At 38.8% G+C, this 144,179-nt stretch overlaps 2 protein-coding genes and 2 long non-coding RNA genes across 5 annotated transcripts in view; 3 read left to right on the top strand and 1 right to left on the bottom strand.

Annotated features, from left to right (window-relative positions):
- The window catches only part of LOC125266106 (natterin-4-like), a 4,365-nt gene extending 2,050 nt beyond the window's left edge, over positions 1–2,315 (top strand). Inside the window, exons 2-3 of the mRNA XM_048186570.1 lie at positions 15–120; positions 259–2,315. Of these exons, the coding sequence (XP_048042527.1) occupies positions 21–120; positions 259–1,205 (1,047 nt within the window). The 5' untranslated portion in view covers positions 15–20 and the 3' untranslated portion in view covers positions 1,206–2,315. The remainder of the gene's footprint in view (positions 1–14; positions 121–258) is intronic.
- A 10,957-nt stretch (positions 2,316–13,272) lies between these two features.
- LOC125266105 (C-type lectin domain family 17, member A-like) lies at positions 13,273–14,546 on the top strand. The gene is made up of 3 exons (XM_048186569.1): positions 13,273–13,352; positions 13,511–13,549; positions 13,642–14,546. Exons 2-3 carry the CDS (start codon positions 13,513–13,515, stop codon positions 14,034–14,036), a joined length of 432 nt encoding a protein of 143 aa, XP_048042526.1. The 5' UTR covers positions 13,273–13,352; positions 13,511–13,512; the 3' UTR covers positions 14,037–14,546.
- Positions 14,547–23,145: 8,599 nt separating this feature from the next.
- Positions 23,146–33,537, top strand: LOC125267163. Its single transcript, XR_007184627.1, has 3 exons — positions 23,146–25,199; positions 32,665–32,760; positions 33,044–33,537. It is a non-coding gene; the product is annotated as an uncharacterized LOC125267163 (long non-coding RNA).
- Positions 33,538–77,507: 43,970 nt separating this feature from the next.
- On the bottom strand, positions 77,508–143,965 carry LOC125267162. 2 transcript variants are annotated; one of them, XR_007184625.1, is made up of 5 exons: positions 143,229–143,965; positions 107,718–107,774; positions 87,950–88,052; positions 87,512–87,838; positions 77,508–77,965 (listed from the first exon to the last, which is right to left on the bottom strand). It is a non-coding gene; the product is annotated as an uncharacterized LOC125267162 (long non-coding RNA). The 2 variants fall into 2 exon arrangements; XR_007184626.1 differs by lacking the exon at positions 107,718–107,774.
- Positions 143,966–144,179: the final 214 nt, after the last annotated feature.

The following is a 144,179-nucleotide window of genomic DNA, read 5'->3' as shown; positions in this document are numbered from 1 at the left end:
GTGATGTTTCACAGATATTGATGATGGGTTTCAGCGTGATCATCATCTTTGCTCTGCTGCAGATCCGTCTGCTGAATGCTGGGGTGAATCCAGAGGATCTTTCTAACATTGAAAGAACTGGTATGTTCACCTTCACTTCTGGTGTTTCAACAACTCCTAAACTAATCCATGTGTGAAGATAAACTTATTTATAATTATTGTTAATAATCGATAAGTAATCAGTCTTGGGTTTGTGTATTTCTTGGATTTGTCTTGCAGACTCTTCTAATCCCCATCAGCGTCACGCTCGTGCATTGCCTCTAAAGAAGCTTTTTGCTGGGAAAGATAAGGAGGACCGGAGCATTCTTGACCCAAACACTTACTTGGAGTTGGTTGACTCAAAAACTCCACCTGAAGATGCAGTTAAAGTTCCCAGTGACTCCAATAATTACATTATTCTAACTGGGAAATGTAATGATGTTAAGTTAGAAATACTTAATAGCCAAGCTGTTAATGGTAAGGAACGTCGATTTCTGGTGAATAAAGACAACTTTGAAGATTTAGAGTGGAAAACATGGGCAGATATAGAGAGTAGCAAGACTCCATTTGCCCCAGTGTGGATTTGTGAACATTATTACATTGCTAAAGATGAATCTGGTAAGCCTTCTTTGACCAAACAAATAGATAAAACAAAAAAGAAAACTGAATATCTCTACCTAAACAATGACAAATTGGAGACATTAGATATGCATTCTGAAGATCCAGTACAGAAAACGCCAGGAAATATAGAAGTGCTAAAACAGTTCATATTTGTCAACAAGAACTGTAAGTCAGCCAAACATGTGGTGAAGTTGGATCAAGGCAGTGATGAATCAAGTTCTTCTCAGAAGGGCCGTACGCATGCGTTCGGAGGATCAGCCTCTGGTGGATCACTTAATCTGAAATATGACCACAGTCGCTCGAACACTATAACGACATCCAATGTTGATAAGATGCTGCACTCATGGAATATGGAGATAGAGGTTCCTCCCAACCATTCTTGCTCCATTAAAGTGACAAGCAAAACCTTTACGAGTACAGTCCAGTACTCTGGTACGCTCACCCGACAATACGGGATCAGTGACGTACGCAAAACCTCTGTTACCGGCATCTATGAAATTCAGGAAGCAGCAGACCTCGAATCTGTGTATAACTGCAAAGCTGAGAAAGAAAAGGTGAACTGTTGAAATGCATGAAACCTGTGCAACTTCTAAAAAAAATGAATGACATGTTGCCATGTGTGTGTGATCATAACAGAATGTAAAAAAAAAAAATGCATTCAAAATGATTTCAAGAATAACCATTAAATTAAATTTTAACATGCTTTTTATTTTACTTTTATATTGTCTTTTTATTCCTATATTGTATTTCTGTTTTATTTTTACAAGCAGATAACAACAACTTTGTTTAGAAGAACACATTTAAAACTACTAGACAAAAAAGTGGCATCTGAGAATTTAAAAAATTTTTTGCATATTGATGTTAGAAACCATATAAAATCAGATGTTTCATCAAGCGATGTTTATTTTCACATTTAGATGCCTATGTATGGCAGAAGGCCATGTAGTATTAAATAACATCAGACATGCATTACTGCAATCTTCAAATGATATATTCAGCCATTTAGAGAAATATGTGTCAGGATCACCAGCTGTAGTGTCCTGATTGTCCACCAGAGGTCACTCCATCACAGACTGCTGTCAATCCTCCAGCAGAATGCAGGACCGGGTTAATTCTTATTATTCAGTGGATTGAAAGAAGTTTATTAGCTCATGGACAGGAATTCAGAGGATTTATTAATGAGTTAGAAACAAAACCAGATATAATTTGCATACAGGAAACTTAGATCCTCCACCAATAACACATGCAACATTTATTAAGCAAAATATACAATACAAGGTAATGGAAATAACTGGAATTTATCATAATGGATGTATGGACAGATGATGGTAATATTAAAATAGCAAATTATTATAATCAATGCCAGAAATGAACTGAAATGAAATTTGGAGGAATTATTAATACACTTAGAATGTAAGGAGATTTTAATGACCATAATGCATTGTGGGATAATTATAACGATATGAATGGAGAGGTTATAGAAGAATTCATGGATAAGAAAACTCTAGTGTTATGTTCTCTCACAAGTGTTGTTTTGGTAATGCATGGAGTTAGTGTTCAGTGACGCATATAGTTTGATTGTGCAGGAAGCATTCTGTTATGCCTGACTATGTATGGGTTTGTTTAGTGGGGTCTGATAATAGAGAGAAAAAGTAAAAAGAGATAAGTTAACGCAACTGCTTGTGTTGGTGTGATCCTTACCAAATATAACATTTGACGACGAGGATGGCTGATATAGTACTACCACCTCCTGCTCCTTTCCTTGCTTTGCCTGGTGAGCCTCCAATTCCCTGGACTCACTGGTTACAGTCCTTCGAAACTTTCATCTTGGCAGTGGGGCTGACTGACGTGTCTGCAGCCCGCAAAAAGGCGCTGTTACTGCATTGTTTGGGAGCCGAGGGTCAACGTGTGCTGGGTACGCTCGAGTCGGGCACCACAAGCAATTATGACACAGCCATAGAACTACTGTCCGCACACTTTGCGGCCCCACAGAGTGCGCTTTTGCGCCGCTTTCTGTTCCGCCAAAGACGCCAGCTGCCCGGTGAGTCTGTGCAACAATACGTAGCAAACTTGCGGGGATTGGCCAGCACATGCAAGTTCGGTGCGTTGCAGGAAGAAATGATTCGCGACCAGTTAATTGAACATACAAACAACGCTAAAGTGCGTGAAACTCTGCTATTAGAACCGGATGATTTATCACTGTCTCGAGCAATCACGATTGCATTACAAATAGAGAGCGCAGCTGCATGTGCGTCGGCTCTGACTAAACAGCAAACATTCACGGACTGCCCAGCCCCCTCTCCGATGCCCCCGTCGATTTTACAGCCCAGCCAGAACGACACATCGGCGGCAGCAGACTCCTCTGCAGTTATGCTACTGAGGCGCCAGCAGCGGTCTCGGCCACGCCCACAAACACAAGCATCACGCCCCTGTGATTACTGTGGATCCTCAGCTCATCCGTCTAGAGCACAGAACTGCCCAGCCCGTGGACAAACGTGCCACAACTGTGGTAAACGCAATCATTTTGCTTCAGTCTGCCGCTCTGCTCCAGCTGAGTCAGCCCAAGCACCCACTATCATTCACAATGTTTCCTCTGGACCAGTCTCATTTAAAACCTGTTCAGTGCGCCTAAATGACATTTGTATCCCTCTGCTTTTGGACACTGGTGCCAGTGTGTCTCTGTTGAACATGCACACATACAGTACTTTTTTTAAAAGCGTTGCCACTCTCTGCACCCTCTGCTTCACTCTGTGGCTACGGAGACTCAAAGATTGACTTAGTGGGTTCCCTACAAGTGACTGTTGGGTATGGCAACAAGATGGTACCCAGCTTCACCTTCCATGTTGCCCGTCGTGGGGCCAACCTGATGGGTCTGGATTTGTTCTCAGCTCTGGGATTCTCCCTAGTGGACACGAAGGGAGCTGCAATACTAACAATCTCCACACCTTGGCAGCAAAAGTGGCCATCCCTGTTTGAAGGCTTGGGTTGCCTTACTGCTTTTGCCCACCAACCTCTCCTGGACCCCGCCGTTAAGCCAGTCATCCAACCACTTCGCCGCATCCCCCTGGCTTTCCGTGATGGTGTCTCAGCTGAACTTAAGCAGCTGCTGGACACTGGCATTATCGAACCAGTGGATGCATCACCCTGGGTCTCGAACCTGGTGGTGGCTCAGAAGAAATCAGGGGGCTTGCGGGTGTGTGTTGACCTGCGAGCAGTGAATAAGGCAGTGATCCCGGACAGGTTCCCATTGCCTACCTCAGAGGAGCTTATTGCTCAGTTCCATGGCTCGACCGTGTTCTCTAAACTGGATCTCAGACAGGGCTACCTACAAGTGCCTCTGCACCCCAGCAGCAGAAACCTCACGGCCTTCGTGACCCATGCAGGTGTGTTTCGTTACACACGTATGCCATTTGGACTTAGCTCCGCCCCCAGCTGTTTCCAAAAAATCATGGTGTCGGTGTTGGCTGGTATACCTGGGGTGGCCATTTACCTGGATGATGTGGTTATCCATGGGCCCACCACAGAGAGCCACGATGAACGCCTCAGCAGAGTCTTTACAGCCCTGGCTGAACACAAACTAACCGTCAATGCTGGAAAATGTGTTTTCTCTGCACCGACCATTGAGTACGTGGGTTTCCAGCTGTTCGGCGGATGGCGTCACACCACTTCAGTCAAATGTAGATGCCATACTGGCAATTCCCGAACCTGGCTCAGCTGCACAGGTGGCATCATTCTTGGGCATGACAGCCTACTATCTGAAGTTCCTCCCACATTATTCTTCTACCACTGCTCCACTACGGCGTCTTCTACGTAAGGATGAGCCATGGGTGTGGTCACAGGCGTGCTCTGATGCCGTGCATGCGCTCAAGGTGCAGCTCACCACAGCTCCAGTGTTGGCTCACTTTGATATCTCCAGCTCCACCTTGGTGACCTGCGATGCGTCGGCTACAGCCATAGGAGCAGTGTTGTCACAGACTCAGCGGGGCGTGGAGAAGCCTGTTGCCTTTGCGTCACGGGCCCTCAATCAGACGGAGCAGCGGTACTCGGTGGGGGAACGCGAAGCACTAGCCTGCATCTGGGCCTGCGAGAGGTGGCACTTGTATCTCTATGGCCGTGCCTTCACCCTAAGGACGGATCACCAGGCCCTGACTGCACTGCTTTCCACATCGGGGACAGGCCACAGACCACTGAGGCTACATCGCTGGTCTGACCGTCTTCGCCAATATAACTTTGATCTAAAGTTCACCCCTGGCAGAGACAATGTTGTGGCAGATTTACTGTCCCGCTCTGCTCCAACCCCCCCTGCCACACATACCCACACCGACACGGACCGTGTGGAACAGGACATTGTCCAGATGTTACACACACCCCTCCAGGCCGCCGTATCACTACAAGAACTGAGGGAGGCGTCAGAACAGGACCCAGTCCTTTCTCAGCTCTGTGTCTATATTCTGAACGGCTGGCCTCGGGAGGTACCAGAAGGGCTGACAGCATTTTCAAGAATAAGGCAGGAGCTGTCCTGCTGGAACGACACCTGTGTGGCACGTGGCCTCTGCACAGTCATCCCCAGCAACCTACGTGCACGTGTCTTGGCAATGGCTCACGAAGGCCACCTGGGAATTGTGAAATTGAAGCAGCGCTGCAGAGACAGAGTGTGGTGGCCAGGGATAGATAAAGACATTGAGGCCCTGGTGAAAGACTGTGCCGCCTGTCTCTTAAGCGGTAAGACTGGTCACCAGGCCCCCCCACCCTTACAACCTCTCGCTTGGCCATCGCAGCCCTGGGACCACCTGCAGCTGGACATATGTGGTGAGATACAGGGAGTTCCTCATCACCAACGCTTCCTAGTGGTTGTCTATGACCTACACTCGAAATGGCCTGAGCTCATTGCCACCGGTTCTGTGACCTCTAAGGTCATAATTGACTTTCTGGACTCTCTGTTTTCCCGCTGGGGTCTTCCAAACACTATCACTACTGACAATGGCCCGCAGTTGATCTCAGCTGAGTTCATCACATACCTCAAAAACAAGGGTATTCGCCACATTCGCACGGCATACTATCACCCCCAAGCTAACGGTGGCGTTGAACGCTTTCACCAGTCACTGAAAAACAGTCTCAGGGCGCACTTGTTTCAGGGATGGACCTTCTCACAGGCCATTCGTCACACACTGCTGCACTACAGGGCCACCCAACATTCTACGACGGGGGTCTCTCCAGCTTTCCTCATGCTTGGCCGTGAGCTCCACCTTCCCCTTGACAGGCTCAGCCCCACACTGCCTCAGGGACCACTACCGGGGGTCAGGGCCTCTGTTGCTCGCCAGCAGAGGCGGATGAAGCAGAACTTCGATCTCTCAGCACGCGCTAAGGTCCCTGACATACAGGCTGCAGATTGGGTCAGGGTTCGCAGGCCCCACAGAGACCACAAACTTGCTTCGTATTGGTCCTCCCCTCTCCAAGTTACTCACCAGCTGGGACCAGTTACCTTTTTGCTCAGTGACAGCACACGGTGGCATGCAAGTCGTCTCCGCAAAGTGCCACCTCCGGCACATACAACAGGTGTGACACCTCCAGACACACCCCCAGCTTGGCAGGACACCCCAGCTCTTCAGCTGACACCTCAGATAGCTCCTGCACGGGCTCCAGACATGCCTATCAACCTACCGGCTGAAATTTGTGCTTGCCCACCACAGGCTGCCCTGCCCCATTCCCATGTTTCTCCACGGCCTGTTCGTACTCGTTCACGCCCGGGGCACTTACAGGACTTTGTGTCAACATTTCATGTTGTGAAAACCTGTAGGAAGGGGGGGTGGGGGGGGGGGGGGGGGGGGGGGAATGTTATGTTCTCTCACAAGTGTTGTTTTGGTAATGCATGGAGTTAGTGTTCAGTGACGCATATAGTTTGATTGTGCAGGAAGCATTCTGTTATGCCTGACTATGTATGGGTTTGTTTAGTGGGGTCTGATAATAGAGAGAAAAAGTAAAAAGAGATAAGTTAACGCAACTGCTTGTGTTGGTGTGATCCTTACCAAATATAACATCTAGTATGTGTTAACAATAGAGATGGTACTAGAATAAATGTTATAAATTTGAACAAGTGAATGAGAGAATACATTAAATATATTTTTTGTGTATCCGTTTACTCGAAAAACTCCACAATAATGTTTTCACAACTTTCAAAAAGAGGAAACAAATAGAGAGCGATTGATAACGGCAGTCAGAAGAGAGAAAGATGTCATTTTTACTGTCACTCCCACAGCCGCTGTATTAGAAACACCCTCACAGCAGCGTAATTTGATGCAAAGGTAATATAATACTAAGTATAGTGTTTTAAATGTACAAATGTTTTTTAAAAAATGAAAATATATACAATATACGATATTGATTGACTGCTCAAACGCGTCATCACAGTCTGTGAAAAGGGTCTATTCACCAAAAAAATTATTTGACATTTCCTAATCTTGAAAAACAGGTCAAAATGTAATAATATAACTTTCAAATTTACATGAAAAATGCCATAAAAAGGTGCCCTAGAATTAAATTTTGAATTTATCTTGGCATAGTTGAATAACAAGAGTTCAGTACATGGAAATGACATACAGTGAGTCTCAAACTCCATTGTTTCCTCCTTCTTATATAAATCTCATTTGTTTAAAAGACTTCCGAAGAACAGGCGAATCTCAACATAACACTGACTGTTACGTAACAGTCGGGATCATTAATATGTACGCCCCCAATATTTGCATATGCCAGCCCATGTTCAAGGCATTAGACAAGGGCAGCCAGTATTAACGTCTGGATCTGTGCACAGCTGAATCATCAGACTAGGTAAGCAAGCAAGAACAACAGTGAAAAATGGCAGATGGAGCAATAATAACTGACATGATCCATGATAACATGATATTTTTAGTGATATTTGTAAATTGTCTTTCTAAATGTTTCGTTAGCATGTTGCTAATGTACTGTTAAATGTGGTTAAAGTTACCATCGTTTCTTACTGTATTCACGGAGACAAGAGCCGTCGCTATTTTCATTTTTAAACACTTGCAGTCTGTATAATTCATAAACACAACTTCATTCTTTATAAATCTCTCCAACAGTGTGTAATGTTAGCTTTAGCCACGAAGCACTATCAAACTCATTCAGAATCAGTAACGCTATAGATTACAGCCCGGAAAGTACTGTGTAATTACAACAAATTTACAGTGTAACTTTCAATAATTATAGTGTTACTATACAGTAAGTATGTGTAAGTATACGGGAACAATATGTAAAGTATTGGGAATAAAGGGGTAACAACCAGGAAAATAACAAATTATTTATACTGTAAATATTTTATAACTAAGGGGTACGTATGACATTATGGGCCGTAAATTAAAGTGGAGCTTGTTACCCTCTTATTTCATGTAGTTACAGGGTAAGTAATTAATAATAAATAAATAAATAAATAAAAAAACGCAAACAGTCATATCACTTGGAAAACTTTATTTGAAAAACAACTTATTTCAAAACAGATTTAAAGTTGCAACACTTCTCATTTGTTTCTCTTGCTTGGCTTCCTCCTCCTCTTGTTCCTCTTTTTCTTTCTTTCCACTGATGAATCTTAAGAGGGAATCCCATTTGCTATTCTGTATTATAAGAAAATACAGTACACCCGGAAATGTGCTCACCGTTTACTCATCTTTTACCCTTATACCATCTGAGATGTATACGACTTTCCTTCTTAAGATGAACACAAAAAGGATTTTAGAAAAAAAAATAAATCATCTGGGAATGCTTTATAATGCACGTGTTCCTAAAAGTCGAAGCATCAAACAGCACATACAGCAATAACTACAGTAATCCATACGACCCCAATGGATGAATCGATGTCTTCTGAAGTAAAAAAATGTATTTGTAAGAAAAATACCAAATATTTGAATATTTTTAAAACTTTCGACCAGCTGTCTTCTGCGCGTGCATGCGAGGGTTGAGAGTTCATGCTTGACGTAACTTGAAGCGTGACATAAGCGTGCCGAGAAACTCACGCAGATGTTGGATGCCGTCAGTTTTTTTTTATTTATTTTTTTTAGTAATGCTCACAACAAAATACACAGAATAAGAATGGTGTATTAGAGTTAAAAAAATGATATAAATACTGTTCGGTTTCTCGCACAAACTGATCGTTTCGTGTCTTAGGAAATCAATGTGTCGTCACGAGCCGCAGGGTTTCATTTGGATTTGTCTGTGCGTGTTTATTGACTCTTATAGATTGTGTTCCCATTGACATGCATTATACGACAGACAGATGGCAACGGTTGGAGTTAAAAATCATCATTTGTGTTCGACTGAAGAAACAAAGTCACATACATCTTGGATGCCCTGGGGGTAAGCAGATAAATGTCAAATTTTCATTTTTGGGTGAACTATCCCTTTAAGTACATCTTTGTTGTGAACTTGCAAATGGGTGTAGCTGTGCTGTTCCCGCATGGACTCGCTCTTTTTTTTTTATTATTATTATTGGAAAGTATTGGGCAAAACATTCATTTCCTGCTTCATTGTTCTCTAAACGAATGGGAACTGGTTCAATATAGTTGAAGATTTGTTTAAACACGGTTTTCCTCCTCTGATCTGTTTTCAATATCTGAGTATTGCAAGTGTGGATCTACCACTCTTTCTACTTCTGTCTCAGGAGCTCCAAGTAGAATAATTTTTCTTTTTATTTATTCAGCAGATTTGACAGGCTGATATCATGTATCTCCAGGAGTCCTTCAGTGACAGCTTGAATAACAGATGTAGGAAGCAACATCTTTGCCGGCAACTTAAGATAAAACAGGGCCAGATTTTTTAGAAACATGTCATCGTCTACATGTTCAGGACAAATCTCATCTGTAGTCATTTCACTCACGCCTGTCCTCAGAATGAACCATAGACTCCTGAGTGCTTCCCTGGATTTCACTTGTTCCCCGAACAATATCATCACTTAGACTGTGCTCTTTCCTTTATGACATCTTGATAAATGTGATGTGAATGTTGACAAGACAGTTTATGTCTTTTTGCAGTGTTTAAATGGACACGTTACTGCTGTGTCCTCTTTCATTTGGGTTTTTAGATGTGAAAAGAAACCAGTCAAGTTCTCACAATACACAGAGCAACATTCGATGTCAAATCAGAAATCATCAGTATGAGTGTGACTTAAACGCATTAAAGCTTTTGAACACCAAACTGCAGTTAGCAATTCCACACTTAAAAGTTGTGTTAATTCCTGTTTAATTTCATATGCCTTACATAAGCAAAAACCATATCATATTCATGTGAGCAAAACAGACAGATCATCTTCAACCTTATTCTTTTGAATGCCAACTAAGTTATCCTTAATTCCCACGCTCAGAAATCAATGCTATCTGGAGTCAGACATTAATATGCAATGGATAGAAGAAGGAACGAGGCCGTAAGCACGCGAAAAAAGTGAGTGGGACTTTTAATGTATTCAAATGCTATGTATCTACAACATACAACCTTGTATATTATGCCTAAACAAGACACTAGAATACATTCTGCATGCTAATTAGTAACTGAAATTAATTATCATACAAATGTACAAAATAAATCTTTTGATAAATCTGAACCACATCTAAATCCATTCATTCTGTGCTTCAGCATCAGGGGGATTTAATCAGTTTCTGTCACATTTTCAAGCAATGAGGTACTTGTCGATCCTATCCCTGTTCTGGGATGCTCTTTATCAGTTGAAACAAACAGTGGGCATTTAAGCCACCAGTTGAGTCTGCTCAATCTCCTCGTTGGTCCCCCAAAGGGACTCTTCTGCCTCTGCGAGGTTAGAGGCGCACCTGGTGTGAACTCAGAGTGTTCCACTTTTCCATTTCAAAAAATGCATTTCAAAATGATTAACCATTTCATATTTTCTACCAGGAAAACACTCAGCCCACTTTTAAAATGTGAACACAGTGTACTTCATGCACCTGTTTTACTTTGCTTGATGGAATTCATGCTGAAAAGGGAAAGTTAAGTGTTCGCTGCGCAGGTGATCAGCTCATCAGCAGCAACACACACTCACAGAGAGTGAACCAGTGAACCGTGACAAGTACAATCACGTACACTATTAATATGTCATTAGTAGCACTTGTCCCCACATTCAAAATAAAGCACTTTAATTCAGTGGTCTCAAACTCGAATCCTGGAGGGCCACAGCTCTGCACAATTTTGCTCCAACCCTAATCAGACACACCTGATCCAGCTAATTAAGGTCTTCAGGATTACTAGAAATTTTCAAACAGGTGCGAGTTGGAGCTGGTTGGAGCTAAACTGTGCAGAGCTGTGGCCCTCCAGGAATTGAGTTTGAGACCACTGCTTTAATTGCTTTATGCTAAAAGTATACTTACTGTTAAATTGTGAATTTTAGTACACATTTAACCTGCATGTTTTATTTTTCATAAAAATCCATGAACTTAGTGACAGTATATAAAGATCCACTGAAATTTTATGTGCTAATTAGTGCATTAAGTGTACTTAAAGAGGCTCTATGCAATAATGACACCCAGTGTTCAAAAGAAAAAAAGAAAAAAAGATGCCTTTTTGTCCTAGTCCGTTTCATCCGATGCCTTTTAGTCTGAGGCTGCTTCGTCCGATGCCTAATTGTACGAGACCTGACACCTGATGTCATTTTTCCTGAGCCCTGAAGCCTTTCTGTCTGAGGCACAATGCTGTTTTGTCCGATGACTGAAGCCTTTTAGTCTGAGGCATGACGTCTTTTCGTTATATGACTGAGGTGTGAGGAAGTCCTAAAATGTACACACTGCAGTTCTTTAAGTAATTCACAACAAGTCATTGCATGTGTAAATCTTCATTATCGACCCCTGCAAACGACACATTATGTACTTGACAACATGATTCAGTTACAGCTGATTGTTTTCATCTGGTTTAGTTTCTGCACAATTATCGGTGTTGGAGTCGGAGCCGATGCTTACATACTGTCCAGATTCATTCTGACTGTCATACCTAATGCATGCATTATTACTTTGTTACTTGATGTGAAATGACATGCTTTTCCAGTAATATACAGAAATAATGTTTTGCATTCTATTAATCAAAGAAATAATAAACAGATTATTGAATATCAAAAAAAAAACAACAAAAAACATTCAAATAATCTCTAACAGGTCTAAAAAACTATCAGGTCTCTTGGAGAACCATGTAAATATACCATAACTTATGAATATGGTAGTTATACAGATTCATGGTATGGATCACCCATTCAGGGTGATCCGGACTCTGTTGGGTTTGTTGTACAAAACATTAATCTATAACAGTAAGAAACACACTTAATCTAACCTAATGTCCTCATTGTAGAAGCACACACACACACACACACACACACACACACACACACACACACACACACACACACACACACACAGTTGTTGATGTGCATCTGTTTAAATACTGTACATTTATTGTGTTAAATTACTTTTTTAAAACATTCTTTTAAATGCTTTTTTTATATTGTTTAAAATCTTTAAAATTTGTCAATGCATTAGGAAGACATCACAAAAGTAGTTCTTATTTAATTTTGAATTGTTGCACATTAAGAGTTCTTAATCAACAACAGTAAATAATACAGCCCAATTGTGATACCTTATTAATAGACAGTAAATCTTTTTGCTAAAGATGGATCACCATCACAGTGACGACAGCAGTGCCTCCCATCAGAGGACTGAACATCCTCCTCCTTTAAACTGTAAGTCAGTAAATTGCATCACACATTTTTTCAACACCATTTTGTGATCTGTTAAATGAAGTCTTCATTATCTCATTAACTTCAACACTGCTTCAGTGTTTATTTAACACTCTGTAGTGTGGATCATATGAACACTAAGGGTATGTTTACACGTCAACAATGTACTGAAAACGGAAATGTTTTTTCTTTGCATTTTCCCGTACAGACGACAACGGTCCCTGTTCACATGGGAAAACGCTGTATTACTCATACCAGACCAGTAGATGGCAAAGTCTTTTTGTAAAGAAACACTACACGCCTGTAGACTGACCACGTAATACACATGCACATGACGTGAGCGTTTTCACAAATTCACATTTTTGTAGTTTACACAGAGACGATAACCGTAGTTTTCAAAAACTTGCACTTTAAAAGCTTGTGTTTTCAGGCCCCTAAAAGCCGTTGTTGTGTAAATGAATGGCCAAAATATATAATTTTTGTTTTTAGCTGAAAACAGTGTTGTGTAAATGGCCCTTAAGTGTTCCTTTTCATCACATAATTTGGTCAAAAGCATGTGGTCCTCCATGGAAACTGAGGACAAAACTGGTTAGGTGACCCAGGTGGATCCCACATGGCTTTGTTGGCTGAGCAGCTTTATATTTATTGAAGAAATGTCATTAAATTAGCTGTAAACTAATATTAATGACATCTTATATGTGCTGCAGAAAGTCTATATTTAAAGAGAGATTTACTGATACTGACACAGGCGCCAAGAATGCAAATGATGGGAGTATCGACACCTGTGTTTTCCTACTTTGAGGTAAGAGACGTGGACAAAAACAGAGGAAGTAAAATGTGAAAAAAAAATTCTTTCTTTTTTTTTAAAGAGAAATACACAAATGATGTACTGAATGAGGGATGAGAGCAGATATAATGATCACATTGTTTAAAGCTGCAGACAGAAACATCAGACTCAGGACAGAAACACACGACCTCTAAAGTAAGAACAACTCACATGTTCATTCTTCAAACACAACTAGACTTTGAGATGTTAATATTGTCTGAATGATTGCTAAAACTTATATATATATATATATATATATTTTTTAATTACGCTATATGGGATTATCTGAGTTTTTCAATGTGTTTCTTCCTCAGAAATGGAGCAAACTCTATATTTCATCCTTCTTCTCATTGGTGAGTGTGTTTGTTGTTTTATTTATGGTTTATGGTTTCATCAGGTTTGACTCTGTTATGAAAAGCATTAAATCAAACCCTCTCTTTCACAGCTCTCTGCTCCGTATCTGAATGTGTTCAGCGTCAGTATCACTTTATACGTGAGGCGAAGAGCTGGACTGAAGCTCAGAGATACTGCAGAGAGAAATACACAGATCTGGCCACCGTTGACAACATGAACGACATGAACGAGGTGAAGAGAGTGAGTGCTAATCCTAATAACTATGTCTGGATTGGGCTGAATAAGACGAGTGTTGATAAATGGCAGTGGTCTTCAGGTGAACCTGCGCTCAATGTGACCTGGGCTCCTGGACAACGAAATAACGGACACGAGTGTGCTGTGATGAAGAATGGACAATGGCATGATGTGTCATGTAGTAACAACCAGACTTTCATCTGCAACGACAGTGAGTTCAACTATTTTAAAATTACAACCATTAATTTATAGACGCACCATATAGCAAATATAACGACTCCAGAACATTTACTTCTGATTAGAAAAACACGCTTCAGCTGATGCCTTAATGTTTAATATCTTCATCACAAAGGGTCAGCACCACCAACATCATACCCAGTCAACAGTTTGTCTCTCAGTGATGTAAAAGTGTAACCTCACAGCGCTCTCACTGTGTGCTCATACTGTGGTCACAATGTGAGATCACCCCAGCTAGAAATGTTATTGCTCAAAGCACAGAACATTACAGTAATAATGAACACAAACAACTTACAGAGCTTTACTTGTTCCACCTGACTGCTGCAGATTTATTTTGGTGTGGATTGTGTTGAAATAGAAACGCTCCAGGTAGAGCCTCACGGGTTTCCATCTCATAATTATAGTTACTCATGGAGTGAACGCAGCAGGAGCTCATTGTTTTGGTTCAGGAGGAACTGTTAAAGGCGCTGCTGTTTGTTTTTGGCTCTCGGTGACTGAAGTCTGTCTAACTCTGTATAACCTTATGAAACGATGCAGGTGCATATGCAATGATTTATCAGAATTAAAACAACACAGATTTTTTATTTTTTTTTTTTTTTCAGGTAGGCTAATTATGTTGCGTAAAGAATTTATTTCATTTGTACGGAGCCCCTAAAGGGACATGGTGGTGGAAAAAATTTGGGATGGGAGGAAAAAATATTTTTCAAATCTTTTGCTTTCTCTGACAAAACCTGTTGTGAGTTCAGACAAGCACTTCCTGTTTAATTTCCCTCAGGCAGTGGTTCAGACAGCTCTGTGTCTATGTGTGCACATGCCTGGTGTTCAACAGCTGTACAACATTTTTGAAGTAACGCTTTCAGGTTTTGCACTTTGCAGACGGTCCCTTCAGCTCCTGCACACGGAGATCAATGTATTTTGTACGTAACGGAGGAAGACTCGTTTTGAGGAAAATCAGATGAAGTGTTATTGTGTTTTACCAAAGTTTAGCTCACAAGTTACTAAACACTGAACATATTTCTTTATACAGTATTTCAGTCTCAGTTCAGAGTCAAACTCTATTAACTGCTCCATTGTTAACGTCCAGAGCTGTCTGAAACACTGCCTGAGGGAAATTAAACAGGAAGTGCTTGTCTGAACTCACAACAAGTTTTGTCAGAGAACGCAAAATATTTGAAAAATATTTTTTCCTTCCATCCCAAATTTTTTCCAACACCATGTCCCTTTAGGGGCTCCGCACATTTGCATATCTAAAGTGAGAAAAATATGTAAATCCAGATGTTTTGTAGGTAAATGTGTCCATTTTTTAGGCTATGTGTATCTGTTTGCAGATATTCTCTTTAAGTAGTCTAGGTCAATTAGATTTTAAGCCAGATTACAAAACTACCACAAACCCCTTATCTGTTCCAAAAATAATAATTAAAGTAAACTAGATAAAAAAGTTTGAAGACAAACTTTAAGTTGGCTTGAAAAAGCCGGTCCATAAAGTTTGAAGCAGTTTTAAAAGTTTTCAGTTTGAAAGTTTTCAGTTTGAAAGTTTAAGTTTAGTAGTTTAGATAGATAGATAGATAGATAGATAGATTGGTAATTGTCACAATGGATACTATGGAGTTTTTATTGAGTTATTAGCATGTTCTTAGCCCACTTTAGCACTTAGCTAATCACTATTAGCATGTAGCTATTCACTGCTAGGATGTTGGATGTCCAGATTGCTAGCATGAGTCAAAAGAGCCAACCCCCATGTCTGTACGATGTTCTGATGCAGAGATATAGATTTTGCAAAACGGTTGCTAGGGTACTCTGTTTAGTTGCTAGGGAGTGGCATGGCAGCTACCAATGATGATACTCCAAAGGCTGCTTGACAATATAAAATAACCCCCATGTTTGTACGATGTTCTGATGCAGAGATATAGATCTTGCAAAACGGTTGCTAGGGTACTCTGTTTAGTTGCTAGGGAGTGGCTTGGCAGCTACCAATGATGATACTCCAAAGGCTGCTTGACAATATAAAATAACCCCCATGTTTGTACGATGTTCTGATGCAGAGATATAGATCTTGCAAAACGGTTGCTAGGGTACTCTGTTTGGTTGCTAGGGAGTGGCTTGGCAGCTACCAATGATGATACTCCAAAGGCTGCTTGACAATATAAAACAACCCCCATGTCTGTACGATGTTCTGATGCAGAGATATAGATCTTGCAAAACGGTTGCTAGGGTACTCTGTTTGGTTGCTAGGGAGTGGCTTGGCAGCTACCAATGATGATACTCCAAAGGCTGCTTGACAATACAAACCAACCCCCATGTCTGTACGATGTTCTGATGCAGAGATATAGATTTTCCAATATGGTTGCTAGGGTACTCTGTTTGGTTGCTAGGGAGTGACTTGGCAGCTACCAGTGATAGATAGATAGATAGATAGATAGATTTAGTTTGATAGATAGATAGATAGATAGATAGATAGATGAGTTTGAATGAGTTAGATAGATAGATAGATAGATAGATAGATAGATTAAGTTTGATAGATAGATAGATAGATAGATAGATTTAGTTTGATAGATAGATAGATAGATAGATAGATAGATTTAGTTTGATAGATAGATAGATAGATAGATAGATAGATAGATAGATAGATAGATAGATAGATAGATAGATAGATAGATGAGTTTGAATGAGTTTGAATGAGTTTAAATGGCTTGGAAATAGGAATGGCAGTTAAATTGAGTCTGTGTGTTTGAATTTGAATTTTGACAGTTGGACGGAATGTTCAGATCAGCCAAGGCAGATCAATGAAAGTCAATGGGAGTTTTCCAAGTTTTGATCAGCTTTTTTAGGAAAACCGTAAGTCGGATCAGTCTGAAAAGATATAGCACACTAAGTCAGAACAGTCTGAAGGTCTAGTCCGAGTTTGGTGGTTGTAGCTTGAACAGTCTAGGAGGAGATGCATTTAGAAATTTAGTCTAAGAAGAATAATAATAATAATAATAATAATAATAATAATAAGCTTAAGACGTAGATCAGTAAGTTGGCTTTTTCAAAGCCAACTTAATAAGCTTAAGACGTAGATCAATAAGTTGGCTCTTTCAAGCCAACTTAATAAGCTTAAGACGTAGATCAATAAGTTGGCTCTTTCAAGCCAACTTAATAAGCTTAAGACGTAGATCAATAAGTTGGCTCTTTCAAGCCAACTTAATAAGCTTAAGACGTAGATCAATAAGTTGGCTTTTTCAAGCCAACTTAATAAGCTTAAGACGTAGATCAATAAGTTGGCTCTTTCAAGCCAACTTAATAATAAGCTTAAATAGTAGATCAGTAAGTTGGCTCTTTCAAGCCAACTTAATAATAAGCTTAAATAGTAGATCAGTAAGTTGGCTCTTTCAAGCCAACTTAATAAGCTTAAATAGAATATCAATAAGTTGGCTTTTTCAAGCCAACTTAATAATAAGCTTAAATAGTAGATCAGTAAGTTGGCTCTTTCAAGCCAACTTAATAATAAGTTTAAATAGGATTACAGTAAGTTGGCTTTTTCAAGCCAACTTAATAATAAGCTTAAATAGTAGATCAGTAAGTTGGCTTTTTCAAAGCCAACTTAATAAGCTTAAATAGTAGATCAGTAAGTTGGCTTTTTCAAAGCCAACTTAATAATAAGCTTAAATAGTAGATCAGTAAGTTGGCTCTTTCAAGCCAACTTAATAAGCTTAAATAGTAGATCAGTAAGTTGGCTTGTTCAAGCCAACTTAATAAGTATGCAGGAGAATAAGAATGGAGCTTTGCCTTTGGCAAGCACCATTAATAAGTATGCGGGAGAATAAGAATGGAGCTTTGCCTTTGGCAAGCACCATTAATAATAAGTATGCGGGAGAATAAGAATGGAGCTTTGCCTTTGGCAAGCACCATTAATAAGTATGCGGAAGAATAAGAATGGAGCTTTGCCTTTGGCAAGCACCATTAACTAGAATGTACATTTCCTGAAGAAAATGTGAATGGTGCTAACACCCTTAGCATACTGCTAGCATGTTTTTAACAAGATGCTAATCATGTTAGCATAATGCTAGCAACATGTGAACATGATTAGCATAATGCTAGCATGATGCTAGCATGATTACCATGTTGTTAGCATGTTTATAACAAGATGCTAACATGATTAGCATGTTTGCTAACATGATTAGCATTCTACTAGCATGATGCTAACATGCTTAGCATGCTACTATCATGATGCTAACACATTTTCACTAGTTTGTGTCATGTTTAAACCCTTAGCTAATTGTTATTAGCATGTAGCTGTTCACTGCTAGCATGTGTATCATGTTGGAAGTCCAGATTGCTAGCATGAGTCAAAAGAGCCAACCGCCATGTCTCTACGATGCTCTGATGCAGAGATATAGGTCTTGCTAAACGGTTGCTAGGGTACTCTGTTTGGTTGCTAGGGAGTGGCTTGGCAGCTGCCAATGATGATACTCCAAAGGCTGCTTGACAATATAAACCAACCCCCATGTCTCTACGATGTTCTGATGCAGAGATATACATCTTGAAAAACGGTTGCTAGGGTATTTGTTTGGTTGCTAGGGAGTGGCTTGGCAGCTGCCAATGATGATACACCAAAGGCTGCTTGCCAGTATGAATGATATAAACCAACCCCCATGCCTGTATAATATTCAGATTTGAAGATATCCCTCTATGCTTTGGGTGCTAGGGTGCTCTGAATGGTTGCTAGGGCGTGGCTATGAAGTGTTGAAGGTGATTTGTGATTGGCCGTTTGCTGCCCTGAGTCAAATGAGCCCACCCTCATGTTTCTATGACACTTCTATCCAAAGATATTCCTTAGAACTTTTTCAATAGAAATCTATGGAACTTGTTGCTATGGTGCTCTATATGGTTGCTAGGGCGTGGCTTGATAGCTTCAAAATGATCCTGAGAGACTGATTGGTTGCCTGAGTAAAATGAGCCCACCCCCTTGTCTCTATGACATTGTGATCCAGAGTTATGTTCAATACAAAATCCCTATGTAATTTCCCATAGTAGGAAAAACACAGTACTTCCTGGTTCATGGGCACGGCTTCACCATAGTATGTCTATGGGGCAATTTTGGGCAGCTCTTGCGCCCCAGGGGTACAACTTACACCCCATATTGAGGTATGGTCTGACAGAGCTTGCCAGCCTCTTCAAACTTGGTAACCCACATGTTTCTACGAAATTCTCTCTCGGAGTAATGACTCATCAAAGTTTGTCGCAATGCAAAGTCTATGGGATTTTTTTCGCTACTTTTTCGCTCGCCGGACGAACATCGTACACCCGATCGCTTATAAAAGTCATAGCACAGGTCTCCTCAATAAGCCGGTCGATTTGACACCTGATTCATGGGTCTAGGACAAAAACTGTGGGAGGAGTAGCGCGCCAAACTTTTGTCCAGAAAAATAATTATAATAATAAGTATGAGCAATAATAATAATGGATGCTTTGCCTTTGGCAAGCACCATTAATAATAAGTATGCGGGAGAATAAGAATGGAGCTTTGCCTTTGGCAAGCACCATTAATAATAAGTATGCAGCAGAATAAGAATGGAGCTTTGCCTTCGGCAAGCACCATTAATAAGTATGAGCAATAATAATACTGATGCTTTGCCTTCGGCAAGCACCATTAATAAGTATGCGGAAGAATAAGAATGGAGCTTTGCCTTTGGCAAGCACCATTAATAAGTATGCGGGAGAATAAGAATGGAGCTTTGCCTTTGGCAAGCACCATTAACCCATTTTAGCCCACCGGCAACTATAGTTGCCGCAGTGTATGGTTGTCATTTTCCTTTTGTAGGTTTTTTTCTAGATGTTTTCCATGTTTTATTTCTCAATGACATGCAAGAAAACATCCAAATAAAGGATTTCAAGAACAAAGAAAAGGTATTCACTTCCTTCCTGTGACATGAGGCTGTCAACTTCCTACCTCTACTTCCAGGAAGCATAGTGAAGGCAAACCCTCCCAAAGAATAGTAATTTTAATTTTAATATTAGAATTTTTTTGTTGACATATATATATCTACGTAATCATGAGGGTCTCTAGAATCATCCAAACAAAACAAATCTCACAAGAGATCTATAGTTTTTTGTATACTTAGTCAAAAGTCCAAGCGGCAACTATAGTTGCCGGTGGGCAAATGACTTGTAAGTACATATATCATGGGGAAATGGGGTATACTGTGTTTAATGAGTTAAGAAATCAAGGTTATTGGTCTTGTTTAGTGCTTTTTGCTTTCATAATATTTTATATTGTTATATATTATATATTGTTATTTGTTAATTAATTTATTTTTTAATTAATTTATTTTTTGTTTGTTTGTTATATGTGACCCTGGACTACAAAACCATTCATAAGGGTCAATTTTTTGAAATTAAGATTTATACATCATCTGAAAGGTGAATATATATAAGCTTTCCATTGATGTATGGTTTGTTATGATAGGACATTTTGCCGAGATACAACTTTTTGAAAATCTGGAATCTGAAGGTGCAAAAAAATTGAAATATTGAGATAAATGCCTTAAAGTTGACCAAATGAAGTCCTTAACAATGTATATCCATTTACAAAAATATTTTTTTATATATTTACAGTAGAAAATTTACAAAATATCTTAATTGAACATGATCTTTACTTAATATCCTAATGATTTTTGGCATTAAAGAAAAAAAATCAATAATTTTGACCTATACAATGTATTGTTTGCTATTGCTACAAATATACCCGTGCAGCTTATGACTGGGTTTGTGGTCCAGGGTCACATATAGATGTCATTTTTTCTAATGAACAATGTAATTTAACATTTTAATTCACAATGCTCTGTTGGAGCAACTTAATGGCTGGACTTTGTTCTGCACTATGTTCCACCACTTTAAAACAAACGGATTTGTTGTTTGTTGTGTTTTCATATTCAAGAGATTATAAGCTAGATGCAGCTTTTTTGTGTTCACATCGAATGTTCTTCAACTTTGATTCATCTGTTGATCTGTTGAAAGCAGTTATTTTGAGTTAGATGCATAAATGTTCTCCTCCTATTCAAATTTTACATTGAGGGGTGCATACAACATATTTGCCCACCGGCAACTATAGTTGCCACACATTCAAACACGTTTTTTAAGAAAAAAAACAAAAACCTGGGAAAAATAAATGCAGAACATGTTCACATAGGACACTATTAACAGGACTATATGCATGAAACCATTCAGAAAAATTTGGGCACAAATGGGTTAATAATAAGTTTAAATAGGATTACAGTAAGTTGGCTTTTTCAAGCCAACTTAATAATAAGCTTAAGACGAAGATCAATAAGTTGGCTTTTTCAAGCCAACTTAATAAATTTAAATAGGATTACAGTAAATTGGCTTTTTTAAGCAAACTTAATTAGTAACAGAGGCTTGGGCTCAACTGTTAAACTGTCAACATGAGATTTGAATCTGTGGCGGAAGGAAGTAGTTCCTCACAAAAGAGGGTTTTTAAAGACAATCAGTTTTTTTTTCTTATTATTTGTTTACACACTATAGCCGAATCACAGACGTGCTGATATATTGCACGGCTACTTATGTGATATTGCTCATATATCACCAAGGCTGTGGTTCAGCCATAGGTAATCACAGCATGCTAATATACAGCCATATCGCATGGCTACAAGCAGAGTGTTCACGAGTCTTATCTGGAGTCCGAGTCAAGTCTGAAGTCTTTATCACTGGAGTCTGAGTCAAGTCTGAAGTCTTTATCACTGGAGTCTGAGTTAAGTCTGGAGTCTATTGTCACGAGTCCGAGTCGAGTGTCGAGTCATTAAAAAAAAAAAAAAAAAAATTCATAATCAAATCCTATATTTTATCCAAGTTGTATTATATAGACAAAATTATATGATCTTTCTATAATATATTTTATTTGAAATTTAAGGTCCTATGATGTAAGGGATAATGTACATCCAGTTTGTTGCTTTATAATTACAATATACAAAACAGTGTCCTGGCAACACGAGTAGTCATTTTCAATACAGTCTCTAAACGGACACAAGATGGCGCCAGTGAGTCACGGTTTGTTATTCAGCAGTTTGTTATACAGCTTTGTTGTTAGTGACTACAGTCATTATCAGAAAATATCAAACTTCGGAATGTTTAAGAATGTCAATTGAAAACTCTACACATGCTGATTGTGAAACGTTAAAATATGAACTTTAAGTAATAAATGGATTAACATCTCTTTCTATCTCTCTCTCTTATGGACACACATTAAGAAATAGAAAAGCTGCAAATAATACGAAGATTGATAAAACATAGTGCTAGGTTTGAAGTCTAGATTGTTTTGTTCATATTTTAACAGGCTGGCAATTCAAATGAGCCATGCAGCTACACCACAGTATAATAGCTAGCTGTGTGATGTCTCATAAAATTTGATGATGTTGTTCCGGTATCTTTAATTGTTTTCTCACATTCTGTGTGTCTAACTGATCTGACGTGATAATAAACCCAAACGAAAGAACATATGGCACGGTGGCTCCAGTCATGTTTCATGGGACTCTTATTATGACATTTCGGAGTTTACGCGCACAGACATACGTAATCAAATTCTATAACGAGTCCAATCTACCACGACACCTAAGGAAATATATGTGACAGATATTATAAAACCATTTAAATACAAGACAAATTCTTTATTTATTATATCAGTAAGGGTAAAAGATTTGAGTCGTTTTAAAAATATTCAGAGTCTTTTGTGCCGAGTCAAGTCTGAAGTCATTTCAGGTCGAGTCCGAGTCCGAGTCTGAAGTCTGTTAAAATGCGACTCGAGTGGGACTCGAGTCCGAGTCTCTAACTCGAGTGCCCATCTCTGGCTATAAGTGTGAATATGTGTTTATACAACAGTTCAACGGCACGAGTGTGTAAATACATAAGACATAACAATGGAGTGTCTTTAAAACCCTCTTTTGTGCAGAACTACTTCCTTCTGCCACGAATTCAAATCTCAAGTTGACTGACAGTTTGACCATGGCTCTGTTACTAATTCTAAAATGTCACTTTAGAATTAGTAACGAAGGAATGTTGAGTCCCTCCATTGAAACTCATTGTATTTTGTGCAGTATAAGAGAGAGAGAGAGAGAGAGATTGCCTGAGCAGAGCGATCATTACCTGTGTCTGATATAACATTCATTCTTCAGGTCGATGTCCATAATATTATATCCAATATAATAATCTCTGCTGAGGAAATCGATCTTTGTATTTGTCCTTTTTACAGATAAAGGGAATTTTCCGTAACATATAGCGCTAAAACAACATCCTTTGCAGAAGTTCCTTTCAATTTAAACGTCTCTTGCAACTGACTCATTGAATGAGTCTCATTCACTCGTAAAGTTTTGCCACAATCTAATGGCGTATTAATGTAACTTTCACTCAATCCATATTACGCCCTTTTTTTGTAATTTATAAAAAAAATAAAAAAAATCAATGCTATTGGTCACTCTTTACACCTGTATGTGGGTTTTACAAATATTTAATGAATTAAAAGGATTTTAAAGAGCTTGTGACAAAACCTAGTAACTCTATTGGATCCTCAAACTGTCAGTAAAAACCTCATAAATCCGCCACACCTCTATCGTGAATGTTGCACGCAGTTTGGAGATCTCTGCTTCTTTGCAATGCAAAGGTAAATAAAGATCTGATGTATGGAAAAAAATGGCAATATGCTATGCTATAGAGGATGTAAGTTAAATGTAGCCTTAATATTACATTATCAAATTTAACATAGCACAATTCGATTTGCTCTGAGAAAAGTAATAGATTAATAAAACCAAAGATTGCCCATTTTATGTACCCAAAATGAATTATATGTCATGTTTAACTACTGTAAGACACAGCAGAAAATCCCGATGCACTGGCCGAGATGAAGCTGATCTCGACATGTACACGAGCACTGAACGGCTGCTGATGGCCTGGAGCTCGCATCTCTGAAAACGTCTAAACAAACTTTAAAATAGGCGCTATGTTTAAATGAAGAATTGGGTTCCAAAACACTATAAATGCCTTTTTTTTTTCTTTTTTTTTTTTTCTTTGAGTTCTTGCCAAAATCAGTATTGTATCTGGTCAGTGTTGAAAAGTCAATTCTTAATTTTACTCAAAATCCGCCGTGTTATTCTGTCATGTTTTCTCCCTATATTTCCAAACTGCAACAAACGCCAGTCTCCCTTCTCTGCAGAATGCGATACATCTGCTCAACCAATCACAGCACTTTGAATACACCCGGCATCCTAGTTTTCCTTATCTACTCTGTACTTTGTGATCAACAAAAACAGAAAAATGAATAATTTTGACGGCATTGATTAACATGTGGTGGTTTCTGCGGTGAATAAGAAATGTAAGCCATCGAAATCTAATCATTTATGTGAGAAGATTAAGAAACATCTGATAGAAACAAACAAACAAAAAAAACATAACATGATTACTATTTGAATGTTTGCAGTATAGCGACGCCCCTGGGTAGTTGCGGTCAATTCCAATGTAGTCAGCAAATGTGTTGTTTTTATTTTAACCATGCGGTGGCGCCAGATACTCTTTAATTGGAGTAAATCGGAGGCATAATTTATAACATTAACAAGATGACCCGTTGAAATCATTTTGTGAGCAATGACAGAATGTATTTTTAGTCCAGTGCCTGTATATAAGATTAGTATTGACCAAGTTCAGAGGCTGTCATATGTGGGTCAGCTTACTTTGTGTATTTTCAACAGTTTCAAAATGAAAAATAACTTTTATATTGATTCAATGGATTAATTGCATTTCGGGGAGGAAAAAAAAAAGTGTCATGGATTTATTGCATTTTGGGGAGAAAATAATCAGTTTTTATAATCTTTGAAAATCAAAATCTGGATTCAAATTTTTTAATGTTACTATAACCTAAAGATGTTATGTGAACGTTTGAAACAGAAACTACAACAAGTGTAATATTTGCAAAAATGACGGTGAATTTGCGCGGCCGCCATGACAGTCGCTTTAAGCAGAGTGATACAAACAGTGAAAAGGTAGGAGTGCTGTTATCACTAAAATATTGCACGGCTACCAGCCAATCTAATATAAATTTCTATTTTACAGATTAATGTGCGTGTGACTACCATGGATGCTGAGCTGGAATTTGCCATCCAACCCAATACCACTGGCAAACAGCTGTTTGATCAGGTAACGTTAGGTGTCTAAATTTAAATTCCACTGTTTTGAGTATAATACAGATTTATCTAGCCTGACTACGTCAGACTTCCTACTTCCGCTCAATTTCATTTCGCTTCTGTACTCAGTCTGATACAGCGTCAGAGCTTTCTGTTTGCCACCGGTCTGGAAACAGCCGGGCCAATCAACGAACAGAGGGCGGGCTGAGAGCCGTGACGTAGATGCTAAGCGCCGAGTTTTACATTGTAGGTTAGATAAATCGAAAACCGAAACGACCGCGGAAATGGGAAACGAGACACGGGATGCAATTCGCTCTGTCATGGATACCATGTTCACTCCGGTATTTCGCTCGCATCATCATGTGTTTACAACAGGTTTACAGTGGAAGTTCAATCATAGATTTGAGTTCGATGCATGATGTCTGTGCTTCGATGCGGCTGTACAGGCGCATAACATACGTCATAACTAAACCTATCTGATTGGCTTACGGGTAACCAATGATTTTAAACTTCAGACAAGCGCCCCCTAGCGAGAGAGAAAACACTTCTCTATTATGCCATTCCAGACTCTGTCTACGAAGCAAAGTGAAGTAGCAGAGTCTGGTATTACCAGGCTAAGATTTATCAGCCAGGACTTTGCTTTATGTTTCTCTTACAAATGTTTTGATTTCAAATGTGTCTTTATTTTTCATCTTTCAGAACTATCATTAGCCATGTTTACATGTACACCTTTTTGTCATTCTGATTAAAATCATTCCGATTGAACGATTCGGTGGACTGTTTATATGAGACGTTATCTAATCCGATATGGTGTTTACATGTGCCGGCGCTTTCAATCGGAATAACTTTGTGACATGCGCACATTAGCTTATGTCCTATTTACCGCGTTTTATTCCTGTCAACACGGAGTTCCATTATTTCTTATGCACGCTATTTTTATGTAAAGTGTTGCTCTTAATCAAGCAACAGCGTAAATTTGTAGCATATTACTGCTGGAAGGTATAAGGAAAAGATGGGCACAGGAAGCTGACCTTTTTGGTGGCTGTGCATCTCTAAGGAGCATCTCAATACTACCCCTCCCTCCTCCGAAAAGCAGAAGTGTGTGGATGAAGGTCCACAGTAATGAATCACTGAGTTTCTTCAGTGTATTTAATAAATGTGGTGTTTCAGCTTTACTCCAGTTTAATTTTGCCGCCGCCATTGTGCATTCTGACGACCCCTGGCCTTTTGACGTGATGACGTAGAAGCAAAGTAATCGGTTGTTTAACGCGTTTACATGGCAGAGTTTTAATTTTGTTCGGTTTATAGAAAGGTTTATCCCACCCCTCTCAAACGGATTACATTTTCATTTTTTGTGTTGGACTTTTAAACCGATTACAATGCTCCATGTAAACACATCTATTGTTCTCAATTGCTTAGATAGGTTACAAGGCAGATGTTTGATTTTTGGAAAAAATCAGGGCTACTCTTTTGAACCACACAAACAGGTTGTCAAATTTTTCACAAAAATTGGAAGTTACTTTACAGCAGGGTAAAGTTAGTTCCGCTATTGGTCTGCGCCTATTATTTACATGTATGCATTTGCCATATTATACTTTATTAGTATTCTCTTTTCTTAATTAATGCTTTTTACCTTTTACTGTTTTTTCTGCTTTCAAGTTGTTTTTTTATCTACAAAGAAATACAATTTTTCATCTTTGTAACATATATGGCCACTCAGACTACTGACTTTTTAGAGATCTTGTGCTCAAATCAGAGCATGTGAGTGGAGATTTCTGAAGATTCCGCTCCACTTGCTCAGTCCGCTCAGGGTGGCTCAGTGAACCCAGAATGCTCTTTGTGATATGCTGGTTTGAGAATCTGTGAAATGAGCAATAGATCTAAGGTTATGTAGTTCAAATATTGTTTTAATGAAGTTGCGAACCTTGTACATAAATGCCAGGGTTATTTCTTGTATAGAGAATTATGAAACGGCTGCCTCCATCACATTTTGTGCCGCCTCCGGCCGTCAACAAATTATGCATTCACCTTGAGAATTTCATCTTTGTTTCCAAATGCAATGACTTCAGTTTTGTCTTTGTATAACTGAAGACAGTTTTGGCACATCCAATTGTTAATTTCATCAGTGCATTAGCACAGGGAGTCAATGAGGCTATAGTCATTAGTTGATAGGGCTAAGTAGATCTGGGTGTCATCTGCATAGCTGTGGTAAGCAATTTGGTTCTTTCTCATTATTTGGCTCAGTGAGCCTTGAGGAACTCTACATGTCATGGATGTCCACATTTATGGTAACCTACACTCACATAATAACCTCTTCCTTCCAAGTATGACCTGAACCATTTTAGGACCATCCCAGGAAGCCCGACTCAGTTTTCCAGCTTGTCAAGAAGTATGTTGTGATCAATAGTGTCAAATGCAGCACTGAGGTGAAGTAGTACCAGCACTGATATTTTGCCCAAAAATTAACCACCCAAAAATTAAAATTATCATTTGATTTACTAACCCTCAAGCCATCCCAGGTGTATGCCTATCTTCTTTCAGACGAACACAATCTGAGATATATTTAAAAATATCCTGGCTATACCAAGCTTTATAATGGTAGTGAATGGGGGGCCTGTTTTGAATTGCTTATTTTTCTGGATTTAAACATTCTTGGATGCATTTGGTATAATGTATGTACACAAGTCAACAAAATATATAACATTGTTCTAGTGGTTTTTGGATATTTTAATCCTAAAATATACCTTTAAGTATAATAACTAGCAGACAGCTGTACGTATTGATTTTGAACTGCTTAAACAGTTTTCTCTGACTCCAGAAAAGATCGCAAAGTTGTCAATGAAGTTCAACCCTTTTATCTTGCAGGGGTTTTTTTGCAGCCATGTATTAAGCCCAAGCAACCATGAAAACCTACTTGTTCCTCTTGCTGGTAGTGTTCCACTGATGAACGGCTGAACTTTCAGTCTTCTACGTGTTTTAAAAAGTTAATTGAAATCCCTTTCAGGTAGTTCTGACTACTCTTTCCGAATATCATTCTTCCTCACATGAATGATAAGTAGTGATGGGGAGTCGACTCCAAAAGAGTCGATTCCTCGACTCTGAATAGCCCCAAAGTTGGGGTCGACTCCAGCACAGGAATCGACTCTCGGTGTCGACTCTGTTGCTGTGTCCGGAATCGCTCACTTGTTTACTGATTCTTGAATCCATAACCTACATAATGCATTGCAATTAAGTGCATAATGTCTGTGGATAAGTGCACTAAGCAAGGAACTAAATGAAGCAAGGAATTTGGACATTGACGAATCGCGTCAGAGAGCTGTCGCAGAAACTTTGTCACATACATTTATGTAGCTTACTTTAGAAATAGATAATCATAGTGACTTTAGTTTATAATTATACATACCTCCGTGTCAGCTTTAGTATTAATGGTAGCAATAAATATAGATTTGATAGTTATTCCATAGTTAACCATGTTCATTAAACTAACCATACATAAAAATAATAAAAAACTCACATCAACAATAAACACATTATTAAGTGTACATTGTATGCCTTTTTATGTATTGTATTAATTTTGTATCTTAACTCTCATGTTTAAGCACTTTTAAGACAATGATCATGCGTTTAGCACCATCCCCCGACCATTGTAATTAGATGAATTCATTATAGAATCCCTGCTTTCTCGTTTCATTTAATTTTGACATAATATTCGACCACAGATGTTTTTCGTGACTTTTCTCTCTGTAAAATTAGGTATCGGCAATTAGCAGTTACTCATCAAGTCATCTCTAAATTGGACAAATTTGGACAGTCTTGCTAAACATGTGTTGTTTTAATCAGGGGATTTTAAGGTTTTGCGTCGGGGAAAAATAAATTAAGTGTGTAAGGACTGCCATCTTGGCTTATTTATGACCCTGTTTTGATGTACAGTAAATAGAGTCGAGGAGTCGATTCCATCGACTCCTACAGTGGGGGTCGGGAGTTGGAGTCGACTCCAAAAAACCTGGAATCGAACACCCCTAATGATAAGTCTATTTCATCAGAATGATGTGAAGTTCCCTTTTCACAGTGCATGCAGAATTATTAGGCACGTTGATTTTCTGATCATATTTTTTATTCCAGGCACATCTTACCAATTCCAAACCGCAGTATTCTTAATAACTACTATTAATTTTGTATTTAATCAGTGTGCATAATTATTAGGTACATTTTCTTTTACAGATATAATGAGCCAAAAAAGACATTTAACTCAGACTGAAAAATAAAAAAATGATTAAATTCCCATGAGAAGGATGCAATACTAATGCAATACTAGAAATTGCAGTTAAGGCATGGACAGTGAAATGCTCATTTGGTCAGCAGGGTCAGACAAAAACAGGTGGAAAAGAAAAGACAAGTTAACTGCAAAAGAATTACGGTGAAGAATTAAGTGTGAAACCATCAGGAACCCTTTGGTCTCCAGCGCCACCATTTTCCAGAACTGCAACCTACTTGGAGTCTCCAGAAGTGCAAGGTGTCAGGATCTCAGAGACTTAGTTTATTTTTGTATAAGCTTAGGAGGTTTGGGGAGTTTTTAGTCCAATATGTTTAGTCCATCTCTGCAAAACAGACTTCAGGGTAGGAGATGGACTAAAAATGAACTCTCAAAACTTACTGCCAGATTCTGGAAGATAAATTCTTCAAACAGTGGTACAAGAGAATGTGGTGCTGGTCTTTCAAGAGTTAGTCTCAATCTGTCTGTCTATAAAGCCTATAAAAAAAAAAAAAAAAAAAAAAACATTCTTCATGTATTTCACAACACTTCAACTTGTGATTCTTATTAAGTGGGGGTCATTTTTTAGGATTCTTTACCTTAGTCTCTAAGATCCTGACACCTTGCACTTCTGGAGACTCCAGGTAGGTTGCAGTTCTGGAAAATGATGGCACTGGAGACTAAAGGGTTCTGATGGTTTCACACTTAATTCTTCACCTTAATTCTTAGCCTAAATCAGAACAGTCTGAAGTCTAGTCTGAGTTTGGTGGTTCTAGCTTTAAAGCTCTAGGAGGAGTTAGAGTCTGAAATTTTAGTCTCAGAATAATAATAATAATAACTATTATTATATTATTATTATTAACTATTATTGGAACCGGGATTGTCACTTAAACGCAAAGTGGCATCTCTCATCACACAAGCAGAAGCGTTAACAGTTCCAATTTTAGTGTTTTTTTTAAACATACATACAGAGCTCTTAGTTGTACCACCTGGCTGTTGCAGATTAATTTAGTTTGATAGTGTTGACATGGAAACACATAAATCCGAGTACATGAACAACTCTGGTTAGAACGTCATGGGTTGCCATCTTGTAAATACGGTTACGACGTCGTGTGAACACAGCATAAGCTCGTTGTTTTGGTTCAGGAGGAACTGCTCGCTTTTGGCACTCGGTTGGCTGTCTGTCTACAACTCTGCATAGCCTATGTGAGGTCTTTCTTTTTGGCCTGCAGTATGTAGACACTAAAAAGGTGAGGCTTTCCGTCCCACTTTTCCCCCACAAGTACTGCTATTCTTATTCAGTACGAATGCAATGATTGGACATTTTTTGGTCTTGAGACTTACACAGAAGATATGTGCGTTTTAATATTCATACCACTTCTATTATTGATTGCTATCAGGATGTGAACAGAGTTTCAACCAGTATAAGAAAAAGTATTTAGAAAACAAATTGCCTACCCAACATATTTAAAAATGATTTATTTTAGTTTCTTGAAACACCACAAATCGAGCACAAAGAATGGCACCATTTGGGAATGATTTAGACGACATGGGGTGGAGGTTTTTTTTTCTCTCTCGTTATATTAGGATGGGGTTACAGGAGTTACAGGTTTGTTTGTTTTGTTTTGTTTTTGTTTTTGTTTTTAATGCCACAAATCAAGTACAAACAAACAACATTATTTTTGGACAGTTTTTGATGTCATGGGGTGGACAGTGATCTCACTACCCTGAATTATATTTGTTATTTATAAGGAAGGGAAATAATTACAATGTTTATTTTAATGCTACAAACCAGCACAAAACTCAGAATATGCCTTATGTATGCCTTAATATGCCAGAAAGTGAAAACGAAATAAAGGGCATGTCACCCTTGGAAGAACGAGTATGTATATGTACTGAATCTGGATTAGGGGTAGGCAATATGGCCAAAATCTTATACTGAGATATGAGCAATTTTATTTCACAATAACAATATACACCGATCAGGCATAACATTATGACCACTGACAGGTGAATAACACTGATTATTTCTTCATCACAGCACCTGTTAGTGAGTGATGTATATTAGGCAGCAAGTGAACATGTTGTCCTCAAAGTTGATATGTTAGAATCAGGAAAAATGGACAAGTGTAAGGATTTGAGCAAGTTTGACAAGGGCCAAATTGTGATGGCTAGACGACTGGGTCAGAGCATCTCCAATGCAGCTCTTGTGAGGTGTTCCGGTCTGCAGTGGTCAGCATCTGTCAAAAGTGGTCCAAGGAAGGAACAGTGGTGAACCGGTGACAGGGTCATGGGCAGCCAAGGCTCATTGATGCATGGGGGGAGCGAAGGCTGGCCTGTGTGGTCCGATCCAACAGACGAGCAGTTAATGCTGAAGTTAATGCTGCTTCTGATTAAAAAAATGTCAGAATACACAGTGCATCGCAGTTTGTTGCATATGCTGCATAGCTGCAGACGAGTCCATGCTGACCCCTGTCCACCACTGAAAGCTCCAACGGTGGGCACGTGAGCATCAGAACTGGACCACGAGCAATGGAAGAAGGTGGCCTGATGAGTCATTTTTTCTTTTACATCACGTGGATGGCCGGGTGCGTGTGCGTCACTTACCTGGGGAACACATGGCACCAGGATGCACTATGGGAAAAAGGCAAGCTGACGGAGCCAGTGTGATGCTTTGGGCAATGTTCAGCTGGGAAACCTTGGTTCAGGAATGGTTTGAGGAACACAACAATGAGTTTGAGGTGTTGACTTGGCCACCAAATTCCCCAGATCTCAATGCAATCGAGCATCTGTGGGATGTGCTGAACAAACAAGTTCGATCCACAGAGGCCCCACCTTGAAACTTACAGGACTTCAAGGATATGCTGCTAACATCTTGGTGTCAGATACCACAGCACACCCTCAGGGGTCTAATGGAATCCATGCCTCAATGGGTCAGGGCTGTTTTAGCAGCAAAAGGGGGACCAACACAATATTATGAAGGTGGTCATAATGTTGTGCCTGACCGGTGTATATCACAATATAGTTATTTTTGCTTTAAATAAGGTTATGATATCAAAATTGTTGATACTATTGAAATTTCATAATTCACATCACCAATTTAATATCACATAAAACTAATACTAGTTTATTTAAAAAATGCTGCTTACATTGTGCAATTCATTTGCAAAGCTCTTTCAGATTTATGTTGTTGAATAAGATTCACTTGTTTGTGGTCATTCTGCAGGTGGTGAAGACGGTGGGTCTGCGTGAGGTCTGGTTTTTTGGCCTGCAGTATGTGGACAGTAAAGGCTATACAACGTGGCTGAAACTGAATAAAAAGGTGAGGTTTTCAGGTTTCAAGGTGAGGTTTTTTTCTGCTCAAAAAGTGTGTGAAAGCCTGCATTTTTTCCCCTATAAACAGCTCTATGATAACTTGCAAAAACAGCTTTAAATTTTCTTCTTCACACATGTGCCCCTCTGCATATGTTTCATAGAGGAGATCATAAAAAAACATAGGATAGGATAATACTTTAAGTGTGTAAAATCAATTTCAGTTAATTTAAATATATTTAAAAACTGAAAATGATATAACCAAAATACATGTTTCACATTCTTTTTGGCAGAAGAAAGCATCCATAAAACTTCTGAAAGTGAAAAGCAGTGTTTTACCATAGCATTACATAAAAAGTAAGTGTCATTTTAACATCTGTGTAAACCAGGGCTACCAGTGCAAACTGTTCCTGGAGCCTCCCAGCAGAGCACTGAATAAAAATGTATTCTCTCTTATTGGACATACCCAGCTCATGTCATGCAGTACTGTATTAATCAGCTGATGAATTTATGCAGCGCTGGGGATGCTCTAGCAACAGTTGGGAAGCCCCTGATGTAAACAATCAAACAAACAAAAACAATTCAATTACGACTAACTCTTTTGAGGTTGGTAATATATATTTATATCAAATAAAAAACATCAAGAACATCCAGGTAAACAAAAACACCTCAAACTAGGGTGGATGATTATTTTTGTTATTGTACTTTATCTTTATTAAAAATAAGAACAAAAGTGGAAATTACAAACAATAGGACAAATACAGTAAAACACAGATACAAATGAAATAAACAGTGTTTTTCAGCACTTACAGCACCTGTCGGAAACGAAACGCCCATTACCATAGTTGAGCTCCGGAGGCTTCCTAAAGTACACAACTGCTTGCACGTTAACAGGTAACCCCCGCAGCTTCTCTTACAAGTTTTCCGTAAAATAAAAATATTATTATTTTCTTATTATTATAGTTATATTTATCCTTAAAGATGCCATAGAACTTCTTTTTAAAAGATGTAATATAAATCTAAGGTGTCTCCTGAATGTGTCTGTGAAGTTTCAGCTCAAAATACCCCATAGATTTTTTTTTTTTATTCATTTTTTTTAACTGCCTATTTTGGGGCATCATTAACCCTCTGGAGTCTGAGGGCTGATTTGGGGCTTGGATAAGTTTTGACATGCCCTGACATTTGTGCTTTTTTCAGTTGTTCATAAACATATAAATGAAAAAAGTGTCATTACACTGTATTCAGCACAAAATAGGCTACCATAATATGTGAGGAACATGTATGTACATGTTTGTATTTTTGAAGGAATAATGTTTATGCGTGGTTATTGAAAAAAACAAAACAACTTAAGTCACTGAAATAAGGCCAAAAAAAGTATATTAAATCTGTTCACAAGACTTCTGGGTATTGGAGGTTGTAGACTAGAGTTTTTGCTTCAGAATTATGTAAAAATTTTGCTGCCTACTCCTTCATATAAAACAATATATTGATTTAGTTTTTGTAAGACACTTTTTGTCAAGAAACACAGTATGGTGGAGGCGTGAATCATCATGAATAATGGGTCATTTACACCTGAGAAGACAAAAGAATCACATAATAATGACCTGAAATGACTTGCATAATAATGAGGCCTTTCAGTAAGGTAGGCTGTGAAAAAAACCCTCTGTAATAATGTCTCAGCTCATCATAAACAGCAATACTGTGAAATATTATTACAATTTAAAATAATGGTATTCTATTATATTCTTTAACCCTCAGGTGCTCCACATTCAGGAATCACACTGGTGTTCTTCGCGGTCAAAAGTGACCGGAGCCCTAAAATTTAATTTTTTTATCCCTCAGCAAAACCAATGTAATTTATTTTTGTTCAATAATATTTTTACTTTTTTATTTTGTATTTTGAGAGAATTTCATGATATTAATTTATATTTATGCAATAATTATGATCAATTTTTCCCATTGAAAATAATACAAAAATTTTTTTTCCTAATATTTTTTCACTATTTTTTAAATACTGCTCTACTTTAGTTTACACCAGAGTCTTGGCTTTTTTAATTATTTTTTTTTTTTACATTTTTTTAGCGCCCCCTGCTGGCAGCATATAGCAATTATGTGCATTAATGCCCTGTGAACACTAGATGTCTTCATAGAGCTGTACTGAAAGAAATGTGAATCCCAAGTGAATCCCTGGACATATTTTCCTCATTTTTTTAGGTTGAGGATATGAATATATATTAAGACAATCTCAAAGACTATTTCTTATCAAGTTTTAATTTTTGTAAGAAATATTGAATCAAAGTGTTATTGTTTGATTTATGATTACAGTCAAACCTAAACATTGTGTTAGAAAGAGAACACAAAGAAGCATTTTGTTACCCATTTTTTTATTTAGAATTCATAAAAAAATGCCACGTGCAAAAAATAAAATAAAAAATTCTCAGAACCATGCAAAGGAACAAGCCTGTATTTCCATGTGCACATTTCATGTGTGTCTGTGTATAGTGGGTATGATGTGTGTAAGTGTGTGTGTGTGCGCTTGTGTGTGAGTGGGTGTGTCTAAATCACACTCTTGATGTTTTAAAGTGTCATCCCTTTACAGCTGTGTACTTTTTTTCAGAATTGTGGCCGATTTGTAGATTGTACACACCAAAATTCTTTGAATTTTTGTGTTTTTGGCAATTTCCTATTGATTTCCTATGGTCGGTCATTTTTTACGACCACTTAGACTTTTCCAATCATGCCCTTATTTTTTTTTTCTGTGTTCGCACACCAATTGACATAAAAGTCACCAAGTTTCAACCCATTTTGATGAAGCTACAGTTTTTTAAATATTCAAAATTAAGATTTTTTTATTATTTTATATTGTACCAAAGGAATATCGTGTGTGTGTGTTGTGTGTGTGTGTGCATGAGAGTGGGTGTGTTTATTCCACTCTTGATGTTTTAGAGTGTCACTTCTTCAATGCTGTGAGCTTTTCCTGCATTATAACTGAATTATTGAATAGATTTCACATATTATTAAAACTTTTCTCTGTGTTACAGACAGTGGTCTATAGGGGGTGTGTGTGTGTGTGTGTGTAAGTGTGTGTGTGTGCGCTTGTGTGTGAGTGGGTGTGTCTAAATCACACTTTTGATGTTTTAGAGTGTCACTTCTTCAATTCTGTGAGCTTTTCCTGCATTATAACTGAATTATTGAATAGATTTCACATATTATTAAAACTTTTCTCTGTGTTACAGACAGTGGTCTATAGGGGGGGTGTGTGTGTGTGTGCGCTTGTGTGTGAGTGGGTGTGTCTAAATCACACTCTTGATGTTCTAGAGTGTCACCCCTTTACTGCTGTGTACTTTTTTTCAGAATCGTGGCCGATTTGTAGATTGTACAGACAAAAATTCATGAATTTTTTTTTTTTTTTTGTAAATTTCCCATTCATTCTCTATGGGCCGGTCATTTTTGACCGAAGAACACCAGTGTTACTATTTTTTTCACGACCACTTAGCATGCTCGAATCATGTCGGCAATTTTTTTGTGTGTTCACACCCCAAATGCCACAAAAGTCCCCAAGTTTCGTAACGTTCCGATGAAGCAGTGATTTTTAATAATTCAAAACGCAAAATTCTTCGGTCAGAAATGACCGAAGAACAATATAATGTATTTCTGTGATGCAAAGTGTCTGAACAATTATGTTACCTCTATGGCATTTCATATAGGCTTTTAGCTTAAAAGCATGCACATTTGGAGAAATATTGATGGATTCTCATATGTTTGTCAATTTTCTATACAGAGGAGTAATATTTATTCAATATTTATTGTCATCACTATGAGTGCTGGATACTGTGTTTTCAATTCATACTTGCAGCCGGAGGGCGCTCTGTACACCTTTAGGCCACAAATTCATATAAAGAAGAAAAGGAACCAGGAACTAATGGCATGTCTTCTAGAGATCGCTAACCATGGCTTTAACATCCAAATAAACACTTTTCAAGACAATAAATACACGATTGAGATGATGAATGCATGCATTGACTCAGTATTTGCCTCAGAATAGCGCTGGCTCCGTGGGCGTGGCCGCATTAGCGGATAATGAGCTGAATCACGGACTTCTGACATGGCTCTCTTTTCATACAGATTACATAAACACAGAATGTTTGTTTTCGATTTGACTTGCACGATTTAAAACCTGACATTTCAACGTTTCTTTAGACATAAGTGTCATTTTTTTTGTCATTAGTATTCATAAGTTACAGTTCATTTTCTGAGAACTATCAGATTGGACTTTGTTCAGAGGGAGACGAGAGATCACACATCATGTTAGTTTTCTTTATTTTACAAAAAGCACAACATTGTGTTTTTACTCTGAGTGTACACAAATAAAAGAAGACATTCTATAGTTTCAATTGATATATTACTTATGTCTCTATGACAAGAAATGATAGAGTATTTTAAGTCTGTTTTGCTGCAATGTGAAAAAAATCCTTTCAGACCTCAGGGAATTAACTATGCACCGATATATAGGTTGCGGCCCCTTTAATTCTCGTGCTCCCCCGCCCCCGGAGCTCGCGCTTGCCTTGAACAGCATAAACACAGTTCACACAGCTAATATAACCCTCAAAATGGATCTTTACAAGATGTTCGTCATGCATGCTGCATGCATACATTGGATCATGTGAGTATTGTATTTATTTGGATGTTTACATTTGATTCTGAATGAGTTTGATAGTATGCTCCGTGGCTAAAGCTAACATTACACACTGTTGGAGAGATTTATAAAGAATGAAGTTGTGTTTATGAATTATACAGACTGCAAGTGTTTAAAAATGAAAATAGCGACGGCTCTCTTGTCTCCGTGAATACAGTAAGAAACGATGGTAACTTTAACCACATTTAACAGTACATTAGCAACATGCTAACGAAACATTTAGAAAGACAATTCACAAATATCACTAAAGATATCATGTTATCATGGATCACGTCAGTTATTATTGCTCCATCTGCCATTTTTCACTATTGTTCTTGCTTGCTTACCTAGTCTGATGATTCAGCTGTGCACAGATCCAGACGTTAATACTGGCTGCCCTTGTCTAATGGCTTGAACATGAGCTGGCATATGCAAATATTGGGGGCGTACACCCCGACTGTTACGTAACAGTCAGTGTTATGTTGAGATTCGCCTGTTTTCCGGAGGTCTTTTAAACAAATGAGATTTATATAAGAAGGAGGAAGCAATGGAGTTTGAAACTCAGTGTATGTCTTTTCCATATACTGAACTCTTGTTATTCAACTATGCCAAGGTAAATTCAATATTTAATTCTAGGGCACCTTTAAATACTCTTATTTTTTATTTTTAATAATGAAAGTTATTACAATAGTAATATTTCTTATTTGGATAGTAGTAATATATATATATATATATATATATATATATATATATATATATCACATTTTAAATTGCAATTTGCACCAGTTCTTCATTTATAAAGCTTTAATAGACATTAGTAAGCAGTTTATAAATACAGCTATAAATTCTTTGTTCTTGTTCGCATTTTTAAGCATATCTATAATGTGTTTAATAATTGCATTTTCATCCTTTATTAATGATCAGTTTATCAATTCTAAATTATTAAATTATTTACAAACCTGTTATTTAGGAGTTGTCTGTGGTTCCTCGTAAAGCTTTTACAAAATATGATTTACAGTTTCATTTTTTCATCTTTAAATAAATATTTCTATGTTTTGTATCACTCTGTTGTGTTTGTTTCCTTTTTCTGTTTAGAAGATAACGTACTTGGTTACTGACGTAACCTCGGTTCCCTTATATACCGAACGAGTTCTGCGTCGAATGTCTTATTATACATAAGACAAGACGCATATGGGGGAAAACTCCTTTTTTCTCCCATTTCTGAAGCCTTTTTCAATCACGCAGTGAAACTGCATGGCCATTGGTTCGTGAAGTTAAAGTAAACTAACCAATGATGGCGTGGCAGAGCCGCACGAGCCAATGGTCAGCAAGCCCGCTCAAGCCCGCCAAAAGGGGCGGGGTATCGGGCTATATAAGTGGCTGTCTCACCATGGCAAATCAATTTAATTTGGCTGAAGCGACGGCATGAGGCATCCCGCGAGTAGCGCGGCAAAGTACGCAGTACTCGTTACGTCAGTAACAGAGTATGTTCCCTTTCGATACTACACTTGTACTTCGTTGAATGTCCTATTATACATAAGACGAGACGCATATGGGGACAGTTCAATCATGCCGTGCTACGCAGGGGAACGACAGAGCATTGGGGCAGAGCACTTATAAGGGTTCGTGCCAGATACCTATAGGACAGGATGGCCCGGACAACGGGGACTGAAATACTGTAGTCATCCTCCCAATTCCATATAGCCAAGGCGCCAGCGGGGCCTAGGATGCATATAGTGGGCATAAAATATAGTTTTCAAAAAAGACATAAACAAACGCACTCCATCCGAGGTGCAGGTCAAGAGAGATCAATATAAATATATATGAGATTTGACTGCACACTCACTTGCAAAAAGTTTTTATTAACCAACGTTTCGGCACAAAGCCCTTGTCAAGGCAGTCAAATCTCATGTGTACATAAAATGTAGTTATACCCGGACATGGTCTGGGACATAACAGAAAAAACATAAGCTAGTCGCAGTGGTGCACAGCCATGCCTAAAGAGGAGTAAGTGAGCGCTATGGCATCAACAATCCATCTGGAAAGTCTGGGCTTCATGACCAGAATACCTTTGGTGCGGCTACCGACGCAGACAAAAAGCTGTTCCGCCTGGCGAAAAGAGGCAGAACGGTCAATATAGGCCCTCAGGGCCCTGACAGGACAGAATAGGTTCGACTCCTGATCATTCTGAGGAGGAAGAGTGGAGAGAATAACCAACTGCACCTTAAAAGGGGTGGATAGGACCTTCAGGACATATCCATGTCTTGGTTTCAGGATGACCTTAGAGTCGCTAAGCCCGAATTCAAGGCAGAAGGGGCTCACAGAGAGCGCTTGCAAATCTCCCACACGCTTAACTCCCTTGGGTCGGCGGTCACGCCGGCGTGACCACCGCGTTTTTTTTCTAACCAGTGTGAAAGAGACTTCTTCTTTTATCTTCTTTTATTTGTGTACACTCAGAGTAAAAACAAAATATTATGCTTTTTGTAAAATAAAGAAAACTAATATGATGCGTGATCTCTCGTCTCCCTCTGAACGAAGTCCAATCTGATAGTTCTCAGAAAATGAAGTGTAACTTAGTGAATACTAATCACAAAAAAATGAGACTTCTGTCTAAAAAAACGTTGAAATGTCAGGTTTTAAATCGTGTAAGTCAAATCGAAAACAAAATTTCTCTGTATATGTAATCTGTATGAAAAGAGAGCCATGTCAGAAGTCCGTGATTCAGCTCATTATCCGCTAATGTGGCCACGCCCACGGAGCCAGCGCTATTCAGAGGCAAGTTCTGAGGCAATACTTGTATGCATCGTCTCAATCGTGTATTTATTGTCTTGAAAAGTGTTTATCTGGATGTTAAAGCCATGGTTAGCGACCTCTAGAAGACATGCCGTTAGTTCCTGGTTTCTGTTCTTCTTTTATGAATTTGTGGACTAAAGGTGCACAGAGCACCCTCCGGCTGCAAGTATGAATTGAAAACAGTATTCAGCGTTCATAGTGATGACAATAAATATTGAATAAATATTACTCCTCTGTATAGAAAATTGACATAAACATATGAGAATCCATCAATATTTCTCCAAATTTGCATGCTTTTAAGCTAAAAGCCTATATGAAATGCCATAGAGGTAACATAACTGTTCAGACACTTTGCATCACAGAAATGCATTATATTTTAAAGAATATAATAGAATACCATTATTTTAAATTGTAATAATATTTCACAGTATTGCTGTTTTTTTCTGTATGTTTGATTTACACCATGAGGAGCTTGAGACATGATCACAAAGGGTTTTTCACAGCCTACCTGACTGAAAGAGCTCATTATTTATGCAGGTCATTAGAGCTCTTTATGCGATTCTTTTGTCTTCTCAGGTGAGAATCACCCATTATTCATGATGATTCACGCCTCCATGCATACTGTGTTTCTTGACCAAAGATGTTTTCGAAAATTTAAATCCCTCTATTGTTTTATATGAACAAGCAGGCAGCATAATTTTTACCTCATTTTGAAGCAAAAACTCTAGTCTACAACCTCCAATACCCAGAAGTCTTGTGAACACAGATTTAATATATTTTTTTGGCTTTATTTCAGTGACTTAAGTTTTTTGTTTTTTCAATAACCACGCATAAACGTTATTCCTTCAAAAACACAAACATGTACATACATGTTCCTCACATATTATTGTAGCCTAGTTTGTGCTGAATACAGTGTAATGACACTTTTGTCATTTATATGTTTATGAACAACTGAAAAAAGCACAAATGTCAGGGCATGTCAAAACTTCTCCAAGCCCCAAAAATCATCAGACCCCAGAGGGTTAACCGATGCTAAAGCTAGCAGTAAAGCAGTTTTCAGTGACAGGGGACGTAAGTCTGCAGTCTGGATTGGCTCAAAGGGAGGTCCTTTAAGACCTCTAAGAACCACGGACAGGTCCCAGGTAGGAACCGTGAGGGGACGGGGAGGGTTCAACCTCCTGGATCCCTTAAGGAAGCGAACAAGCAAGTTGTTTCTTCCTATCGACTGCCCTGCTATAGGAGCATGATAAAAAGGCATACAGGAGGAGGCTGGTCCAGTCGTGGGGCAGCACATCCCTGTTTTTTGAGAAATATATTGGGCAATGATAAATGTCTTCTGATGATAATTTTCTGAACTGTGTGGAGGTAGAGCGACCATTCCTCTGAGGGAAGGTTGTTCTAGGACAACATGTCCGCCCCTGTGTTCAGTATGCCCTGTACATGCACTTCTCTCAGTGAGAGCAGGTTGCGTTGGGTCCACTCTAGGATGGTTTTCGCTAGAGTGAAGAGGAGCTTTGAAGAGAGCCTGCCCTGGTGATTTATGAAGGACACCACTGTCATGTTGTCTGATCTGACCAAGACGTGGTGTCCCACCAGGAGAGGAAGGAAGGCTTGGAGAGCTTGATATACCGCCATCATTTCCAGATGGTTGATATGAAGCTCGCTTTCTGGGCCGTTTCAAGTGCCGAAGGCCAGACTGTTGACGCACAGAGCTCCCCAGTCCATCTTGGAGGCATCTGTGAAGATGACCTTCCTCCTGTTCATCGTCCCGATTGCCACGCCCTGCTTGAACCAGCAGGGGGTCTTTCAAGGGGCCAGGGTTGCGACGCACACCTGGTTCACCTTGAGCAAGCAGCAACCATGTCGCCAGGCTTGGGACGGGACTCGTGGCTTCATCCAGAACTGCAGCGGGCACATGTGAAGCAGCTTATTAGACCTAGCATCTTCTGAAATGCTCTGAGCGGCTGAGATGCCCGGGCGTAAAGGTTTCCACAAGCTGCTGAATGGCCAGAAATCGTTCTTGCGAGACCACGGCCCTCATGCGGGTCGAGTCTAAAATTATCCCCAGGAACGAGACACGTTCGCTGGGAGATAATGAGCTCTTGGGAACATTGACCCTGAGCCCCAAGCACTCTAAGTGTTTGAGGATGATGGGTCTGTGAAATATAAGCTCCGCCTCTGACTGGGCCAGAATAAGCCATTCGTTGAAGTAGTTCAGTATGCGCACACCCATCTGTCTCAGAGGGGAGAGAGCCACATCCATGCACTTCATATAGGTGCGGGGAGCTAGGGACTGCCCGAACGGAAGGACCGTGTATTGATATGCCACCCCTTCGAAGGCGAATCTCAAGAATTGCTTGTGAAAGGGGGCTATCTGGATGTGAAAATAAGCATCTTTCAGATCCAGGGTAAAGAACCAGTCTCCTAGGCGGATTTGTGGGAAGATCTGCTTCAAAGTGACTCTTTTTGAGTATGTTTGTATTTATTACTTTCGCTGTAACAGCGGTGCACTGCCAGGATGTTTGAACAGGCTCTGTGCAGGCAACAAACACATTTTCAGCACCCGGAGCTGATAGGGACAGCAGTGGGACTTAACCTTCTCCTCTTCCTTTCTCGGGAATCAGGCCGACTTCTGAGGAGCAGGGTCCAGCACTCTCTTGGGCCAGGGTTCCTGTTGCTTCAGGGGGGTGGCGCTTAGCAGAGCGTGAGCGTTGCCGGTGCTCAGGTCGTGGCACAGGCTGAGTGGTTGGCGACGTAGGAAGATGGCTTTGTCCGCGTTCTTGATCTCGGTCAGCGTTAATCACAGGTGGCGCTCCAGCACCACCAGGCTGGCCATCGAACACCCAATAGCCTGAGCTGTGTTCTTGATGGCACGCAGGGCCAGGTCCGTGGCGCTGTGCAACTCTTCAAAGGTGGCTGAGTCGTGACCAGCTTCATCCAGGGCCCGCAGGAGCTTAGCCTGGTACACCTGGAGTACCACCATGGTGTGGAGTGCAGAAGATGAGTACGCCCGTCCAGCAAGGGCCGACATAGTGTGGCAGGGCTTGGATGGGTGGGCGACCTTCATTTTCCATCCAATGGCGGCGGGCGGGCACAGGTGTGCGGCCACAGCTTCGTCCAAAGGTGGCAGCTTCTCATAACCTTTCTGCTCGGTGCCGTCAAAGAAAGTAAAATGATAAATGATAGAGTGAAACTGGAAGTGGGAAACAGTGGGTGCTATGAAGAAACCAAAACCCAGGAAAGAAATCATCAGTATTCATCATAAAAACTTCTTTGTTAACAAGGAGGTTCACAATTTTAATTAACTAGCAGCAATTTAGTATATCGTACGATACTTGCATTAGGCCTGGGCCTTTTTGAAGAGCGTCTGGATATATTGTTGCCGTAGGAAGTCCTGAGAATTCAGTCCGACGGTACTGAAGTTGCAATCGATGTCTTCTGCGTCGAATGAAGAAGCAATAACAAACTTGCATGGTTTGAATCTTGTAGTAGGAAAGAGTTCTTTTCTCTCCTAGTCAAGCACATGGCTGGGTGCAGGGCAGGCCAAGGCCTAGGCCTTGCAGCATAGGCAGAATCCCCCCCCCCACTGATGCAGTTTCGGTCAGATCAACAAGAGAGAGAGGGAGGGGTGTTGTGCACTGGCTTTTTACTTCTGGTCAAAGTCCCACCTCTTAGGGTTGACCTGACCAATGAGAAGGTTGTATTTCCGGGCGACAACATTCCTCCTGTCAGAGCTTTTACGACCGAGCAAGATTAACTGGCTGAGTTGTTGAAGAAGAACTATTAAAGATTCTTGTAATACTGATGTGTTGCACAGGTATCGACATATCACATACAGAAGCATTTAAATCTTCTCGATATGCCCATAGACATAGACTCATAGACACTAAACAGGCATAATTGAAGTTACATTAAATGTATCATAAAACATATGAATACAATACTGAGTGCAATACAACAGTAATAATGGATACCAGTTCCTGGGAAAATGCATGATCATTTTTAGAGCAGTCTGTCTATAGATTAATGCTGGAAAGTCTGTTTTCTGTGGGAAAGATGCAGGAAAGATGCAGGTTTTCTGTGTGTCTCTTTGTCTCTGCTTTTCCACGTGGAAACACACACATACTTCAGGGCAATAAAACTAAGGCTGGTCTTCTCGGGGGATGGGGACAGACCCCAGAGTAAGTTTTAAACAATTATTTGTTAAATATAACAAATAATTGTGTCTGATTTGTCTCAGTCGTTACACACTCACTGTGCTTGTCATCAGCGTGTAGAAGGGCTCTGCATGTGCCACAGCCAAGGCACGACATATGCAACAATGTCGCAGAAATTTGCTCTTTAGAATAGCTAGAGAGCGGCGAGCAGATAGAGAGCGGCGAGCAGAGGAGAGGCGAGCTGATCAAACTGCTACAGAGCGGCGAGCTGATCAGCGACGAATTCCAGCTGCTTGCAGTTGAAGGCTGCTTAAAGTCTCATAGTCTCAGCGAAGAGATGATATCCGTGTCGCTGAAGGAGAATGAATCAATTTTCCATGGTGAGACGGCCACTTATATAGCCCGATACCCGCCCCTTTTGCCGAGCTCGAGTGGCCTGCTCACCAATGGCTGTGGCAATGACCACAGTCATTTGTCCGTTTACTTTAACTTTACGAGCCAATGGCCATGCAGTTTCACTGCGTGATTGAAAAAGGCTTCAGAAATCTGAGAAAAAAAGTTTTCCCCCATATGCATCTCATCTTATGTATAATAAGAGATTCAACACAGTACGAGTGTAGTATCGAAAGGGAACTGAACCTTTAAATTTATTTTGTAAAAGCTTTACGAGGCATAAATAGTCCTTACTTTAGATGAACTCATAAAAATAGTTAACTGACAATAGTTAACTACTAAATGTTTTATAACTACCTGAATTAATCATGAAATACAGTAGGAATACGTTAATAAAGCATTAATTAACATACTGGATATCTATTACTGTATGTCTAAATAATATTTATAAATGTACATTTAAATAGTTTATTAATAATTTACTTACACTTTCTAAATTATCTTATGAACAACTGACAACTCCTAAATAACTGATTTGTAAATAATGTAATACTTAATTTAGAAATAATTTAAAAATTGATCATCAATAAAGTATAAAAATTACAATTATTAAACACAATATAGATATGCTTATAAATCAAGAATAAAGCATTTACAGCTGTATTTATAAACTGCTTTGCTGTTACGTGCTGTTGTAGAGAGATGAGGCGAGTACGGAGATCCACAATAATAGGGGTTTATTCACAATTCAGGAACAGAGAGACAACATAACACGTATATGCAAACAAGAGAACTGACAAGGAGTGCAGGGAGTGAGTCCAACTTAAAGGGAGTGCTGATGACAATAGACAGGTGCAGGGAATCCAGGGATGGCAGGAAGACTGATGAGGGAAGTGCAGACAGGTGTGCGGAACAGGAGGATTCTGGGAAACGGAGTTCGGGACAGGCGTGGATGTAACATTTGCTTACTAATGTATTTTTATGTAGGGACAATGCTTTATAAATGATGCATTAACTATTTACTAATGCTTAACTAATGATTCATAGTGTGTGAGTTGTTATAAGGTGTTACCGATTTCTTTTCTTTTCTTTTCTTTCTTTTTTTTTCCCAAATCGTGCAGCCATAGTCTGGATTGTATCCATGCTATAGAAAACACGGATGGGCAACTCCAGCCCTGCAGAGTTTAGCTTGTTCTCCAATCAAACACACCTGAAAAACCTAACAAAAAAAGCAGGGGTCTAAAGCAGGGGTCTTCATTGTTTTTCAGGGTAAGGACCCCTTAAGCAATAGAGATATGAGGCAGGGACCCCCAATACAAAATGTTAAACAGAGCTACATATTAAGCATATAGCCTTTGATATTAATAGAAAGCAACCACATTATGATAGTTATATGATGACTAAATTAAACTTGGGTTCCAAATTGGCCATTGTGTTCTAGAGATCAAAAAACATGAATATGATTGGCTCAAGAGCGGGAAGGCTGGCCGCTATATAATTCCGCGCTAAGTGCTATTGTCTTTGGATCTTTCGACTGAGCGATAGCATACAACAAAGACTTTAAATGTTTTTACATGGCAGCTTACGCAATGTCTCGTTCCGTCCTCTCAGGAAACCATGGTTGCATGAGTAACCTGAGATGTTCCCTTTCGAGATCGGCATTCGAGATCTCAACATTGCGTGGATAGGTGACACATTGGAGAAAGTATAAAATCCCCGCAGTGTGAAAACAAAAGCACTAAAACACTACCCTCAAATCTTTAACGGGACTGAATCAGGCAAATGAAAACAAATACCACGCCTCCCCCAGATTAGGTACCAGACCTAGTTGAAACACTCAACTATCCAGTTGGCAGCTGGCCAGTCGTTAGTCCCGAACTCCATACAAGCACTATCAACAGAGAGAGCTTGCATATCTCCTACTCACAACCCACATGCTAGAGTGAGTAGCAAAGCTGTCTTAAACGAGAGCACTTTCAGCTCGCTCGCATAAAGCAGTTCGAAGGGTGGGCTTGACAGTGGTCTGAGTACTAAAGACAGGTCCCAGACTGGCATCAAACGAGGACGGGGAGGAAAACTCGTTAATAGAGTGTGCTTGCCAACTGAGCATTCCTCAATAGTGGTATGAAAGGCAGCTATAGCAGCTACATATACTTTCAATGTAGAGGGCCAGGGTCATTGATATGGAACAGGTGACAGGGCTCTCCTACTTGGCTGCACACCAAACAGAGAACATGCAAAACCGGCAAATGTGACTACAGAGGAACAAAATGGATCAAACACATAAAACTCACTCTACATGATAATTATGCTGAGTGCTGATGATATAAAATAGGAGATTATCGTGAATAACAATATAATGTTAATGATACCGTGTGTATTTGTGTAAGTGTGCTCTGTGAAGTGTGTTAAAGGTTTCTGTTCACAATGTGTTTTTGCAGCAATGAGCATTGTAGACAATCACGGACATACAGTATCTGTTGAGCATGTGAAGTTAATGGCCAATCAGATGTGTTTAAGTTGCTCTGAATCCACTCAACACAAGTGAAAACACTGGAGTTCGATTTACTGGAGTTGGTTATTACAATGCTTATGATGCTTATCATGCTCAAACGGACTGAGTTTGTTCCAGCTGCGCTCAGTCTGTGTTTATAGTCGGTGTTTAAAGTTGTGTAGTGTGCAGTGTCTAAAGATTCTATTCTTTAATTTTACAACCAGCTGTTGCCATTCGTCCTCACAAAGATTTTATTAAACATGTTTAATATTTGTGACTGGCACTGGCGCCTATGCTATGGATGTGATGAGTCAGAAACGTATCGATCCATCTGCAGTTTATTAGAACAAAGGGAAGTACAGCAGAGACAAATCCAGAGAACAGGCAGAGGGTCAGGGCAGGCTGCAAGCAACATAAACCATAAACGGGCAAAGGGGTCAAGGCAGGTGGCAAGCAAGGCACAACGATAAACAGGCAAGGGTCAGGGCTGGCAGCAGAAATCAGTTTCCAGATAAACAGTCCAAGTCAATAACAGGTAAGTAGTACAGAAATAACGCTCAGAAATGACAACCATGGCTAATCAAGACTTCGCACAGAAGTGGAAGTGAGAGCGTCTTTTATGGGAGTCTGAGTGTGTGTGTGCGATTGGCGGCAGGTGCAATGTAATCAGTCCCAAGGTATGAGGGTTCATGGGAAATGGAGTTCAAATTAAGTCAATATTCGGGCGATAGCTCCCTCTGGCGATCCGAGAGATCTGGTGCGGGAGACTTGTTTGTAACAGGAGATGCATTTCCTGTCAGATATTTTTCGTCCTTCTTTTTGTAATTTTGTCAAATACATCTTTTTGATGTTTCTTTTGTATTATTTCATATGTGAACATTGCAAGTTAATTGTTTTTAGGCTATTCATTTTGTTTTGCAGACGGAAAAAAGTGAAACTGCATTCTGTAAAAATTCAAAATTTCTCTCATTTTGAAAATGACATTAAATAGCTATCATTTTATCCTTTTAGTCTAATAAAAGTTAAACAGAAAAAAAGTAAAATGGGAGGATATATGTAGGATATACAACTGCACTTGTTTCTGAATATATGTTCATTTAAATAGTGTAACGCATAAAAAAAATCATGACATTTGTAAATAAAATCATTATATATATATATATATATATATATATATATATATATATATATATATATATATATTAGGGATGCCACAATTCTCAATATAATATTGAACCGTTCGGTACGACATCCACGGTTCAATACGCGCTTGTGAATTGCGGTTTTTTCGGTTTTACGTTTAAATAATTTATGTGCGTTTTATTTCTCTCCGAATTGACTGTTTGTGTGTGCCTGTAAGTCTACGAGTACTCCTCCCCGCGAGTAAATATTCAATCACTATGCTCTAAAGTTAGGGGGCTCTGAACCATCATTCCACACTTTAACATGGCGAGCGGCGGGGAAGTGAGGCTACAGTACGAGGAAGCGCCGGCGTCTTTCAAATCCGTGGTGTGGAGACATTTCGGTTTTGCCGTTGAGTATAATCAAAGACTATAGAATAACACAAGACGCGTCACTCGTATTGTTTTGAATGGGAGAAAGTGAAACGTGCAATATGGTGGAATAAGTCCCGCCTTCTAAATAAGAGCCAATCGCTGACTGATAAAGTCATCGCGTCACTGCAGCGGCCGTTAGAAGCACCGGTTTCTATAGAAACAGCCAGACGAGTGTCTCCGAAATGAGGCACAAGAGACGCGCATTTAGGTCTGCGCATGCGCATTAGCTTGATCCAGCCTGAAAAGTACAGATTTTTTGTCATGATTCCAGCGTTTGAGAAAAAAAATAAAATAAAATGAGGCAGTTGTTGTCAGATTTTATTGGTGATTTCAAATATTAAATTTAATCGAAAGCTTGGTAAACAGCTTTGGAGAATTTGTTTGTACAGTTTGTACATGGGCTACCAACAGCTGTGAGATGTCAGTGTTAATTTTAAAATAAAAAATTATTTTATATTATACAATACACTAGAAACTAGTGGACTTTTCTTTGCTTTTAAATAAAATAAAGGAGTATTGCAATAAATCGTTTTTACTTTTTCTACTAACCTCTTACTGTTCCTATTGCCTAAGCATAGAATAACAAACCGAACCGAAAACCGTGGTTAAAAAACCGAGGTATGTATTGAACCGTGGGCTAACTGTATTGTTGCATCCCTAATATATATATATATATATATATATATATATATATATATATATATATATATATATATATATATATATATATATATATACACTTTAATTATATCTAATATATTTGAGGAAATATGATGAGGAAATTCAGTTCCTTGACTATCTCTGCAGCTCTGAAGTCGCTTTCAGAGTTTCCAGTGTTGGCAGTCCCGTTAAATAGCATTGGGAGTATTGTACATTTACTGTAGACTGATAAAATTAAAATATACAAATAACATTTTGAATGACTTCTGTTTTGGAATAAATAAAGCAGTATTTTATTTTATTCTAACCGGTAACTGGTAAGAAAACATGAAAGAGAAACACTGGACTTTATGATAAAAAAAAATAAAAAAAAAATAAAGTTATATTTAATAAACAAAACCACCAGTGTTGTCAGCAGGGGTTTTCTTTTTTTTCTGCAAAAATCGCACTGCAAATAAGTAGTGGCGGCTCTCTGTTGACATCCATGTTTGTTTCTGTACAAGATTTCGGAGTTGATTTCGGCAGAATGTCACTTCGTGACTCACCAATCGTAAATGTGTTGAGTAGTGGACTGACTCAGTAATTAGGTTTGTGCTCCTTTCTGACTGTCAAAGACTAAAATCTGCTTCATTTGATGGAAACAGTTTTTAAGTGAAGAGTTCAGTCTTAGAATGTTTCAGCTAGTCATTAAGTGTGTACCCAGCTTTAGTATCAATACTGAGGTATTAGATTCTGGTATTGTACCGAAGCCAAAATTGTGGTATCGAGCCAACCCTACATGCCACACATGCAAATCCTCAGCTCTGGCCTGGGATGCCACATGGTGCCCCTCGCCTGAGACAGGAGATCTCTCCTCAGTGGAATGGTCCATTGACAACACCTCCTCTGGAAAGCATGTCCTCTCCACAGTTCAACCTGCCCAGTATATAAACTGCTCTCATCAAGAGCTGCCGTTAATCTGCTCAACAGAACATACTTTCCAGCAGCCTCTGCAGTGCATGTGAGCGCACACCTCCCTTGTGATTGATTGAATGCCACCACCGTTGTGTTGTCCATGCGAATTCCTGCAGGGCTGTACAATACTGTTTGGTTTCTCGCACAAACCGATCGTTTCATGTCTTAGGACATCAATGTGCCGTCATGAGCCGCAGGGTTTAATTTGGATTTGTCTATGCAAAGTTTTTTTCGACTCTTATTGATAGAGTTCCCATTCACTTGCATTATTTGACTGACAGACTGGAACGGTTGGAGTTAAAAATCATCATTTGTGTTCTACTGAAGAAACAAAGTCACCTACATCTTGGATGCGCTGGGGGTAAGCAGATAAACATCAAATTTTCATTTTTAGGTGAACTATCCCTTTAAAGTATAAAGAAACAACATGAATTAAGATGTTTGTGACTGCAGATGTCAAGCCAATGGTGTTTAATCCTGAAAAATGCAGAGAAACAATAAGTGTGTAATAATTTAACACTGCATACTGTTGCACAAATAGCAAGTACATATATTGTCTTCACTAAATAATGAGTGCTCATAAAAATTGGTCTATTCACTATTTAAAGAACATGAAAGCTGATCTCGATGAGTGGAAGCTAGGGTGGATACTGTCCACCTAGATGATTGTTTTGCAATCTATCTGAGGGGCTCTGTACACGCAGCTAAAATACAACAAAACAAGTATCATTTCCTCCTCATTTTGGACAAAAATTCTTTATTGTAACAGACTATTGTGATTAATCTTCTAATTTGTTTTGGTAAGCATTAAATATGTATGAGATCTCCTTTACTAAGGCGGGACTCTTATTTTGACGGGTGTTCTCGTCTACAATCTGACATGGAGAGCACGCAGTTCTTCAGACTTATTTTGCTGATTCAAAGTTTGTCCGTTTATTAAGCATCCCCTAAAAAGGCATAAGATCTGTATGTATTTGTTAACTGTTAGTTGTAATAAGTGTTTTGAGTTATTCGCTGTATGTGGATGATAATGCAATGGAGAGAGAGTTTAATGCACACATCTTGTGCTCTGTATTGTTTAGCTTTTGTGGTGATTTGTTTGGAGTGAAAACGGACGCAATAAACTTTATAAAACATCAGTAAAGGTTTGGTCATCATTCGGACGGGGTCCGCTACACTTATGAAAGTTACAGAAGTTATTTAGTCAAGAATAGTGTGCGATCTTTTGTTATTTGATTAACATTAAAGCGCAGACAGTGCTAGGATTAGCAACAGTCATTATACAGCTCAGTGCCTTCACGCAGTTAATTAATAAACCTAATAAATTGAGCAAAAATCGGCCGATACATCGGTGCATCCCTAGCTTCAAGTGATCTCTAACTTCGTTTACTTCAGTAAACACAGATGAACAGGTGCGTTCCATTCGACCGTAAGTGGACTGCGAAGTGGACTTCACAGGGTATGTTGCCATTCCGAAGGGAGCGAACATGTTCAGTTCGAAGGGCACTGCGAACAGCATAGGGAATAAGAGAACATCGATACATCACTTCACAGGAAGTAGAGAGGTAAAATCACTTAACTGTCATTGCGCACTGCGTCACTACCATGGAGCAGAGCCGTTGAAAGAGTTTTTAAACGGCTCTCCGATGGAGGAATTTACGTTTTGAGTATTCATTATTCATACAGTTTGTTATTCTTATATGAACAAAAGTATGAATGGTTATGGCGATGAGTGTTACATTTGCATATTTTATTGTATGAATAGGCATGACAAAGTAAAAGTGTTGAAAAGCAGCTGAGGCTCTATCATATCATGGAACGCAGCTCCGATCAACTGCACATACCTCTCTGCATGTCTTGAACTGGTCGACGTAACACCCAGGTAGGCACGCCCTCACGTGATAATGATTGGTCGATTGATAAGCTTTAATCCGATTGGCTAAAGAGTACGAATGACCCTTGTGGGAGGGTGTGCTGCCAGGAGAGTCTCAGAAATAAACACAAAAACCCAAGGTGATTCACACGCGAATGTTAGGATAAACCCGTATGTTTTAAACATTCAAAACTTTTTGTGCACAGTTGTGTATCTATGAATTGTGTTTTGCTTTTGTGATATATTTTATGAATATATAATTTTATTTTGCGCACTCGAATTGTATTTTGAATTGTATACATTGACTATTGCAATAGTGTGATTCAATTGGACTTTGGATTTTGGATTTTGGAGAAAGGGTGTTAATGAGTCAGCTATGGACTTAATGTCAAGAGACCGATCTCGAAAGGGAAACATTCTAAATAGAAACATTTGAAGTTCTCCAGAGCGCAAACACAAAAATGCACTGGAGGGTTTGCCAAATCTCTTTTGCCAGTATAATATTACAGTATCAACTGAGGGTGCTCTTGCTTTCATTTGTTTCATTTGTGATCATATTTATTTTTATATTTGACTGTGTGATATTTTTTACCCATGTTTTACTTTAACAAAAAAAAAAAAAAAAAAAAGATTAAGCATTAATGGACGGACTCCTTGCAGTACTGCTGCGGACCCCTGGTTGAGTCCCTTGGTCTAAAGGATTGCTTGAAAATTACAGACAGGTGTATTTGATTAGGATGGAGCTAAATTCTGCAGGACAGTTGCCCTCCTGGACTGGAGTTGCCCATCCTTGATATAGAACGTATACTTTTTTATTGGCGCAGAGTTCTTCAAATGTAGTATTTTGACAGTATGCGTTTTTAAAAGATAACCGACGTAGATGAAGACTGTTATGGTAACTGTTATCCCTTTTGGAAACTTTGGGAATTCAGACACATTTTACAACATGTAAATTTGAACTTGTGTTGCTAATATTTGTGTTCACATACCTATATGTATGATTTAGGTCTAAGAGAGAGTTTATACACTAACCAGTGATTCCTCTAAGCTGCACAGAAAGAATAAAATGGCGCGCAGGGGACAGCCGCAAAATGTGTGGGAAATCCATTTGACTGTAATCTACATTAGAAATAATTGCAGTGCTCTGGTCAACCACTGTAGAGTTAGTGTCGCTATAGAGTTAGAACCAGTGAATGCAGTTTACAGGTTTCATAGAAAGCGAAAGATATAAGCGTGTGTGAGCGGCAGTGTCACAGTTCCAGTCGTTCCCGGACTACATTTCCCAGAATCCTCCCTGACAATCACCTGCACTCACTCCACCAATCACTAATCACCCACACCCTGCTGCAGCACATTACCTGGACTATTTAAGCCATTCACATCCTCACACTCGTTGCGAGGTCTTGTATACTACGGTTGCATTTCTAAGCGTTTGTTAGTTTGTTTGCCTACCTGTTGCCTACCTGTTGTCTAGGGTGCAAACTCAAATTACCTCAGTTTGTCAGTTTAAGAATTCACATGTTCACGTATTTTGAAAATAGCTAGATCTGTTTAAATGCTTCAGTTTGTAATTATTTTATAATAATTTTATATAATATTAAAACAAATTGAAGCATTTAAACTGATATATCAGTTTAATTACTTAAATTATTATTTTTTTTTTATATTATATATTGTATTGTAAGCATAATAAATCAAGAATTGATTTCACTAAGGGATTGTTTAATTGCTCCTTTCCATTAAAACTTTTGAAAACTCATGATATAAACAATCTTGCAAGTTCATTAGGAATAAACAAACATTTAATTTCAATGGTATTTTTATATATTTATAGATGTCTTGACACCATAGTTAACAGAGTAATTGTGTCTTTACTGTCCCAATACATACAGAGGGCACTGTATGTATTATTTATTTCTAAACACAACTTTTAAATAAATTTAATTTCATGTGGACCCTGAAAATTATGGAAGGGTATCTAAGAACTACTTGCAGGTACACTACCGGTCAAAAGTTTTTGAACGGTAAGATTTTTTAATGTCTCCTGCTCACCAAGGCTTAATTTATTTGATCCAAAATACAGCAAAAAACAGTAATATTGTGACATATTTTTTTTACAATTTAAAATAACTTTTCTATTTGAATATATTTTAAAATGCAGTTTATTTCTGATGGCAAAATTTTTATTATCAATGTTGAAAACAGTTGTGTACAGTTTTTTTTCAGGATTATTTGATGAGTATAAAGTTCAAAAGAACTGCATTTATCTGAAATGTAAGCTTTTGCTTTTGCTAAATAAAAAGTATTAATTTCTTTACAAAAAGTAAAGTTTTTTTGAATACAAAAAAAAAGAACTTACTGACTCCAAACTTTGAAACTTGATAATGTTTCAAAAACTTTCTATTTCAGATAAATGCTGTTCTTTTGTTTTCAACATTGATAACAATAGAATAAAATTTAAATTTATATCCAAAAGTTATTTTAAATTGTAAAAATATTTCACAATATTACTGTTTTTGACTATTTTGGATCAAATAAATGAAGCCTTGGTGAGCAGAAGAGACTTCTTTTAAAAGCATTAAAAAATCTTAACGTTCAAAAACTTTTGACCGGTAGTGTATTTATTATTCAAAAAAGGCCATGAAATAGTACTCCACAGGCATAGCAAGATTTACCATAAACAGACACCTCAACCGTATGGTAGAGTTTTATATCTGTTTAGATAAAAAGAAATTTTGACCAAGAACTGCTTGATATGTATATATATATATATATATATATATATATATATATATATATATATATATATATATATATATATATGTATATATATATATATATATGTATATATATATATATATATATATATATATATATATATATATAGTTGGCTCCTTTAGGGTCGAAAGTTATCTGTTTAGATAAAAAGAAATTTTGACCAAGAACTGCTTGATATGTATGTATGTATGTATGTATGTATGTATATATATATATATATATATATATATATATATATATATATATATATATATATATATATATATATATATATATATATTTAATTGGCTCCTTTACGGTCGAAAGTTAAAGGGTTAATGTGTTTCTGTGAAAACTGTTGGCAGGTAACTCAACAGGATGTTAGAAAGGAAAACCCTCTGCAATTCAAGTTCCGGGCAAAGTTTTTTCCAGAAGATGTTTCTGAAGAGCTAATCCAAGAGATCACACAACGTCTCTTTTTCCTACAGGTACTGGGGAACTTAGTCTAAGATAGTCTGCATGCAAGGTATTGCCATCAATTGCATTTAAAGTCCTGGGGGCATATTACAGAAAGACTGTAGAATTTTATCTTATATTCTTGGTAACCATGGCAATTTCAGTTAGAACCCTTATTTAGGACAAAAGCTATTACAGAATGACATTTCTTAAGTGCATTATCTTAACTACGGATAGGAAAGGGGTATTACAGAAGCATCCTAACTCCTAAAAATCCTAAAAAAAAAAAAAAAAAAAGTCTTAACTTTAAGACAACCCCACTGGTGTCCTAGCTTCAAAATTATTTGAAAGCCAACTGTAAAAATCACATAACAATAGCCGTCTGAGAATAGCATCACATTTATTAATGATACAAGATGAAGAACAGTGATGTTTAATGGTGGAAAGTCTTTTTGAACAACCAAATGATGTTCTGAACTTTGACGATAAAACACTGATAAATAATTACAGACTCCCATGAAATACAGTGATAGGTTTACCAACCTTATCAAAACTTCTCTTTCTGCAGCACTTAATTAAAAGCACGCCTGTTTTGTTTCTCCATTTTAATCTGTCAGATCTTAACTTAAGACTTAAAATAGAAAGTTTCTATAATATGCCCCCTGGTCAGAATTATTGGGACCCTTCGTAAACATGAGAAAAGAAGGCTGTGAAAATAAATCTGTGTAGTTTTTTTGAAAATGTCCAGCAATGATTTCCTGTTTCACAAGAGTATAAATATGGCCAAATATAAATAAGGCCAAATTCCCTTAATTATAAATCACAATGGGTAAAACCAATGAATATAGTTCTAGTACAAATTCAATTTCAAGCATTTTATTGTTATTGTGTAGCACAACGAAACTACTCTTGTGACAATAGGGCTGAGTATCGATAAAGATGTCCCGATTCGATTCGATTCAATTCCGATTCACAAGATCTCAATTTGAGTTGATTCGAGATTCAATTCAATGAATTAAATTATTAAATTTTCATTGGCCCCACCACAAAAAAAAGTAAAAAAAGTAATAAATGAATAAAATAATTAATGTTTTTGTTTTTGACCCATGCATCCTTGTACTGTAATAAATATAGTTATGACACCAAATTTTTAGATACCAGTGAATTTTTTATTAAACATTTTTATTAAACATGGACCGTTATTTTCATTGAAATTAAAATTTCAAGGATGCATTAAATTAATCAAAAGTCACAGTAAAGACATTCATAATGTTACAAAAGATTCTATTTCTACGGAACCCCTAAAGGGACATGGTGGTGGAAAAATTTTGGGATTGGAGGAATGTTTTTCAAAGCTTTTGTCTTCCCCTGAGAAACTTTGCATTCCCTTGCAAAAATGTTGTGTTCTCTCGCAAAGCTATTTTGCGTTCTCACGCAAAACTGGTTGTGAGATCTGACAAACAGCACCATGGTGGATTCTCTATTTACATGGTGGAATTTGCAAGCGGAAAAACTGAATGCTTCTCTAGTGAGGAAACATATCTGCTCATGCGTGAGGTTAAAGCACGTGAGCAGACCATCTACAGGAAAAGCCGGATTCCAGCAAAGCATTGTTAACTTTATGCACACAATAATAATCTTTTACATTTTAATCCTTTTATTTGGCATGTTTGTGTGCTGCTGTGCATCCCTGTGTGTAAAAAAGCAGTGTACGCACGTTGTGCACCCGCATATAGGCCCACATATTACTAACGCACTCTTTAAATAACAACAACAATATTGCGCCATCGACTTTAGACCAGGTTTCAGTTGGTCAATGGCGCAGTCTATTTCAGTTGCCTCAAAATATCAACACGCCAACAATACGCCTGAACACACCCCGTTTTCAGACCAGCACATCCATGGGCACAAAAATGGGTGTGAGTGCATTTGCTATTTAAAGGGGTCATATAATGGTACATGCACTTTTACAAGTTGATTGTACTGAAATGTGTGTTGGCAGTGCCTGTACACAACCATCCTATAATGATAAAAATCCATCCAGTGTTTTTTTTTAATCTCCTTATATGTTTTCCCCTGTCTCAAATCGAGCTGTCTGACTGTGTGATGTCACACGGTCGGACGTCCCTCCCACGATTGTTAATTGACAGCAGCGTTTCACAGACCCGCCCTAAGCGAGCTGTCATCATAGTCCGCCATTGTTGAAATGCTGGAGCAGAATGGCGTCTAAGCGATTGTGGTGTTCTGTTATTGGGTGTAATAATGAACACAGCAGTCATTTTGATGTTCCTAAATCCGAACCGCTGAAGACGGCTGGGTTTTGTTTTTCGAAGGGAATATTCCCCCCGATCAACGTCAATGCTTTCATGTTTGCGCGAATCATTTCTCACCAGACTGCTTTATAAACAAGGGTCAGTATAAAGCAGGTTTTGCTAAGAAGCTGCTCCTGAAAAAAGGATCGGTACCAACTATTCGTGTTCCTGATGCACCTCCAGAAGAAGTGAGTGTAATGTTTTATTAACCTTTATATTAATCTTCGCAAATCGCTTGCATGCTTCACGATGAATGTGGCTAAAGTTTACACTCAGGTTACATTACGGCATGCTTTCTATGTACGACGTTTTCAATATAATTCATAATCCCACGTTTATAATGAACAATGAATTATGGTTATTGTGTTATTACAAACTGTGTACGCAGGTGGTAAAGTTAACGTGGTAACACTACACTAAGCTTACTTTTGTAGATGGTTTACAACAGTGTCTGTTACTGATTAAGAAATAATGTAAAAAAAAAAAAAAAAAAAAAACACTGCCTAAGAGCATAGATAATGTTTCGCATCACTGACAAGCTTACATTTACCGGAAAAAAGTTTTTCATGACCATTAGCTGTAACATCAATCTGTCAATGAACTAACAGGTACATCAGTAAACACATAGCATTCGTATCTCACTTTGCTACCCTGCCAGTACATACAAAGATAGATCAAAGTGACATTACGTTAACCAACCATTCAGAAACGTCCTGTTTGAGCCTTAATTGTCAAACTTCATCGGGGCCGTCATCTTGTTCCGGGTCCGGATCAAATTGATACAGTTGCACAGATGTGTCCTCAGAGACTCCCACTGCCATTCTTTCTCCAAAATATACCCTCAGCTGTTGTCAAGGCAACACTCCATGCGTTTTGTGTCAAAACACCCCACATAACAGAGGGGCAGGGTGAGCAAAGCTCATTATCATTTAAAGACACATGCATTGAAATGGCTTGCTGAAAACAGAGCTGGTTTTGACCAGGTAAAATGAGTGTTTTCTTACAATACTAATGAGAATTTTTAATTAAAGTATATTACAAACTTTTCATTTAGACCCTAAAAAATCATATTAACTTACAAAAATGGCATTATATGACCCCTTTAAACAATGTGGCCCAGAATGTGAAAATGATAATTGCGTCAAGCTGAAACTAGCAAAAAACACTTGCGTTGCACCTGGCGCCGCATTGTGCCGAGTGTACGATAGGGCCCTTACTGTTTAATTCCCCGCTGACAGTCGTTCATACAGCTCATATTCACAATGGAGTGGACTCAAATATAAGAAATGCTTTTGTAAATAGAGATTTTCTCCCACAATTCTGAAAACAAAACATTAGACAACAAAACAAAATAACATGTAATTTACTTGAGGTTCTGTCAAAATGTTCTATTTAATGTTATAAATTAGTCTTTTTATAAATATCTAAAATGTTATAAATGAGTCTATATTTTTAAAAAGAATATTCATTTAAATGAATTTATGTTAAAGAAATGAATTGTTGAAATTAATAAATCAAATACATTTGAACAGTCTCTGATCCCCACCTACTGGTGTAATATTGTAATAGATACAATCTTTATTTGAAGTGTGCATTAGTTTCAAAGGTCATTTACTGATTTTGATCGCGGCTGCCTCAACATCAGTGGTTGTATCCGAACTATAAACTTTTATCCCAGTACTTCCATTACTATTTGATTTTTGCAACACAGAATTAACAATACTGTGAGGTTAAAAAACATTGGGTTTTAAGCTGTTTCAGACATAGCCTGCCACGCTCTCTGGATTATTTGGTACATAACAACAAAAGGTTCATGTTAAAACTTAAATTATAGTAAACACACACATATATGCCCCATTTTGGGTTNGCGAATTTTCGCTTGGGCCCTAATGAATGAAGTTGGAGATGAAGGCCATAGTAACCCATACTTGGAATCTGTCCTCTACATTTAACCCATCCAAGTTAGTGCACAAACATTTGGAGTAGTGAACACACAAACACTGCAAACCTTGAAATAATTCACACAAAATTATATCAAAATGGCCGTTGAGTATCCTTGTAAACATAGTCGGTTATGTCTTGAATGAACGTAAACAGCTGAGAAATAAAATGCTTGTGTAACAGTATATTGGATCTGTGCAGCTCTTAAAGTGACAGCAGCCTAATATTCATGCTGTCTACATTTTAAAGGGATAGTTCACTCAAAAATAAAATATCTGTCATCATTTACTCACCCTCAAGTAATTTCAAACCTGTATGAATTTCTTTGAAAAATGTCAGTCACCAAACAGATCTCACCCCCCCCATTGACTATGATAGTATTTATTTTTCCTACTATGCTAGTAAATGGCAGATGAGTTACTGACATTCCTCCTTTGTGTTCAGCAGAACTCAAATATATACAGGTTTGGAACTACTTGAGGGAGAATAAATGATGAAAAAATTGTCATTTTTAGGGTGAACTATCCTTTTAATACAATCAAACAACAAAAGAAGAAGAAAAGCTCACTACTTCACTAAATACCTTTTTAAATACTGTATTTAATTTATACAGTGAAGAATGCAGTGTTATTTTACATTTGTTTACCTTACTTCTGTACCTGAAAACTACTGTTAACCCTACCTAAAAAGCATTGTTTATTTCATATGTATCTTTGTTCTGTTGTGTAGTATTAATGTTTGACTGCTGAATGTTAAATGGACCCAATCCATGTTCATTAGAAATTATTTGATGATGCAACAATAAACTAGCAAGTACAACTTAATGCAGGGGTGGTGAACTCTAGTCCTGGAGAGCCACAGTCCTGCAAAGTTTTGCTTCAACCCTACCAAACACACCTGAACATGCTAATCTAGGTCTGAAGGGTTACTAGAAAGCTACAGGCCGGTGATTTTTTCATCAGGGTTGGAGCTGAACTCTGCAGGACTGTGGCTCTCCAGGACTAGAGTTCACCACCCCTGCATTAAGTTGTACTTGCTAGTTTATTGTTGCATCATCAAATAATTTCTAATGAACATGGATTGGGTCCATTTAACATTCAGCAGGCAAACTTAAATACATAAATACAACAGAACAAAGATACATATCATATAAACAGTGCTTTTTAGGTATGTTTAACAGTAGTTTTCATCCCCTGACGTAATGCATGCATTTTTGAACACTACAAAACACTATCTATTTTAATGGCAATACTTCAAATAAGAGTGAAAGTGACAAATATCAGTATCGGCCAATAATTGTTTGTTAAAATCTGTATCACATATCCTATTGGTGCATCCCTAGTTTCAATCCATAGCCTACACACTGTATATTGTTGAAATAACAATAAAGCTAATCTGACTGACTTCGACTCTACAGTAAGTGTATGTGTGTGTGTGCACACGCTGCCATAGGTCAATGTGCGTGACTTCACTGATCTGCTTTTAAGCTGTTTCTCAACTCATTAACACACATGGTAAATGCATATGCTCACACAGCATACGCCCTTGTGGGTTTGTATGTTTCACATCTGTTGCGGATGAATGTATAGTGTTAAAGTGAGCTGCCCTTTTGACAGAAATACCTTTAAAACTATTCAACAATTTAGTCAAGACTAACTATTTGGCCTTGCACAGGTCTGTTTAAACAGTAATGGGTTTCACACACACCTTACAAAGCAGCCCATTCATGAACAGTCATCCTCTTCTTAATGTGTGAGTGTGTGTACATGTATTCTGCACTACCTGTGTGAAGGACTGTTGTCAAGGGAATACAACTCCGAAAGTTCTCCCAGACCCTAAGATGGGCCCACTAAGGCCCTATTTAACATAGTATAAGTATATATGATATAACATATTTATTGGGCTCAGGGGAAAGGATTTAACTATCTCGCATTTTCTTTAAAAAAGAATGTAAACTTTATAATTGTGCTGTGAGATGGAACAATAATAAATGCTACTTAAGTGCATATGTGCACAAAAGTTTGTGTATGTACATTATAGCTATTTTTCTGTGAGCTTGTTCTACCCAAGAATGCAAACATAATTTGAGTGTGAGCTGTTTTTTCATTGCCTCTTTAAATCATGAAAGGGTGTTAAATCTATCCATTAAAATAATCCACCCACTTTTACACACTCTCATTTGGTTAAGACTAAAACCGTCTCCAGCAACCGACCAAAACATGTGAGTAAACATGCTCTCTCTCACACACACACACACACACACACACACACACACACACACACACACACACACACACACACACACACACACACACACACACACACACACACACACACACAGACAGTGCTTCAGAACACTGATATTGATCATGCTCTGCACATCTGGATACTCTTTCAATAAAGTTTTAAACACAGGGGTTGTGAAGAGGTGACTCAGTAGCTCAGATAATAGCTTCGGAGGTTACAGTAGCTGCAAAATACATTCACATGCTCCACCAGCTTTTATAATGGATTCCTGTTCTGGTGGGTGTTGTTATGGGATCTAATTTTCAGTATTTGTTGCTTCAGCGCTACATATGTTTTCATAGCATCTGAAATATCAATATACAACAAATGTTCTTACACTTTTTGCAATATGGTTTGTCTTGTTGGCACTGAAACTCTTGCAACACAACTGTAGCTTCAGGGCTTTGATTTTTGGAAGAGTCTTGACAGAAAATCACATCAACACACTTTTCACATACCCAACATATTTTCCAGCCTAAATCTGGCTAGGATAAAAATTAATCTGCACTGAGACTCTGAATTTCACATGTCCATTTGAAAGTGCGGCAAGCATCATTCATCATTTTCTCACCTTCATGTCATTCTAAACCAGTATGACTTTCTTTCTTATGCATAACGCAATCGTGTTTTTTTTTTGTCCAATGAAAGTCAATGGACCACTTTTGACTTCATTGTATGGACAAAAACAATTCTTCAAATATCATTTTTGTGTGAAAGCTTTCTTTAATATTTGTTTGTTTGCTTTTACTCTTAGACCCACATGCGTAATGACACACATTCATCTTTTTGATGACAGGCCGCTTCACTCCATGCGCCCTCTGTCATTACACACATCATGCATGCACACAAACACAAATCTCCAAAGAACAGAAATGACATTCACAATCCCCTGTAAAAACCAGGGCGTATCCCTAAGACTAAATTAACCCTATCATGCTAGTCCTGTGGGTCAGTGATGTATCGCTATGGTCGGAGCAGAATGTACCACTCTGGCTTTTGTTTGAACCATCACTATGGCTACAGCACGGTTATTTAGGGCCATGTGCCATGTGTTACATTTCCTTCTCTGACCACAGCCTGTGCACAATAACAGGCCCGAACATAATGGCATTAGTCCCTCATTATCTTTCAAATGACAAATAATGTACCAAATAGAGGAGATTCGCATCAGAAAGTGATCAGAAACGCTGCTTCCACTTCATAAATAGGCTTTGCGGATTTGGCAACTGATATAAGCTATATACATCACATATCAGTAAGGAGTGAAACTCTTATGCCCTCGACATCTGCTTTTTTGTTGCCTCAGCAAGAAAAACCTTGACGTTATCGAACAGCATACAGAAAGCTTTAAAGCATCCGTGTGTTTGTGCTACTCGCCATGGAGATTACGTTTTTATGAGCCAATCTGCCGCTCAGTAATACGATTCTTCCTTGCTGTCTCTGGAGAGGGTAATTTACGGTTTTCGGTGCCCTCAGAAGGGAAAACATAACATAATAAATAAAATGATGTAGCTTAAATAACATTAAGTTGCTTAGAGGCACTTCAGTGACATTGAAAGCTAGTGCAATTAACAACTTGGCTAATAACACAAAGCTGTAGTAGAATCGTTCTGTGTAGGTGACTGGTTGCCAATCTGAGTTTGCAGTTTTGCAATATTTTTGCTGAATTGCTTAGCTTTCAGTGTCAAGTTACAAATCTGTCTAATACGTTCTAAAAACTGTGGCTTAATCTTGATTTAAAAAAGCTTTAATGGGATAGTTCATCCAAAAATTGACATTCTGTCATCATTTACTCCTAATATTGTTTCCAAAACATCCATTCTTTAATATATATTAAAGAATATCTATATATCTATATATGTCCATTATAATGAAAGTAAATAGGGTCCAATGTTGTTTGAAGTTGAAAGTCATAAAAATTGGGACGACATGAGGGTGAGTAAATGAAGACTGAATTTTCATTTTTTCTTATAGTTGTAAGCATGGCTAATCAAACAAAGCTGTTTACAATGATATTAATATAAGGTTTTCACAAGAACATCCATCAAGGATCACTATGAGTAAGCGCTTTATGAGAAACTGAAGAATCTATTAATTATCAATGAATAATTTAACATGTTTCAAGCATGCAGCCGTTTATTGCTCTAACTGCTGCAAATGAGACAGTTTCAAGGCTGTTCATCTAAACCACCACAATAACACCAGATATTAAGAGGACCCAGAAGAACCATTAATGGAAAATCACCCAAACATGAGCCTTCGGTCATCATTTACTCAACCTCATTTCATACAAAACATGCATGACTTCATTTCTTCTGTGGGACACAAAAGAAGATATTTTGAAGAATGATTTTGGTTACCATTGGCTTCCATTGTATGGACCAAAAAACAACACACACACACAAACTCTTTTGAGACATTTCTCAAAATTCTTCATGTCCCACAGAAGAAAGAAACAACATGATGCATAAATGATGACAAAATTTTAATTTTAATTAACCAATCAACTCCAAGAAGTCCAAACAACAAAGGCAGCAGACATTTTCTTTCTGCTTATTTTGTTCAAATCCACAAAAGAAATTCAACTGTATGTACCTCCTTGTAATTCTTCTTCTTTTCCTCTTTTTTTTTTTTACTCTCATGTTCTCGTTGTATCTCATTCTCTTTCCTTTCTCTCTATTTGTTCTGACACCCAGCGTGTGGTGGGTGGTTCTGAACATCTGTGTGTTGGAACAAAACAAGAGGCAATTTCTGGGTGGATGGTATTTTCCACAGTCATTTTTGTGAGGTCATCGTGCAGTAAGACGCATGTAATATTTCTCCACAGTCCATACACGTGCTAACGGAATGCTGGATATATGGCAATAAATGAAATGACAATTTAATGAATTAATGAAGTCATTAATTATGTGACTACACATGCTATATAAATATTAACAATTTAAACCATAACATAATAAAAATTTGATTAGTGTATTTAAATGATGGAAAATCAACTCGCATATCAAATCTGTAACATGTATGCTGTGTTTTGGTTCTGTTTTCCCCGTGCCTGTCATTTGACCCAGTTTCCCAGTGTGTCTGATTAGTCATTCTATTCACCTGTTGTCTTGTTAATTATCTCATTAGTCGCTGCATGTATATTTAATCCCTGTGTTCTGATCATTTCCTTGTCCTGTTTACGTTAACGTTGAGGTGTATCTGTTTCCCTGAGTTTTTCCAGCCTGTTCAGTGAGTTATTGAATTAAAGTTTGTTTCCTGATTCCATCGTCTTTGTGAGCTACTTAACCACCCGTGACAAAATCTACATGCACAGGTCATTGCGTTCTAAAATTATTCTGTTAATATTATGTAAGCACAGTCCTGTTAAGAATATGGATTTCAATGTGGTATTATGCTATTATGAGCCATGGCATCATAAAGATACTATTAATTTATTTCTGCCACTTTATTTTACAATAAAAAGCTACTAAACTTAAAAGGTTAGTTCCCCCAAAAATGAAATTCTGTCATTAATTACTCACCCATGTCGTTCCAAACCCGCATTCCTCTGTTCATCTTCGGAACACAAATTAAGATATTTTTGATGAAATCTGAGAGGTTTCTGAACTACACATAGGCAGCAACGTCATTGCACCATTCAAAGTCCAGAAAGGTAGTAAAAACATTGCTAAAATAATCCATGTGACTACAGTGGGTCAACCTTAGTTCACCCAAAATTGAAAATTATGTCATTAATGACTCACCCTCATGTCGTTCCAAACCCGTAAGACCTCCGTTCATCTTCGGAACACAGTTTAAGATGTTTTAGATTTAGTCCGAGAGCTTTCTGTCCCTCCATTGAAAATGTATGTGTGGTATACTGTCCATGTCCAGAAAGGTAATAAAAACATCATCAAAGTAGTCCGTGTGACATCAGTGGGTTAGTTAGAAGTTTTTGAAGCATTGAAAATACATTTTGGTCCAAAAATAACAAAAACTACAACTTTATTCAGCATTGTCTTCTCTTCCGGAATCCTTTCCGTTGAATTGATTCCATTTTGGTATTGCTATATTTTTTAAAATGGTGCGTAAGCGTGCATGTCGCCGGATGTCCTAATCGCCAAAAACAACCACGGCGACGTAAAAGTGCATTACCAACGCTGACAGATGAAAGGATTCAATGGAATCAATTCAATGGAAAGGATTCCGGAAGAGAAGACAATGCTGAATAAAGTTGTAGTTTTTGTTATTTTTGGACCAAAATGTATTTTCAATGCTTCAACAAATTCTAACTAACCCACTGATGTCACATGGACTACTTTGATAAAGTTTTTATTACCTTTCTGGACATGGACAGTCTACTCTACCGTACATACATTTTCAATGGAGGGACAGAAAGCTCTCGGACTAAATCTAAAATATCTTAAACTGTGTTCCGAAGATGAACGGAGGTCTTACGGGTTTGGAACGACATGAGGGTGAGTCATTAATGACATAATTTTCATTTTTGGGTGAACTAACCCTTTAATGTTATGAAGCGACGAGAATACTTTTTGTACACAAAAATAATGAATTTATTCAACAATTTCTTCTCTTCCATGTCAGTCTCCTATGCTGTTGATGCAGTAAACACTTCCAGGTTCTACGTCAGAATGCCGACTCGGTATTGCCGCTTCATAACATTAAGGTTGAACCACTGCAGTCACAGGGACTATTTTAACAAAGGTTTTTACAACCTTTCTGGGCCTTGAAAGTGGTAATTGTGTTGCGAGCTATCGGAGGCCAGGTAGCTCATGGATTTCATCAAAAATATCTTAATTTGTGTTCCGAAGATGAACAAAGGTCTTTTGGGTAATTAATGACATTTTTGGGTGAACTAACCCTTTAATTCGACCACAGTTCACATATAGTTCAATGCAAAACATATGTAAATGCTTTTGTTAATTTTTTCCAATGATTGCATGAGCAGTTATCACAAACAAAAGACACGGGACATGTGCCGTATCTGAACTCAATTAGCAAGGCGAATGAAACTAATGGCTGTTGATCTAACAGTGTTTATATGACAAAACTGCAGATCATCTGGACAGAGACAGAAGAAACAGTTTCTCATCTATCTTTCAAGACATTTGAACCCAGACATTTATAGAAAGAGTGTTGAAGACAAAGGCAAGCTGGAAATGAGACCTGGCAGGTTCTTTTGTCTCACATATAAAGAAGTCAGTGGACTCAGGGGAGGACATCAGTAGAGCAGTTAGTTCAGCTTAATGCATGTGTTTGCTTGAAAGCCCTTTGAAGTCATCCTTAATGTGCTTTTGATATGTCAGGCATTATGGATAATTACAGTATACTTTGCTACTCATTGAGAGAGAGAGAGAAAGAAAGAAGGAGGGATAGTGAGAGAAACAGAAAAAGAGAAAGAAAGATTCCCCAGAGGTGTATTATCCTGCTTTCATCGTCTTAATTTCTGCAAAACAGCACACACTTTTGTATCATTTGTTACAGAGAGAGAGAGAGACAGAGCAACTAAGAGAGAAAGAGAATATTAAAATTTTATTAAAATGAATAAGGGTCTTGATAGCCTAAAGCTTGTAAGATATTGGAACAATATAATTATGCATTATTAAACTTGCCTCAGCCAGCATATGCAGAATAAGCTGCAAGAGTTTAAGACCATTATCCCATGAACCTCAAAAATTACATTTTTTTTAATATCCATAAATCCAGTGCAACCATTTGTTCAGCATCATAAACGAACTGAGGAGCATCATTTAGACGCATGCAGAGTTACTGCGAATTCAGCAAGTAACATTTTCCCCCAAACTTTGCTCCAAAAAACATAATTAAGGGTTTCAATCAGAATTATTAAATTATTCTGAATTGTTAACAAATGTAGAGGCTGAAAAAAATCTCAATAAAATGCAATCTGTGACTGTTTCTTTCCATCTCCGGAGACTCCAGGGGTGTGTGGGGGATTCCAGTCTCTGTGAGGCTGAACATGTTTAATCTGTAGGATACAGTTCGCTCTTACTCATGCACTGCTGGGGAATTTCTTCAGAAGCTTCTCTTCAAGCACACATTTTCCAGGAAGATGAAATGACAACATAAATACAGCAAATACTTTCCTCCCAGAGGATTCTTTCCTCATTTGTTCAGAGATGTTCATGAGCATATCAACTGAACTTTACGTGAAAACAAGATCGTTCTTTACCGACAGCTCTGTCCTTTTAAACTATGTGCCAGTTTAAGTCAGAATGGACAATGACCAAATGCATCAGAATCCAGTGAAGGGATTCAGCTGCATTAATGACAATGCGATATTGTCTTTTAATGAAATAACCAGAGTGCACTTATCTTTCCCTATTCAATAGACTAATCTGATGATGTTTACTTTTCTGATATGGCCCATTTCTTACAGTATTTAATGTAAATATTAGCATAACTTACTATTAACATAAATGACCAGCAAACCAATGTATTACAGAAATGGCACATTTCTCAATCTACATTTCAATTTAATTCTATTTAATCTGCACTATGGATGTTTAGTGGTTTTAATAAACTGTAATTTGAATAGATGAAAACTTAATGAATCTGTAAATACAATTAGCAATGCATAATGTTATATTATTTATGCATATATTTTATTTTTTTTATTTTCATGATAGCAATAATAAGGCAATCAGGGAGACTTAAAGTCTTGACAAATAAATCAATTAAACATTTCCACCATTATTTCTCAGGAGAAAAGATATAGTTCATTAAATTCTGACCTTTTAGCAAGACATGTCATCACACTATGTGGGTTAAGTAGTCACAACAGACAATATTTATTATGTAAAGTCACTATATGTATATATGTATCTACTTACATATACCTACCCCCACATATATATATATATATATATATATATATATATATATATATATATATATATATATATATATATACACACACACATATATATATATACACACAAACACGAAAAATATTAAACAAAAGGTAACATACAATGTAGAAGCATTTTGTGATTACCTTTAAGTTACAATGCTTTTAGAAAACAATCTGAAATGATATAATAATTTTAAAAATTTTGATCTACTTAGGATATCAATCAGAGGAATTGCATAATTCTAAAATTATCCAACAAAACCTAAAAGGAAGACTTTGAAAACAGCATAGCTCTTGGTTGCTCTTCTCTTCTTTTCTCCTTTATCTTAAATATTTTCAGCAACCCTCATCTCAAAATGAGAGAGGAAAACCCCAGAACCTTCTGAGGATTCCTGCCTCCCTTTGTTCTTCTTGTGGATACCAAAGAAAGAAGAAAGTGAGGATATAATCCCTGAAACACGCTGGTGCTTGACATCAACAAACACACTGTCAGCTTTTCAAAGCCGGGTGTGTGCACTCATGATTTGCCATGCATGGAGATGAGAGATAAGAGTGGAAATGTGGTGGATACGCAATAGAGTGCAAGCCAAACACACAAACAAACACATGCTTTTTGACAATGACACTCTTTTTCACTTGCAGTCACGGCCTAGACATGTGCTGCTCATACACCAGTGAATGTCAGACTGCACAATCACACATACACACATTTGAGAAATGCAGCCTGCATAACATCAACAGTCTTGATGTAGATCTCGTCATGTCACTGCCTGCAACATCAGGTGCATTCCTCAATCATAACGTTGCCACAGTGAAAACACAATCAAACCACCCAAGATAAGATGTTCCCAGAAGGTGAATGGTTTAAGCACCATATTGACTTGTGTGTGTGTGACTGTGCGATCATGCATATCAAATGGAGGGGTGTGTGTGTGGGGATTTCTTCTATTAAACGTTCTTTGCCTTTATGGTAGCTTGATTAACTTGGATTCTAACTGGACAAAGCTGGTCATCTTCAACAAACACAAACTGTTAGTTTGTCTAGATAAGTGGTTCTCAACCAGGGGGACTGAAATCATGTTTCTCAATTCCCTCAATAACTATTGATTTTACTGAAGAACATGCTGTTATTAAAACTTCTGTAATTACAAAATGCATTGTGGTTAATTAAATATATAAATAATTCCAGTTTAGGTTAATAAATAAAGGTTTGAAAACAAGCAACTTTGTCATAATTACAGCAGAAATACTGAAAATATTTTATCCTGCCCTACACTCTTAAAAATAACGTTCCAAAAGGGGGTTTTGACAGCAATGTCATTTTGGGTTCCCAAAAGAAACTTTAAGTGGAAATGTATATTTTTTTCTTAGTGAAAAACAATAACCTGAAGAATCTTTTTTTTCCCCCAATTTAAAGAACCTTTTGTGAAATGGAACATTTCCATGGATGTTAAGGGTTCTTCATTAAACCATATTCCAGTAAAGAACCTTTGCCAATAAAAACATTTCTAAGAGTGTAAATGAGGACATCTGACTAATAGAGGGACTATAGAGGGACTTCCCAGCTAACATTCTCAGAACTTTAGCTAATGTTCTGGCGAGGTTCTCTATGGAGTTATGAACAAAAATTCTTCCAGTAACATTAATAGAACGTTCGTTCAAAGTTATCTGGTCTTTAATAATGTTATGAAAACATTCGCTTAAAAGTGTTATTAATGCATCATGGAACACTTTTTAAACATTATTAGCTACTTACTACTTTTTTTCAGATGGTTTAGACAGAGAGCAGTCATTTTTTCAATGATACTAAATGCAAAATTATCAGAGAATTTTCAGAGAATATTAGGAAATATTTTCAAAACTTAATGGGAACATTATAGAAAATGTTCTTAGAACATATTTTTGTAAGCTGGGTTTGAGTCACAAAGGTTGAAGTACTGGTTTAGATGGTTTATCAGGACCATAACTCAAGGGGGACAGGAAAATCTGTTCAGGTTAACTTTAATTTAGACTACGCGCCTGCCCATACGCATTCTTTTACAAAGCCTATCCACCATATTTTTACAGTTTACTGCACTTTGATATTCTTCTCGTTATTTTCCTATAGCGGCTAATAAATCGGAAGTCTTGCACATTCACATAAAACACGTAAGGTGGATTGACTAAATATGTTATACGCATGTACATGACGTCACCGTTTTCACAGATTCACGTTTTTTCAGTTTACACTGAGATGACAACAGTATCTTTTCAAAAACTTGCACTTTGAAAAAAAGTTTGCTTTTTCAGGCCACCGAAACGCTGTTGTCGTGTAAATGAACGTAAACAGCTCCTAAATGACGTTGACCAACGTATGACCTCATATTCAAGGATCACACAGTGTGTCTTCACTGCTGACTAATCAGCTCTCAGTTTGTCTCCTGCCTCTGTTTTAGCATGCTATCATGCTAAAAGATTCACCCAGGCTAAGTGCTCAGTAAGTGCTCAGATAACTTTAGCAAAACATGCCACTGCTTAAACCTTTGCCAAAAGCTTATTTCCACAGTATGGCTTCACCTCTACTCGACAGAATACTAAAACCTTCAAAGCAGCTGATGGAGGAGCATTAATCAACCAACGTTCACTATGACAGTCATTGCAGAGGGCCTCAAGGTACAAACACATTAGACCGGGGCAACAGCTCATTCAGTGGATGCAAATGAACACGCCATCCTCAGCGGACAGAAGCACTTCTGTGGGCCGGTATAATTGTTTGTCATAAAAATCCATCATCGGATTATGGCAAGGCAGCGTGCGTTTTGTCGCATGTGGAGGTGTGCGGGTACATTTAGACGTGATTTATTCTGCACAGGCTATGAAGAACGAACCTTTGCAGATGTTCATTTAAGAATTGTAAATTAATCTCCTTATCAGCTGAGTTTTACTGTGTTATCTCTCAGCAGCTGCTGACACCTTCACTGAAATGCTTTAACTAGCTTTCATGGCTTGTTACCTTCCCTCAGCTTGCTTGTTAACAGACTCAACCCTGTCGCACATCCAATTTACTCAGAAGTTATGGTCGACTCAGGAGTGTTGTTTCTGGACTGCAGTGAGTTTTCATTCACACACATTAAGCCATTATGTAAAAGTAACATTTCTTTTCTGATTTAAGTGTATTTTTTTTTTCATTTAGATTTTCAGGTTAGTGCATGATGGATTGCTTGAACTCGATGTCTTGGTCAAAGGTGGGGAATGGTCACAGTGTATGTATTTTCCATCACATTTTCCATTGCATGAGTCGTCCAAAGGCTCATAAATATTTAGACAGCATGGAGACGTTCACAGGGTCACAGGAAATGGATCTACGCCTGCATGCTCACCTTTGACAAGCACTTGAAATGAAATCACAAAGCTGTTGGCACTTACAACTAGAAGGAAAAATGCATTTGTTAAGAATATATATGAGATTGATCACCAAGCATTGAAAAGGGGCTGAAGAGTAAAGAAGTAATATGGATGTGTGCATCTTTATTTGTGAAGTATTTAATATTCATTGAGCATTTTGTATACTCTGTAAGAAACTCTTTGTGTTCATGCAGGTGTCAGCATTTGTGTGTGAATCAATTTGCGTTTACCACGTGATCTCATGTGTGCCCACTTCACGTATGCATGAATGTAAGTGTGTGCATGTATGTGAATGTAGCCCATCAGTCTTCACCAGGGCTCTTAAACACTGCTCTTATGTCCTTGCTCTGAATAGGTCATTTCTCCAAGCTCCTGACAGCTGCTCTGGAGGGGAGGAGCAGGAACAAGAGGCCCACCCTAAGCTCACCCTTCTTGGGCAGACAGCTGGGCAAGACCCTGGCCCTGGCCTACAACACTAGAGCCTTGTGTGCTGCTCAACAACTCTCACTAAGCAGCTTCAACAAAGACTGGCGAATACTAACAAACTGCATATGACACGGTATATACCGTAGCATGAGATTTTAATAATATTTAAAATATCTGTATTAACTGCAGAATGCAATTACTTAATTTGCATATGACCTCACTATGTACATGGTTACATAAGCAAGAAGCATCTATTTGTGATTTTAGAAACTAATACCGTAATATTTTAAAATCCAATTTTGTGTAAAATACAGCAGATTAACTTTTGGAGGTCTGTTAATGAGAAACCAAGTTAATATTTAAAATCGCAGTTGATATTACTTCCAGTTAATTTGTCATAATCGAAATAGAAGGTCAAGTCATTATAGACTGCAATGCGGTCTGGTTGTATACTGCACATTTTTGCCAAATAGAGTTGATCATGCATACAGAAAATGTGCCTAATGGGTAGTATGGCATTCTGAATATGTCTTGAGAGAGTTTCTATTCTTCTATCCATTTCGGTCTCTAAAAAAGGAAGTATGCATTAATTCTGAATTCTTTTAACGTGTTAGTATTGCTTGGTTTTGCAATTTTAATAGGATATCAGGCAGCATATGTCTGTCTATGTGTAAGTGTGTCCATGAACAGGAGGGTAAATCTCAGTGGGAAGTATAAATTCCCTATTTCTGTAACTCGGTACAGATTAGACTAGTCTGGTGTGAAATCCAGGATAAGTGTTTAAGAAAAGAAGAGGATATTCACCCAGACCAAAGCTTGCCCATTACCAAATAGTCATCTGTGCACTGGAACTGGATCAGTGCTCAGCAGGAGCCCAGCACAAAGACATTCATTCCCAGCAACTGCCTTTTCTGAAATTCAGCCATCTTGGAGCTCTTTTAATTGTGAAAACAAGTTCAATAGACAGAAAGGCTGAAAAAAAAAATTATATACTGGACACAATGTTTCCATTAAAGGCAGTTATTTAATAAATTAATAGCAGGAGTGTTTAATCAAAAGAAATGATCTAGTTAAAGGTAAACAAGACAAAAATACTGATGCAAAGGTGGCTGACCCCTTCTAGTCAAAGAGATATTGTTAGCGAGAACATAACTGGTTTATTCATACACACACTCATACATACTTTTTGAATAATGTCCAAGCATTCTTCTAAAAAGAGTATTCAAATTATCTTCAGTAGCACTGAAGTGTATGGTAGTGCATTGAGGTGAGGGAACATCTACCATGAGGAATGATACGCATCTGTGCCTGCTTTATTCAGACCTCAACAGTGTCCAAACTGCTCCAAGTCATTACAACATCATTTTATCAGCTGTGGAATGCCCAGCAAGCACTGAACTGTTCCTAGAATTCCCCATCACATGACACTTCTTGCACATTTTCCAAATTTTAATCAAAGAGATATTCAAGGCATTAAGGGATAGTTCACCTAAAAATGAAAATTTTGTGATCATTTACTCACCCTCATGTGGTTTCAGAATTATAGGAATTTCTTTCTACTGCTGAAAGAGCTATTTTGAATAATGTTGGTAACCAAACAGTTGATAGGCCCCATAGAAGTCAATGGGACCCATGAACTGTTTTGTTATCGATATTCTTCAAAACATATTTTTTGTGTTCAGCAGAAGAAAGAAATTCATACAAGTCTGGAACAACTTGAGGGTAAGTAAATGATGATAGAATTTTCATTTTTGGGTGAACTATCCCTTTAGCATTTGCATAACACTTAGATAACATATCAAATGTTGAAAGTGAGACATTTTGAAATGTCATGCCAAATATTGCCTCATTTTGGATTTCATGAGAGCTACACATTCCAAAAAAGTTGGGAAAGGTAGCAATAAGAGGCCGGAAAAGTTAAATGTACATATAAGGAACAGCTGGAGGACCAATTTGCAACTTATTAGGTAAATTGGCAACATGATTGGGTATAAAAAGAGCCTCTCAGAGTGGCAGTGTCTCTCAGAAGTCAAGATGGGCAGAGGATCACCAATTCCCCCATTGCTGCGGCGAAAAATAGTGGAGCAATATCAGAAAGGAGTTTCTCAGAGAAAAACTGCAAAGAGTTTGAAGTTATCATCATCTATAGTGCATAATATCATCCAAAGATTCAGAGAATCTGGAACAATCTCTGTCCGTAAGGGTCAAGGCCAGAAAACCATACTGGATGCCCGTGATCTTCGGGCCTTTAGACGGCACTGCATCACATGCAGGAATGCTACTGTAATGGAAATCACAACATGGGCTTCCAGAAAACATTGTCGGTGAACACAATCCACCGTGCCATTCGCCGTTGCCGGCTAAAACTCTATAGGTCAAAAAAGAAGCCATATCTAAACATGATCCAGAAGCGCAGGCGTTTTCTCTGGGCCAAGGCTCATTTAAAATGAACTGTGGCAAAGTGGAAAACTGTTCTGTGGTCAGACGAATCAAAATTTGAAGTTCTTTTTGGAAAACTGGGACGCCATGTCATCTGGACTAAAGAGGACAAGGACAACCCAAGTTGTTATCAGTGCTCAGTTCAGAAGCCTGCATCTCTGATGGTATGGGGTTGCATGAGTGCATGTGGCATGGGCAGCTTACACATCTGGAAAGGCACCATCAATGCTGAAAGGTATATCCAAGTTCTAGAACAACATATGCTCCCATCCAGACGTCATCTCTTTCAGGGAAGACCTTGCATTTTCCAACATGACAATGCCAGACACATACTGCATCAATTACAACATCATGGCTGCGTAGAAGAAGGATCCGGGTACTGAAATGGCCAGCCTGCAGTCCAGATCTTTCACCCATAGAAAACATTTGGCGCATCATAAAGAGGAAGATGCGACAAAGAAGACCTAAGACAGTTGAGCAACTAGAAGCCTGTATTAGACAAGAATGGGACAACATTCCTTTTCCTAAACTTGTGCAACTTGTCTCCTCAGTCCCCAGACATTTGCAGACTGTTATAAAAAGAAGAGGGGATGCCACACAGTGGTAAACATGGCCTTGTCCCAACTTTTTTGAGATGTGTTGATGCCATGAAATTTAAAATCAACTTATTTTTCCCTTAAAATGATACATTTTCTCAGTTTAAACATTTGATATGTCATGTTGTATTCTGAATAAAATATTGAAATTTGAAACTTCCACATCATTGCATTCTGTTTTTATTCACAATTTGTACAGTGTCCCAACTTTTTTGCAATCGGGTTTGGTGAGATCCATGTCATTGAAGCAGGTATTTTGGTGCTTATTTTTGGAGATTACAAACGAGTTGACACAAGAGGCACAACTATGCCAGTCATGAGAAGAATGAGAAATTTGCATAAAAAAATTATTGGTTGGAATTCATTCCAACATAAATCTTAACCGGTTTTTGTATCCCACCACCCTGAACAGACCTCATATTATGATAATATGGCTTCATCCTAAGGAAGAAGTATGGAATCTACACACACACACAGACACACTGTATTTTGATCATATAAATGCAGACTCTTTCAAAACCATTTTAAAAATCTCACCGACTCAAAACTTTTGAACACTAGTGTACATATTTCCTGCTCTAAATAACTTGAAAGACCCACCTGCCATATAAAACACACAATGGCTTTAACAAATGATAAGGCATGCATGTCACTGTAGATAACTGTACATACCTCCATTTCTCCAGAAATAGAGCAGAAAACACACACAAACACAATAACAAACATCCATTCCATTCCTCTTGCAGCACACTTCAACAACGCAAGCACATGATGAACCTGCACAAATATTGCAAAAGAACAATTTTGGTTACCCAGAGGCTCTACAAACTCTCTCTCTCACACACAGAGACACACATTCTTTATGTGCCACCCTACGTTCCCCATTCCATTCCTGGGTGTAGTTCTTCTCCATCCAACAGTGCAGCACGTTAGCATTCATTTCCTTGACCGAGAAAACACTGATCTATTTTCATTTTTCTCTTGAAGCAGCTGGATGTCACACCTGTTAGTGAGGAATGCAAATTGAGGTTCGGTGTGTGTTTGTGGCTGTGTTGGGGCAAAGAGAAAGTTTAAACATTTCCTTCTCTTCCGCCTAGCATGCAAATCAAACTAAAATCACATGGTTTAAGCTAACGATTATCTCAGTTGATTTGATAAAACGCATATATAACCTAGGAGAAAAACAGAACGATCAGGCAACAGTGTCGTTGCTCAAAATAATGTTCAAAAAGAGGCACGAAATGGCACTTGCCCAAATGCAGTACACTTTGGTGTTTTATTACACACAAACCAGTAATCAGTAAACTACCATATAACAATTAACCTCATTTTAAACATCAAATATCTGTACATCTCCCAAAAATGGGGATTTTGGATTGTTCTACTTCAGAGGTTTTGACCTTCTTGACCATCCAACAATTAAATTCAAACAATTAGATTAATAAAGATCAACATCATAATGTTCACATAATAGGACATAAACAGATTTTCAATTAATAGTATAAAATTATGGTAACACTTTATTTTAGGGTCATTTAACTAGTTGCTTATTAGCATGCATATTACTAGAATATTGGCTATTTATTAGTACTTATTAAGCACATATTAATGCCTTATTCTGCAAGACCTTATTCGACATTCTTAATCCTACCCAATACCTAAACTTAACAACTATCTTACTAACTATTAATAAGCAGTAAATTAGGAGTTTATTGAGGGAAAAGACATAGTTAATAGTTTATATGTGTTACCTATACTAAAGTGTTACCAAAATTATTTGTAATTATTTATATTTAGTTATAAAAATTAGTAATTTAAATGACCAAAAACATAATATTTAGCCAGTTGTTAATGCTGAAACTTTCCAAAGGTTAAGCATCTACTTTTACTGACCATTTATTTATTTATTTATTTTTAAATCCTTCTTAACAGTTTCAGGCCTTATAATGTGTATCCTATTCAAAGAAGGTACTAAAATAACTGGAGCTTAAAGCCATTTTTCTTAATTTATAGACTCTTCCTTTAAAACAGGGACAATCGGGAATGTGCACAGACAGATATGAGGAATGGGACAGAAAATGGTGCAGGCCAGATTCAAACCCGTGTCCCTGTGAGCATTGCAGCTCTTATAAATCATGAACTTGCACTACCCGTTTGTGCCACAGCTCCAAGGCAATTATTTCTGACACCTATGGGAAGATAAAGAGATAAAGAAAAAAATAGAATGAGAAGATTGTAGATGTTATACAAACAGATAAAAACAAAGAAATGCCACAAACAACAAAGATGAGAAATGACCATCATACATTGCTGCTCACAGCACATTTGAATGTGTGTGGGTGTGAGAAGAGAGACTCTGTCATACCAGCCATCTAATTTAAATTTCAACAGTGTGTGCAAATACTCTCATGCACACAAACGCACTTATGAGCATTTGCTGTGTGTTTGTTCATTTAAAGCAGGTGGATACAAATGAATTCTTCCTGTTGACCTACTTCCAGGGTAGGTCATACAGTAAAAGAAAGCTAACCAGTGCATTTACACACCCATAAACAAAGACTGACTTTGAATGTGTATTAATACCTGCCTTATTTTTGTTTGCATTTCCAAAGTAATGAACTAAAACCAGTACATCTTCAAAATTTCCCTGAATCCTGCCAGAGAGCTGTCACCCGCAGTGTTTATTCAGGTCTAATAACGATGAAGTAGCCTACATCTGCTGCTGGATTAAACATGTTATAGCCGTACGTGTGAAAATGACTGATGCTCTCACTAGCTTTGTCAGTACGCATTTTAATGTCACACCTCCTCTTATGCATGTCCATGAGAGTGGCATGGCTAATATTAAGACAGCTTTTCTTTTCTATATCCAAACATGTATTGTATATCTGTGTACTACACGTTGTAGCATTGTTTAGCTATCAAATATTTCATTTTAAATGACTGATGTGCTGCCAGTGTGTAATATGATACAGCAATTTAGATGGCTTTAATCTTCATCTAACTGCTTTATTTGATGTGCCAATATAGTTAATTTCCACTTTATCTAATATCCGTGGGTTGACAGGATGTCTTTTTGTACTGTGGGGGTACACCGAGAGCACAGGAATGAAGGAGAAGAAAAGACGGGAGAGGTCTTGGGTGTTTGCTCTGTTTCCTGTGGGGCAAAGTGGGGTAATATCACTCCCAAGCCCCTTGATACACAACAAGAGGTCCATTGTGTTGAAAGAGAGAGAGAGAGAAAGAGAGTAAGAGTAAGGATGGGGTTACTCAGCTGTTAAAGGAATAAATCCCTCTCTTCAAAACTCAATTATATGAAACTAAGTTTTTTCTGTCTCACTCTTTCAAGCCACTGAAGACAGTGCAAATGCATAATACATCATTAAATCCCAAAATGTGATTTTGTTTTTCTCCATACACATACAGTATATATGAAGCTGAAGCTGATGTCCTCTCTAGTCACCTCGGGACGGGCGTCCCAAGATAAAACAGAAAAGCAAATGGAGAATAATTAGCGTAGCTGCTGTTCATAACATTAAGCAAAGATAGTCATGGGCAATTAATCTGATATGAGATGCATTATTTGAATGCTTGGCTAAAGAGATGTGTCTTTAATCTAGATTTAAACTGGGTGAGCAAGTCTGAGCCCCGAACATTATCAGGAAGGCTATTCCAGAGTTTTGTGATCTTAAAGAGCGTGAAGGATTGTAGGGCAGTAGAAGATCGGTTAAGTACACAGGAGCTAAACAATTTAGAGCCTTATAGGTCAGTAGCAATACTTTATAATCGATACAGAATTTAATAGGTAACCAGTGTAGAGATGAAAAAATTGGTGTTCCCTTTCAGTCAGTCACGTTCGACGTACGTTAGTAGTGACCGACGAATTGGGATATCGCTTAGAGAGCCCTATCAGCTTCGTGTGAACTAAAACAAGCCAATGGAATTGCCGTGCGATATTTGCATAATGCGCACCGCCCCCGACAGGTGTATATAAATAGGAAGCAGATGCAATCGCACTCTGTCTTTCGCTTCGGAGCCAAACACTGTTGTCCTGCTTCAGAAAAAGACTTTTTCTTCAAAGTGAAACTAAAACTGCCTCAGAAGAGGATCAACAGCGCTGTTTGTGTTGGCAGTTAAGGCACTTCAGCGAGGTCGCAAGCTTCCGGGGAGCCTGAGCTTAAAGCTCTCAACTGCTGTTTTAACAGCAACCCTCAAATCTCCACAACTAAAAGATTAGAGTGTGTTGCGATTTGGGCCGGTTTCCCCGGTGTGTGTCAGGGAGTGGTGTACCTGCACACATCGCGTCACTCCCTGTGTGCTTCAGCACGAGTGAGCTGACTGTTCCCCTTCTAAAAGAGCTTTACAGACGAACCCTGACAGTATGTCATTTCGTCTATGCGTTACTGGATGCGGTCGTTCCCTGGTCCCTGCTGATGGGCACAATCGCTGCATCTCGTGTTTGGGCGTTCAGCACGCAGAAGCAGCTTTTGTGGATGGTTCATGTTCCCATTGCGGGAATATGACTATCGCGGTGCTGAGGTCTAGACTCTCCTTCCTGAAGTCTCAGGAAGCGGGGGTCCCCTCCCCTATGCCCCGTTCGACCGTTTTTTCCGGCCCCGGTCGGAATGACGGTTCGGCGGCGTATAGGAAGGGTGACTTGAGGATCATGGTCAGGGCTTCCCCGCCGAGCACCGCTCCGCGGGCCCCTGCCGCCTCACCAGCACCGCAACCCATCGTGCCGCCGTTGGTTTCCGCTGGGCCCTCTACGGACTGTCCAGCCGTTACCTTTGGTGCGCCTGCAGCGGAGCAGATGTCGATCTCTGCATCGGAAGGTGAGCCAGAGTCCTCGGGAGAGGAAGATCCGGCTGCGCTGCGGCCCTCCGGAACGGTAGCGTTGGCTGAGTCGGATCCCGAGTTGACGGCTGTGCTTTCCCGGGCCGCCATGTGTGTCGGGCTCGAGTGGAATCCTCCACCCTGCCCCGGCCCATCTCGGTTGGATGATTGGTACTTGGGGGGGGGGGGTCGCGCTGGTCAGATCCAGCGTCCCGCCCCAATGCCCTTCTTCCGGAAGTGCACGATGAGGTGACCAGGTCTTGGCAAGCACCGTATAGTGTTCGTGCAAGGCCCGGTCCCTTGTCCGCCTTCACCTCCCTGGACGGCGGGGAAGCCAGGGGATACGCGAGGATCCCGCCAGTCGAGCGGTCTGTTGCGATGCAGTTGTGTCCAACGGCCACTGGCTGGCGTGGTGAGCCGCGCCTCCCGTCCCGGGCCTGTAAGTTCTCAGCTGGTCTGACTGAGAAGGCTTACAGAGCCTGTAGGCAGGCTGCCTCCGCCCTGCACGCGATGGCCCTTTTGCAGGTTTACCAGGCAAAGGCGCTGTCGGAGATGCCCCAGGAAGGGCCTGACCAACAGTTGCTTGGGGAGCTGCGCGCTGCCACTGAACGAAGGTGACAGCACGCTCTATTGGTCACGCGATGTCTACTCTGGTAGTCCAGCAACGGCACCTCTGGCTGACCCTGGCAGACATGCGGGAAACCGACAAACATCGGTTCCTGGATTCCCCCGTGTCTCCGGTCGGCCTTTTCGGTGACGCAGTGGAGAGCTTTGCCCAACAGTTCTCCGCTGCACAGAAGCAGGCTGAGGCCATCAAACACGTTATGCCACGGCGGTCCGCTGCTGCCTCCACCCAGCCGCCTGTGGCTCAGCCTCAGCCTGCTCGTCGCCGAGGGCGCCCGCCTGCGTCGTCCTCCGCCCCTGCTAAGTCGGCAAAGCAGCAGTCTACACCAGCCAAACAGCAGGGTGCCGGTCGCGGACGTGCCAAGCCAGGTGGCAAACGGTCGAAGACATCACGGCCCTGAGACGGGCGACCTGGAGGGGAAGGTTCTTGCTCGTCGGGAGAGTGTTCCATCTTCTCTCCCACCCCCGGAGGAGGGCCGGGGGGAATTTGTGTTGTCTGTCCGTCTACCGTCGCTGGCTCCCCGGAGTCCAGCGGTACCCACTTTATCACAAAAAGAGCAGTTTCCTCAAACTCCAGGTCACAAGAGGGCGCGTCTGCCAGTGTGCCAGGCCCCGCCTTGCCGCTCGCACCCCCTCCCATTCCGCCAGCATCGTCTCGTGCGCCGTCTCCCATACGCACTGCTGCCTCTCAGAGTCTGACCACACTCCGGGTCGCTTCGATGCCGTCCGAGTCGGGTCCCCGTACTCTGCCTCACTGCCCCACCCCCGGTGCGTCTGTGGTGCCTTTGGTCCCGCTAGCTTGGAGTCTGGAGGCGTGGACCACGCTTCCCAGCCCGTCCCGCTGGCTCATTCGCACTATCAGACTCTGCTATGCGATTCAGTTCGCCCGGCGTCCCCCGGTTTTCAGGGGTGTCCACTTCACTCAAGTGTCGTTGGACAGTGCACCTGTTCTCCGGGCGGAGATTGCTGTCCTACTGGCGAAGGATGCAATCGAGCCGGTCCCTCCAGCCGATATGAAGTCAGGGTTCTACAGCCCCTACTTCATTGTACCGAAGAAGAGCGGTGGGCTACGGCCAATCCTGGATCTGCGCGTTTTGAACCGGTATCTTCACAGGATGCCGTTCAAGATGCATTTTCGTATTCTCAACTATCTCGACGACTGGTTGATCCTGGCCAGCTCGCGAGAGCAGTTGTGCGAAGACAGGGACATGGTTTTAGCTCACCTCAGCCGGTTTGGTCTTCGGGTCAACTGGGACAAGAGCAAACTCGCCCCCGAGCAGAGGATCTCTTATCTCGGTCTCGAGCTAGACTCGGTCGCACGGACTGCGCGTCTCACTGAGGCGCGCATCCAGTCGGTGTTGAACTGCCTGAGCTCGCTCAAGTGCAGAAAAGCGGCCCCACTGAAAGATTTTCAGAGGCTCCTGGGGCATATGGCATCTGCAGCCGCGGTCACGCCGCTCGGATTGCTCCATATGAGGCCGCTTCAACACTGGCTCCACGGCCGGGTCACGAGATGGGCGTGGCAGCGCGGCACGCTCCGTGTCCCCGTGACACCGACCTGCCGTCGCACCCTTGTCCGGTGGTCGGACCCTTCGTTCCTGCGGGCCGGAGTACCCCTCGAACAAGTGTCCAGGCATGCTGTGGTCTCCACAGATGCCTCTGCCACGGGATGGGGGGCCACGTACAACGGGCATGCAGTATCGGGCCTTTGGACGGGGCCTCAGCTGCATTGGCATATCAATTGCCTCGAGTTGCTTGCAGTACGTCTTGCTCTGGCCCGCTTCAAGGAGCTGCTGTCAGACAAGCACGTACTGGTCCGCTCGGACAGTACTGTGGCCGTTGCGTACATCAACCGTCAAGGTGGTCTACGCTCCCGTCGCATGTCGCAACTCGCCCGCCATCTCTTGTTGTGGAGTCAGAAGCATCTGAGGTCCCTTCGGGCCACTCATGTCCCAGGTGTGCTCAACTGTGCAGCCGACGAGCTCTCACGGCAGCCTCCACTTGCGGGCGAGTGGCGGCTCCACCCCCAGGCGGTTCAGCTGATTTGGCAGCATTTCGGCGAGGCCCAGGTAGACCTGTTTGCCTCCCCAGAAACTGCCCACTGCCAGTGGTTCTATTCCCTGACCGGCGGCACGCTCGGCACGGATGCCCTGGCACACAGCTGGCCCCAGGGTCTGCGCAAATATGCGTTTCCCCCAGTGAGCCTTCTCGCACAACTCCTGTGCAAGGTCAGGGAGGACAGGGAGCAGGTTCTGTTAGTGGCACCGTACTGGCCCACTCGGACCTGGTTCTCGGACCTCATGCTCCTCGCGACAGCCCCTCCCTGGCCGATTCCTCTGAGGAAGGACCTCCTGACTCAGAGACGGGGCACCCTATGGCACCCGCGTCCCGACCTGTGGAACCTCCACGTGTGGTCCCTGGACGGGATGCGGAGGTTCTGAGTGATCTCCCGCAAGCGGTCATAGACACCATCACTTCCACTAGAGCTCCTTCCACTAGGAGCCTCTACGCGCTGAAGTGGAACCTGTTCGTCGAATGGTGCGCCTCTCGCCGAGAGGACCCCCGATTATGCTCGGTCAGATCCGTGCTTTCCTTCCTGCAAGAAGGGTTGGAGCGAATGCTGTCTCCCTCCACCCTGAAGGTGTATGTTGCCGCTATCGCTGCACATCACCACGCAGTTGAGGGTAAGTCCCTGGGGAAACACGATCTGATCGTCAGGTTCCTGAGGGGGGCGAGGAGACTGAATCCTCCTCGCCCTTCCTCCGTACCCTCTTGGGATCTGACCCTGGTTCTCTCAGCTCTCCGGGGTCATCCCTTTGAGCCCTTGCGATCAGTCGACCTGAAAGTAATGTCTCTGAAAACTGTCCTTCTGGTCGCATTGGCTTCCCTTAAGAGGGTAGGGGACCTGCATGCATTTTCGGTCGACGAAGCGTGCCTAGAGTTCGGGCCCGGTGATTCTCACGTCATCCTGAGACCCAGGCCTGGATATGTGCCCAAGGTTCCTACCACTCCCTTCAGAGATCAGGTAGTGAACCTGCAAGCGCTGCCTTCGGAGGAGGCAGACCCAGCCCTAGCTTTGCTCTGTCCCGTCCGCGCTCTGCGTGTGTCCCAGGGCGTGCCTTGCCCGCTCGGGTTGAGAGCCCACTCCACTAGAGGGGTGGCCTCTTCCTGTGCGCTGGCTCATGGCGCCTCGCTGACAGATATCTGTAGAGCTGCGGGCTGGGCGACACCTAACACGTTCGCTAGATTCTATAGATTCTTCGTGTAGAGCCGGTATCTTCCCGTATACTCGCTTCCACTAGCCGGTAGACGCGTTGAACCCGCTCTAAGTGTCGGCTTGCAATGCCATTCCCGCCCCCTGGGCCGGATGCGTGCATATTTTGACTCCAGTCGTGTTCCCCGCTTGGCGAACCCTGCAGAGTTCCTCCGCCTCCCCCTTCGGCTCGGACATTGCGGAGTGTCTGATGCCAGGCCTACATCCGTCGCTGACGCTGTCTGTTGGCTGGGGCCCATATGTCGTGACTCCTCTATGTGAGCGGTCCCATATGTGTAATTATCCACGGTTTAAAACTCCCTACGGCGAGTCCGTGTCTTTCCCTTATCAAAGCCAGCTCTGCTGTCACCTGTCAGATGAGTCTCCCCCTACCCAGGTGGAGCCATCCCAGGGACTCCATATGCGTACTGCCCCCCGGGCCAGTCCATATGTGTATTCTCCACGTAAACTCCTCCCCCTTGGGTAGGTAGTGGCCTCCGCAGCGTCCCCTACGGGTTCGCTTTCCCAGTGTAGTCTAGTTTACTTAGTGGGTATTAGGTAAAACAGCAGTAAACTCCTCGGAATGAGCTCGCCCCCTTCTCCATTCCTCCGGTGCTATGGGCGGTTAGAGCTCGCGTTGAGCACTGGAAGGGGTTTCGTAACTGTGGCGCTTTAGTTGGGATCCTAATTCGTCGGTCACTACTGACGTACGTCGAACGTGACCGACTGAAAGGGAACGTCTCGGTTACGTATGTAACCCTCGTTCCCTGAAGGAGGGAACGGAGACGTACGTCCCGTCACCACAGTTTCTGTACCCTCGCTGATGTGCGGACACCAGTTGTCTCCTCAGCGAAAAACAGAGTGCGATTGCATCTGCTTCCTATTTATATACACCTGTCGGGGGCAGTGCGCATTATGCAAATATCGCACGCCAGTTCCATTGGCTTGTTTTAGTTCACACGAAGCTGATAGGGCTCTCTAAGCAATATCCCAATTCGTCAGTCACTACTGACGTACGTCTCCGTTCCCTCCTTCAGGGAACGAGGGTTACATACGTAACCGAGACGTTATATGATCATATTTTCTTGACCTGGTAAGAACTCTAGCAGCTGCATTTTGTACTAATTGTTGCTTGTTTATTGAGGAAGCAGGACTACCAGCTAATAATGCATTACAGTAATCTAGTCTAGACATCATGAATGCATGAACTAACTTTTCTGCATCAGAAACAGATAACATATTCCGTAGCTTAGCAATGTTTCTGAGGTGGAAGAAGGCTGTTTTTGTAACATATGAAATATGATTTTCAAAGGACAAGTTGCTGTCTAATATAACACCCAGGTCTTTAACTGTCGAGGATGGAGTAACAGTATCCTTCTAAATTGTAGTCTGAGAGTCTGTGTACAGGTTTTTGGTCCAATAAGTAATACTTCAGTCTTATCTGAATTTAATAGAAGAAAATTACTAGTCATCCAATGTTTTACTTTAATACACTCTGTCAGATTGGATAATTTGGAGATTTCATCTGGTCGTGATGAAATATATAACTGAGTATCATCGGCATAGCAAAGGAAACTAATTCCATGTTTTCTTATAATATCACCAAGTGGCAACATATATATTGAAAATAGCAGAGAGTCTAACACAGATCCTTGTGGCACTCCATAATTTACTATCGTTATCTTAGATTTATCCCCGTTTAAATAGACAAAATTGTGACCGTCTGATAGGTACAACCTAAACCACCGTAATGCCTGGCCCTGAATACCAGTATAATTTTGTAGTCGATCTAGGAGTATTTTATGATCTATAGTGTCAAACGCAGCACTAAGATCAAGTAACACTAGTATTGAGATACAGCCTTGGTCAGAAGCTAGAAGTAAGTCGGTTGTAATTTTAACGAGCGCAGTTTCTGTGCTATGATGAGATCTGAATCCTGACTGAAATTTTTCATAGATAGCATTTTTTTCAAGAAGGAGCACAATTGGACCGACACCACTTTTTCTAGTATTTTAGACATAAATGGAAGATTTGAAATGGGTCTGTAATTTGCTAATACAATTGGATCTAATTGTGGTTTCTTAATGAGGGGCTTAATAACTGCTATAGCTTGAACGGTCTTGGGACATGACCTAGAGATAAAGACTAGTTGATAATATTGAGAAGAGGCTCTTCTGCTACAGTTAACAATTCTTTCAGTACTTTAGTGGGTACTGGATCTAATAAACATGTTGCTGGTTTAGACGCAATGATAAGTTTTTTTTAGCTCTTCCTGTCCTATAGTTGTAAAGCACTGCAACTGTTCTTGATGGGCAGTAATTGAAGCTGAATCATAAGACGTTGTCAAAGGTTGTACATTTACAATTGTATTTCTGTTGCTTTCGATTTTCTCAGTAAAGAAATTGCTTTTAGAGTCTTTCTAAATTGATAAAGGTCTGAGAGAAAGTCTGCAAACTCTTTCAGGAAATCAACATAAGGCCCTGGAGGTCTATAAACAGTAGCTAAAGCAAGAGATAGTAGCGACTTTTTACTTATATCTGAGAGTGTAACATTTAGCACAAGAATTTCAAATGAATTAAACTTGTAGTTTGTTTTCTGAGTAATGTTAAGAATATCTCTGTAGATTGTTGCAACACCACCGCCACGGCCAATCAGACGGCATTTGTTTTTAAAACAGTAGCAAGGTGGACAAGACTCATTAAGACCGAAATAATCATTTGGTTTAAACCATGTTTCAGTAAGGCAAATTACATTAAGACTATTATCTGTGATCATTTCATTTATAATAACCGCCTTAGGTGTCAGCGATCTAATGTTTAGTAGCCCTAACTTTAGAAATTGTTTTTGTTCAGTAATTTTGTGAATGTCTGGTTTGATCACGATCAGATTTTTTATAGATCCTTTTTTTTTAATTGTTAAACCTCACTATTCGGGGAATAGACACAATTTCTATAGACTGTACTACACTCACATTTCTATCAATTAAGTGGGCAGAACACAGACTGTGATTTGAGGTTTGACTTACTAGTCATATGGTGTGAAGCGTCTTGGATATGTTCTCCGACAGAAGATCAGCTTCGATTCTGTTGGGGTGCAGGCCATCAGCACGGAAGAGCCTAGGTCGCTCCCAGAAAAGATTCCAATTATTTATAAAGAGCAGCTTATGTTCATTACACCAAGACATTAACCATTCATTTAAAGCAAATAATCTACTGAACCTTTCATGTCCACTTCGGAAGATGTCCGGATACGATGATCCTCGTTGCGGGTGATGTGGCTCGTACCGCCTCGATCAGGCTCCTGAAGTCCTGCTTCAGCACCTCCATCTGCTGCAACTTGGTGTCATTCACCCCTGCATGTAGAACAACAGCTCTGATGCTCTCGTCACCATTCAGGATTGCGGGTACCTGAGCAGCGACATCGAGAACACGAGCACCAGGAAAACAGTAACTGCGCACCTTACCTTTGGTTGTGGTAGCGTGGACGTGACGGACGATAGAGTCTCCGATCACCATGGCGTCGCGTTCCGCCTCGCAAAGAGGGGAGAAGCGGTTCCTCGTCGAGACCTATATATTTTCAAAAGTATTGGGACAAATCATTGAATTCAGGAGTTCCAATCATTTCCATGGCCACAGGTGGGCACCTAGGCATGCAGACTGCTTCTACAAACATTTGTGAAAGAATGGGTCGCTCTCAGGAGCTCAGTGAATTCAAGCATGGTACCGTGATAGTTTGCCACCTATGCAATAAGTCCAACAGCAACTCAGCCACAAAGTGGTAGGCCACGTAAAATCACAGAGCAGGGTCAGCGCATGCTGAGGCACAAGGTTGCGCAGAAGTCGCCATCTTTCTGCAGAGTCAATAGCTACAGACCTCCAAACTTCATGTGGCCTTCAGATTAGCTCAAGAACAGTGTGTAGAGAGCTTCATGGAATGGGTTTCCATGGCCGAGCAGCTGCATCCAAGCCTTACATCACTTAGTGTAATGCAAAGCGTGGGATGCAGTGGTGTAAAGCACGCCGCTACTGGACTCTAGAGCAGTGGAGACGTGTTCTCTGGAGTGACGAATCACGCTTCTCTGTCTGGTAATCTGATGGACGAGTCTGGGTTTGGTGGTTGCCAGGAGAACGGTACGTGCCTGACTGCATTGTGCCAAGTGTAAAGTTTGGTGGAGGGGGGATTATGGTGTGGGGTTGTTTTTCAGGGGTTGGGCTTGGCCCCTTAGTTCCAGTGAAAGGAACTCTTAATGCTTCAGCATACCAAGACATTTTGGACAATTTCATGCTCCCAACTTTGTGGGAACAGTTTGGGGATGGCCCCTACCTATTCCAACATTACTGCGCACCAGTGCACAAAGCAAGGTCCATAAAGACATGGATGAGCGAGTTTGGTTTGGAGGAACTTGACTGGCCTGCACAGAGTCCTGACCTCAACCCGACAGAACACCTTAGGGATGAATTAGAGCGGAGACTACGAGCCAGGCTTTCTTGCCAACATCACTGCCTGACCTCACAAATGTGCTTCTAGAAGAATGGTCAAAAATTCCCATAAACACACTCCTAAACCTTGTGGAAAGCCTTCCCAGAAGAGTTGAAGCTGTTATAGCTGCAAAGGGTGGGCCAACTCCATATTAAACCCTACGGATTAAGAATGGGATGTCATTAAAGTTCATGTGTACGTAAAGGCAGGTGTCACAAAACTTTTGGCAATATAGTGTATATAGGGGAGGCAAGGGTGTGTTGTATAAAGTTGTGAACAGTAACTCTCTGTCCCTGATGATAATTTACACAGCATAAGGAGATTAAAACTATGTCTGTATCCAAAAAATATTATAGCTTTTTTATAGTAGTTTGAGACACAAAAGCACTGAGTTCCAGTTTTATCAGGATTTGAGCCTGGACCCTTTTGCATGCTAATGGAATACATAGCTGACATAAAAAATTGGATGACTAGTAATTCCTACTACTTACGAATGAAGTCTGGTTTCACATTAGTGTCGTGCGAACTGCAGCAGCGCGCACACAAGTCTGCTCCGGTCTAGAGACACGATAGCACAGAGCGGATCATATGCACGAATCGGTGCAGACTACAAAATGCATTGGATCCATTTGCACAGAATATTCTATTTTAAAGCAATATGGAGGAGATTAGGAGGCGAAACGTTTAGAGATTAAGAGGAAACTGCAGCTTTACTGAAATCAACGGCTATGGCCGAACTGTTATATAAACGAAAAAAGGGGAGGAGCTGTTCCGAATGTTCTGTCATGTATTCCTGTTTCAGTGGAAATTACGTCAACACATTGAATAATTCTTCTGGAACAGTGCTTGTTCCAGCAAGTGGAACAGGCACTTCAGTGGGCCTTTAATTCTTCATCATTAGTTAGGACCTTGGTTGTGCTCTTTGATACCAATCTTTCATTTGAAAGCCACATTTCTAGCATCTGTAAAACTGCATTCTTCCATCTTAAAAATATATCTAAACTACGACATTTGCTCTCAATGACAAACAACAGTTAGTTCATGCGTTCATGACCTCAAGGCTAGATTATTGTAATGCTCTACTTGGTGGTTGCCCTGCATGCTTAATTAACAAATTACAGTTGGTCCAAAACACAGCAACCAGAGTTCTTACTAGACACAGGAAGTATGATCATATTAGCCTGGTTCTGTCAACACTGCATTGGCTTCCTATTAAACATTGTATACATTTTAAAATTTTGCTAATTACAAAACACTAAATGGTTTAGCTCCTCAGTATTGAGCGAGCTCTTAACGCATTATAGTCATTCACATCTATTCCTAGCCTTGTTTGGGAAGCAGACACACTCTTTCAGACTAAACCTAGACTAAAAACACATCTCTTTAACCCGGCACACATGTAACATTATAAATTTCTATTATTCAAATCAGTTAAATGATTGTTAGGCTGCGTAAATTAAGTCAACTGGAACCGGGAACACTTCCTATAACACCCAATGTACTGGTTACATCATAAGAAGAATGACATCTACCCTAATATTAGTCTGTCTGTCTCAACATTATCCCGAGGTTACCGTAGTCAGCTGGATCTGGGCTGTATCCAGATCAGATGGTGGACCTGCGCCCAGACACGACCATATCGCAGCCCTGAGGCAGAGATCGTGTCAACAGACAATCCCCTATGAAAGCCTCATCGACACAACAGCAAGTGGAACAGATCCTCAACAAAACCCGTCTCCATACCGGCGTGATGAATCCGATATTTAACCAGATGGAACTGGATCAAATATTTTGAATGCTCTGAGATTGGTTCCAATCCCAATCTGACTTCTGACTTCTGATGCCACCTGAATCATCATACAGTATTCATTTGTTGGCCAGAGGACTGCCTCCCTGACTGAGTCTGGTTATTTTAAGATTTGCTAAAGCTTACATTTAATAATGTCAGTAAATTAAAGAACAAAACTGATATGGTAATGATATACCATACAAGGTGTCTATTCCCGAGTCGGTTTCTGTTGCCCTAATACCAAAACACAAGAATAATTCCCTAGCATAGTTTTGTCCTGGATTGTTAATCATGAAAACACCTCAGGGAAAACCTTTTCCATTCCAAGAACTATGTTATGTCTGCATTTGTGTGTGTGTTCATGCATTCAATTAGTTTGAAATATGGCACAGTGAAATTGAGTGTGTGTGTGTGTGGAAAAAAGAAAGCACACAAAACATACAGACAATATATGTGTATGTATATGTATGCGATGGCAGGGGCCGCAGGGTGGGGGGATCTGACAGGTGGCTGGATAACCAAAAGCTGCTGAGAGAACTACTTGTCTGAGATTAATAGTTTTGATAAAGATGTAATGAGAGAGCTGAGGGAGAATGAGAAGAGAAAGACAAGGAGAACGTGCACAAAAGCAAAATTCATGTTTGAGCTGCACACTCTCAGGGGAAAAAAAACAAACAAAACAAAACAAAAAAAATCACTCCTTTTAACACATTCTGGGGTCTATATTCTGTTTTTGTGGTGTATTGATGCTTATTACAATCGAAAATACAGCAGTAAAGTACTGAAACTGCAATTAAAAATGAAAAAGGGTCACTAATTAAAATTTTCTAATAAATCGGAGCAATTTACAATAGAAAAGAGAACACAAACAAAAGAGGAGAAGAAGAAAGGCAGCAAAAGAAAGAACAAATAAAAGAGAAAAACACAGCTGGGACAGTCAAAATATTTAAGTTCAGAGATCAGAGATTTAACTTAACCAAAAATGATTTCCTGCATCCTCATAACTGTGGTCTAATCCAAGGCCAAGGCTGAATTCTGTACTGGGTAAATGAGACTTAAAACGGACACAAACGCTCCATTTGGTGTTGTAAGTGACTCATTCCAAATGAGACGTGAAACATCCTCCCTAGTAATAAACCTCCTGCTGCGATACACACACACACACTTTGATCTTCAAAGCTTTGTCTCATCCTGCAGAAAATGACGACAGGCGCATGAGCAGGGTTGCGTGGGTAATTGAATGTACTGCACTCAAAATACATTGACGGATACAATCCTATTAACGAAATTCACTACTTTCTCTCTCTTTTTCCTTCAACAGTTTCTCCAGTTCTCAATAGCTTAAACAGAAACCGTGGCAGTTTCATCTAGTTTCTAATTTATATGGTACATTTTCACTACTCAGATTTTGCCTCAAGCACAAAATGGTTTGCTGAAGGTAAGTGTGCCAGAGCTAAAGAGTCTAATGCCTAGCTGGTCAGAATCAACACTTAACCACCTGCTGCTAGATTTTGTAACTACACTATTATGCTGCCAAAATCCCACTGAAAAAACCCCCACATGACTAACCTTTCAAGGTCATAACCCTTGTGAAAATTAAGTACGCTTTAGCATTCATTAAAAAAAGAATACTTATTACGTAAATAATGAACTTTAAAAGTATATATACTTTAGTGTAACCTGAATACTTCAAGACACTTAACTGCATGTTAACTGCAATTAAATGAAAATGTACTATAATTTATATTTATATTAAAGGTGACCTATAATGCCCCTTTTACAAGATGAAATAAAAGTCTCTGGCATCCCCAGAATGGTGTCTGTCTGTGAAGTTTCAGTTTAAAATACCCCACATATAATTTATTATAGCTTGTCAAATGTGTCTTTTTGGGTGCAAGCAAAAACACGCCGTTTTTGTGTGCGTCCCTTTAAATCCAAATAAGCTGCTGCTCCCGGCTCATTTTCCAAAAGAGGGCAGAGCTTTAACAGCTTGTTAGATCAAAATCAACAACAACAAAATGACGATTGTCAGTAACGATGTTCAGCCTTACATTGTTCAAACCGGAGTCAGACACTGATGGAGCGACTCAGGAAGAAGTTACAACTTTTAGAATCCAACTGGACGTTTCTGAATGGTTAGTGGATTAATATATGTAGTTGCTGTGGAGTTGAATTAACTCATCAACAAGCATGTGCCATCATGTTAATCTTTAATCTTGCATGGCAACAAAACTCTACTACAACAACTCATCCTTCTCTCTAAAGCAGCCCAACATGGCCTCACCCCCTTTGTTGAGTGTTCCCAGGGGCAGGGTTTATGTAAATTTTAGGGTTAGTGATGTCACTAACCTGGGAAGAAGCTTGTTGTGGTCCCTACCAGCCGTTTGTTGCAGTCCTTAAACAGCTAATTCTTTAAAAGAAAATATCTCCCTTTGCATTAAACTTTGAGCGTCGTAACTTTGCAGATGTTGTTTATGCTCTAACAGCAACATTATACACTAACAAAAGTTAAAAAAGTGAAAATCAAAATCAACCTCCCCTTTAAATGCAATTAGTTGTTTTTTGACCCACTTAGGACTCGTAATTACTTCTATTGTCTTTGAAATATAGTTAGAGTATATTGACGAATGTACTGACAAGTACATAAAAGTTGTTAATTATTACTTTAGGGGGTGCTTAAATGACACCTTTCCTACTGAAAACCGAATACCTTGCCGTTCATTTATGTGTTTAGTCTATAGGTTTGCGCGTTTGAATGTGTATGTGCGCAGAAGCTTGGTTAAAAAGTGATATTTGCCAAATTAGTTGTGTCCGCGGATTTATGCGAACTGGAGTAATTTTGATAATGTTTTATCTACTGTATATATAGGGAAAGGAAAGGGAAGGAGGCCTTCGCAGGGGATAGTTTAATTGACACTTCAGGGCTGCGTTTTCGTCGCGTCTAGATGCAGGTCCTTCATCTCATCTGGATACGGCCTGGATCTGGCAGGCTGCGGCAAACCTCGGGATAAACATTGAGAGACTAATACTAGCGTAGACGTTATTCTTCTTATGATGTAGCGAGTACATCAGGTGTTATGGGAAGTGTTCCCGGTTCCGGCTGACCTAATCTATGCAGCCTAACAATTTACATGATTTGAATTATAGAAGTAGATAATGGTTTATGTGTATGCAAGTTTAAACAGATGTGTTTTTAGTTTAGATTTAAACTGACAGAGTGTGTCTGCTTCCTGAACAGTGATAGGAAGACTGTTTCAAAGATTAGGTGCTAAATAGGAAAAGGATCTGCCGCCTGCAGTTGATTTTGATATTCTAGGTATTATCAGCTGGCCAGAATTCTGAGATTGCAATAGACGTGAAGGACTATAATGCATTGAGAGCTCACTCAGGTACTGGGGAGCTAAACCATTTAGTGCTTTGTAGGTAAGAAGCAAGATTTTAAAATCTATACGATGTTTAATAGGGAGCCAATGCAGTTTTGAGAGAACCGGGCTAATATGGTCATGCTTCCTGGTTCTAGTAAGAACTCTAGCTGCTGCATTTTGTACGAGCTGTAGTTTGTTTAACAGGCGAGCGGAACAACCACCCATTAAAGCGTTACAGTAATCTAGCCTTGAGGTCATGAAAGCATGAACTAACTGTTCTGCATTTGTCATTGGGAGCATATGTCGTAGTTTAGATATATTTTTAAGATGGAAGAATGTGGTTTTACAGATGCTAGAAACATGGCTTTCAAATGAAAGATTGGTATCAAAGAGCACACCCAGGTTCCTAACTGACGACGAAGACTTAACAGAGCAGCCGTCAAGTGTTAGACAGTATTCTAGGTTATTATGTGAAGATGTTTTTGGTCCAATAATTAGAATCTCTGTTTTTTCTGAATTTAGTAGTAGGAAATTACTGGTCATCCAATTTTTTATATCAGCTATACATTCTGTTAATTTTGTGAATTGGTAAGTTTTGTCATGGCGTGAAGAAATATAGAGCTGAGTATCATCAGCGTAACAGTGAAAACTAACACCATGCTTCCTAATGATATCTCCCAAGGGTAGCATGTACAGAGTAAAAAGCAACGGTCCTAGTACTGAGCCTTGCGGTACTCCATACTGAACTTGTGATCGATATGACCTCTCTTCATTTACTACTACAAATTGATAACGGTCAGATAAGTATGATTTGAACCATGCCAATGCAATTCCACTAATGCCAAAATAATTTTCGAGTCTATTTAAAAGAATGTTGTGATCGATAGTCAAATGCAGCACTAAGATCCAGTAACACTAATAGAGAGATACAACCACGATCTGATGATAAGAGCAAATCATTTGTAACTCGAGCCATCTCAGTACTATGGTAAGGTCTAAATCCTGACTGGAAAACCTCACAGATACCATTTCTTTCTAAAAAGGAACATAGTTGCGATGATACTGCCTTTTCTAGTATTTTTGACAGAAAAGGTAGATTCGAGATCGGCCTGTAATTGACTAATTCTCTAGGATCAACCACACCCATAGAAATTCATTAGCATAACATAACCATGATACTTCCTTAACCAAAACCATTTATGCAAATAGCCTGTCTTATTGAGAAGGACTGAACAAACACAAACGTCATGAGTCAACATATATGAATTCATGATTGTACACACCTCTTCTTCTCTGTGGAAAACGATCCCCATCTCAATATCCTGCCAGAGCCGAGGGTCAGAGCTTAGGGTCAGATGTAATGCAGTGCAACAAGAGGTTAAACACATTACAACAGTGGTGGGCTGAGCTGGATAGTATCAGCTGACATGTGCACCACTGGAGATCAAACCACTGATCAGATCGGTGCTGGACCATTTCTCCATACCAAACTGCCAGACTAATGCTGCATTAACATGGAATGAGCCGGTCCATCTACAGTCCACTGACCCCAGGCTAACGGTTTTCCCTGTCATTACACTGTCAGGTCATTTGTGTCAATGGCACTAACAAATCCAGGCACTCAGCCTGTGATGTACTGTAAAATAACACACCAATGGAGCATGTGGATGGAGCAGATGTTGGGATATGTGCATAGATGTATTGTGTGTGATAAGATTGGTTTCGTTCAGTGTAAAGTATTTGTGTAATGCAGTTGTATGGTTTGCTCGTCAACCTATTAAGGCATTTTCACACCATGTCTGAATTACTGCCAAGAAAAACATTCATGACAAGATCTGAAAACTAAATAAATCTTTAACACTGAGACTAAATTATCAAATTGCACTAATCAGAGTTTTTTCAAGCATATATGAAGTCAGTTCCTCTCAAGTTCACACAGGTGTCCTATGACCACCGGTGTAGTTCATCGTATTAAGTTAAGTGACATATTAAGTGACATGACATGAAGGCCAAGTATGGTATCCCATGCTCAGAATTTTTCCTCTGCATGTAACCCAACCAAGTAAGTGCACACACATTAGGAGCAGTGAGTAGTGAACACACACACACACACACACACACACACACACACACACACACACACACACACACACACACACACACACACACACAGGTTTGTTTTTGTGAATTGTGGGGACATTCCATAGATGTAATGGTTTTCATACTGTACAAACCGTATTTTCTATCGCCCTATACCAAACCTACCCCTAAACCTACCCATCACAAGAAACTGTGCACATTTTTACTTTCTCAAAACAATTCTGTATGATTTATAAGCCTTTTGAAAAATGGGGACATGGGGTAATGTCCTCATAAGTCACCCCTTGCAATACCTACCCATGTCATTATACAAATTTGTATAAAAAGCATAGCTACAGATAGTTATTGCTGCTGATCTCTTGTAAATTTCATGCAGAACAGTTTATACAGAGAATGTGTAAAAAAACAACAAAAACAATGAACTTTCAAAGAGCAATGGCTCTGTTGGCAAACGGCTTGTTAATGAGAAAGGTCAGAGGAGAATAGCCAGACCCATTCACACTGTAAGGAAAGTGACAGTAACTGACATAGCCAAGTGTTAATGCTGTACAGAAGTGCAGCAGAAGACCAAACTGGGTTCCTCCTATTAACCTGGAAAAGGAACAGGGTAAAGGAGGTTATAGTGGACACAAGTGCAGATGGCAGAGTTACACCATGGCTACACCAGACGTGTGTGGCACGACGTGACAAAAGCAAATAGAACCCATTGTGATTCTATCTGTACTGAATGTGAAATGGAGTGGTGTGACACGACACAACAAATCCCAAACTGTAAACTGATGCCCTATTATATTTCTGACATACTCCAAGAGCTTGTGCTACTTCTGACACAATGGATTTGGAATTAGGGTTGGGTATCATTTGAATTTAACTGATTACGATTCCAATTCTTACTGATTCCTAATTTCAAAAAGCCTTGCCAAAAAGGCAAAAAAACAAACAAACAAAAAACACTTAAATATCATTCACATTTATTCAAAAACATTTCATTGTAGCTGAATACCATGAACAAAAATCAACAGGCTAAAGGTTGATTTACACTTCTGCGTCAAGTTTCAGTTTTATTGTCATATGCATATTCGTACAGAGTACCACAGCAATGAAATACAATGTGCCTTAGCACTCTCTCAGCACCAATCAATAAATAATATAAAATAAATGAGATAAAATAAAACTACTTTCAAACATACGCTCAAACCTCAACCCTCCTTCCACTTACGCTATAATTCAGTAACCTTACAGCCTGTGGATAAAAACTGTCCCTAAAACGTGACGTACGTGTTGGGATGCTCTGCCAACGTCTCCCTGATGGGAGTTGGGAAAAGAGACTATGTGCCGGATGACTAACATCCTGTATAATTCTCAGTGCCTTCCCAATACTGCGTTTCCAATAAATATCCTGTAGTGATTCCAATGGAACCCCAATAATTTTTGATGCAGTTTTAACCACCTTTGTCAGAAGATTCAGTTCACTTGAAGTAGCCCTTCCAAACCACACTGTAATATTACCTGTCAGTATACTCTCAATTGTGCAACGATAGAATTTTATTAAAATATTTTGAGACATACCATATTTCTTAAGACACCTCAAGAAATAAAGCCTCTGGTGTGCCTTCTTAATGGCACAGGTAATGTGGAAAGACCATGAAAAATAGTCTGAAATATAAATGCCTAAAAACTTAAAAGTATTAACGATTTCAACTGCAGAGTTATTGATATAGACAGGTGTATGTGTGGGTTTATTTCTTCTAAAATCTATGATGACCTCTTTAGTTTTCCCCACATTCAGGGACAAATTATTTCTACGGCACCACATGATCAATTCACTCACCTCATCCCTATAGGCAGTTTCATTATTGCTGTCAATAAGTCCTACCACTGTAGTATCGTCTGCAAATTTCACAATACTATTTGTGGGATATTTTGCAATACAGTCATAAGTATACAGACTATATAATAAAGGACTAAGACAGCAACCTTGAGGTGCACCGGTATTTAACACTATTGGGGCTGAGTATGTAGTGCCTACTCTGACTGTCTGAGAACGGCCTGTTAGAAAATCCTGTATCCACCTGCAGATGGGAATACAGAGGCCCAGGTCTAACAGCTTAGGTATTAAAATAGAAGGTCTGATAGTATTGAAGGCACTGCTATAATCAACAAACAGCATCCTGACATACGTATCCCTACCCTCTAGATGTTGAAGTGCAGAATGTAAAACCAATGATACAGCATCATCCACAGATCTATTTGATCTATATGCAAATTGTAGTGGATCCGTAATGACAGGAATGCAGTTGTTAATATATGATTTCACAAGCAAGTTCAAAGCACTTCATTATCACAGAAGTCAAGGCTACAGGTCTAAAGTCATTCATACAGGTGGCAGTTGTTTTCTTAGGCACAGGAATTATTATTGATTTTTTAAAACAATTCGGAACCATACAAAAAGAGAGTGACAGGTTAAAAATATCAGTAAAAACAGATGCAAGTTGACTACAACATGTCTTTAAGACACGTGGAGTAATGCCATCAGGCCCCGCAGCCTTCCCAATTTTCACAGCTTTAAAAACTTTACAAGTATCTGCAACTGAGACCTGATATGCTTGACTGCCAAGGGTACCCCCATCGGGAGATGATATGTCTGTGTATGTGTTCCCATATGAAGGTACTTTAACATGCACATCCCCGGTTGGAGATGATCCCCGCGTCAATGCCTCAGCAGAGCATTCAAAACGAGCATAAAAGTTGTTCAAATCATCTGGGAAAGAAGCAGAGCTTGTTATGGCGCCACTAGGTTTGGCCTTATAACTGGTGACCACTTGTAGGCCTTGCCAAACACGCCTAGAGTCCCCTTCAGAACAATATCGCTCTATCTTCTCCCGATGTAGTCTTTTAGCAGATTTAATTGCATTCCTTAGCTCGTATCTCGCGCTCTTGTAACGACCATCATCCCCGGATTTAAAAGCAGCTGTCCTCTCATGCAATTTCGCGCGAACATTTTTGTTTACCCACGGTTTTTCATTAGGATAAACACAAAAAGTACGTGTGGTAATACAACAGTCCACACAAAATTTAACATAATCCGTAACTGCTTCAGTATACTCATGCAGGGTAGCCGAATCACTAAAAACTGACCAGTCAGTAGAATCGAAACAATCTTGCAACATAAGCTCACCTTCTGCAGTCCAGCGCTGTACTGTCCTCACAGTGGGTTTCTCCCTTTTTATCTCTTGCTTGTACATGGGAAGCAATAGTATAGAGGAATGATCTGATTTCCCAAAGTGCGGCCGGGGGATAGATTTATAAGCTCCCTTGATAGTTGAATAACAGTGGTCAAGAGTTTTGCTGCCTCTGGTTACACAGCTAACGTGTTGATAATATTTCGGTAGCACTGACTTCAAATTACAATGATTAAAGTCCCCGGCTACTATGGAGAGGGCTTGCGGATGCAGCCTCACACACCTGTTGACAACGTCACAGAGCTCATCCAAAGCTGCCTTGGCGTTAGCTAGGGGAGGTATATATACTGCAGTGAGTAAAACTGATGGAAATTCTCGTGGTGCATAAAACGGCCGACATTTGATGGTAAGCTGTTCAAGGACCGGTGAACAGGAATTAGAGATCACTTCCACGTTAGTGCACCAAGAGTTGTTTACCAAAAAGCACACACCTCCACCTTTCGATTTACCGGTCATGTCCTTAGCTCGGTCCGAGCGTAATACAGAGAAACCATCCAAATGTATAGCACTGTCAGAATAATCCGATGTTAGCCATGTCTCAGTAAAACAGAACACACAGCAATTTCCCAGATCCCTCTGGACACTAACACGGCAGCGAAGCTCATCCATCTTATTGCTGATAGATTGCATATTTGCCAGCAACATGCTTGGTATTGGAGGCCGTGTAGGTCGATTCCGTAGCCTCACAAGCAATCCTCCGCGTCTTCCTCTCTTTCGCACATATCGCCTATGATTCCCAGAGCGCCAGTTTCCTGATCTTTTGTTAATATCCACAGGTATCATAGATGTTATAGACAGTTTTGGAACATTTTGTCTGATGTCCAATAAAGTCTGTCGATCATAAGTTATAGAGGAGGACATAGGCTGTATTATCAAACTAATAATTAAAGTTAAAACTAACACTAAACGTAACGTGAGAGAGGCTCGTAGCGTGTCGCCATTCATCGGCGCCATCTTGGCTATGTCTTATATGGACTTCTTTATGGGTGAAGACCTACGCCAGAGCCTCTGCGCCGTAGACTATGTGTCTGTTTTCATTTATACTTCTGCGTTGTTGTCCGCATCGACATGCATGCAGACCACTAGTAGGCAGTGTCCGTGGTAATGTTGAGTATCAAGACAAAAGCCAAAGAAGAAGCAGCTTGTCATGTACGTTGTCAGAGAAGCTTACAAATAGAAATGGCAGAGAAGCGGCAAATAAGTAATGACTTTTGTTGCAGTATGACTGCATGTGTCCCATGAAACAGAGAGTATTTCATTCCTATGGAAGTTGAAAACGCTCGCTCTTCTCCTATTGCTCCTCGACAGTTTTTTGACCCGTGGGAGGGGTTCTAGCAGACCAATCACAGCGCTTACGGTCTGCATAGAATTGACACGTTGTTACAATTTTGAAGAGGTGCACGTCAGGCTACGTCGTAGGCTACTCGTGGTAGAAATGGCCAACGCCGTACCTACGGCGTACACTCAACGCAGAAGTATAAATCAGCCTTTAAGATCACTCACACAAGGAACTTTTAGTTTAAAAATACCATAGCAAAAACAACTAGCCCAACTTACATAAATTTCAAGGATTAAAGGTGCCCTAGAATCAGAATTTGAATTTACCTCGGCATAGTTGAATAACAAGAGTTCAGTACATGGAAAAGACATACATTGAGTTTCAAACCCCATTGTTTCCTCCTTCTTATGTAAATCTCATTTGTTTAAAAGACTTCCGGAAAACACTCAGATCTCAACATAACACCGACTGTTACGTAACAGTCGGGATCATTAATATGTATGACCCCAATATTTGCATAATGCCAGCCCATTCGACGCATTAGACAAGGAAAGGCAGTATTCACGGCTGGATCTGTGCACAGACAAGGTAAGCAAGCAAGAACAACAGTGAAAAATGGCAGATGGAGCAATAATAACTGACATGATCCATGATATCATGATATTTTTAGTGATATTTGTAAATTGTCTTTCTAAATGTTTCATTAGCATGTTGCTAATGTACTGTTAAATGTGGTTAAAGTTACCATAGTTTCTTACTGTATTCACGGAGACGAGAGTCGTTGCTATTTTCATTTTTAAACACTTGCAGTCTGTATAATGCATAAACACAACTTCATTCTTTATAAATCTCTCCAACAGTGTGTAATGTTAGCTTTAGCCACAGAGCATAGCCTCAAACTCACACAGAATCAAACGTAACCATCTAAATAAATACTTTACTCACATAATTCGAAGCATGCATCCAGCATGCATGACGAACATCTTGTAAAGATCTATTTGAGGGTTATATTAGCTGTGTGAACTTTGTAAATGCACTGTAATATAGTCGAGAGCTCGTGTGGCAGATGGAGCGCATCTCTTAAAGGGGCCGTGCTGAAAAAATCAGTGCATAGTTAATGATGCCCCAAAATAGGCAGCTAAAAAAATTAATTAAAAAAAATCTATGGGGTATTTTGAGCTGAAACTTCACAGACACATTCAGGGGACACCTAGGACTTATATTACATCTTGTGAAAAAACAATCTAGGGCACCTTTAAAGACAAGTAAACACTCAGTAATTAAAAAGGACAAATTAGCAATCGCACAAATAAATACAACTGAACAAAGACTGAAATAATCTGTTTTAATATTTTCAGATATTCAAATGTAAAATAACACTGCACTTTATAAATAAAATATACATTACAAATATTGTTTGTTAATGTCAATTCCAATTTAGCATCATTTAAATGTCACCGCCTACCTGATTATTATTGCTGACCATGTGCATCCCTTTATGACCACATTATGTCATATTCTAATGGATTCTAATAAGGATATTTTATCATGACAACTACTTACTTTTCTTGTTATCTCAACAAAACAACAGTGGTTTTCTCAAGATCTTGATGTAAAAATCCCCCCCCCCCCCATGGTCTGGAAGTAACAAAATCTGGAACAAAAGAAGATATTTTGAAAAGTGTTTTTTATCCATAATGAAGTCATTTTGGGGACCAATGTTTGGACCTTTCAAAATATCTTCCTTTGTGTTTTGCAGAAGAAAGAAAGTCATACAGGTTTAAAAGATTACAACATTTTTTGGTTTTGGGTGAACTGTCACTTTCAAGTTGTTTTATACAGCGCTACATTTTTTCATAGCACAGCGGCCAAGCAAAATGAAACTCTTACAGTACAATGATTTTTGTACAATTGTGTATTGTTTTCATTAATAATTAGTCATACTGTGTATGTGTGTACTGCAGATATTGTTCTCTGTAACTAACCCTCAGAGACCCTCATGTTTATTGTATCAGACGAGGTTAACCATCTTCCTGCTGTTCATGGGACAATGAACTCTGTGTAAATGGTATCGTACTAGGCATTGTGCATCAGTGAATTTGTGTTTGGACAGTACATCACCGCTTTCTCTGCATTTTCTATTTGTACAGCTAAGTTAACCATAATAGAGTGAAAAAAAAAAACTGGCATGGAGAGCACATCTTCTTTCTCTCTCTCTCACTTCTTATCTCTCAGTGTCATTTGAGAGCCAAGGAACTGTCTTTTCAACTGCTTTAATAAAAATGTGCAGTGGATCTATTGAAAAGAACTTGCACTCAGGTTATTTCACTTATTGTTAGCAGTCAAGCGGATTTTCCAGATCATGTGAATCACACTGAGGGTGTGTTGGTGTGAACCACAGAAGAGTCATTAAAATTCATTCATTCTTTTTACCACCACAAAAGCAAGTATCTCTTTATCTCACTCACTTCCCCTGAAACTCACACACATACATGTGAACAGGTGAGTCATTAACATTACACCTATAAAAACATTAAAAGTAATTGTTTTGCTGTAAGCCTCGGGCTGTTCTTTACCATGGCTGTCAGACCAGTATGTGAAGAGAGAGAGAGTCCGGAGAAAAGGTACACATACCAGATGACAGAGCTTTTTACTGAGAAGTCAACGGAACGGTAAAGCCTGCATACCGCACATAGCAGCTTGATGACATACAGTCACATGCAGGTCAACTCATGCGAACCCTTGTGAAATGAATCTATTAATTAGCATTGGCATAATGTCAGAGAAAGGGCAGAAATAGCTTCACGCCTGGCAGAATGTCTTGTCGCTGTATGAAAATGCTGCAATCATGCCTTGTTTTTGAACTGATTATACACATTTTGATCCTTTTCTCAGTAGTTTTATGATTATTACATTTTTATGTGACTGATTAATATTGAATTACCATGGCGGAGGTTAGGAGTTGTTAGTCTGAAGCCGATTTCTACTGACACAACCAGGTCAAGAGGAACCGAGTTACAGTGAGCTACCCAGCATCTTGGATGGATGTCAAAGCCAGGCTTAACCTTTTCAGTATTAAACACATCTCTTCATTAGTCCTACAGAATATTTCCTAATATACATTTCATTCCTTCCTGCAATCTTTTCTTATTCTGTTTGATTTTTGTCTAGATTGCCTTCTGGATTGTCATTTTGTACAGAAGTCTTAAGAGACCATGCTTTTTTTTTTTTTTTTTTCTGTCTTGCTTTCTTGTGATCAAGACATATTTTTCTTGTGATCTCAACATAAAGTTGTCACAAGAAAGCACTCACCATTTCTCTTCGCAAACTACTGAGTTGGCATCTGTCACACATTATTCTACAATCATGCAGACTGTTTAAGAAATCTCTGGCAACAGAGACAGTTTGCTAACCATCAACTATCATGAGGATATTTTAAATGAATTTAAAATAATTATTTATTTAAATATTTTTCAACATTTCTTTGTGATATGTAAACAATTTGTAATAAATTAAAAAAAAAATATTAATAATGACGGGATACATGCTTTGTTGATATACAGTTGCATGGAAAAGTATGGGAACCACTTGCAGAATCTGTGAAAATGTGAATAATTTTAACAAAATAAGAGAGATCATACAAAATGCATGTTATTTTTTTATTTAGTACTGTCCTGAGTAAGATATTTTACATAAAAGATGTTTACATATAATCCACAAGACAAAAAAGTAGCTGAATTTATCAAAATATCTCTGTTCAAATGTTTGGAAGCCCTTGATTCTCAGTACTGTGTGTGGTTACCTTGGTGATCTATGACTGTTTTTTTTTGTTTTGTGATGGTTGTTCATGAGTCCCTTGTCTGTCCTGAACAGTTAAACCGAGCTCTGTTCTTCAGAAAAATCCTTCAGGTCCTGCAGATTCTTCAGTTTTCAAGGATTTTTTGCATATTTGAACCCTTTCCAGCAGTGGCTGTAGGATTTTAAGATCCATCTTTTCACACTGAGGACAATTGAGGGACTCAAACACAACTTTTAAAAAAGGTTCAAACATTCCCTGATGCTCCAGAAGGAAACACGATGCATTAAGAGCCGGGGGGTGAAAACTTTTGAACAGGATGAAGAAGTCCAAACTTTTCTTATTTTGTTGAATTTTTTTTAATTTTTTTTTTATTTAGTACTTCCCTTCGGAAGCAATGGAAGATTCTTGCATGTTTCCCAGAAGACAAATTAAGTACAATTTACCTTGATCTTTAAATTAAAAAGGGTTTTCACCTCCCGACTCTTAATGCACCGTGTTAACTTCTGGAGCATCAGTGAATGTTTGAACCTTTTTTAATAGTTGAGTTTGAGTCCATCAGTTGTCCTCAGTGTGAAAAGATGAATCTCAAAATCATACAGTCACTGCTGGAAAGGGTTCAAATATGCAAAAAATCCTTGAAAACTGAAGAACCTGGAGGACCTGGAGGATTTTTCTGAAGAACAGAGCTCAGTTTAACTGCTCAGGACAAACAAGAGACTCACGAAAAACCATCACAAAACATAAAAACAGTCGTAGATCTGCGGTTCACTGAGGAGTCGTGAACCCGGATGAACAACAGACCCGGAAGAGAATACAATGCGGAATAAAGTCGTAGTTTTTGTTGTTTTTTGACCAAAATGTATTTTAGATGCTTCAAAAACTCTAACTAACCCACTGATGTCACATGGACTATTACGTTTCTGGACATGGACAGTATACCACACATACATTTTCAATGGATGGACAGAAAGCTCTCGGACTAAATCTAAAATATCTTAAACTGTGTTCCGAAGATGAACGGAGGTCTTACGGGTTTGGAACGACATGAGGGTGAGTCATTATTGACATAATTTTCATTTTTGGGTGAACTAACCCTTTAAGAACCAATGGTTTCCGAACTTTTGAACAAGTTATTTTAATAAATTCAGCTACTTTTTTGTCTTGTGGATTATATGTAAAATATCTTACTCAGGACAGTACTAAATAAAAAATAACATGCATTTTGTATGATCTCTCTTATTTTGTTAAAATTATTCACATTTTCACAGATTCTGCAAGGGGTTCCCAATGCAACTGTACATGGAACATCAACAAAGGAAAGTGCTTGAATAACATGTTGTTGTTGTTGTTAACACCTGTTGTATGCGACTACTACTTAGAGCTTTGGTAAAATATTATATATACTGTACATACACATATATTTACAGTTCAAAAGTTTGAGGTCAGTAAGATTTCTTTTAAAAAAATCCTACTGACCTTAATCTTTTAAATGGTATTGTGTAAAAAGTATTGTGATCAAGAAACTTGAAATCACAACAAAACAAGGCAGTAACTGAAATAATGTATGTCCTCTAAGGGTTTATGTACTTTTGACAAACAAATACAGTAGTATTAAAGGGTTAGTTCACCCAAAAATGAAAATTATCCCGTAATTTACTCACCCTCAAGCCATCCTAGGTGTATATGACTTTCTTCTTTTAGCCAAGCACAATCTGAGTAATATTAAAAAATGTCCTGCCCTGGCTCTTCCAAGCTTTATAATGGGAGTGAATAGTAACTGATTTTGAAGGCCAAAAACGTACATCCATCCATCATAAAAGTAATCCATACAACTCAAGTGGGTTAATAAAGGCCTTCTAAACTGAAGCGATGCATTTTTGTAAGAAAAATATCCATATCCATCCAACTTAATAAACTAGAATCACTGGCTTCCATATGTGAGTCAATTCCGGTGGAAGAGTGAACTTTGACCTGACGCATGACGCACTGACAAAAGTGGAAGCGCAGAAGATAGAGTAAAACATAATACATCGGTAACAAATTAGAAGTTTAAAACAAGAATTTTTAAAGAGAAATGTCTGTTGCCCAGCCCTATTTGTTTGAACCGCGAGAGGCGTCTACTCTCACTTAAAGGTGCTAAAGAGGATGTTTTGTTTAATACATTTTTGCCATATTACTTGAAACTGTCTTTACTAACTGATAAAAGACTATTTATTAGGTGCACTGAAAGTAATAATATTAATATACATCATCTGTGCACGAGGTAGGGCCTTAAAAACATCAGCCAATCGTTTATGCGATCATCGCGTAAACGATTGGCCCTCTGGCTTGTCAATCACTGCGTGACGTTCCTTGTGAGAGACGTGCGCGGATTGGCCCTCTGGCTTGTCAATCACTGCCATGACGTTCCTTGTGAGAGACGAGCGCGGCTGCGCGCTCCAGTAACTTTCCACACTCCACAGGTGCCGCATGCAATGTTTTTGTCAGGAGACAGGAGTAACAACTGCAGATTATGAGTTACCTGCGGTGAGTCCGACATAATGAATCCACTAACACAACACAGCAAATGCCGGTGGTAAACACTCGTGTTCCAATACGAGTGTTTACGAGTTTTGGGAGGCGTTCCTTCGAAGGAGGGGGGGTTGTTCTTACGCATGCGCTCATTTCAAAAACTCAGTAACAGTCTTTGGATTCTCAGTCAACGAAAAAATCCTCTCTATCACCTTTAAGCTTACGCTACTCCTACATCTCGTGAACATATGGACGGACGTTACCGGAAGCTAGTGATTACTAGATAGTGATGTTTTTCTTACAAATCGCATTGCTTCACTTTAGAAAGCCTTTAATAACCCCCTGGAGCGATATGGATTACTTTTATGATGGATGGGTGCACTTTTTTAGGCTTCAAAAACTCAGTTACTATTCACTCCTATTATAAAGCTAGGAAGAGCCAGGATTTTTATTTTTTTTTTTAAACTCTGATTGGGTTTGGCTGAAAGGAAAAAAATCATATACACCTAGGTGAGTAAATTATGTTATAATTTTCATTTCTGGGTGAACTAACCCTTTAAAGCATTTCTATATAATTACAGATACATACATTTTCTCTCTTTTCAAAGTTTAATATAATATAATATAATTAATATAGGGCTATTTGGAAAAATGTCAGTTGGCTTACCTGTAGTGCTCAAGATGTCTGTCTCTCTTTCCATCCTTTTCCTATACTTTTCCTATACTTTTCAGATAACAAAAAACAAATAGGGCCAATAATATTACATATAGTGATATAACACACAAAAATTTGAACAACATAAACAGTTTGTTTTCAAAAATGTGTTGAAATAGCTACTTATTATTGGGCAGGGGCATTATTTCCAAAAAGACACAGGGCAGATTTAACGAAATAACTAGTAATTAAACATCCTTGAAAGAGAAACAGCTGTGATGCATGCCTACCTGCATCTTTTGTTCATAATCATTACCCCATCTATGCTTAATGTGCTCTGTCTGTCTATTGTTTGTCTCTTCCTTTTTCCATACAGCCAATTTGTGGTTTTTGTTAGGGTAATCAAAAAGTTTGAGCTGTGCAGTTTGTTTTGTATATTATTGTTGTTTACACCTATAGCCAGGGAAGATTCAGTGACTGTAATGAATCTCTCATGGGAGTTGTATTTTATAGGCAACAAACACACTAAATGTTCTAAGGATGAGTTGACAAAGACCCACACGAACGAGCACACACACACACACACACACACACACACACACACACACACACAAAAACACTGCAGATAAGAGTTTTATGCATCACACTGCCAAGGACTGCTCAAGATTGGGCCCATAAATCAAACGGACTCTCTTTACACACACAGACACACACATACGAACGCACACACACACCAACACACCCTCTGCCACTGCGTCCTTGACATTAAATGGATTTTTTTCTCTACCCTTCCCGGCAGTTTCTTCATTACTGAAGTTATGGAGCTATGATTTATGTAGCTACGGCCATCACCGCTGCACAATTTTCAGCCAAACAACTACACATTCCATAAAAAAGAGAAGAGGAAGATGTCCCTTTTTTATCTTCTCTCTCCTTAATTCTCTCTCTCTCTCTCTCACTCACTCGTTCGCTCTCCCACCCTCCCTCCGGCACCAGCCGCTATGCAGGGGGTAATATAAATTGACAATGTTATGTGCGCCTCTCTATTTGGGGAGATGATTTCGCACACGGTTGCTGAATATAGACTGTACATTTGAAAAGAAATGTGCTGAAAGCAATCTCTCATGGTAAACTTCAAGATAATAAATAATTCACTTCCCAAACGGAAAATATCAACACACCTTGAGATAGAAATAATGCTTTGACTGATTTATTGTTTGGCAGCCTCTGCTCAAAAGGTACAGGATCCAGAAACCTCCTTGATCTCACACACCTTGGCTTTCGTCCTGTTCTGAGACTGGTAATAATTTTATATACATACTCACACAGAAATACAGTGAAACTTCAGTACAAATTTCACAGAAATGGCTCAGATGTCAGCATTTTCTCAAATTTTACAAGTGTTTATACATTCCTTCTGAAAACTATACAGATGTTTAGTTATGTGCTTTAGCTGCTTCAAAGCTAACTTATGAACTGAACTTTGCAACATCTTTGATATTGAACTGGATTAAATCAACACTGAACTGAATTGAGCTAAATAATGACACTATTTTCTTCTGTTGGGCTGCTTAAAACTGAATTTAAAGTTTTAAGCAAGTGTTAGACAGCAAAGATAATCTAAATGTAAATATAGAAATCAACACACACAATTAAATATCAAATATCAGTCTATAGGAAAAATATCTAATATTGTCTGAAAACTATATTGCACTGATACATTTGGCAGTTCATGTGCTCAAGGTCACAAATATTTGATTACTGATCTAAAAAAGATAATTCCAGAATCTCAAAAAAAAAAAAAAAAAAAAAGCATGATTACATTTATTTGTTTAATTCCATTATATTTTGACATTTTTTTTAGTGTGCTCTCAGAAATTTGGGCCCAACTGTGAGTCCTTCACATAACTGAGGTGAACTCTGATATGCTGTGTGTGTTTGAATGATTTATGAAGGCACAAATTTGTATAATGACATGGGTATTACAATGTAAATGTGGTTTATGAGGACATTTCCTGAGTCCTAGTAATTTACAGTGGGTACGGAAAGTATTCAGACCCCTTTAAATTTTTCACTCTTTGTTATATGGCAGCTATTTGCTAAAATCATTTAATTTCATTTTTTTTCCTCATTAATGTACACACAGCACCCCATATTGACAGAAAAACACAGAATTGTTGACATTTTTGCAGATTTATTAAAAAAGAAAAACTGAAATATCACATGGTCCTAAGTGTTCAGACCCTTTGCTCAGTATTTAGTAGAAGCACCCTTTTGATCTTATACAGCCATGAGTCTTTTTGGGAAAGATGCAACAAGTTTTTCCACACCTGGATTTGTGGATCCTCTGCCATTCCTCCTTGCAGATCCTCTCCAGTTCTGTCAGGTTGGATGGTAAACGTTGGTGGACAGCCATTTTTAGGTCTCTCCAGAGATGCTCAATTGGGTTTAAGATTTAGTCCAAGAGCTTTCTTTCCATCCATTGAAAATGTATGTATGGTATACTGTCCATGTCCATAAAGGTAATAAAAACATCATCAAAGTAGTCCATGTGACATCAGTCACATACTGCACATACATTTTCAATGGAGGGACTGAAAGCTCTCGGACTAAATCTAAAATGTCTTAAACTGTGTTCCGAAGATGAACGGAGGTCTTACGGGTTTGGAACGACATGAGGGTGAGTCATTAATGACATAATTTTCATTTTTGGGTGCACTAACCCTTTAAGTGCAGCAGAATTTTTTTGTAACCTTGGCCAGATCTGTGCATTGCCACAATTCTGTCTCTGAGCTCTTCAGGCAGTTCCTTTGACCTCATGATTCTCGTTTGCTCTGACATGCACTGTGAGCTGCAAGGTCTTATATAGACAGGTGTGTGGCTTTCCTAATCAAGTCCAATCAGTATAATCAAACACAGACTCAAATGAAGGTGTAGAATCATCTCAAGGATGATCAGAAGAAATGGACAGCACCTGAGTTAAATATATGAGTGTCACAGAAAAGGGTCTGAATACTTAGGACCATGTGATATTTCAGTTTTTCTTTTTTAATAAATCTGCAAAAATGTCAACAATTCTGTGTTTTTCTGTCAATATGGGGTGCTGTGTGTACATTAATGAGGGAAAAAAATGAACTTAAATGATTTTAGCAAATGGCTGCAATATAACAAAGAGTGAAAAATGTAAGGGGGTCTGAATACTTTCCGTACCCACTGTAAATTACTTAAAAAACACACTAAACAATGTTTTATTAAAAATGTAAAAATACAGAAAGTTCTTTGTGATGAGTATGTTTACGGTTATGGTACAGAATATACAGTTTTTACAGTATAAAAAACATTACGCCTATGGAATGTCCTCATAATGATATGTGCACCAACGTGTGTGTGGGTGTGCATATGAGAAAAAGACAAAATATTTAGACACTTAAGTGGAGAGCTAGAACACATCTGCCTTGATGTAATGTGACAAGCGTCCCGTGTGTGTGGAAATGAGTCAGTGTGAGTCTGTCTGTAAAGAGACAGTCAGTCTATATACGTAAGAGTTCCTTCATGTCTGTGTCTTCATCATGGATGGATTAAAAGATATTTGGTATGTGACAGTTTTACCTCATCGGATTAACATCTCCACCCTGACTCTGCCACATCTCTTACTCTCTCATCTTTCGACAGTCCTCTCTTTCTGTCTCTCCATAGAGAGCCTCAGTGGAAAAATACATTTTGTTCTGCTTTTTAACAGAATTGTGAGATATTCATCTCTGCAGCTACACATGTGTTTGTGTGTGTGTGTTAGGTGTAACTCCATCTGACCCTGGGTGTATAGCACAAACAACATAGTTTTACTTGTTATATTGTCATCATCATTCAGTGCTTAAGAGAGAAAAGACAGAGGGAGTGAAATGTTATTATGGATAATTCATTACTCATGAGTTCACATTCATAACCTTGAGTCGAATGAAGTTAGACTGGTCTGGTTTGCTGTCCGTGATGAAGGCAATGACTTAGCTAATTAGGTTAATAATATTTAATACATAATAAATGAACAGAAATAAATCAGAGACACCTACAAATACAAAGGCATCTTCTGTTTGTCTGTCCTGCTCAGTAAGTGACTTTGAATGTGGCACGGTTGTTCGGTCATACGGGCTGGTCTGAGTATTTCAGAAAGAGCTGATCTATTGGGATTTTCATGCAGAACCATCTCTAGGGTTTACAGAGGATGGTCTGAAAAAAGAGAAAATATCCAGTGAGTGGCAGTTCTGTGGTCGAAAATGCCTTGTTGATGCCAGAGGTCAGTAGAGAATGCCCAGACTGATTCGAGCAGATAGAAAGGCAACAGTAACTGAAAAAAAATTGTTACAACTGAGGTGTGCAGAAGAGCATCTCTGAATGCACAACACGTCAAATCATGAAGCAGATGGACTTCAGCAGCAGAAGACCACACCAGGTGACACTGCTGTCAGCTAAGGACAGGAAACTGAGGCGACAATTCACACGGGCTCATCAAAATTTACAATGAATGATTGAAAAACGATGCCTGGTCTGATGAGTCTCATTCAGTTGTGCTGCGACATTCAGATGGTAGGGTCAGAATTTGACTCAAACATGAAAACATAGATCCATCTCCTTGTATCAGTTCAGGCTGCTGCTGGTGGCGTAATGGTGTAGGGGATATTTTCTTGGCACACTTTGGGCTCCTTAGTACCAATTGGTCATCGTTTAAAACCTCTCGGGGTTTATTATGTGATAATGACTGACTGTGACTAACTTTAAAGCGTTAGTTCACCCCAAAATGAAAATGATGTCATTAATTTCTCACCCTCATGTCATTACAACTCGTAAGACTTTCATTCATCTTCAGAACACAAATTAAGATCTTTTTGATGAAATCTGAGAGATGTCCGTCTCTCCATTGACTGCCTTTGCAACTGACACTTTGAGGCTTCGAAAAGTTCATAAAGAGATCGGAAAACTAATCCAAGATTTAATTTAGGCTTTTACTCACATGTACACATTGATCAGAGAACATAAGCAGAAGCTCATGAATAATAACGCACAAGAACAAACCTCTTCCGGAAGCTCAAACGCGCTGCGTAACCAATGAGGTTCAGTCTTCAATGAGCTTCCTGAAGAGGTTTGTTCTTCATGTTCTGCGTTATTCATGTTCGATTGAGCTTCTGCTTGTGTTCGCTGATCAATTTTTACATGTGATTAAAAGCCTAAATTAAATCTTTTCATCATAAAAAGCGATAGTCTCTTCAGAACATTTGGACTAAACTGCTTTATTCATATGGATTAGTTTTATGATCTCATCATGAACTTTTTGAAGCATCAAAGTGTCAGTTGCAAAGGCAGTTAATGGAGAAACAGACGTTTCTCAGATCATCAAAAATATCTTCATTTGTGTTCCGAAGATGAACAAAAGTATTACGAGTTTGGAACAACATAAGGGTGAGTAATTAATTACAGAATTTTCATTTTGGGGTGAGCTAACCCTTTAAATTATTCCTTATATGCTTAAGTGCATACGGATTCATTTCACATGATGTATAATGCATTTATAAGCTTGCCCAGATCCTCAAATGAACTTCAGATCCCAAGCCACTATTTCATCAGTGATCTATAGAAGTAATTAAAGAATTAACAGATTAGATAGATGCCCGCTTCTCTCCTATGCTTTTTTTCTCATTCAACTCGTCTCCGATACTCGTTCTTTATCATCTGCACGTTTTAATTGCTCTTCTTGGCAATGTCTCATTACCAAGACTGAATGGATGAATAGCTAAGTAATCCTCAAATCAACTTTCATTATTATTACAGAGCAAGTCAGAGATTTCTCTCAATCATAATTTCAGCCCTCTATAGCGCTTCTCACTCTGATGTGGTTTCCATGGAGTCACTGCAGATATAGTTAAAGAATATGAAAACGTGTAAAAATATGAATATGGAAATACATGAGCCATACAAATGAAGGGGTGATGTTGAATTCAACCTCTCACATTCTATATTATTCATTATGTGTTTGACAAACTTAACCTTGGAGCTACATCATTAACGTGATGCGTCTTTACATGTTCAGTTACCGCTTGAGAGTACATGTCAACCACACATGAAAGTCTGCAACACACACACACACACCCCCCCAGGTGAAAAAAAGGACACAATATACTTAAAGTGCTCTATTTTCGTGCACTAATTTTGTACTTAATATACTAAAAATTCTTCTTTAGTACTTCTTAAGAACATCTAAGTGTACTCAACTGTGCTATTTTGAGACATCATGAAATATGAACTAAAATGTGCTTTTAATATACTATCTCTGTATTTAAAAAATGTATTTAGATACCACTTATAGTACATTTGAACCCATAGTGTACCAAAAGTGGTAGCTAAATATATTTTTTAAATACTGAGATAATATATTATTCATATTTCATGGTGTCTCAAAATGGCACAGTTGAGTACACTTAGATGTTCTTAAGATGATCCTAAGAAGTACTAAAGGAGAATTTGTAGTATATTAAGTATAAAATTAGTGCGTGAAAATAGAGCACTTTTAGTACATTATAGAAGTGTACTTTTTTTTCACCTGGGCGCGCACGCACACACACACACACACACACACACACACACACACACACACACACACACACACACACACTGTATTTCTGTCCCTCAAACATGCACACAATTTCAGCAAATGAATCTTCTAATATATTTCCTCACTGTTGCTATAAAATAACAGCCTTAAGTCAGCCATGGCACATGCCAAAAAGTATTCAAATCTTTTCCTCCAAGTTGTTCAATAAATCATTTCTCTCCTATGTGATGTGATGACAAAGCCGAGCTGATCTGAAATATGTTACACTCTCTAAGTTTGCAAAGACTTACGAACAGACAAAGCTTCAGGGCCAATCATTCACCTGACACACATACATACTCTCTGTTCTTTTGCCAGAAGTCAGCTGCATTTCAGGTGTTCAGTTTTTACCGCAGTATCTGTCCAGTGTATTGCATAAGCTCTGATATCATTCGTTATTCTGCTTTAGCTGGAGGTGTTATTGCATAAGCTTTACAATATCACCTCCTCATTTCTGTATAGAGACATGAGGATGGTGAAGATCCACCAGCAGTGCCTTTGTATATGTGGTTTACATATTTATACCTCACTTATGAGTATGTAAACTGTATGCATGTTAAAAAATGTAAAATGCAAAAGTTTGGGGTCAATAGTGTATTTTTTTTAAAGAAATTAATACTTTCACCCAAGTATGCATTAAACAAAAGCACCAAAAGTGACAGTAAAGATATTTATAATGTTACAAAAGATTTATATTTCAAATAAATGCTGTTCTTTTGAACTTTCTATTCATCAAAGAATCCTGAAAAAAAATGATCATGGTTCCATAAAAATATTAAATAGTACACCGTTTTCATAATAAGTAAATAATAAGAATTGTTTCTTGAGCACCAAATCAGCATAAAAACCCCAATGTGTGTGTTTTGGCTTCACAAACCACATGTTTAAATGCAGGACTGATCCTATTACAGTCTCTCTCAATGTCAGACTGATGTGAGATCAGTTTACATCTGAGTGGCTGTTACACTCTGCTGGAATCCTCACTGACCCTGTGAAAGTCTCATCTCTGCGACCGGATTTGATGCTGTTTTCACAAGTTTTACACTAAGATAAAAGACATCTTCCAGACACAATCTCTTGAAGACACGATTATTTCGTTTTAAACAGAGGAAGTGCAGAGTTACATGTACACAAATATACAGACAGCACCACTAATGCTTGAAGAAAGCTTTCTATTTCTGGTTTGGTCAAAGCTAGGCCAATATTTTCATTCTTGTTGATGTAAATGAGAAAATCAACACAAAGAGGCTGTGACTTTGCTATCATTTCAAGACATGCATGCTCACTAAAGTGACGTTGACAAAGGTAGCTGATCGCTGCTTGTGCACTGTAGTGCTGAGTTCATTAGCGTATGAAAGATGAGACACATTACACTGCTAAACAGTTTACACAAATACACAGATGCATGAACACAAACCCATATACACAATGGCCAAAGAAACTCACGATTTCAAATGCAATACAGAAGTTTGGGGCAGGTTGAACGTTATATGCCTAGCTTTCAAAGCCTCTCCAACAACCTCTTTCATGGCAAAACATGAGACTTTGTCAGGCCGCCACGGACACGCCCTTCAACAAAAACTCAACATCGTCACAGTTTAACATAGCTAAGGCCTTAAGATTAGTCTGACCAAATATGATGTTGATATGCTTAAATCTCTACGAGGAGTTAATCACAGTGTAAAACGTAATTTCCTGCTGCCCACAGGTGGTGCTATGACTATAACTGAATATTGGCATGTAGATGTCTTCAGGCAAGTACACTAATAAAACTCATGAAGTTTGGGGCAGATCAGACATTGTATGTCCGAGTTAGAACAACTTCCAGTTTCATGGCGAAACATCGCACTTTGTTAGGCCGCCACAGACACGACCTTCAGCGAAAATTCTAGATCTTTGCAATTTAACGTAGCAAAGGCCTTAAGATTTGCCGGCCCAAATATGATGTTGACCTAATTAAAGCTCTAGGAGGAGTTTGTTAAAGTACAACATCTGGAAATGCCAAAAACTACAAAAATTTTCAGAGAAAATTCAAAATATCTCATTTCCTGTTGGATTTTCAGATTTTGCACCCTTTTTGGTAGGTATTGGGCCATTACATGTGTCTACCGAATTTCATACTTGTACGTGAAATGTAGCACAAAGGGCACTTAATTAAAATTTTGTAGGTGGCGCTATTGAGCCATTTTGCCATACCTAATTCTAATTCACAGCTCTTAATAGCCTATGTGTGTTACATTTGTTCAATCTTGCTGTGATATACTTTATATTTATTACTTATTATTATATTATACAGTATATTATTATATTATCATTTATATATTAAAGGTGCCCAAGAATGCTTTTTCACAAGATGTAATATAAGTCTAAGGTGTCCCCTGAATGTGTCTGTGAAGTTTCAGCTCAAAATACTCCATATATTTTTTTTAATAAATTTTTTAACTGCCTATTTTGGGGCATCATTAACTATGCACTGAGTTTTTCAGCGCGCCGCCCCTTTAATTCACGTGCTCCCTGCCACACGAGCTCTCGATTATAGTACAGGACATTTACAAAGTTCACACAGCTAATATAACCCTCAAGGGGATCTTTACAAGATGTTCGTCATGCATGCTGTATGCATGCTTCGAATTATGTGAGTATAGTATTTATTTTGATGTTTATATTTGATTCTCTATGAGTTTGAGGCTGTGATCCGTGGCTAACGGCTAATGCTACACTGTTGGAGAGATTTATAAAGAATGAAGTTGTGTTTATGCATTATACAGACTGCAAGTGTTTAAAAATGAAAATAGCGACGGCTCTTGTCTCCGTGAATTCAGTAAGAAACGACGGTAATTTTAACCTCATTTAACAGTACATTAGCAACATGCTAACGAAACATTTAGATAGACAATTTACAAATATCACTAAAAATATCATGATATCATGGATCATGTCAGTTATTATTGCTCCATCTGCCATTTTCGCTATTGTTCTTGCTTACCTAGTCTGTAGATTCACCTGTGCAGATCCAGACATTACTGGCTGCCCTTGTCTAATGCCTTTTATAATGTTGGGAACATGGGCTGGCATATGCAAATATTAAAGTAAGTAACAGTCGGTGTTATGTTGAGATCCGCGTGTTTTACGGAAGTCTTTTAAACAAATGAGATTTACTAAAGAGAAAGAAATGGAGTTTTATGTAATGTATGTCTTTTCCATGTACTGAACTCTTGTTATTCAACTATGCCAAGGTAAATTCAAATTTTGAATCTAGGGCACCTTTAAAGCTGCAGTCTGCAACTTTTCTTGCCTCTATTCACAACAGTAAGCTTGTAATAATGTTTTATAATAAGAGCGACCTGGCGGATTTCCGCGGGATATTTGAGCATGCAGCAGTTCTTCTGTGCGTCATTAAGTCACGTCCGTAAACAGAAAGGAAGGAGTCCCGTCGAGAGGCTAGTCAGTTTTATCATGTGAGGATGCTGCTGGTAGCGGCACATTTATAGCCTTTTCTCACAGCAGCTGAAATAATTAAACTTATCATTTTGATGGCGGATTGTAATCCAGAAAGATCCAAATGACAATCATCAGTGACAACTGGAGATTCACCCGTAGCCAAAAAGCAAAAGACTTGGACTGTGGAGTGACTACAGAAATTGAAATCTACAGTCACGCAATGCTGATGTTGTTAACAATAACAATTTGAGAACAATATAAGAGTAATAATAATTTACATGGTTTGGCATGATCCGAGCTAAATGATCGTTAGATTTAATCATCATTGGCAGCACGATTTATTGTAGGCCTAATGCTTTTTTCCTCAGTTGGTCAGAACAAAAGTGGCAGACATGTTACTTACTTGTTCAGATGATATTTTCCAGTGAAAATTCTTATATTGGTCATACTTTCAAGACGTAGAATCTGTGATTCTGAAGTTCAGTATCCACACCGGTGCGGTGACTGACAGCAAGCATTAGATTCATCCGCGCTGACGAGCCGTGCCGAGGCACAACGCACGTACAGATACCTGTTCCGCATATGACTGCAATTGCAGGTTTTAAACAAGAGATGGTGACAAAGAGGAAAAAGCCGCGTACTGCAGCTTTAAGCATAGACCTTGTTCAATCTTGCTGTGATGCTGAGACATTTTTATGCAGAACAATACAATAATATTGATTAAGAATTTTTTTTTATGCAGTTTGCAAACAGTATGTGAAAAAAATGAAAATGCCTTGATATTAATATTGAAGAAATGCTTGGGAAACATTGTTATATCTACCATGGCAAAAGGGGCTTAAGCCCAGCAAACAATAAACAGAGCAGCTAATGCTCAAATTTAAGCCAGAGAGGCAACCAAGGCTTACTAATGCTGCCTTTAGTATTTCACACTGAGTGCTCCCTGACAAAAGGCTTAAGTCTCCCTTCTCTTAATTCTCCTCTCTCTCTCACTTTCCTTTCCTGCTCCTATCATTATTTGTCATTTTCAAACCTTTCCTTTTGGCAGCCATTTGGCCTGTGTTTTTAAATGGAAGAGACTGTAGTTTCCAGCTGTCCAGAAGAGTCAACACACGCCTCTGAGGAATGCGACCTTGCCTTTTCTTTTTTTTGTTCAGACATACTACAGGGAATGTTCAAAACCAACTCAGAACAGTGGGTTTTTCTTACAATAAGCAGACGTGTGCAAGGCAAGAACATCAGTCTGGCCAACTCTAGCTCTCTGCATAACCGTCTTCTCTCTTGATTAATCAATTCATGATAAAACAAGATCTTACTAAATGGTAAATGTTCTCAGGAGTTTTTTTCCTGATGGCTCAATGTATGTAGTCATCTGGAAAATGTCATATTTAGAGTGTTTGCTTATCTTAAAAACATCACTAAAGTTGTTTCTGCCTAAAAAAAAGTGAATTACGATATCTTTAAACCATAGCTATTTCTCGTAAATGCAATTATATATCTCCTAACTGTATTTCTAACTATTCCAAACTATATTTCAAAATTGCAGCTTAACATATCACATTATTTCTATATAACTCAATAAACTTGTTTACTTATCTGAATTTTATTACCTGAGGTAGAAACAGGTTTCCATACTAAAGGTTCACACCAAGAATAAAACAAATCAAATATTTGAAAAAAAAATGCATATTAGCTAGTCTGGGAAAAAAAAAAAAAAAAAAAAAAAACTCTAATAGGAGGCTCAATGCTGCTAGTCTTTCATCTGTCATAAACTTAGAGATGTAGAAAGCCAAATACTACATAAAAAAAATTTACAAAATGATGAAGGACAAGCAAATAAACCTCTATCCAATGGTTTGCAAATTGATCTAAATCAAAATTAAATAGATATGACATTTAAATGCTGATGTTGTTAACATTAACAATTTGAGAACAATATAAAAGTAATAATAACTTGCACGGTTTGACGTGATCCGAGCTAAGCAATCGTTAGATTTAATCATCATTAGCAGCGCGATTTATTTTAGGCATAATGATTTTCCCCTCACTTAGTCAGAACAAAAGTGGCAAACATGTTACTTACTTGTTCAGATGATATTTTCCAGTGAAAATTCTTATATTGGTCATTCTTTCTAGATGTAGAATCTGTGATTCTGAAGTTCAGTATCCACACCGGTGCTGTGACTGACAGCAAGCATTAGATTCATCCGCGCTGACGAGCCGTGCCGAGGCACAACGCACGTACAGATAACTGTTCCGCATATGACTGCAATTGCAGGTTTTAAACAAGAGATGGCGACAAAGAGGAAAAATCGCAGACTGCAGCTTTAACAAACACAACTTTTGATTCTAATAATGTATTAGTAAATGTTGAAATTAACATTAATTTAGATTAATAAATGTGGTAACACTTTACAATAAGGTTCATTAGTTAACATTAATTAACTAATATGAACTAATAATGAACTGCACTTATACAGCATTTATTAATCTTTGTTAATGTTAATTTAAACATAAAATCTTGTTAACAGTTAATGCACTGTGATCTAACATGAACAAACAATGAACAACTGTATTTTCATTAACTAATGTTAACGAAGATTAGTAAACACAGTAACAAATGTTTTGCTTATGGTTAGCTCACGTTAGTTAGTACATGAACTAATGTTTAACTAATGAACCTTATTGTAAAGTGTTACCATAAATGCTGTAGAAGTATTTTTCATTCTTAATTCATGTTAACTAAAGTAGTTAACTAATGTTAGCTAATGAAACCTTATTGTAAAGTGTTACCAAAACCTTTTTCTATAGTATATTTTGGTTGTGAATAGGTCCATAAGAAATGCATGTTTAAAAGTCTTCTCGTGGGCTTCTTATCTGGGCGCTTTTGCATTTTTTTCTGGTCTTTTTAAGACATGTACCTGATATTTCTAGACAAACATGATGTTTCAAATACAATGCAGTGTTTTCCAATGTGACTAAATCCATGGCTGAGGGCTTTTAGATATAACTTTGCAAAGGTTATCAGAGGATTACTACAATTAAGCAGTTAGTTGCTTACTCAACAAACAATTACTGTTTTCTAACTTAGCATTTTTCCTTTAAACCCTGGCCTGTCTTTCTCTATTCCTCTTTTTTTTTCCCTCAAGCCTATCACTCATTGTTATTGCCCTGTTTATTTTCCCTCTCACTTCTGCTTAGCTAACACGGCTCTCATTGCGGCTGGACAAATGTGTTTTTGAAAGATGGTGAGAAATGTAATCTTATCATCTGTCAAAACAAGACCCCCAGCTTAGCGGGAACCCAATCCCAGATCAGTACGTTAGCATCGAGCCCGGCTCAGACTGGACCGGGTCATATGGGGCGAGTGTTTTTGACACATAACATAGAGCTGAGCCCTAAGCTTAGGGGACCCTGGTTGTATTCCACTGACCCCAATTTCTAGTGATGCCAAGATGAAGATTAAGAAGGTAAACACATAAAAAGCCTAACTGTAAGAGAGATTAGAATTATTCTGGTTAATTAGCGTGGCTGTTGAACAGGCTTAGAGTGCTTAAGAGAAACGTGCTGAGTTAAAGAGACTGTAGAGACCACCCAGTACCGTTTGGTAGGTACCGTATCCCACGACACACTGACCTCAACGTTCATTCATCTTTCACATACTCATATATACACAAACACTCTTCCTCTTTAATTTAATGCTCAAATAACACTCCTCCAAACGTGCATTCCGCTGGCACACAAATTACACAATCTCGCACAAAATGGATATCTATTATTTTGATCTATTATTTTCATGTTATATGCAAATGTAAAGTTCATTTGCGTGATGATGTTGTGCCAGGCGGTAAAATTCTGCTGGACTTGATGTGTCTCATAAAAACTAAAATCAGAAGATGCTAAAGTTGCTTTAACAAAAGTCAACAGCTGTTATGTGCTGCTTTTTCTTTGGTGTCACCATTAAATTTTCAAAAGCAATGGGTAAGAGAGCAAAGTCTGGTGGGAGAAAATTGTGCTCATTATACTTACTAAGGATAACTAGATGTCTAATTTCAAGAAATGTGCATTGAGACGCTCATGTGTGGTTTGACTACATAATTTTTTTTTTTACATCAAATATATCCTATCATATTTCTATGTGAGTGTGCATACATAAGCCTACATGCGTACACAAAACATTGTTTATATATCCTTGTTTATACTATGGGAGCTTCCCTGCCACATATGTCCTACTGTGCTAATAGACTAACCACGCTTGATGTAACTTGACAAAGTTCCAGTGACAAGTAATTTGACTGTGCACATTTAACGTTGAAATGGAAGGGATACCTTTTATTTAATCACATCATGTCTGAAATGCTGTCTTCATTGTGAAATACACATAAGACATTAATTAATACACAACAAATCTCTTTCTGTGTATACATACAATATGTAAATGTGTTTGGATTTGGAACCATCAAACACTGACACTTTGCACTTTGAAAGACAGAGAGAGAAAGAATCAAGTTGAACGATTATTGTGAGATAAAATGTTTATTTAAATCGCTTTGACAAAAATCACCATTCACATGTCTAATGTCCAAACAAGTCGCACTTTCTGCAGATCATTTGTCATAAAATGGAAGGTCATCAGCTACCCACCCTCATGCAACACACACTACTGTTCAAAGGTTTGATGTTGGTAAGATTTCTTAATATTTTCAAAGAAGTTGCCTACACTCACCAAGGCTGTGATTATTTGATCAAAAATATAACAAAAACAATAATATTGTTAAATTGTTCCTAATTTAATTTATTCCTATGATGGCAAAGCTGAATTTTCAGCATCATTATTCCAGTCTTCAGTGTCACATGATCCTTCAGCAATCATTCTAATAAGCTGATAAGCTGATTTGCTGCTCAAGAAATATTTCTTATTATTATCAATGCTGAAAATAGTTGTGCTGCTTAATATTTTGTAGGAACCATGATACATTTTTTTTTCAGGATTATTTGACATAAAGTTCAAAAGAACAGCATTCCTTTAATTCAATTTAAAGATCAATTTACAGAGCCCTGGACACAACATGCAGGAAAGAAATAGTAGGCTAAATTAGGGATGTGTCACGATTTTCGAATATTCGATTAGTTGATTTAATTATAGAATATCGAATAGGTTGTGCGATTGTCGTCTTAAAAAATCCTCATGCTTTCAATGGTGACACGTTCACAGACAGTGGTGCGCGCGGCCAATAACGCACCTAAAAAGCTGTCAATCAACTCTTAGACAACAGTAGAACACAGACTAGCGTGGCATAACAGAGACGTTAAAATCAATGTTCACACGACACAAGTGCCGTCATTCAGGCTGTTCACAATGTTATAACGAGTTTAGGCAGCCTAAAATCAATATGGCTTGAGGTAGGCTTGCTGCGATAGTCGGTGTTGCCGGTGTTCAGGAACAACACCGGTATCATTGTCACCGCTCCCGAAATGGCGCTAATTTGAAAGTGAAAGTAAAATCCCCTCGGTCATTCATAATCATGGTGCGTGTCCACTGGCGGAGAGCGAGCGTTTTCAGTTTATTCCTACGGAAGCTCAACGTAGGAATTAATTGAAAACGCTCGCTCTGCTTCGCACCGTTATGAATGACCGTGCGGATTTTACTTTCACTTATATTAACGAACATATTAATATGTTTCAGCACATTACAATCATTATATGGCTTGAGTTAAGACAGCATATTCCGCAATGAATTAAACAGTTTATCAATATCATACTGAAAGCGTGAATGGTCTCTCTCCCTCTCTCTCTGTTTGTGTGTGCATGCGTGTGTGCATGCGTGCGTGCATGCGGGGGAGGGGTGCGATTTTCGAATAATAATCGAATAATTCCCAGCGATTTTCGAATATTATTTTTGCTTGAAATGCCCATCCCTAGGCTAAATCATGCGCATGATTTATAAATCGAGGGAACGAATTAGTACAAACCCGATTGCAAAAAAATTGGGACAGGTAGCATTAAGAGGCCGGAAAAGTTAAATGTACATATAAGGAACAGCTGGAGGACCAATTTGCAACTTATTAGGTCAATTGGCAACATGATTGGGTATAAAAAGAGCCTCTCAGAGTGGCAGTGTCTCTCAGAAGTCAAGATGGGCAGAGGATCACCAATTCCCCCAATGCTGTGGCGAAAAATAGTGGAGCAATATCAGAAAGGAGTTTCTCAGAGAAAAATTGCAAAGAGTTTGAAGTTATCATCATCTACAGTACATAATATATCCAAAGATTCAGAGAATCTGGAACAATCTCTGTGCGTAAGGGTCAAGGCCGGAAAACCATACTGGATGCCCGTGATCTTCGGGCCCTTAGACGGCACTGCATCACATGCAGGAATGCTACTGTAATGGAAATCACAACATGGGCTCAGGAATGCTTCCAGAAAACATTGTCGGTGAACACAATCCACCGTGACATTCGCTGTTGCCGGCTAAAACTCTATAGGTCAAAAAAGAAGCCATATCTAAACATGATCCAGAAGCGCAGGCGTTTTCTCTGGGCCAAGGCTCATTTAAAATGGTCTGTGGCAAAGTGGAAAACTGTTCTGTGGTCAGACGAACCAAAATTTTAAGTTCTTTTTGGAAAACTGGGACGCCATGTCATCCGGACTAAAGAGGACAAGGACAACCCAAGTTGTTATCAGCGCTCAGTTCAGAAGCCTGCATCTCTGATGGTATGGGGTTGCATGAGTGCGTGTGGCATGGGCAGCTTACACATCTGGAAAGGCACCATCAATGCTGAAAGGTATATCCAAGTTCTAGAACAACATGTGCTCCCATCTAGACGTAGTCTCTTTCAGGGAAGACCTTGCATTTTCCAACATGACAATGCCAGACCACATACTGCATCAATTACAACATCATGGCTGCGTAGAAGAAGGATCCGGGTACTGAAATGGCCAGCCTGCAGTCCAGATCTTTCACCCATAGAAAACATTTGGCGCATCATAAAGAGGAAGATGCGACAAAGAAGACCTAAGACAGTTGAGCAACTAGAAGCCTGTATTAGACAAGAATGGGACAACATTCCTATTCCTAAACTTGAGCAACTTGTCTCCTCAGTCCCTAGACATTTGCAGACTGTTATAAAAGAAAGAGGGGATGCCACACAGTGGTAAACATGGCCTTGTCCCAACTTTTTTGAGATGCGTTGATGCCATGAAATTTAAAATCAACTTATTTTTCCCTTAAAATGATACATTTTCTCAGTTTAAACATCTGATATGTCATCTATGTTGTATTCTGAATAAAATATTGAAATTTGAAACTTCCACATCATTGCATTCTGTTTTTATTCACAATTTATACAGTGTCCCAACTTTTTTGGAATCGGGTTTGTAAATTGTGCTCATGATTTTAAATTTTTTTCTTGCATGTCATGTGCGGGGCTCCATATCAATTTGATGCATCCTTGCTGAATAAAAGTTTGTACTCCGAATTTATATACTGAGTTGGATTTGAACCCGGGTCCCTATGCACTCTAATTAAAAACAGCACCACTAGTCTAACACATCTTGTACTTACATAAATAAATAAAGTTTTTTCTCATCATCTCGCCTAGGGCACCAAATGAGCCAGGACCTAGTGCCTCCTCAAAAAAAATGTAGATACACAATGCCCCTGACAGTGTTCTACTTTGTCTGTCTCTTCTTTCAAGAAGTGATTTAAGTAATTAGACAGGTCAGTCAGAGGCTCATACCAACACAAAGAGAGCAAGAGACACATGAGCAACTCTACATATTCAAATTTTCGCTCTCTTGCTCAACTAAATAGGGCATTTCCATATAACACAAATCAGGAGAACAGAGTCAGACATGTTAAAGACTGTGTAGCTCTGTGTTCTCGGATAGTAATTGAGTGTAGAGGCTATTTGAGTAAGGCCATATACAGTGCACAGCATAAATGAGTACACCCCCTCTGAAACTTCTGAAAGTCAGTAACTACTCAGTTACTAGAAGACATGTTAGGGTTCTTTAGAGATATAATGTTCCAGCAAGTCTGCTTAATCAATTACCAAAGAAGTATGTCAATTACAAAATAAGATTTTCTTATCAAGGTGATAAAATATTGTGTAGCAAAAATGAGTACACCCTCCTAAAAGTTACTAAATAAAACAAAATAAAAATGTTTTGGTGTAAGTTTAAGGCAATGTTTGATCAACAGGTAAGTATGCTGAACCAAAACATTTAAAGAGAAGTAATTTCTTGACAATTAAAAGTGTTAGATAGCCCACTGAATCATTCTCAGACTTAATGCTGACAACAATGGAACCACTTGGGAGAGAACAGTCAGGAGACTTATTTCTTAGCACAAAAGAGGACAGTGCTACAAGAGGATTACCAAATCATTGTTTTAAGTGTGAAAATATAGCAAAAGTAACACAGAAATTAAAAAACAATGGACTTGAAATAATCAGGCCTTCATTTTAAGCTTTCATTTTTCATTTAGCAAAAGCTATGAAAAGAGTGACTGTTTATCTCACAGAGATAAGATGCAGCCTGCAGAAATCACATGCATGGTTTTTGTTCTCACTGGAACTACCTACTGTAGCCAAAGCACAATAAAGTCAGTTAGCCATTTCCAAAGCCCATATTTACAAAATATAGATTCTGGGAATCAATACTCTGGTCTCATGACACCAAATTAATAATTTTGGATCTAACAGCATCCAAAATGTTATGGTGTTGCTAGAGGAGGAGTACAGTGAGAAGTGCCTGGTTCCCACAGTAAAATTCAGTGGTAGTAAAGCTCTTTTATAGGGATGTATGAGTGCTGAAGATGTGAGGGAGTTGTGCCAATTCCAATTTTTATATTCCAATTCAAATATTCCAATTTTTTAAATTAAAATAATAGAATGCACTTATAAGTGGCATCCTCATATTTTCAGTTTGTTCAAAGAAACATAATTAGCTTCTCTTGTTTATCAGGTTAAAATAGGACTTACTATAGCAGTTACCATTCTAATGTGTTGCATTAACCCAACATAACCTAACAAGTATGGCTGAAAACTAGTATTGTTGATTCTTGCTGGTGCCGGTTCAGGCTTTATCTTGAATAAATTGAACAATAGAATGAACATTAGGGAAAAGCTTTGAGTACTGTTACCAAACAATGTGTATCTGTTTGTTTCATGTGTATATGTCAGTATGAGAAAACAAGTCTCTCAGTTGGATGCTAACGTGCAGATGACAATGTGTATCAACTAGGGGCTCCATAGGATAAAAGAAATAGGGGTTAAATGTGCCCTCTGACCTTTCCTATTAGCAGCATAATGGCAGAGGACGCTTGCCATTCATATCTACCTCTGCCTAAAAGGATAAATTCCAACAGAGAGGCCTTCAGGCACGCACCCCACTGAATTTAAGAATGAAAATCACTGCCCCCACTCCCGCTCTGCCCAGCAACCCCTCCAAATCACTAACTGCCCCCCTCTAGAGCCAAACCAATCACTTCAGACCCCTAGGCAACCTTCGAAAAATCAACTTAAGCAACCTCAACCGACCCCAATCTCCAACAGTCCACTGATACTTCACAGTTCATTAAAGTTTAGGTGGCCAGTCCACCAATAGCGCAACTCGAAAAAGCACCAGTGTTTCCAATTTAGGGATTTTGTCACTACATTTTGTGACTTCCCTGCCCCTTTTGAGACTTTTTTTCAAAAGTTTAGGGACAAATCTAGCAACTTCTTGGATAAACCTTATCTAGATTATTATTTTGCCCACTGACCTCCATTCATATTTATATAGATCAATGAATTTGCCATTATGATGTCATCTAGTGACATTTAGCTACCAGTTTTAGCTACATTCAACTGAAAGCAGTTTGCAACACTGAAAAGCACCCAGAGGTGCTTTTATAAAAAAAAAAAAACTCACAAACAACCACAAGCTCCAAAATCAATTTCCAAAAAGATTGCAGCAGATTGAAAAGCTGTTATTCTATTAGGCACTGTTTCCAGATGATAACAAGTGGTCAGAAGAGGCTGATCGGCATTTACTTGTGGTGGTAACATGTGTAGCGGCCTCTTTTGACCACTTGTGATCAAGTTTTTTCAAGGGGGACAGTCTCTCATTTTGAGACTATATGCACAGCTCCATGTGCTGTCGAAGGACAGCACTACAGTTCAAAACCTTTTTTTATGTTTTTGAAAGAAGTCTCTTATGCTCTCCAAGAATGCATTTATTTGATTAAATAACTGTTTTCTATTTCAATAGATTTTAAAATGTAATATTCGTGTGAAGACTGCAGTAATGTCTGCTCAAAATTCAGCATTGCCATCAGTGTCACATGATCCTTCAGAAAAAAAGTTGTACTGCTTAATGACCACAAACTTTTAATAATTTTATCCACACATTTCCAGCAAAGTTTAAACTTTTGTTTGAAGTGGTTGATTGACAACTGAGTAGGTGGGCTTTTGCTGTTTTAGAGGATGTTGAATGTTGGGATCACAATGGCCTGGTATCACAGACAGGTCTTAGATTAAGCCAGGAATAGGCCTTATTTAAATTAGAACATTTATAACGTGCCTTAAGCTAGGTTCACACTATACGATTTAGGCCAAGATTTGACCATCTGAGACAAATTTTTTGAATCCTAAAAGATTTGTCTGATCCTATAGGCCATAGCATAGTATGTGATTGCTAGTTTGACATGTTCACATGACCACTGCACTTAAAGGTGCTAAAGAGGATCTTTTCGTCGACTGAGAAACCAAAGACTGTTACTGAGTTTTTGAAATGAGCGCATGCGTAAGAATTTCGAGGGAACGCCTCCCAAAACTCGTGCACGAGTATTGGAACACGAGTGTTTACCACCGGCATTCGCTGTGTCGTGTTAGTGGATTCATTATGTCGGACTCACCGCATGTAACTCTTAATCTGCAGTTGTTACTCCTGTCTCCTAAAAAAACCTTGCATGCGGTGCCTGTGGAGTGTGGAAAGTTACTGGAGTGCGCAGCCGCGCTCGTCTCTCACAAGGAACGTCACGGCAGTGATTGACAAGCCAGAGGGCCAATCCGCGCACGTCTCTCACAAGGAACGTCACAGCAGTGATTGACAAGCCAGAGGGCCAATCGTTTACGCGATGATCGATGCTACAGACTTTTTATTTGCTAGCCACCATTTCTATCCCGCATGTAAATGCAGACACTGAACGTGTCATGGCTTGATGGATAAACTCTGTCCCAGTCTTCTTGCGTGCGTATGTTTATAATGCGTCTTGACTGCTGTACAGTCTGACAGCTGAGATCCTACAGTGTGACATGGCTTACAGCAGGGATCATGTTCATACAGTCTGACAAGCAACAGACGTAAAGGACTATTATAAATCGTACAGTGTGCACCCGGCTTTAGAAAAAAGGTGGGCATCTTGAGACAAAACAATGGCACTGACATATTTTAAGATATGTCAGTGCAAGATGCTTTCAGTTAAGACAGCTCAAACTGGTCATAAGTGTTTTGGACCCCATTTACACCTATATTTAGTGCTCTCCGTTTAAAACTTCATACTAAAAATGATAGATCTTAACATCAGCTGTAAGTGTGATCCTGTGGTCTATGACCACAGCAGACTTACTGGTTCTGTTTGTGGTGGACTTACTGTATGGTTTGTCCACTAATTCACAAAGGACCAGTTTCCCGGAGATGACTTATGCTTATTAAGCTCAATGTTCCTGGATTAAAATAATGTTGAGCACATGAAGCTCCTGCAGAGTCTCAGTCTCATGCAGCATATGTATCATGATTCAAACACAGTCTGGTCTGGAGGTCTTCTGTATGTGAAGCTTTATGGAATCAGCTGTTTTCACATCAGAAGGATGCTGGGCTAAAGGTTTCCAGTCTGCGGTTGATGACTCTCTGAAGCTGGTTTGTCTGGGTGCCTTTAAAATGTCTGGCCTGGGGCCCTTTTCCAAAACACATGTTAGTGATTTAAAGAGGAAAAGGGGGGTGCGAACGAACGGGTGGGTAAATTTGCATCTTTGTGTGAACGTGAACACATTGGCTGTGGATTCATTAAAAAAAAAGGCTGCTCAGAAACAAGTGACATGATTTTTATTTAAACTATTTATGAAAAATATACACATTTACCCACCCATAATAAGTACAATACTTTATGACTTGAAGCACTTAACCAGATTATGCAATTCATCTTCATCCACAATTTATCTTTCCTTCATCGCTACCATCACACACATCTATCAGCCTCTCAGCCAGACAGACCTGGCAAACATCAGGTTATAACATGAATTTAAGAAAAAAGGTAGAGACAAAAATAAGAGAGGTATGAGAGGGAGAGATCTAGAAAACATTCAAACCCTTAATAAACATTGTTCTTTAAAGTATGCAAACCAAATCAATAGTTTGGTTGATTTATTGTCTTTTAATAGCACAAGGAATGTGGGAATATAAACACAGCTGAGAATAACCCTGCTGTTAAATGGTTAATTCGTAATCGTCAGATGGATGGCAACACATTCTCACTACTGTTTTAGGTTAATAAATAATAAGTAACCCTACTTTGTAAATATACTACTACTATGCAACGTTTCAGCACGTCTCACTTGAAAAACAAAGAATCAATCTGAAAATCTGTTTTGGTCCTTTATATATTAGATTTGCTGGAATACCAAAACAAACAAACAAACAAACAAACACACACACACACACACACACACACACACACACACACACACACACACACACACACAGGTTTGTTTTGCTATCTAAGTGAGGACATTCCATGGGCTTAATTGTTTTTATACTGTACAAACTGTTCATTCTATCAACCCTACATTACCCCCCCCCCCCCCCATGCATTTTTACATTTAAAAAAAAAAAAAACATTGTTTAGTATGTTTTTAAAGCCATTTTAAATATGAGGACTCATGTTTACGTTGTAATACCAGTGTAATACCCATGTCATTATACAAATTTGTGTCCTCATAAATCACAAAAACGCATGCACACACACACACACTCATACACAAAAAGGAAAAAAAAGGAAAAACGTGACATAATGAAATACAATTAGCAATCCAAAATCCATATGGTCACATGGAAAGCCATTGAAGGACACAGGATAGCTGTGGAGGTTAAAACAAGGGCCTTTATAACCTCTGACTTTTGACCTCTGAGAGTACTACAAGTCAAACAAATGCACTGTTGTTGTAGAACAAGGACTGATACACACTAAAATTACAAGAGTCATGAGCGCTAACACACATGATCCTCCTGCGGCTACAGGAAATGTGGAGATGAAGAGCTGCCCTTTGGATAACCTTCCTGATATTGGGCCAGAGAGACTAAACCTGAACTCCCAGTAGGAACATCTAAGATGCAGAGTGAGAGAGAGAAAATGTATGACAAAGGTACACAAAAACAACAAGACTGGGACAGAAAGAAGGAGGCAAAGTGACGATGAGTCTGATTTGACTGTCTGAGGGATATGAGTAATCTGTATGGCAGGGGAGAAGCATCGGGCTAACAGATAAAGCAGCTTCCCCACAGACATCAGACTAGACCTGATCAGGAGGAATTCCTCCGAGGAAGAACCTTATCTGGGCCTGTCTGGTAATGTGCTAGGAAATGATAAAATGTGTGTGTGGAGGGTCAAAAACAGCTTCAGTAATATGACTAAGCCAAGACACAAGATTTTGTGCTTGTGTGTGAGTCAGTCTTTGTGACTGTCTGGCCTCATTCTCTATAAATGAAGCAAACACACAAACAAAACAAAAACATTTAACAGCTATTAAAATATGAGACTAAAATCATGGCCATTTGAATATAAACCTCCACATCATGAAGATCCTTTTTGGTTGATGTTTGTTTGGGGGGGGGGAAGAATTGAAAATCAATGATGATATTTAAGATATGTTTTTAATTATTGTACATTATTTATTTTATTTATCGAACTTGGCTTTTCCAAAAGAAAGTGGTTACACTTTAGTTTCGGGTCCAATTCTCACTAATAACTAGTTGCTTGTTAGCATGCATATTACTAGGATATTATCTGTTTATTAGTATTTATAAAGCACATATTAATGCATTATTATGACCATATTCCACATCCCTAATCCTATCTAATACCTAAAATTAACAAGTACCTTACTAACTAATAAGCAGTAATTAGGAGTTTGAGGCAAAAGTCTTAGTTAATAGTTAGCTAATAGTGAAAATTGGACCCTAATCTAAGGTGTGACCAAGAAAGGAATACAAAAAAATATAAGTGGCAATAGGGAAGCTTGATTACAAGGTGCTTAAATCTGAGAGATGGTAAATAACAGAACAAACAAAACAAACAAAAAAAACCCCCTGCAGATTATAAAAAACAGGCAATGCAAGAAGCCTGTGTTTTTGCATGACACTTTACATCATCAGGTTTTTCTCCGGTCTAAGCAGCAAAATCTAAACAGACATTTTTACACTGAATAAGCTGACAGAAGCGGTTATACACGCACACAAAGTGAAATTGGGCTAATAGGCAAAAATGTAGGTTTTGCATAGACCATGACCTTTACCAGATAAAAGAACACGGTTTCAGAATGTCATGATGTGGTTCTTTATAGCATTTTCAAAGCAGGATTCTTTATGGAACCTGAAAAAAGTGTTCTAGCACCAAAAAGGATTCTGCTATTGTTACAAGCCAAAGAACCTTAAAGGTGCCGTAGAATGTCTTTTTAAAAGATGTAATATAAGTCTAAGGTGTCCCCTGAATGCGTCTGTGAAGTTTCAGCTCAAAATACCCCATTGATGTTTTTTAATCAATTGTTTTAACTGCCTATTTTGGGGCATCATTAAATATGAGCCGATTTAGGCTGCGCGGCCCCTTTAAATGCTCACGCTCCCCGCCCACGGAGCTCGCGCTTGCCTTTAACAGCATAAACAAAGTTCACACAGCTAATATAACCCTCAAAATGGATCTTTACAAAGTGTTCGTCATGCAGCATGTCTAATCATGTAAGTTTGGTATTTATTTGGATGTTTACATTTGATTCTAAATGAGTTTGATGGTGCTCTGTGGCTAAAGCTAACATTACACACTGTTGGAGAGATTTATAAAGAATGAAGTTGTGTTTATGAATTATACAGACTGCAAGTGTTTAAAAAATGAAAATAACGACAGTCTTGTCTTCGTGAATACAGTAAGAAACGATGGTAACTTTAACCACATTTAACAGTACATTATCAACATGCTAACGAAACGTTTAGAAAGACAATTTACAAATATCACTACAAATATCATGATATCATGGATCATGTCAGTTATTATTGCTCCATCTGCCATTTTTCACTGTTGTCCTTGCTTGCTTACCTAGTCTGATGATTCAGCTGTGCACATCCAGACGTCCTGCCCTTGTCTAATGCTTGAACATGGGCTGGCATATGCAAATATGTTACGTAACAGTCGGTGTTATGTTGAGATTCGCTTGTTCGTCGGAGGTCTTTTAAACAAATGAGATTTATAAGAGGGAGGAAACAATGGTGTTTGAGACTCACTGTATGTCATTTCCATGTACTGAACTCTTGTTATTTAACTATGCCAAGATAAATTCAATTTTTAATTCTAGGGCACCTTTAATCTGGTACTGTTTGGAACAGATTTTCTTGAGAGTGTTTTTATTTTATATACATACATGGGGGAGAGCGAGGCACAACCTAAAGCTTTTTGATTTTCTCAGTTTGTGTAAATCTACTTCAGGTTCAGAGAATTTCTTTTGATCCACATTAATTTCACACATGTCTGGTACAAATATGTGGCTTTGTTTCATTAATACAGTGTACACTTTTTTTCTTTATTTACCCTGATAGAAGGGAAGTGAAATGTGACAACATGCCCCATAGGTGGGGCACATTGTAACATGTGATGGGGCATGTTGTAGCATGACCATATGACAGCTAAAAATTTTATCTGATTTAATTAAAAAAAATATATATTTAACTGTATAGTAACTGTATAGTATAGTTCTAATAGCGGGGCACATTGTAACGCAGTGTTACAACGAACCCTATCTGCGCAACTGGAATTTAAACCTGGTTACTGTCTTCTGATAGTTAGTGAAGCATTAAAGACTTACCCAAACTGCTAAACAACAGATTGGAGATTAAAATATATCAGATTTGTCTAATTTTAAATAAAAAACAAAAAATATAGATGAAAAATTAACTTAAGTAAGAAATTTACATTTGCTATTGTTAAATAAATGTTCAGTGATATCTTCCAAAGATTTTTGAATTTTGGCGCAATTTTTTCTCTATATATTGTCGATATGGCAACTAGTAAATACACTACGTTTCTTCATGCTAGCGTATGTGGAAGTATTTACACCATGTGTGTTACAACTAACCCTGCGTTAGTTTGTGCCCCGCGCTCCGCTACATAATGTCGATATATACAATTAAAGGGTTAGTTCACCCAAAAATTATGTAATTTATTACTCACCCTCATGTCGTTGCACACCTGTAAGACCTTCGTTCATCTTCGGAACACAAATTAAGATATTTCTGATCAAATCCGTTGGCTCAGTGGGGCCTGCATCGCCAGCAATAACACTCCCTTTTTCAATGCCCAGAAAGCTACTTTAGACATATTTAAAACAGTTCATGTGACAACCTTAATATTATAAAGTGACGAGAATACTTTTTGTGCATCAAAAATAACAAAATAGTGACTTTATTCAACAATATCTAGTGATGGCCGATTTCAAAACACTGCTTCATGAAGCTTCGAAGCTTTACGAATCAGTGGTTCAGAGCACCAAAATCCCAAGATTTCAGTAAACGAGGCTTTGTTACGTCATATGTGTTTCTTAAGTGTTTCTGAAACTTCAATAGTTCACGTGACTTTGGCAATTTGATACACACTCCGAACCACTGATTCGAAACAAAAGATTCGTAAAGCTTCAAAGCTTCATGAAGCAGTGTTTTGAAATCGCCCTTCACTAGATATTGTGGAATAAAGTCGCTATTTTGTTATTTTTGGCGCACAAAAAGTATTTTCGTCGCTTTATAATATTAAGGTTGAACCACTGTAGTCACATGAACTGTTTTAAATATGTTTTAGTAGCTTTATGGGCATTGGAAAAGGGAGTGTTATTGCTGCCGATGCAGGCCTTACTGAGCAATTGGATTTTATCAAAAATATCTTAACATGTGTAACCGCCCGCGGTACACATACCTTTCAAAAGAGACCAAAACCATGCATATGCTCCAAATGGTTCAAGAACAGTATGCACTTTACTTAGGGTATGCCCTTTTTTCTGTGTTTTTGGTCAATTTTACAGGAATGCTAAGGGGTTAATTTGTGTTGCGAAGATGAACGAAGATCTTACGGGTGTGGAACGACATGAGGGTGAGAAATTAATGACATAATTTTCATTTTTGGGTGAACTAACCCTTTAAGATATTATAAATGTCTTTACAGCAGGTATGTGAACTCCAGCACGAGAGAGGACTTGTTTTTCTGGTCAGAGACAAAAGCTCCATTTAGGTCCACTGCTCCAGCTGTGATTGGACTATTTGAAAGAGTAAATGGATTTAACTGGCTCTGTGACACAAGGCATCACTTTCCATCTTGCTCTCTCTTCTGCTGTCTCTCTCTCTCTCTCTGTCTTGAGCATGCTTAATTAACTCAGTTCAATGTCTGTTTTTCCACTCAGATCACTTTGGTTATAAATGTCAAAAGCCATAAAATTAGTGTTCCAGAGACTGGATAAAGCAAAAATTACCATATAAAAATATCAGCACTGGAATAATAGATGTTCACGCCATTGACCTTTGGTTATTGCTTCCTTCAGGGACACAGTTATGAAAGGAAAGTGAGTGAAAGAAAGAGAGAGATTCTATTTTGATCTTTTTGTCCCATTAATTTTTAGAATAGAAGTATAATAAAAAAAAATAAAACATATTATTGAAACTCGCACACTGCTATTGGTCCCTGACACTCTTTCCATCAGTACACTGATACCTGCTGTTTATGATAAGGTTCATATAAAAAACACAATGCTCTTTGTTTACACCTTTCATAATTTTTGAGATTACTAGTACAAGCTAAAGCCACAGTTGTTCAGATGAGTTAACAGATATGACTCATAAAACAGAGTGCAGCTGATAACTGAAAAGTTAATGTTTACTCAATATAGTAGTATTGAAGCACACAGAGTTTGTGTGTCAGAGATGGAATAGGAGGAATTGAGGTGTGGGAGGACACTCACAGTGACACTCTCATCACTCAAACTACACAATAATGTAGAATCACCACATCCATTTCAGACTTGAGTCATTTCTGTGATAGATTCACATCAGTCTGGAAAGTAAACAAACATAATCAATTATATTATATCTGAGAAACTCCTCATTTATTATATCACTACTTTAAAAATGAGAAACTCATAAACACTGCAAACTGACAAAGAGAGTTCACTTGTAATTTAAAAGGAATACATCTCAAAATGAGAAGCTTTTAGCAAAGGAAGTTGAAGTGTGCTTTACAGTGGAGCTCAAGGAAACATTAGTCACTTCTTCGTATGATTAAGTATGATACAATATGCAGGATTTAATCTTGAATATTTAATGCTCATATTTAGCCATATTCTCATTTAATCAGATTTAATCATAAGATAAAATGTATGATTTTACTCATGAAGAGTATGTTTACTTTTTATCCATATAAACTCATTTATATAAATCTATGTCCTTAAAAATATACACCCCAGTTCAAAATTTGGGGTCAGATTTTTTTTTTTTTTTTAAAGAAAGAAAGAAATTAACTTTATTCAGCAGGGATGCATTAAATTGAAAAGAGACAGTAAAGACTTTTATATTAAAGCAAAACATTATTTCAAATAATTGCTGTTGCTTTGAACTTTCTATTCATCAAAGAATGTTGAAAAATATATCATGGTTTCCATAAAAAATATAGCATAACTATTTTCATCATTGAAATGTTTCTTGGGCACCAAATCATCATATTGGAATGATTTCTAAAGGATCATGTGACACTCAAGACTGGAGTAATGATGCTCAGCTTAGCGTCACAGGAGAATTTTTTTTTTTTTAAATATATTGCAATAGAAAACAGTTATTTTAAATTGTAATGTTATTTTATAATATTACTGTTTTACTTTATTTTGATCAAGGTGAGCATAAGAGATTTCAAAAATATTAAAATCTTACCGACAACAAACTTGGTAGCGTATCAATTGTCAGATTTCAATTTTTTACACTATAATCAAATATCAGTTTTAAAGCTTTCCTTATGTTTTCATCTTTTCAGTCACTATAATATTGCTACAATGATGTACAATTATGAGTGGTGTTGCAACATAAACATATTCAGTTTCATAGATTAAACTTGCAAAGACTACATAAAACAGTACAGAGTGAAAGAAGAGAGTACAAACACACACACATAAAATCTTTTTCCTATTCCCTGCTTCCTTCCCTACATCTTGTGTCCAAACACATTTCACACATGCGTCAGAAGCATTGACCTACATCAGGCTGCTTGCTAAGCTAATATCGGAACACAAAGGGATTAGCTTAAGATCAGGATAAAACCATCTGTGGAGTAATTGTTTTCTGCCAATTACAATCTAACATAAACACAATCACCTCAACAACTCAAGCATGCTACATAGATCCTATCAATCAATCCATCCATTCACTGAGAAAACGCATCCACTTGGTTGCTAGTTTGTCCATATGTGGCACTTCAGTGTTTTAATGTTTTCCAAGAGTGTGGCCTGTTTACATGGCGTCCTGACAGTCCAGACATAGTGTCAGAATGGAGCGTGCGTACTGTCGGTACACTTTGTTTTTCGTCTCACTCAAATGATGTGACTCATCCAGCAGACATTTGTTTGTGTAAACACACATCATCGTTAACCCTTGTTAAATAACCCTGCTGTTTACTAAACAAATAAGTCAGTGATGTCCATCCAGCGACGTGTTGTTCTTTTGCAGCTGTCCACCTATTTGTCAAGTTGTGTTAGTAAACTTTGAGATCTTCAAGTCCTTAAATGGCAAGCGCCGTCAGTGAGACCACAGGTTCCACCCAGACCCAGACACACACAGTTTGTTTTTGTGAATTGTGGGGACATTCCATAGGCGTAATGGTTTTTATGCTGTACAAACCGTATTTTCTATCGCCCTGCACCAACCCTACACCTAAACCTACCCATCACAGTGCACATTTTTACTTTCTCAAAAAAAAAAAAAAAAAAAAACTCATTCTGTATGATTTATAAGCCTGTTTAAAAATGGGGACATGGGGTAATGTCCTCATAAGTCACCCTCTCCCATACCCATGTCTATATACAAATTTGTGTCCTGATATGTCACAAAAACGCACGCACACACACACTGCATATTAGTGTGGACTTTAAAGGTAACATCAGACCAGACAGTAATGAAAAGTGATATTAGATGAAAAGACGCTTTAATCTTAGCCAAAAATGAAAATTTTGTCTTCATTTACCATCATGTTGTTATCATTAACTCAAACTAAAAGTATTAAAAACTTTTCTGTTAATTGAAATAAACCTGAAATAAAATAAAATACGAATATGAAAAACTAAATGCCTTGGCAGCTATAACTGAAATAAGAAATAAAACTAAAACTAAGTAAAGCTGAAATAAAACTAAAACTGAAAACTATTTAGAAATATATATATATAAAAAAAAAAAGTTGAAAGTACAATTAAAAGTAAACTAAAATTAAATTGAATTAAATGAAATAGAAAACAAAGAAAAAGCTAGGCTTAATTGTAAATATGAATTTCCTCCTGAGGAACAGATGTTTTAAAGAACTGTTTTTGTCCATATGGAGCACTTAAGTAATTAGAAATATATTTTGTATTACACAGAAAAAAGATATCATACACATTTAACGACATGAGGGTGAGTAAATGACTGAATTTTTATTTTTGGGTGAACAATAACTTTAACTCTCAGTCCATATATGTGGAAACGTGTCCATCAGGTGTGTTTACGCATGCATGTGCACAGGAAACTAATGCAGACGTGGCTGTTTAAGAGCATGCCAATTATGTTGTATGTTTGCCATATGACTTTTGCCATTTGTATGGTATGTGTGTGGTCTCTAACAAAAAAAAAAAAAAAAAAAAAAATCAAGCCAATTTGTTCAGAACATAGTTTTTCACTCAGAATGTGTTTGTATTCCCGGCTTACACCTCTAAATTGGCTAAATTCCTCTGTTTTACAACTTGCAAGGCAGGCTTGCTCATTGTAAAAAAAAAAAAAAAAAAGATTCTGGATCTTATTTAGGCACACACAGAGAGACCAGGCTGGAAAAATGAAGGGAGAATAAAGAAGAAAGAAACACTGATACCTTTAAAGAGATGGGGGAAAATAGAGAAACAAACTGAAAGAGAGAAGGGAAGAGGGAGACATCCAAAGAAACATTCATAGGAGAGTCTTGGCAGACTGTCTACAGCCTACAGTTAATAAGCCACTGTGGGAGATACAGGACTCATGCACTCACTCACACATCCATACTCGCATACACAACAATCAAGAGGACAAAACATAATAAAAAAGATCCCCAGTAGAGTTTCTTGCGCACTGTGGAGGAGAATAGAAAGTGTGCTGTATAGAAAGGCTACAAGGTGAAGTGTCACAGAGAGGAATTGTTCAAAAAATGTCACAATTTTAAATAGCTATTGGATTTCCTACGATACTTTACTAATTACAAACTCTCCGGGTTCCTCCTCTCACTGAAACACACGCTCGCACACACTCCATCTGCTCGCGTGCTGTCTAATTAGGGAGCAGCTCATTTAACTGATGAAAGGGAAGGCGGCCCCCAAACGTCAGACCGCAATTCCAGTGAAGAATCCAATGCCTCTGGTGTTTCACCCTATTAACAACACAAACTGGTGCCTCAGAGGCTGCCTTTCAGTATTTGTGTGCTGTTATGCTGCCTCATTAATGGCGGCTATCCTAACTTCATACGCCATTGACCGATTCGTCCCCTTATGATTAAGGACACTGTCTCTTATTAGTGTGGGTTTTTTTTATTGGGGTGTTGAAAGAAACTGTTGATTTGGTCTCCTTCTCTGTTCATCCTACACATACTGCACACACACACACACACACACACACACACACACACACACACTGCACATTCTATCTCTCTCTCTCTCTCTCTCTCTCTCTCATACACACACACACACACACACACACACACAAACACTTAATGGTTGCATATTGCAAATGTTTCTTATTTGCATCTTGTTCTAGCCACATAATGACATGGAAATTTTAACTTTTATTGAACCTCACAGTATGCCTATATATGCAAAGAGCCTTATTTTTTTTTGTCAAATATAATGTAAAACTAAAATTGCCAATTAGTGTTTTCTTAGAGACATGACATCATTTCCTTGGTTCTATAAAGTGCAACACAATAACTATTTCACGAGTTCACTGGTTCATTTTATCCCAGTGCAAGATATGTTAAATGAATTTGCAGTTGAGTTCTAAATTCACCCTTGGATGAAATAAAAAAAAATAGATAAAATATAAATAATAATAATAATAATAATTTATATATACATACAAACATGATTTTATTACATTTTAAGTGACAGTAAGACTTTCAAACTTTTTATTCAAAGAATCCTGTATTTTTTTTTTTACTATTTTACTGTATTTTTAGCATTTTGTTTGTTCATTTTTGCTATATCTCTTCATAAATTATTTGCAGCAAAAACTGATCAGAGCGAAAATTAAAGGTTTTGATTAAAAATGCGAAAAGTAGATAAAAATCAATGACTTTGGCACATAGAAGTCGTAAATTAACAGTTTTACCAGATTATGTCATGTAAAGTACACAGCCCTTTCTTAACTAAGCATTAGGCACGTATTTAATGTTAAATTCATCAAAGCAATGAAGCAAACAGTCAATATATGTCTGGGTCAGGGCAGGCTGATATTGACAACATCCCTCCCTCAGTAATTACTTTTCCAGTTCGTTAAAGACGAGCGTCTTTAACGAGAATGGCAGAGACTGATAAGAGTGAAGCCACTCGCAGCAGCTGAAGCATGAGCATTCTGTCCTTTAATTAAAGGTCAATAAACCTGATGTATTTCTCTTTTCTTTATTTCAGTTTGAGCCTGAGTGGAGATTCACTAGTCCATGCTGCTGGAGGGTGTCCGTCATTGATTCAGACTGAGCAGTGAAGCAAACTCCTCAAGTCTGTTGTTTTAAATGAGGTTTCCTGTTATGACAGCCCGTCTGTCTCAGAGGTTCTTCAGCATTTTCAACAGCTCTGGGATTAATGAGAGAAGACGGGTTTAGAGAGACTGTACTAACTCCCCACCCACCCCCACAAAAAAAGGAGAGATTAACAGCTTCTTTGGCACTGAAAATCACCATCAAATCTGTGTGTATCGCTGTGGTTTTGGGCCTGGCTGTGTTTTCAAAGCTGATGAATAGCAAACTGTACCCAAGTATGAAATAATGACATTTAAACAACATTTACTGCTGTTTATCACAATCAGAGAATCACAGCCGACCTTTATCATGCAGGTGCTGGAGTTAATGGAGAGAGTGACGGTGTGTTTTGATATGTAATGAGCTGTTTCTAGTTCATGATAGAGGTTAAAATGAAATGGCAATAACAACAGGGTGTAAAAAAAAAAATGTGCACATGCAAAGTGTTGAATTCCAGAAAATGAGGGGAAGCTATTCAAGGGTATTATAAATTGTAATTTGAATTAAATAATTTTAAAATTCATATTTCAAAATTCATCCCAACAGTAAAAATTGTGCTAGAGTAGCAGAATAATAAATGACAGCAGTTGGTAGGTAATCTTTACCAAATGATGGAGATATGCAAAAGAGAGAAGGTTATTGAGAGGTTATTCAACTCTTCCAGGCCTCGTAATACTGATCCAAAAAGCTCTTTAGTGAAAGAGTGCAGCCAGGATCTGGAGGAGAAGAGGAGAGAGGGAATAGGCTCGGACGATTCCAGTCTTTTGTGTGTGGTCTCAATCACAAGCCCCTTGAGACCCACCCCTCCTCTGCTGCCTTCTCTCTCCATCCATCGCTCTGTTTACATGGTCACTTTCTCTTCCCTCTCTTCCTCTTCTTATTTAATGCACTACAGGTGGGCCTGATCACAAACAGGCACTACTGAGGGCAGCTAACTTTCCTTGAGGTCAATATAGGGGCTATTATGTATATTTTTGTGTGTGGTCTCAAGTTTATATTGGTCATTTGGGAATATATTTTGCTTTTAACCCCAGTGAAACCAAAAACATGATGGACTAATGCAAGATGTCACATCATAGGAACTTTTGATTTTGGTACTGAACCTGATTAGTTCACCCATTAATGAAAGTCACATACTCATCTTCTTGTTTTTGAGACATGTAGGCTATGATGTATTTATTTTCAGTGCTGGGGAAGGTTACTTTTAAAGGTGCTCTAAGCGATGTCACACGTTTTTAGGCATTTTTTGTCACATACAGCAAACATCTCCTCACTGTAAAACTGTAAAAAAACGCAGTCTCTGTAGTCACCACAAGCTCCAAAAACGGCAATAAAAACAAACTGGTGCAGCCTGGACCACAAAACATAATAAACATGCTCCAGCCAATAACCGATAAGGATGATTTTAAATGTGCGTTCATGACTGTTTCAGGAAGCACGGAGGGGAGGGGGAGGAGGAGGAGGAGGGAGGGTCTACCTAGCCTCTGTTTTGTTTGACAACACTTCGAAAGTCAACAGGAAGTTACTCCGCCCAGGATCGCTTAGAGAACCTTTAAGTAATGCATTACATTATTGTGTTACTCCCTAAAAAGTACTTTTTATGTAAAGTAACGCATTACATTACTTTTGAATTGCATTTTCTTGTTTGTTTTTAATTTACAATAAACATCATGTTTACACAGCGCACACAACGCCTCTGGACCTTTACTAATAGGATTACTCTCAACATGAGGTGTAAACAAAGTAGGATGGGAAAACAAAGTAACGTCCATTACTTATTTAAAAAAGTAACTCTGCTAGCCTACATTGTTGTAAAAAAATAGTAACTCTAATGGTTAGGCAACTTGAAAAGTAACTATTTATGTAACTCGCGTTACTTGTAATGCGCTACCTCCGTGGGTTTCACTCACGAGGCTGAGTGAATGATGACATAATTTGTATTTCCTAACAGTTTTATGCTCAAGGAAAATTGTCAAATATTAGCACTGTAGCTAACACATGGATATAAACACACCGGTCCAACCGCGATATGACAACAATCATCGTCTGTCACCACCGAACATGAAAATGGAGCGTGATATGACACAATCAACTACCAAAGACAGCCAATAAGAACAGTTATCTGTCACAGCGCAATGCAGAAGCATAAAATCAAAACACAAAGGCCTACCTGTACCTTCGTGCCTGTCGTGATTCTTCACTGCACGATGTTTTGTACGACTGTCTTTGTGTAACTTGAGATTACTCATCCCTTCCCGAATCCACAGACAATCTTTATCCCCGATGTTTAATTACGTTTTTACTTACGAAGCGGTGTTTCTGTCCAGTTAGGTTTCGGTGTGGGCGGGGCTACCTGTCACGACGACTTTTAAATAGAAAAAATTAAATCAGAGATGGTTTTATTATTAAAGCTGTTTGCGATTGTCAAACAGATTGTTTTCCCTTTTGCGATGTATATCAAAGTGAAATGGCTTTTCGAACAAGAAAAAATGTAGGGTGGGACTTGGTTTTGTTCATCGGGAATTGATTGGATCGTTGGATCACTGCTGTGATCTCATGTGAGTAACAAGTTGTCCGCCCTCGCGCCAGTGAAGACGTCATCAGAGAAAATTGCAAATGGGAGAGGAAGTTATTTTGATTAAAGTATATGAGGGCAAGTGAATTAAATAATAATAGGCTAATGCTAATGACAATAATAAATCATTTACAATAACTTTTACCGTTTTTTATAACTTATATCGTTTTTTACCTTTTAAAGTTGTCGCCTTTAATAACGTTTTTTGTCTGCTGATACTGAAATGAATATGGATACCTGCTTACCTTATTTGTTTTTGACTTGGTTAAATATCCACATTCTTCATGGTATTGTTTGCAGGGAAGATAAGCTATTTTATCCCATTGAATGATAATTTGGTGTTTTCACTTCAGTTTTGTAGTATTCCCTTCACAGTGTTGATCTGGTTACCATGAGAACAGTGTCACGCCCTGCTGCTTCAGCCATCATATGGTAGAAAATGTCCAAATAAATAAATGTTTAACAAGCTGACAGAAGTCGATTCAACAACAAAGACAACACTTTCAAAAACACTCAGCTATGTGATTATTTTATTGAGTGATAGGG

Source organism: Megalobrama amblycephala, linkage group LG4, assembly GCF_018812025.1.
Source record: "Megalobrama amblycephala isolate DHTTF-2021 linkage group LG4, ASM1881202v1, whole genome shotgun sequence".
NCBI lineage: Eukaryota > Metazoa > Chordata > Actinopteri > Cypriniformes > Xenocyprididae > Megalobrama > Megalobrama amblycephala.
Note: the sequence above shows the minus strand (reverse complement) of the source record. Positions and strands in the feature narration are given on the sequence as shown.

Coding starts and splice junctions, on each gene's coding strand:
- LOC125266105 (XM_048186569.1), top strand. CDS start 13,513: ATGGAGCAAACTCTATATTTCATCCTTCTTCTCATTG. Junction 13,550..13,641: donor TTTCATCCTTCTTCTCATTG/GTGAGTGTGTTT, acceptor TCTCTTTCACAG/CTCTCTGCTCCGTATCTGAA.